We start from the raw sequence: 144179 nt of genomic DNA on the forward strand, positions 1-144179 counted from the left end.
ATGCAGTAGACCTGGAAATGCACTGTAGGGAAATGGTATCTAAGGCTGTCTGTCCACTGTCTTCCATGTTAGAATTGTGCATTTAAATTTGATGTTTAAAGTAATTTTTGTACTCAAAAAAAAAAAAAAGGAAAGAAAAGAATATTTAATCGTATTTTCTCCTCTCCATAGGCATAACTTCAACAAATATTCAACGCAGGACAACATAGAAAATAAAATGTCTTGCAAGAACTTCACATTAGCAAAAAATATAAGGAGTCACTGATGATGTCTGCAAAAACCAGAATATACATTAATGTGAAGGGTTAACCGATGTACGAGGGAGGTAGGTCAAGCCGCTTGCTTAACAGTGTTACTGCTTGCTCATGCTTATCCTACTTGCAGTGTACAAGGGGGTAGGTCAAGCCACTTGCTTAACAATGTTACTACTCATTCATGCTTCTCGTATTCGCCATGTATGCTAGAACAAGATATAAGGACATAGCTATTGTTAAGAGGTAGGGACCGTGACTTGATTCCCGTCCTATGGATGCCTAGGCTGGCTGAAATTGGCTCTGCTGTTTGGACAATGACCAAGCCTCCAGGAAGCATGCGTAATGACTAGAGATGAAAAGTTCAGGGTCGAGGAAGACTTTTACTTCATCTTGAGACTCTCGCCCACGACCACTAGAAGGCACTCTGCAGACGCAAAGGACTTCTTAGCTGATTATACTATGAAGAGAGGATAGGACATGAATATGCATAGGTATGTTGTGCAACCTCATGCATGTGTATAACTTTAGAGAATAAATGTAAAGAGAAACGATGCTGAGTTGCACATGCCTTTGGAGGAGCTATACCCCATGCACCTCAGCGCCGAATAAAGATAACTACTTTACAAGTTTAACGAGTTGTGGAGTCTATCCACATATCAACATCATATTTTTAAACAATAAATTCCTCTTGGACTGTCTGACACCAGAAATAAAAAGTCTTTACCTCACAGCTTGTCGTGGTTTAAACCACGGGGACCAAGGTGTCCCTTCCTGTGGCAGGGGTTGGAGCTGGGTGAGCTTTAAGGTCACTTCCAACACAAACCCAGCAGAGATTTGAAGATGAGTCTGAGAAGGTGGCAAAAGAAGAGGAGCTGCCCACAGGCATGACTGCTACTGCTGAACCCAGGACACAGCTCCAGCTACTACAGGAACAAAGCCTGGCTGACAAATTATAAGGGAAAGCTGGGCAGAAGGTCCACCTTGATCTTTGTCCTTCTTCCACTGATTGCTAAATTGCATGAAGTAGATAAACACTTCCATAAGTCACACTAAATCTTCCTACAAGATTGCACTTACATAGTTTTTGTGACTAATCAAAGGAAAAACATCTGCACACTTTGTGAAAGTGAACTTTTTTTTGTATTTACTAAAAAGCATGGCAATAGCTTATGAGTAGATTTCTTCTGAGAAAAAAAATTATATTCAATAATTAGCAAACACACAAACAAAACCTTGAATAAACCAAATCATCAGGAGAAAAAAACAGTTTGCCTCATGATAAACCTTATTTTAGAAAGCATGTGTCTTTTCAATTAAAGGAATTTTCATTAATTCAGAACGAAAGAAAGGCTTTTACATTGAAGACCCTTACTAAAGCTTTTGTGAGGAATCATTGTTGTGTCTAACTACAAAGCTAATGAGATGTTATATACTCATTTTCTTTACCTATCTAGGAAAAGGGAACATAAGGGAGTGATTAGTCACAGAAAATGTTGCTAGACAAAACTTTGAGAAGTCATCCAGCCCATTCCTGAGCCCAAAGGAGGATTAGCTACCAGTATGTCACTCCTCAGTCTGATCTTCAGTGCTTCCAAAAAGAGGATGCTTACTAGATCCTTGGGAAATCTATCTTAATGCTTCACTGTCCTTGCTGTTACAAATTATTCTGTACATCTGAACTACAGTACAGTTATTACAGTTGCCTTTCTACTTGTGCTACTTCTAACTTTCTAGCTGGCTGCAGCATTTCAACTAAGGCTTGAGCAGTGCTGAGTAAGCAGAAGGATTACTGGATGTGTTTTGCAGAGAGTGACTGCTTGTACATAGCAGTCTGATATTTGCTTTCTTTGTAACAACATGACACAGTTGACTCATGCTCAGTTAGCAATCCTCTATAATTCTCTCATCATCCCCATTTGGACAGTTGTTTCTCATCTTATATATGTGCAGCTGATCGCTCCTACATGAGTGGAGTGCTTTTCATTTGCCCTTTAATCTTGTTATGTTGGATCAAACTCAAATTGTCAGATGTTGTATTTGGCATTCCTTAGTGATAGCTACTTGAAGAAATATTGCTGGACATGGATTAATTTTCTGTGGGAAACTATTTTCTGACAACAGATCTTCACAGCATTGTCGCTGTATCACTTTATTCCTTTTCTTCCACTTATTCTAGCTTCTAAAGCAGCAAATTCCATAGATTGGCTATGAGTGTTATAAATCTTTTTAATTCACATTATTAGGCCATTAAAATAACTAAGATGGTGCTTTTCCTTTTTCTTTACTGTTATATATCTACAACATAATTTGCTGGTTAACAGAAAGACGTAAACAGACTTGGAGGATCTGACAAAACTACTGTTCATAAAACAAGATACTAGGATCCTTGTGAGGAGGTTCGTAGTGTTATTTTTAGTCATAGGTCATTTTCTTCTGCTTCAAAACTATTGGTACTCATGTACGATGGTGAGTGAAAGACTTCAAATGTCACTGTAACATACACATGGGGTCATTACAACAGCATTTTGTGCTGCACAATCCAAGGGGTTTATTCATATGCCATACTGAATACTTTACTGGGTTGCACAAAGGTATACATATGACATAAGGAAACAAATAAAATCTTAGAGTGTATATATGACTGATTAGTGTTTTTAGTATAGTCATGTTATCAATATAGCTTTGATATCAATATTTTTTTTGCATGATACTGTGAAGAATTCAATGACTGTGCTAACCAGGACTATCTTTACAAAAAAACAAAACAAAAAGATATCACCTAGTTTGTTTGAACTAGTTTGTTTTCCAGCATCTATGCAATTTTATGTTTTATATTTGTATTTTATAGAAATATATATAACTACTTCTAACATTACAATAAGCATGCTAAAATAAAATTTTTAGAAGACTATAGGTGATCCCCCCAAATCCCAGGGAGCTTTTAAATAATAATAATAATAATAATAAATAATAATAATATAGTAACAGTAATAGCAATAATAATAATAACATTACTAAAAAAAGATTTTTTCCTGTCAGAAATGTCAAGGTGCATCAGTAAACCTAGTACGAGATCAGACTTTTGTGATGTGAAGAAAATGTGACTGTGAAGCAGAAGGATTAAGTGTTTTGGCAAGGATGGTGCTGTAGAACTCAATTATTTACAAAACATGCAAAAAAAAAAAATCAAAATACAGAGTTTCACAGTCACAGTTTGTAAACTGCACATCTGAGAAATACACTTCCTGATGTTTCCCAACTTTGGGGCCAAAATTAAATACAAGTCATTTCTCCAGTCATGAGTACTTCTATTGATTTTGCACTCTGAGAAAAAGAAAACTCAGCTAAGGTCACAAAGTTTCTAGTGTGGCAGCCACAGTGCAAGTGATTAAAACCCTGTCTCTCACCTTAAGCGTTCCAATTCAGTCTTGTGAAGTTTAACACCTCACCTCAAGTCTCAGCCAGGTCCCAAGGGACTTTGAATTGACATCACAAACACACCTCCAAGTTTAGCAAAGAAGCCGAAAAAGACAAACAAGAAAAAGAAATACTTATATGCCAGGAGGGGCTATTCCACAGAGATTCAATCCAAAGGAAAGCTGGAAGAAAATACTGCAAAAGCACATTTTTTCCCCTTTCAAGGGCTGCAACTAGTCCCTGCTCCTACCATAGGAGGTTTCAAGAGTGTCCAGATAAAACACTTTCATCTTTTACCTTAATGAACTCTGAACTGACAAGTCTTTTATGACAAATTCTGTGCTCTAGCAGTAGCTTCAAAACTATATGAAATTTGGAGCCCCGTTTAAAGCCATATCTGGTCTGTCTCGCCTCTGTGACAAGTTCTCGCAGTTCTCATCTGGGTCACTAAATGCAGATCCCATGACAGGAAAAAATGACATCCCATTCATTTTGCTTTGCATGAGTGCCTTGCTTTTCAGAAGGCAAATAGCAATATTAGTTTTATATACTCTGAAGAAATGCAGCCCCAAATTGGCTGCCAAATACCAAGCAGGAACAGACATGAGCATACAGCAAGAGGATGAAAAAACCTGAAAATTTAGATGACTACAAATGAAAAACAAAAAGGGCGTTGTCATGCTTCTTTTTTTTAACCAGAAAAATGAATTGTCTTCTTTTTCTCTCATGCTAGTCAAAACCAGATGGATGAAAATGTCATAGAGTTTGAGGTCAGAAAGGATGATCTGATCATTTAATTCATTCCCCCTCCAGGGTCTTATATCTGTTCCAGTACTCTCGAATTTAGCTCAGTGATCTTGCTTAATCAAACATATTTTTCAGCACCTCAGAACAATTGATATAGGTCTCCATTTTAGATAAATGTGAAAAAAAAGTGAAACACACCAGGAACAGATCTGGCCACTTCTGTGCAGAGGAATGAAGAATACTTGAAGACCCCAACATATGTCTGGCTGAAGGTAGTGGGGTGTGGTTTGACTACAATTTTTCCTTATTCAAAACTATATGTGTTAGGGATGTGTTGAGGAGAGGGCATTTTTGTTCCCCAAAGCCCTTCAGAAAAAGGATGTCAACTACAATTTTCAGAAAGCCACAGATTTCAGACACAGAAGAAGCCACCAGGCACCTGCAAAGTTCAAGCTCAACAGAATAAGAACTAAGCTAAAATGCTTGTCAGGAGGAAATCATCGTTAAAAGTGGATGCCACAGGAGGCACTCAACAGATTTTGAAGCTCATGGTTTTTTTTTTGTTGTTTTTTTTTTGTTGTTGTTTTTTGTTTTATTTGAAATAAATATATAATTAATTCTAAAATGTGTGAATGACACAAATGAGTGGAGTGGTAAATCAAGTTGCGCAAATGCTATAGAGCTGTGTTTCAGGAATTTGTTAAGCTGGACGCAGTATATGTGTAGATAGATGTCTAAGAGCACTTTGCTATCAGTAGCTATCTTGACACGGTAAATGTGTTTACTTAGGAAATTGAAATGCATACCCACTTAACAGGAAAATTTGCTACTTCGAAAATGACTAAGGAATTTTAATTACAGAGGCAGCTTAGATGAAGTCTCAAATGCAGAAACACCAATATGCTTTTTAAGTCTATAATTTGTAGGAGTACTATTCCTGTGAGCAGGAATAAAACAACAGTGTGCTTCCTTCAGTGTTGTTTGACATGTGTAATCTTAGAGATAATGAGTAAATTTTTGCTGAGATTCTTCTTGAAAGAATTGCTCAAAGCCTTGAAAGGTTGTAAAAAAATTATTCCTGGAAAGAAAAAAAAATATTTGCTTTGAAAACAGTTTAATCTCTTTATAAAAAATAAAAAAAAAAAAAAAGGGGGATTTGATCACAGTGTTTATATTGTGTTTCTTAACAAAACAATTGTATGAAAATATGAAAAGAATGAAAGGACCAGGTTAGGATGAAGGGATCAGGTTAGGAAAGCTAAGGCCCAGTTGGAATTAAACTGGATGTTAAAGGTAACAGGAGGTGATTCTATAGCTGTGTAGCAAATAAAAGACAGACTAGGGACAATGAAGGCCCCCTCCAGAAGCTAGCAGAAGAACAGGCTACCCTGGATTTGGAGAAGGCTGAGGTTCTGAAGGACTTCTTTGCCTCAGTCTTCACTGGCAAATGCTCTGACCACAACACCCATGTCTTGGAAGGCAAATGCAGGGACTACAGGCCCACTGTAGGAGAGGATCTGGTTCAAGACCATTTTAAGAACCTGACATGGTTTAGTGTGAGGTGACCCTGCTGATGGGAGGGGGGTTGGAACTAGATGGTCTCAAGGTCCTTTCCAACCCTAACTATTCTATGATTCTATGAAAAAATATTTTCAGTCATCACACTGAAATTGCACGACTTGGAAAATAAGCTTTTAATGGAATTCAAATTATGGGAAGAAGCAAATTAAGAAAACATCAGTTTATGACATACAGCATGTCAAAGCAGAAATTGCTATGGACTCTTTACCCTTCAGTTATATGTGTATGCATACTGAGAAGAAAGTGGAAGACTCATTGTGCAACAAATAAACGTTTAATTAAAGCAATTTTAACTCTTGTGATGTCAGAGAAAGGAGAGAGGAGAGCAGGAAAGAAAACTTTTTTCTGCTATTAGTTAAGATCAAATACTTTTTCACTTGAAGGCTATAGGATTCTTTCTCTTATTGCATTATGATTATGAGAAGATTAAGAATTGGTTCGGTTGATACACTGGAGGGAAGGAATGCCATCCAGAGGGACCTTGACATGCTTGTGGGGTGGGATGATGCCAACCTCATGAAGTTTACCCATGAGAAGTGCAAGGTCCTACACCTGGGTTGGAGCAATCCCAGGCACAGCTACAGGTTGGGCAGAGAAGAGATTCAGAGCAGCCCTGAGGAGAAGGACTTGGGGGTGTTGGTCAATGAGAAAATGAACATGGGCCGGCAGTGTGCACTCACAGCCCAGAAAGCCAACCATATCCTGGGCTGCATCAAAAGGAGTGTGACCAGCAGGTTGAAGGAGGAGATCCTGCCTCTTTACTCTGCTCTCGGGAGACCTCATCTGGAGTATTGTATGCAGTTGTGGTGTCCTCAACATCAAAAGGACATGGAAGTGTTGGAACAAGTCCAGAGAAGGGCCACGAGGATGATCAGGGGACTGGAGCACCTCCTGTATGAAGACAGGCTGAGAAAGTTGGGGCTGTTCAGCCTGGAGAAGAGAAGGCTGCGTGGAGACCTCATAGCAGCCTTCCAGTATCTGAAGGGGGCCTATAAGGATGCTGGAGAGGGACTCTTCATTAGAGACTGTAGTGATAGGAGAAGGGGTAACAGGTTCAAACTTAAACAGGGGAAGTTGAGATTGGATATAAGGAGGAAGTTCTTTCCTGTTAGGGTGGTGAGGCACTGGAATAGGTGCCCAGGGAGGTTGTCAATGCTCCACACCTGGCAGTGTTCAAGACCAGGTTGGACGAGGCCTTGGGTGACATAGTTTAGTGTGAGGTGACCCTGCCCATGGCAGGGGGGTTGGAACTTGATAATCGTACGGTCCTTTCCAACCTTAACTATTCCATGATTCTACGATTCTATGAATTGTTTTTCATTTACATTTACTTGAATTATGTAATAGGTACTGAAATAAAACACTTTTTTGTTTGTTGTTTTTTTTTTTTGTTTTGTTATTTTGGCAAGATTTGACAGCATTTTAGCCTAAATAAATTGAATGGTTTACTTTGGAACACTTAGAAGACCTCATGCAACCCTTAATAAAAAATGCTTTGCTTTAACTAGCATCTAAATGATGCGCAAGTCAAATTAAAGGTTACATTTGTCATCTGTACAAGTGACTCATGCACAAAATTAAAAAAAAAAAACTTGTCATCACAAGGTCTTTTATTTGCTGATTCATCTTTAAAGAGCACATGAGGAAAACAGGGCAGAACCGCTTGAACCCTGATGAGGTCTGAAACTAAGAAACATATTGTAAACCAAATCTAGCAAACTGTAAAGATTTATTAAAAATGAGTTCAAAAGGAACAACAAAATTACTAGACTCAAAGTAACCAAAAAAAAAAAATGATTAATTAAAAGTGCAGATGAATGGCAGGTTTTACTTTACAGGCAAAATATTTACAGACAAAGATTTTAAATTTCAAAATCTTATCTTTGCAACATTTTTGGTTTATTTCCTACTGAGATTTACTCTGATTTTAATCTCTTTGCAATTCTTTCTAATCCTTTGACCGACATAATACCAACGTCTATATAGCAAATTGCGTAGAAGAGTTTCCTTCTTTTATATAAACAGGCATGTTATATTTTCACTCCAGTTGTTGAAAGCCCAGAGGAAAAAATTTATGGTTGTTCCACAGTACCTCATATACCGAAATGAAATACAGAAATAAAACCAGCCTTGCCCACCTCTCTTGAAAACAGTGCAAGGGAACTTCAAAACAGCGTCTCAGATCTACTTGGGTTAGATGAAATGCAGGTATATGTAAACTCTTTCAGTAATCTTACTACAAGCTTCATAAATAGTGTAGCTAGGAAGCAGACATCAATATATAAAATACTAGACTGTTCTAAGATTTTCATATCTACTCAAAGTATCTGGAATCCCCAAGAGACTATTGGTTTCAGGCCCATGTCTTTAGAACAGTGTGGTGTCTTCTAGCAAACTCAGTACAAACTCTGCTACAGAAATACTTGATTTCCTTTTCCAGTTGTTTCCACAGACTTATGTAAGTCAAAAGGACAGTATCACTATTGCAAATGGTGTCATGACATATTAACAGTTAGATACTTAATACTGTCTAAATATTCCAAGTGTTTTTTTCTGACCTGGTCTGCATTTAAGGATCTAAATTTTTTTTTTTTTTTGTGTGCTGTGAGGACTTCAGAACACAATCTTAAAATGGGTTTTCCTGTTTTTATTCATATCAGTATACTTCTAATCATGCCATTTTGTCTGTACATTTAATTCAGGTAATACTACAGTGTTGTTAAAGAAACACTGCTTCTTTTAACCCATTCACTGCAAAGAAAAGCTTGCAAGTCTTACAGTCTTGAAAAGAAAGAAAGAAAAAAAATCTCTCAAGCCCCACAGGTTTCCATGACGAGCCTGCTATAGCAGCACTCAGAAAAATTGGACGTGCAACCTGATAGTTTTGATGCAATAAACTCTAAGAATCTTCACCAGAAAAATGGGGGAAATATTAGGATTTTAGGACCTAATATCTTCATCACTGTAATCATCATCATCGCATAAATTGGAATAAACATTTTTAGGACAATGAACCTTTGGCCACTTTAAAGTTGTTAGAAATTTCTGTTACATATTGGATTGTATGTGCAGTGGGGAATACATTATACAATAGTAAATAACAGTGGGATGGTTAAAGTCATTAAACTTTTTAAAGGATGCGAGAAATTGTGTGTATACAATATTTTCCTGGATATGGCATCTTGTCTATGCTGACCCAAAACTCAATAACAATAATTCCGCTGAATGTTAAAGAATTTTTTTTCAAAGGTATATGCCTCTAGGAACTTTGCTTAAGGCCTGTGCCCCCTTTTTCTGTCAAAGGGGCCCTCAACTCTTAAGAGCTACAGCTGGTCCCTCTGTGCATGCCATGTATATGTATATATCATATCAAGCTATCATAGGAACAGAATAAAGCTGAACCAATGTAGTTCATAATGCTTACTGAATGCTTCCACAGTTTTTAGGTGCACACTTTGCCTTTTGTCTTTCCGACTGTTTTCCTTAGGGTTAGCTGTGATATTTCAACACCTCAGTAGTTTCCAAAAGCTGACATTGTTTATGACATTTTAAACACCTTCTCCAAAATACTTTACTAATTTCTTTAAATACAGAATACGCCTTCTTACTCACTCTAAACAATTTCAGTCTAAACTGAAGATGAATGTTGAATTTAAGGATTTATGTTTCCATTTCCAAGACTACATAAAGGAGCTTTTTTGGCACTGGGATATGGGCATTCCCACTTTTCAGGTAGTATTCAGTGGTTTGTGCTTTTGATAATAGTTTTGAAATTATGTCCCAGGAAATCTGTAAAATATTATGGCTTCCTTAAACTTCATGTACTTGTCTCAAGGTAAATGAATGTAGAGCCTTGCAGGAGAAAGTAAAAATTGCTACTTACAGCTAACCTCCTTAATTCCCTAAGATATTTTTCAGACTGATTTTCAGTGGGCATGTGGAGAGGACACGATGATGTTAGCAAAGATTACCCAGAAAAGTGTAATTCTTTTATGGCTTCACTGTCAGTTAATAATATGGCATGCAGATAAAATATTTTTGCCACAACATCCTAGGCTGTATTTAATCATATCAAAGTTTGAATCTTACAGGAAAATATGAATTTATGTGTTACACAATCTACCACTGTGACAATTCTGGAAAGAGTAGTCTTTTATATTTGCAGAACAGGTACAGAACAAGCAGTGCATCTGCAGACTTCTTGCCAGTGTTCCTTAGTCTTGACCTCAGGTGGCAACTTCTTGAAATGAGAATGAATCTCTGCTCTTTCAGCATTTTTTCCTTTGCCAAGTCTGCTGTTGAAGTGCCAGTTGCTTTCTAAAGTATGAAGTGCCTTCGGAAAACTATAATTTTAAAATATATCTGAAATTCATAGGCCAAAACTGTCCAATATACAAAGCCAGTGAAGGAAAAGAAGCAAAGGAATTACACCAGGTATGAACACAGTTCATTACCTTTTTAGTAGATTTTAGCTTTTTAACCTTAGTAAAAACACGCAGGCACACCATATGATTTTTCTGTTGCTGAATAATAAACACTTATGTTTTCCATGATAGCATCCTCAAAGTCAAGCTCACTTGAAAGGATAATAAATCAAATATTAGGAAACAATATAGGTATAAACAAACATGCATGAATGTTGTCATGCAAGTCCAGACAAGTCAAATGAGGTTTATCTCACACCCAGACAGTTGACTGAAGATTTGCTCTTCACACAAAGAAAAGCAACAAATACTTTGGCATCCTGCATCCTATTTATTTTCTCAAGTAAGGACTTACTTACATGTTGCATGTTACCTATTTATTTATTAACTTTGGCTTGTGCAGTCTGATGAGTTAAACTTGTTCTGTGGACAAAACTCAACAGCAGTTCAGGTTTTTCTGTTCAGTGGAAGTAGTATTTATTTAGGACCTGCTCAATAGAATAAGCAATTCTATGTTCTTACTTGATTCTAGCTGCTTTGTACATCTTTAAGACTGCTCTGGTTTATTTTTACCAAAAAAACTTAGTTGGTATTAAGAACATATGTCTTTTCTATCACAGGCATTACAGTCACTCACTGCTCTATTGCTTTTATATAGGATGGAATGAATTTTCTTCATAGTAGCTTGTATGGGTTTGGACGTACCCTGTTGAACATCTCTGTTGGTGACATGGACAGTGGGACTGAGTGAGCCCTCAGCAAGTTTGCCGACACCAAGCTGTGTGGTTCGGTTGATACGCTGAAGGGAAGGAATGCCATCCAGAGGGACCTTGACATGCTTGAGAAGTGGACTGATGCCAATCTCACGAAGTCCAACCAAGTACAATGTCCTACACCTGAGTCAGGGCAATCCCAGGAGCAGCTACAGGTTGAGCAGAGAAGAGATTCAGAGCAGACCTAGAGAAGGACTTGAAGGTGTTGGTTGATGAGAAACTGAACATGAGCAGGCGGTGTGCACTTGCAGCCCAGAAAGCCAACTGTATTCTGGGTTATTACGATTCTGTGTTTCAGATTTCTGATGAAACTAGTGTTGATAACACACTGTTAAGCTATTGCTGAGAAGTGACTGCACAGTGTCAAGGAATTTTTGGTTTCTCAGTCTGCACTACCAACAAGTAGGCTAGGGGGGGCAACCAGCACAGCCCAGCTCTTGCCTGCACCTTTTGTGAGACCTGACTGGTCTCAATACACACACAGCCCAAGGGTGCTGGGGACTGAGAAATACCCTCAGCCACCCACCGGGGACCTCAGAAGCCTCACACTCCTTTCAGCATTCAAATGCTGCTGCTACTGCTAATGTCAGCATCCCATGATTTGGCCTTCTCTTTTTACATCTTCTGAATGTAAAAGACCATAACAATAGAAGCGGCACTCCAGATAACAGGTTAAGCTGCTGTCTATTGCCTTTGCAGAGACATCTCTGCAGAAAATACTAGCAAACAAAATAATGGAATTGATGCTTCATGTCAGTGCCATAGTGAAGATCTATGAAAATTATCCACTGCTGTCCTGCAGTTATGTGGACGAAGGATATGCGATGCCATCTTTTCCAGAATACTTGCAGCCAATACACAGCTGATAAAACTGATGTGAGGAGAGATTTTTTAATTTTTATTTTATTTTTATTTTAGCTTTCATGTCTTAAAGTTTTACTGGTTTGATTAAAATATTTTATTATCCAGTTGGCAAGCATTATTGGTTGATAATTCATAGTCTCTTTTTTCCTCTTCATGTGTTTATGATTCAGTTTTAGAACCTTCTTTATGCATTTGTTTGTTAGCTTTGTTTTCATTTCATAATTTCTGGTACATTTCAGTAGCTGTGCCTCTAGGTACTGATCATTATGTGCATTCTTTGTCTATTAAGTAGAAATATGAAAACATCTATGTTCATATGATTTCATTATCTTGAAAATAACTCAGTTTAATAAGTTTCTAAGCAGGTTACACATACCTACCTACACAAAATAGTTTGTTCAACTTCAAACCAGACGTGCTTATTATTAATAAGATAATAGTTATACTTGGATGGGAAAAGTTTTCTCTCTCTTATGTATCTAAATTCCCAATATTTGCTTTGGAATATCTAATACTCTTACATACAAATTCAGGTGCCTATCATTAGATAACTAGAGCTACGCTAAATGTTAAGCTTTAAGTAATCAACTATGAAAATGAAAGCCTTTTGTTAATGGATTTCAGCTACATAGTAACTCTTTGTCATTTCCTTTGTCAGAATTCTGCCTGTGTATGTGAAGCCTGTTTTGGATGAAATCTTCTCTCATTTTGCTTGCTTTCCCATAACTTCTCATCTTTTGGCTTTGGGTCAAATCCTGGTCCTATTGACTCAGTGGAAGTAGAACTAATGATGATATCGATGGGGCCTAGATTTGGCATCTTCATTTGTACTGTGTGATCGGCTCTCTTCAAAAGATGCATGTTCTGAATCAAATGAGAGGGCTGGTCTATCTGAACAAAATTGTGGCTTGTAAAACTCTTGTCAGGAAGAGGGTGTTCTTTAGCGACTTATGAGTCTGTTTGAAATGCTCACTAGACCTTTCCATCTGGAGCACACACAAGCCACATTAAGGCCTGATCAGGCAATATCTTGCACACTGAACCACCAATTTCATTTAAATAAAAAGCACCATCAATGGGAGTATTTCTTAGTCTCACTGGGACAGAAAAGTCCCTCCTGCTACAGCTTATGCAGCCAAGGTAAGCTGTGATTTTTCCATGTAGATTTTTCTGTGTCATGTTTTGATTGGTGTCAAGTTTAATTCAAAACATCCTGCTTGGATCTGACAGCCTAATAGAACAAGATTCCAAATTCAACTTTTGTGGAAGCCAATTGCAATAATCAACACAACCATGATTTAACAGAGACAAGGTCTTGTGTCCATTATATCATCATATTGACACATAATTTTAATATCATTCACTGCATGTTATTGTGCAGTATATAGCACCTAATTGTGCAGAAGAACTGGCATCAGAACTAGGAAAGCTTACTTTTCTACTTTTCTATTTGGAAAAATTCTTGTCAAAAACATCTGAAAAATGAAAAGAATTTCAGGAGTTCACATCATCATTCTCTGCAGACTGGTCATACATTAATTTGTTGCACAGTATGTATAATTACAAAGTACTATTTAGCAGAGTTAAAAATAGTAAAATAAGGTGTTACTATACTGGTATTTCAGTATTGCCTTGGTCTAGGGGTAAGTAAGCTGTTGCAAAGGAAGAATGGGTGGTATAAATTTACTTTTAGGCATCATTAAGTTACATAAATATAAGCCGGTAATCAGAGGCCCTTTATATACAGTAAGCAGAGGGATACTGATATCTCCGAGGGTAATTTTTGGTACTTTAGAAGGGAATGTAGACACCTATTTCTCTTCTGAAAAAAGGGAATGAGATGAGTAGCGCTGACATAGATAATTACTTTTGAGATGTCTGGAGGTAAGTGAGATCAATTCCATTCTGTGAAGTTAATTAAAACACGTTACAAAATATGAGGCTGTCAAATTACTGTTTTCATACGCTTTTTTTCATCATCCTGTCTTCTAAGGGCTTGTCTTCACTCCTGAGAAGACGCGCAAGCAAACAAAAAGTTGTGTTTATTATAGAGCCAGGGAAACTAGAATGAGTAACATGAGAATACTCTTAACACAAGGCGTTCTACTTTTGCTCTGAAGTAAACTTGTCCAAATCAGTTTCAGGTAAAGGCTAAACTTGATGTGTTTACACATCTCTAAACTTCCAATCCTTTCTGTGTTAGAGGGCTGACAGCTTCTTTATGCTTGTGGGACTCTTTATTATTATCTCTTTCATTTTGACATTCACTACCACCTGTAGTAGGACAATTTCCTTTTGATTATACCTTTCAAAATGTGTGTACAAATATGGGATTCAAAGAGATTTCCTAGACAATTCACCCATATCTGTCCTGCGAATCTTTACCAGATTTCAGGAAAACGCCTTTTCTGGGAGTGATTGGTTTTGGCATTACAGAGAGCTACCTCATTGGCATGTTAGTAGCAAGGCCAGTCTCAGCCTCTGTCCTTTGGCCTTTAGCTAACCTTACTGGATTCATGGCAATGTATTACTGCTCTACTAATCAAATTTTTTTTTTTTAATATTTATTTTACAAATTGATAGATTCTGAGGCCTGAGGTGGCAGTTATGATGCTCTAATGTGACTGTATAAGCTAGGATGTGAATCCAAGCTGAAGCTCAGTGATTCTGCATGGGAAGTCCCTTTCCCTTACCAGAAGACATTTGACTTCACAGTCCCTGCAGGTTGTTATCTGTGATTCTATACACAGTAAGAAGTTCTGAAGTTCTGCCATGCGCATTTCAGAAAACTTATGATTTAATGATATATGTTCTGCTGAGGTATATAAACTATTTCTCCCCTAGTATTCTGATGGAAACATTTATTTCAATATAACACAAACATTAAATAGCAATATTTTTCTGATTCAGCACCTGAGTTTTGTAAGTTCTGATGTGCAATTTTATTTCTGACAAATTATGAAGCTCCATCTACTTAAACAAACATTCCTACAACTTAAAATACTAAAGAATAATCCTTGAAGGACTTATTACCAATTTTGTCTTTAGTAATTTATTATCTTATACTAAATCAAAATATGTTATAAAAAAACATTGTAGGTTTTTTTTTTTATTTTCTCCACAAAAAATAAGCTTAAAGTTAAATCAAGGACAGGAGAAACAAAGAATCACAAGTTCCTGCAAAAACAAAATACAAAGAGAAACTCCAAAATACCACAATGCAATTTGCCACTGGCACTAATTAGAGCTATTAAAGCAGTTGAGTATCACAGTTATAGGAAAAAAAAAGAAAAAAACCAAAACAAAACAAAAAAAAAAAACAAAACACAAAAAAGATTTATTGTTGCCAGTGTCATGAATCTGCCATGTTCTGGAACCATTATGAGAAAAGTACTTGAGTCACCAGACAGTTCTGTCATAGCAGGAAAAAAGACAGTTTTCATTGTGTCCCATAACTTGCTATAAGACTTGTCATTATGGACTTTGTAATCGAATGTGGATTAGAAGATCACTCAAGTCTACCTGTCATTTTAAATCAAAATTTCAACCTTGGGATGCTGCTGACAGTAGTATTGTTTTCACTCTTCCAATCAAATAGATGAAGTAATGAAAAAAAATATTTTTACAAAATGTCCCCAGGTGTTAGATTACATATGTTTCATCCCTTTTGTGTGGTAGGAAGTGAAATGATCTTTATTTTATAACAGTGCCCAGAATTAAAACTAAAACAAACCAAAAGATAATGAATTGTTCTGTATCTATTACTTAAAGCAGCATCCACATTAAATAATTTCTATTGTCTAAATAATTATATAAAATAAAATGTTTTCATTTTTAGTTGATGAATTTAAGCATAGATCCTTAGCATGGTATCATGATCACAGAATCATAGAATCATAAAATAGTTAGGGTTGGAAAGGACCTTAAGATCATCTAGTTCCAACCCCCCTGCCATGGGCATGGTAAAGTATATTAGGAGAATTATTTTTATGAAATATTAGTATATACATTTCTGATATCTCCCTGTGTCTAGTGTCTTGCTCTCCTTCAACTGCAGAACATCTATGAAGTAGTCAGAGAAAATACTGTGGTTTGTTTTATTTATGACTCATTCTTTTCCCATCATGTAAGAACCAGAAGGCAAACCACCTCAAGAGCGTAGTGGCCTCTTGCACCCTTCCTGGGAAAAATGCATGCTCAACTACCTCTCTGAAATGTCTGTATACCAATGCATGCAGCATAGGGAATATACAGGAAGAGATCTGTGTGCACTTTCAGGGCTGTGATCTCACTGCAATTACAGAAAAATTGTGGAATAGATTGCATGATTGGAATGTTGTCAGGTATGGAAAGGTAAATTTCAGGAAAGACAAGCCATCAAGGAGGCATGATGGAGTTTCTCTTTACATAAGAGAACAACAGGAATGTATCAAACTTGGCCTAGGGGTGGACGAAGACTGAGTCAAGAGCTTACGGGTAAGTACTAAGCAGGAGGCTAACATGGGTGACACTGTTGTGTGTGTTTTCTACTTGCCACCAGATGAGGAAGATGAAGTGAATGAGGCCTTCTACAGACAGATGGAAGTAGTCTCATGGTCAGAGGCCTTGGTTCTCATGGGCGACTTCAACTGCCTTGATATCTGGGACACCCTGATTGCTGGAGAGACAACACAGCTAGACAGACACTGTCCAGGAGGCTCTGGCAGAGCACTGATGACTACTTTAGATGCAGATAGAGGACGAGCCAATGAAAGGAAGGTGTGCTGCTGGACCTTGTACTATTAAACAAAGAAGGACTGATTAGGGATGTAAAGACTGGGAGCAGCCTCGTCTGCAGTGACCATGAGATGATGGAGTTCAGATCCTGCAGAGAGGAAGCAAGGCAATAACCAGTGCAGATTAGGTGTTGACCTGCTGGAAAGCAGCTCTGTGGAGAAAGACCTAGGAATCTTAATGAACAAGTTAACCATGAGCCAGCAATGTGCCCTTGTGGCCAAGAAGACCAATGGTATCCTGAGGTAAACAAGGAAGAGTGTGAAGAGCAGGTTGAGGGGAGTTGTACTAGACGATCTCCAGAGGTCCCTTGCAACCCCAACCATTCTGCCATTCAGCTGAGTTCAGACACAGGTAAATTAAGAGACTGCAAGAAAACAATAAAAGCAATGTTGAAAGAATAATTCTACAGAAATTATAAAACCATGAAAACTTCTCTTGTCAAAACAAAAATAAAATCAGAAAATTAAACAATAAGGAGATTAAACAGGGGAGCTTAATATTGTACAACAGATGGAAGCTTTTGCCTGCAATGTGAATGAAATAAGGTAGTAAATCAATAATACCTTTAATATGTATGTGCATTTACTTACCATGTTTACATGAAGCCAGCTTTATTGCTGATGGCCTGGGGATAAACATCTGTTTTCAGAGACAATATTACCTTTAGCATTTATATGAGGGTTGAATTATGTGTAAAACTATAGAGAGATTAGGGATTGCTGGACATCTGTTTTTTTTTTTGGCTTTGAGTGGTTTTTTTATGATAAACTTTTATTTGTTGATATTATTTTTAACTTTAATTAGCTTTTTGACAATATATCAGAGGTGGTTTAATTCTCCTTTTGTCTGCAGAAGAGATAAACATAGTAAGACAGAGAATGGAGCTAATAACAGTCGCTCTGCAGCTTGTTCTTTTTATTTGTGAAGCAAAACCTAAATGTTGATGAGATGACAGCTGAAGAAAAATATTTATGTGTGTATATGTGAGTGTGTCTTCTTGTGTAAAAGAGGAAATTATAAGATAAATCATTACATAGCGCAAAATTTGATGAGGTAGTCTGGTTTACTGAATGTGTTTATATAGCTGGATTGTTAGCATTGTTTTGAACATACAGAAAATTGCAGCAGAAAAAACTTTTTTGCTTTCTCCACAGTGCTGTGTTTCTATCGACCATTTTCAAATAGAAAATTGAAGTCAACACAGTTTACTTATACATAACTTTTAACACAATATTCCCTAGTACATTAAATCCTTTGTGGATGAAGACTTCAAATTGTACTTCATTAACTGTAGCTGTTAAACTGACAGGTCACACAGAGAAGCACATTAAAGGCAGAAAAAAAAACCCTATCAGGAACAAAGCCTTTCAGTTATCCCTGTGCAATCACTCAGTATTCAAAAATCAGTTTTTCAGACCATTCCAAAAAATCCCATGATGCTGTCTTAAAAATCTGAGATTTAAAAAATGCTGAATGCTGACAACTTTGTTTTACCTTTGTCTTCCTACTTGTAAGCAGGATTTTTTTTTTCTCCTGAAATCTCAGCAACTATCATGACAGAGGAGACCAAAATTATTTCTAGGGAGGGAGAAGCATCACAGCTGCTGAGAAAAAAAAAAAAAAAAGTGACATGAGTTCTAAGGAAAACAAGAGATCTAACTCAACACATGCAAAGGAAAATTGTGCTAAGAGGGGGAAAGGAGCTGCTGCAAAGATATTTTGGAAATGTTTGGAGGAATGACAACATAATGCTTAACCATGGGAGTTTTTCCAAAGCTTCTTTCTCTGTTCTTACCTCCCCATAATGCCAGTATTGCCAACACTCAGGAATCTCTTGTAAATATCTTGGTTGCAGGTGTAGGGGAAAATCTTAGAAGAGCAATTCTTAAGTATGACTCTTTTCACTCATCAGGTAAGCAAAAAGGGATGCTGAAGAAAGTAGCAGAGGTATTTGCCAGTTTCCTTACTGTTACAGTACAGTACAGGGAAAAAGCTTTAAAATTCTTTTGCTTCTGTTTTCTTTCTGTCCTGGAAAATGGGAAGAACCATATAAAGAGCAGAGATGAAGTTACAGGGAGACAAAGCTATTTAAAAAAATGTCATTATGTAAGCAGAAAGGTTTAATGACCGGAAGGGATATGAATTCCAGAAAATAAAATAAATCTGGAGATTGAAACAGAATAAACTGATTATGGGGTAAAGGAAAATGTAAACATTCTTTTTCTCCCAAAGAGCTAAAATTCACTTTCCTAATATCAGTAGGAAGTTGGACAAGTCTATTAGTCTCATGAACATGCACACACCCAGAAATTACTCATTTAAAATGAGATATTGAGAGACATAATATCTCTATAAGAATAACTTAAGCAACCAAGCTCATCATCTATCATCTGTTAAGATTTATACTACTGTTTTCTCCACTTTCCTCCCCACTCTTCAATACAATCACCAATAAAAACTGATCTTCATCCCTCAAACCTGTTGAGACTTCCTGGAAAAGCCCTATAAAGGGATTCTAGTCTCACTAATATACTTTCCACCAGGACTAATTCTCCCCAGTGTTTTCAATTTGACATTTAGAGCTACGTGTAAATTATTTGCGACTGAGCAAATTAGCTAATTAAATAATTGGCTTAGGGCTTCAGAAAATTTGGCTGCTATGGAAATGAGTCTGTCTGCTGACTTCCAAGCTTCATCTAAGCATTAAAAGTACTTCATGTCCCTACTCCAGCTGAAACTGTGGTAGTAGCAGATTTGTTTTTTAAATGGTTGTTTATAGAGTTGCTCTTGCATAGTTTCCAAATCAATATGCAGTGGGATACTTCTCCTGAGAAGCACAGTATCCAAATAAGACTTCAGTCTATACTTCTTGTACCACACATTTACACAACAATAACTTTACACAACAATTTCAATAGTAAATGACAATCACAGCTGTTTTTTTGTATTTGGTGTACTATATTAGGATTTGGGCCTCTAGATAATGCAGTATGAAAAAAAGTAAGGAGTGAACTTTATTTGGAATGCTGCAAGATCATTGTGGCTTAAACCCAACTGGTAGGAAGAAAATTAACTCTATCCCAGCTGACACAAGGATAAAAAAAAAACAAACAACCCATTCCATTCATCCCAAAGTACCCAATCAAAGCAATACTGGATAAAGTAAATCAAGATATGTTTAGAAAAAATTCAGAGTGATGCTTAGGTGCTCTTTAAACTGCCCATACAATCAGGTACATAGTAATGGAAATAAGCATCCTGACTTAGAATCTTGTGTGCAGTTGCAGGGCTATGATCTTGTTGGAATCACAGAGATGTGGTGGGATGGGTCCTATAACTGGAATGTTACAGTAGTGGGATATGGGCTCTTTACAAAGGACAGGAAGGGAAGATGTAGATGGGAGCTGCTGTTTTATGTGAGAGAGCAGCTGGAGAGCATGGTGTTCTGCCTGGGGATGGATGAGGAACCAAATGAGACTTTATGCATTGTAATTAAGGAGAGGACAGACAAAGGTTATAGATGCTGTCTTTAGGCCGCTCAACCAGGAAGAGCAAGTAGATGAGGCCCTCGATAGACGTATAGAAATGACTTGGACTTCAACTACTCTGATATCTGCTGGAGGGACAGAATAGCAAGAAAGAAGCAATCCAGGAGGCTCATGGAGCACATTGGTGATGCCTTCCTCCACCAATTAGTGGAGAAGATAACCAGGAGAGCTGTTCTTCTGGACCTTTTAAACACTAACAAGGAGGGGCTCATTGAGGATGTGAAGGTCAAAGGTACCCTTGGCTGGAGTGACCATGAGATGGTAGAGTTCAGCATCCTGAGAGAGGAGGTTCAAAAGTAAGTTTACAACCCTGGCATTCAAAAGAGCAGACTTTGGCCTCTTCAAAGTTCTGCTTGGACATGGGATAAGGTCCTGGAGGGAGAAGGGCCCCAGAAAGCTGGTTAATAGTTACCTCCGCCTAGCTCAAGAGAGCTAGATCCTAATGAATAAGAAGGCTGGGAATTAGTGACAAAAAAAAAACAACAAAAAAGGAGGAAAAGGACAACCAAAAGCAAGGGGCTTCCCCCTAAATCTGTTGTCCTCACGCAGAACCGCTTTGCTGTTCTGCAGGGGGCTAATGAGGAAATGCACTCAAGCCAGAAGCAGCCGGCTGATGCCCTGGTAAAGAAGATCTCTACTGGTGCTGCCAGGAAAAAGTAGCGGGTCGTAGTAGTAGGGGACTCTACACTGAAAGGGACAGAAGCACTCATCTGCTGCCCAGACCCCGTCTCAAGGGAGGTGTGTTGCCTACAAGGGGCACGGATCAGGGATGTGGCAGAGAGGCTGCCTGCTCTAGTAAGTCCCATGGACTATTACCCACTCCTGGTGATACATGTGGGTGCTAGGGATATAGATAGTAGTAGCCTGGGGAACATAAAGAAGAACTTTTTCATCTTAGCGCAGGGCAACTAAGATGATTAAGGGAGTGGAGTATCTCCCTTATGAGGAAAGACTGAGGGAGCTGGGTCTCTATAGTTTGGAGGAGACTGAGGGGTGACCTTATAAGTGTCTATAAATATATAAAGGGGAAGTGTCACGAGGATGGAGCCAGGCTCTACTCAGTGGCAAACAATGATAGGACAAGGGGTAATGGGTACAAACTGGAACACAAGAGGTTCCACTTAAACTTGAGAAGAAACTTCTTCTCAGTAAGGGTGACGGAACACTGGAACAGGCTGCCCAGGGAGGTTGTGGAGTCTCCTGCCCTGGAGACATTCAAAACCTGCCTGGACACATTCCTGTGTAACATTATCTAGGTGTTCCTGCTCCAGCAGGGGGATTGGACTAGATGATCTTTTGAGGTCCCTTCCAATCTCTAGCATACTGTGACTACAGAGCCCTGGGGGAGGTGGCTAGGGGCTCTGGAGCTCAAATAGTCTTTTCGTCAATTCTCCAGGATTCAGGGGAGGACCTAAAAATAGCTAGGAGGATTAGCCAGGTTAATAAATGGTTAAAAGGGTGGTGTCATAGTCAGGGGTTTGGGTGCCTTGAGCACAGGACCCGAGTTTGTAGGCCAGGTCTAGTGGGGGCTGGTGGAGCTGGTCTGATAAAGAAGGGAAAGAGCAGTTTTGGTAGGAGGCTTGCCAGACTGGTCAAGGAGGCTTTAAACTAGATGTGTTGGGGGAGGGGGGCATCATTCCATCCCAACACACCCAGTCAGTTGCCAGAACCTATAATAAATGCTTGGAGCGATGCAGAGATATCCCAGCCGCTCCAGCCAATGAGCCGGCTTCAGCTGGAGCTCAGCTCAGATGCCTCTATACAAATGCCCGTAGCACGGGGAACAAACAAGAGGAATTAGAGATGTGTGCACGGCTACGGAGGTATGATATAATAGGTATCATAGAAACATGGTGGGATGGCTCCTATGACTGGAGTGTTGGAATGGAAGGTTACAGGCTCTTTAGGAAGGACAGGCCTGGCAGGCAGGGAGGGGGAGTTGCCCTTTATGTTAGGGATAGGCTGGAGAGTATGGAACTCTGTCTGGGGACAGGTGAGCAGTCCACAGAGAGTTTGTGGGTCAGGGTTAAAGGGAATATAGCTATGGGAGACATTACTGTGGGGATCTGTTACAGACCGCCTGATCAAGGAGAACCTGCAGATGAAGCACTCCATAGGCAGATAGGAAAAGCCTCACGCTCACAGGCCCTTGTTCTCATGGGTGACTTTAACCACCCTGACATCTGTTGGAAGGACGGTACGGCCCGGCACAAGCAATCCAGGATGTTCCTCGGTTGTGTGGAAGACAACTTCCTTCTACAAGTAACAGAGGACCCGACAAGGAGAGGTGCCATGCTTGACCTCGTGCTCACCAACAGGGAAGGGCACTTTGGAAATGTGACTCTCCAGGGCAGTCTTGGATGCAGCGATCACAAGATGGTTGAATTTGAGATCCTCAGGACAGTGAGAAGAGTGTGCAGCAAGCTCACTGCCCTGGACTTCAAGAGAGCAGACTTTGGCCTCTTCAGGAACCTGCTTAGTAAGGTTCCATGGGATACAGAGCTAGAGGGCAGGGGTGCCCAAGACTCTTGGTTGGTATTCAAGGATCACCTGCTGCAAGCTCAGGATTGTTGCATCCCAACCAGAAGGAAGTGCAGTAAGAGAGTCAGGAGACCTCCTTGGATGGATAAGGAGCTGCTGAGGAAAATTCAAAAGAAAAAAGAGGCTTATAATAAGTGGAAGCAAGGACAGGTGGCATGGGAAGAATACAGGGATGTTGTCCGAGAAGCTAGGGACCACGTTAGGAAAGCTAAGGCTCAGTTAGAATTAAACTTAGCTAGAGGTATTAAGGATAACAGGAAGGGATTCTACAGGTACATAGCAAATAAAAAACAGACTAGGGAGAACGTAGGCCTCCTCAGGAAGCTCTCGGAAGAACTGGCTACCCTTCGTTTGGAGAAGGCTGAGGTTCATTAATGACTTCTTTGCCTCGGTCTTCACTGGCAAAGGCTCTGACCACACCACCCAAGTCTTGGAAGGCAGATGCAGGGACTGTGAGAATGAAGACCTTGCACCCGCTGTAGGAGAGGATCTGGTTCGAGACCATCTTAAAAGTCTGAACTTGCACAAGTCCATGGGTCCTGATGAGATCCATCCGCGGGTCCTGAAGGAGGTGGCAAATGAAGTTGCGAAACCGCTGGCCATCATATTTGAAAAATCATGGCAGTCAGGTGAAGTTCCCAACAACTGGAAAAAGGGAAATATGACCTCCATTTTTAAGAAGGGGAAAATGTATGATCCGGGGAATTGCAGACCAGCCAGTCTCACCTCTGTGCCTGGCAAAATCTTGGAGCCGATTCTCCTGGAAGGCATGCTAAGGCACATGAAAAACAACAAGGTACTTGGTGACAGCCAGCATGGCTTCATTAAGGGGAAATCCTGCCTGACCAATTTGGTGGCCTTCTATGATGGGGCTACAGAACTGATGGACAGGGGTAGAGCAGTTGGTGGCATCCACCTGGGCTTGTGTAAAGTGTTCGACACTGTCCCACACGACATCCTTGTCTCTAAATTGGAGCGATATCAATTTGATGGATGGACCACTCGGTGGATAAAGAACTGGCTGGATGGCTGCACGCAAAGAGTTGTGGTCAATGGCTCAATGTCCAGCTGGAGACCAGTAGCATGTGGTGTCCCTCAGGGATCGGCGTTGGGACTGGTCTTGTTCAACATCTTTGTCGCTAACATGGACAGTGGGATTGAGTGCGCCCTCAGCAAATTTGCCGATGACACCAAGCTGTGTGGTTCAGTTGATACGCTGGAGGGAAGGAATGCCATCCAGAGGGACCTTGACATGCTTGTGAGGTGGGCTGATGCCAACCTCATGAAGTTTAACCAAGCCAAGTGCAAGGTCCTACACCTGGGTGGGAGCAATCCCAGGCACAGCTACAGGTTGGGCAAAGAAGAGATTCAGAGCAGCCCTGAGGAGAAGGACTTGGGGGTGTTGGTTGATGAGAAAATGAACATGAGCAGGCAGTGTGCACTCGCAGCCCAGGAAGCCAACCGTATCCTGGGCTGCATCAAAAGGAGCGTGACCAGCAGGTCGAAGGAGGTGATCCTGTCCCTCTACTTTGCTCTTGTGAGACCTCACCTGGAGTATTGTGTACAGTTGTGGTGTCCTCAACATAAAAAGGACATGGAACTGTTGGAACAAGTCCAGAGGAGGGCCACAAGGATGATTAGGGGACTGAAGCACCTCCCATATGAAGATAGGCTGAGAAAGTTGGGGCTGTTCAGCCTGGAGAAGAGAAGGCTGTGTGGAGACCTCATAGCAGCCTTCCAGTATCTGAAGGGGGCCCAGAGGGATGCTGGGGAGGGACTCTTCATTAGAGACTGTAGTGATAGGAGAAGGGGTAACGGGTTAAATCTTTAACATGGGAAGTTTAGATTGGATATAAGGAGGAAATTCTTTCCTGTTAGGGTGGTGAGGCACAGGAATAGGTTGCCCAGGGAGGTTGTGAATGCTCCATCCCTGGCAGTGTTCAAGACCAGGTTGGACGAGGCCTCGGGTGAGATGGTTTAGTGTGAGTTGTCCCTGCCCACAGCAGGGGGGTTGGAACTAGATGATCTTAAGGTCCTTTCCAACCCTAACTATTCTATGATTCTATGACTCTAAATCAAAAATGCCAAGAGACCTGTATGGATGACCTGCTGTCAAAATTCAAACACCAAAAAGAAAGCATACAGAGGTTGAAAGCAAGGATGGGTAACCTCAGAGGAATAAAGAATCATTGTCCAAGCATCCATGGGTGAAGTTGGAAATGCCAGGGAGTTGTGCTGGCATCCAGAGGAACCTTTACAGGCTGGAGAAATGAGCTGACAGGAATATCATGCACATCAACAAGCTGGGTCCACAGAGCTTGAAAGCAGGTTGGCAGAAGAGGACCTGGAGTTCCTGCTGGAAACTAACTATAACATGAGCCAAAAATAGGCCTTTCACAAAATGAAGACTGATGGTAGCTGGGGCTGCATTAGGAGTGTTCCTAGCATGTCAAGGAAGGGGATGCTTCCCCTCACTACTTTTGAGGCCAAACCTGGAGTTTTGTGTCCAGTTTTGGGCTGCTCAGTACAAGGGACACATGAACATAGTGGAGAGAGTCCAGTGAAGAGTTATGAAGTTGATTAAGGGACTTAAGCACCTCTTATGTGAGGAAAGTCTGAGAGAGATGGGAGTGTTAAGCCTAGAGAGCAGAAGGATCCCTGGGGATTTTGTTGTCCTGTAGAGAGGGCACAAAGACAAGAGAGCCATGCTCTTTCTGTGGTTCTCAGTGACAGGACCAGAGGCAATGGTTTCTGTCTGGAAACACTTTTTTATTGTGAGGGTGACTGAACACAGGTTGATAGGGGAGTTGCTTAATCTCCATTTTTGGAGATATTCAGATACTATCTGGACATGATTCTGGGCAACCAGCTCTAGGTGGCCATGCTTGAGCATGGGGGAATTGAAATAGATGACCCCCAGAGATCTCTTATAATCATAACCATTCTGTGATTCAGTGATCTCTATGTGGAAATATTCCCTATAATTTTGATACTATTTTTTCTGTTCTGGGATTTCTTGTAGCTGGCATCCTGGAATAGGGATACTGCACAAATAAATTGTTATGTTTTGTTTACTTTAAACTGTTTGAGCAATATTTTGGTTTTGCTTACTGAGCATCTGCAGTATCTATGGCTCAACCAAATTTCACTTTATGTCTATATCAGCCAGGAATTTTTGGATAGAATATTGTAAAAATAGTCATTTTGGTCATTTTGTCATGTATTTTCACTGAACATACAAAAATTTCTCTGCCTTTTGCATTGCTGAACTTAAGAGTGTGAATGGAGGAGGATACATAGTTTGGCGTGAGATAGAGCCCTGTCCAGTGCTCCATGAATTACAGAGACAGCTGAGCCTTTAATCTTTGTGAACAGGTGGTGAGACAAAAGATTTGAGTATGGATAGAAAATACAGAAACGTTCACAAGTAAACAAGTTTTCTACATAAGAATTATTTCAATAAAAAAGATAGCATTCTCTTTTTGTGTATATGACTTACACAACTACTTGTAAAAGACCACAGGAGCTCTATTGACCTAACACTGCAGGGTCTCAGCAGTTTTCTAGGCTTGTCTTGGCCCAAGATGGTTTTAGCTGTTATAGCAATTGTCTGATAGTCAAGTGGCAACTTGACTACTGGCTAATGTATTTTTTATTAAGTCTTTAAATGCTACATACTGGAGAGATCTGAGTAACCAAAGTAGTCACTTTACAACAAGAAATGACCCTTTATTTTAGTCCTTTACCATTAGCTGATGCCATTAATTGACAGGGAAAAAAAGTAGAAAGAGAATCAAATTCTAACAGGTTATTTATTTATTCTGTCTTATTATGTATGAAAGTACCAATATCCTTCTTGAGTACAGCAGCAATGTTTTTTTATAACTTAGTGAGCAATTTTTAAACTTCTGTGAGCCAATGAAAAAAATACCAAAAATAGATAAGATATAAAATTAACGCTAAGCAGACCTCAAGACTGAGAAAAACATTCCCAACTACCACTGTTAAAGCATCCTGGTGGTGGTGTGGTGGTGAACTCTCACAGTGCCCCGTTACATTTTATTAGTAAAATCTATTGACTCAGAGAAACACTGGAAGGCAGGCAGAGAGCAGGAATTTCACGTATAACACTTTCATTGGACCATTCTTGAGGAAATTACTAGATAATTTGGTCTAAAAATGCTAGCATCCACTGCAATTGGAGTAATAATCTTCACTTGCATTTTGATTGCAAGGTGAAGATCTCAATCTCAACTATAAACTCTTGGCTGCAAATGTATGGTGTTTTTTCTTTTTGCCAGTAACAAGAATTTGAGGAAGAACTTCTTATTTCCCTAGTTAGTTTTAATTTGATGAAAAATAAAAACTATGTTCTTATTTTTATTAAATGCTAATGCTTTCATAGTGACCTTTCAAATAGTAGTTACACAGTTGTTCAAGTCTAAAACATTTTGGTCTAGCTACACTCTCAGTCTTTTTTTTTTTTAATTTAGAGAAAACTAGTTTATTCATTGCTTCAAACATTTAAGGCTATAAATTTAGCATGTGAAAAATAGTTATTTCCCATCCAAATTATTTACTTGAAAACTCTCACCTATCTCCTTTCATGATACAAGATAATAGAATTCCTTCCCTATGGGGAATAAGCAATCTAATAGAGTTATAAGTTTTAAAATGTGTCTAGAACAACCATTTCTCACTACACACATTTATATTAATTGATTTATCATGCATACATTTTAGTGCATCAAGTGAGTTAAGATTTGTCAGTTTGCATTGCAGTGCTGGTTAGAATATAATCTATTGATTTCAGAAATCACTTCAATAATACTTGAAGCTTATGACTCTGGATAAGGAGAGAATGCAGTCCTGTTGATCTAAGTGCCTGTATTCCCTGTATGCTCAATGTCCACAGAAACCTTTGAGGACCTGAAAAGGGACATCCAGTATACTCCAATTATTTACCTCCCTGTTTATATTGATCATCTAAGGATCTTATTTGCTTCTAACTGGGAAATCATTCTGCATATGCTAGTAAGAAAAACTTGATCAAATCTGAGGTAAATATTCCATTTCTCTCTCACTGGGACATCTAGGTTGTTCAGGTCACCTACATTGCAGTTTAGGGAGCAGGGACACTGTCTGCTCAGTGTGTTTAAATCTTCATTTTAGCCAATGGACACAAAGCTGAAGTTCCACCCAGCAGCTGTGACAATAGTTTCGTTGTTTTCTTATTTCGTGCTATTTATTTATTTGTTAATTTATTTAATGAGCCTGTGTTGTGCTTTGTTTGCTGGGCTTTTTTTTGTCCTTGCGTTAGCATCTATTCAGCACAGAGGAGGGCCTTTTCTGCTAACCACCCATCAGAGAAAGAAGTGTAAACAAACCACAATTTCAGTTTTAAAGGATTTTTAGGGATTCCTAGCTCAATGAACATCTGCCTTTTCTCTCTTCCATCTGGCTGAGAAAGTAATAGCATTTTTACTATTCATTAAAATTTATAAAGTGTTTTGATAGTCCAAAATCTTGAATAAAAGCAAAAAAACCTTTTTTCATCACCAAAAGATCAGTTCTAAAATCTGGACTTATGATTTGTCAAGTCTTCCTGCCCAGGGTAGAAATTTTGTTTTCTTACACTGTGTATGGTATGGTGTGTTCAAATTAAATCCTTTTTGATGAGATGAGAACATCAGTCTGAAAAAGGTATGTTCTGTTCTGAAATATGAGTGAAGCCCAGAAGATGCTTATTTATCATATTCTAAAGTGCCATTAAGCAGGAAACAGGAAATCTCTCTGGTCATAATCCTGCTTTTCTAATGCACCACCCACAGAAAGGAATCTAAAGGGAAATATTGTTTCAAGATGCCTCACTTGTTTCCAGGAGCACCTTGTAGGTTTGTAAATGTCTGATTCCCCCAGTCTTCTCATGAGTTTAGCACCTGTGTGTGCTATGTTCGAAATTTCAAACATAGGGACATATCTGAATAACTAGCCCTAGAAATAAGCTTTGACATTTCTAGGCTCTTCTTGGAAGCCAGCATAAATTGTGCTGAGAAAAATAAACATTATCACCTGTGTTATGAAACTGAATGAGGCACCTCAGGTAGCTGTGTTAAAAAAAAAAAAAAAAAAAAAGAAGTTTTCCTGAACTAATTAAGTCAATGCAAATAACTTACCCTTTGTAGCACCCAGACTATCTGCTGATTCTGGATAAAGCTCCATCCCATTCTTCAAGTCATTTTATCAATGGCTGTGAAAAATTTAAGTAAATCAGCTCTTCAAGTGCAGGCTTTCCCTTCTAAGTTGTCCATTATCCTATATATGTGGTGTGACCTAGTACAATTTTGTCTTGGGTGCAGGTGTCAACATGTTGATATGCTTCTCAGGGGGCTGCAGGGATGGTCTTTGTGAGGAGAGGCCATGCTGGACATGGCAGGCTCCCCCTGGCTCCAAAGGACCCACCACAGGATAAACCTGAACCCATCGTACAAGCATATTTAAAGAAATGACAGGAAAGAGAGAGGGAGGCAGAGAGGGGAGGGGCAAAGAGCGAGAAACAGCAGAGGGAACACCAAGGAGCAGGAAGAGGTGCTTCACAGTGGAAGAGATAATCCCTAAGCCCATGGAGCACCCAAAACACAGCAGATTTTCCTGAAGGACCCATGTTAAAAAAGAGGAAAAGTGTGTGCAGAAAGAAGTGGCAGAGAAAAACTATTAGGGACTGACTACGACTCCCATTCCCCACCCCTCTTGCACTGCTTTTGGAGGAAGAGGTGGAGGAATCAAGAGTGAAAGACTGAGACTGAGAAAGAAGGATGAATGCTGATGGAGGCTTTTTTTTGTCTTTTTGTTTTCCACTACCCCAAAATATTTCTTCTATTTGGCAGTCAATTAAATTCATTTTTCCTAAGTCAAGTCTTTTTTTGTCCACAACACTAATTGGTAAGCGATCTCCCTATCTAAAGACCCAAAAGCTTTCTCACACTTGTTCCTCTTATTTTCTCTCCTTGCCTTGTATAGGGAGTTTGAGAGTAAGTGAAAAGCTGGATGCAAGTTTGCCAGCCAGGGATAACCCAGCAGAAAAATAGTAAGATATTTGTTGTTAGGGTGACATATTAGGTTCTCCTTGCATATGGGATGACAACAAAGAAAAATGGAGACATTCATGTGAAAATTCATATGCCTTTGTGTATAACATACAGGAAAAGCATTCCAAAGACAACAGAGAGCAAGCTTTACTGTTCCTTTTATGTGAACAAGAATAATAGTTTTGATTTAAATATGTAGTTTAGGCACACTGAATTACCCAGTTTGGATTAAGGCTGCATGTGTAATGCACAAAATCTTCTTTGATTCTGATTTGCTCCATTTTTACCCTAACCTCCAATATTACTCCATATGCGAATACATTTTAGGACAGCAGGGAAAGATGGAAACATTAAGTGTCTTCACAGAAAATAGGACTGATGGTGTTTTTAATTTTATTGCTAACATCATTGGAGCCATTGCCTCATAATAAAAAATGCTGAATGGTCACCTTTTCCCAACCTTTCTTACCACTTATCATCAAAAAGCAAAGCATAATGGGCAACAGCTGTTTCTGCTATGCCATGGATTTAGCTACACTCTTTAAGCGAGCACTTTAGCTCACCAACATTCATTTCTCCATAAGACCATAATTACAAAACCAAAGTTAATCTGCAAAACATTGGTGTCTATTTTTAAGACAGATGAAGGGAGGCTTTTAGTTTTCATTATTATAATTCACTTTTCTTTTTTGGACTTTCTTTTTCCTTTTTTTCTCTTATTTCAAGATTCCACTCCCACATCTTTGCACTTTTTAGCTTTCTGCCTTATTATGATTCTTTCAGCCTTTTCTTTCTCATGTCTTTAAAGTTAGCTACAGTTTTGTGTTTGCTGACTTTGCATCTTTATATGTCTACTTTTATTTTGTTTGGTTTCATTTTTTTGCTTGTTTTGTTTCTTTTTCTTGATTTCTGAGACAGTGCCAGTGTCTGGGTGAAATGATAAACAAAGCCCAGAGAACATGTACAGAATTTAAGAAAACTTTTACCTTAGAAAACTTTACAGAAAGAAAGATTATTTTATGATAAGTAATTTAAAAATTGAAGCATTTTCAGTCTAAAGGGACAGAACATACTGCTGAGTTTTAGGTTTATTAGGGAAAATCTTTTATGCTCAAGATTTTTTCAGTTCTAGATTAATGTTTCAGGGAAGATTTTTCTTATACTATGGCTGAAATTAGATTCCCTAAGTTCACTATAAATATTCATTTTTCTATTAAGTGTAGGTACTTAAACAAGATGATCTCAATTTTTCCTCTTCATCTAAGCAGCCTATTTTTCAGCTCTCCCTGTGACTAACTTCTGCAGTTGAGTTGATGTTCTCTCCTTTTGCTCATTTTTGGGACGTCATAAGTCAAAATTATTAATCAGATGCACTAAAAATCTTTATTTTTAAAAGCTGACTTAAAATTTCTGTTACAACAGACAGACACTATAGAGATACCACATTGTGTGTCCTGCAGTCCTGGCTCAGAGAATTGTGCAGCTGCCTTCTCTCATTCAGACCACATGGTTTCCTTTTCCTGCAAACAGAAGCACAGAATGTGATCTGAGTGCATCTTTAGTTCATGTAAACAACCTGGCCATGTATCTGAAATAGATAGCTAGTTATCTGTTTTACACAAAAGTTGGTGCCTGTGAACTGAGTTCCTAAAATAGAGACAGAATCTCACATGGATACTGATATTGTTTTTTTTTAATCCAGGTATCTCACTAGATCTCCTCACTTGAAGGAAAGACAATGGGTACTTAGCATTATTTCTTGAATAAAAATAGTATTTTTTATTTAATTGCTCAACAAACTGCTAGTAGTAGTTCTTTCTAGTCCCCTAGATCATTACTGGAAAAATTTAGGTAATACATATTTTTGGAAGTTTTGGAAGCTTTTGTTTGCATAATCTGGTTTTCAAAGGTCAATGACAATCAGAGTTAGTTTTGCATAGGGTTTTTGATTGTAATCAGCACTGAGGTCTATGTAAACTAAATTACAGCTCTATGACTAAAGACTTTTGTCCTGGGTTCAGCAGTAGCAGTCATTTTTCTCCTTCTTAGTAGCTGGTGCAGAGCCGTGTTTTTACTTTCAGCCTGAGAATAACGCTAGTAACACCGATGTTTTCAGTTGTTGCTCAGTAATGTTTACTCTGAGCAAGGACTTTCTGAGTCTCATGCTCTACCAGGGAGGAGGGGAAGCTGTGAGGAAGCAGAAACAGGACACCTGACCCAAACTAATCAAAGTGGTATTCCGTGCCACAGCATGTCATGGCCAGTATATAAACTGGGGGCAGTTACCTGGAAGGGCTAGATCGCTCGGGTCAGGCTGGGTATTGGTCAGCAGGTGGTGAGAGGTTGTGTTCTCTTCTCTTCTTATTTCCCTTATCATTATTATTATTGGTGGTAGCAGTAGTGTTTTTTTATTATACCTTAGTTACTGGACTGCAGGGAACATTGCACAAGAAGTTGTGCCGGCAGAGCCAGTAGACCTGGGTGAGAGCCCAGACATCTGGACTCTTACCACCCACAAACCTTGGGAGAAGTAAACAGGACAAGTCTGGAGGAACCAGAGAAAGAACATTGGGAGTAACCGAAGAAAAAATATCAAAATAATTTCCGAGAACGGTAAATATGGAAACAGGAGGTCGCTTAAGACATGATAAAGAATGTGTGGTCAAGGGGAATGGGAAGTAACAATGTATCGAGTAGTGATAGCGAAGAACTATGTTTAGAAATAATCACTCAAGCAAAGGTGCATGGACAGTTATGTAACTGGCTGAAATAGCACGTGATCAGTAGGATTGTTTTGTGATGGAAAAATACCAAAGGAACTAACCACTATTAACCACTAGGCAGAATACTATCAAAGCCTGTGAGCTCACTCAATAAAGGATTTCATTTGTAACCAGAAACAGAGTCTATGCCTCCATTGCCACATTGGACTGTTCTTATCTCAACCCATGGGAGTCACATTCTTTCGATTCTCCTCCCCATCCCTTCGGGAGAGTGGGGAAGAAAGGGGGGAGTGAGAGAGCAGCTGCGTGGTTCTGGGTTGCCGGTTGGGCTTAAACCACGACAGTACTTTTTGCCTCCCAGTGTGGGGCACGAAGTGTTGAGATAATGACAGATCTGACCGGAGTGTGTCTGATCATATTTGTGATAAGCATTCATTGTTTCGGATTAATAGCCACTTGTCACAATGCTGATTTATTGGCTCTCAAAGTTGTTGCTCTTGATCTTGGAGTTTCAGCATGTAGTACCTTACTTACAGCTGGTATTTGCTGTTTTAGTGTTTATCGGCTGGGGGCTTGGGTTAAGGTTCTTGTTCCACTGTACTTTATGGTAATGACTTGAAACACAACAGACTCATTGATCATGAAACTGATCTGGCATTCCCAGTGTGGTCACCACCTCTATACTTTGGGAAGTATATAATAGAAGTGTTTAGCAATTACATATCTTTTTTCCCCTCCTCAGGTGGTCAGCCTATGAAGGAGACATTCCCTTACCTTCCCAGGCCCCCCACCAGACTATTTACAGCATTATTTGAGAGTTCTGAAGGTTTTGAATGGTCTTTGGGTACCCTTGAGACCTGCCTGCTGGCTGTGATGGGGATCACCATGTTGGCACACATACAGAGTGTGTTTTACCCACAACCATTTTGTCTGATCTCAAAAGTTAAGCAGAGTCGGGTTTGGGCCTTGTCTAGGGTTAGATGATGATTTAGGAGTATCAAGAGATTTTCCCCGAGGCTAGACAGCCATGAGTGGCAGGGTGTGTGGGATATTATGAGCAAGTATCTAGGCCAGTGGGCCTATCCAGTGCTTTGGAACTTCACCACTGAACAAGTGCAAAATCCAGAAAAATTAGTAAAACGCTTAAATGAGGTGTGTGGCTATCCCGATCATACCAGAGAGGGGCAAATCATGGCAATGTGCTGGGGCTTGGCCTATGCTTACAAAACCCTTTTCAACACTATCCAGCACCTTCAAAGCAAAAAAATGTCTCTGGATCTGATGGCAAAGCAGCAGACAGCACAGCTACTCCAGCTCCAAGCACAGTAGCTACACCAGCCCCAATGACAAGTGCAGCAGCTACTCAAACTCTGACTACAACAGAAAATGCAGCTACTCCAACTCCAAGTACAGCAACTACACCAACCCTAGTGACAAGTACAACAGCTACTCAAACTCCGATTGCAACAGACAGTGCAGCTAATCCAGCTTCAAGCACAGCAACTACACTGACCCCAGCGACAAGTACAGCAGCTACCCAAACCCTGACAACAGATAGTGCAGTCACTCCAACCACAGTGATAATCACTGGCAGTTAAACCAGAGGACCAATTCGTGCCAATATTGGTTGCCCCTGTACGCAAGGGGAAAAGCAAAAAAGAGGCAAGAAAGATGAAGAAACAAGATGAAGAAACAGTGCATTTACTACCTGGGACAGCATCTGATCAGGAGTTATTATTACATGAATCAGAGGAAGAAGAAGAAGAAGAAGAGGTGGCTTCTCTACCCTGGACCTCAGCCGAGCTACGCAATATGTGAAAAGATTTTACACATCAAACAGAGGAGCACATGATCACCTGGTTGCTCCAATGCTGAGACAATGGGGCTGACGGTCATGAACGAGAAGGTAGGGAAGCAAAGCAGCTGGGATCACTTGCTAGGGAAGGAGGAACTAAAAAAGCAATAGCAAAAGAGAAACGGTCCCTCAGACGTTAGAGGTGGCTCTTGGCATCTGTGAAAGAAAGGTTTCCATACAAGGATGATGTTATCAGTCATTTGGCCAAGTGGACTACTCTAAAGAAAGGCAGCCAGTTTCTGAGGGAATCAGCCGTTGTAGAGATGATCTATCGCAGGCCGGATGCCGGGAATGCACCCATAGATCCAGATGAAGTTGAATGTACATGACCCATGTGGCATAAATTTACATGGAATGCACCGTCATCATATGCCCATTCATTGGCAGCAGTAACCTGGAATGACATAGTATCACTAACAGTGGATGAAATGATTCATAAACTCCAAGAGTTCAAAGACAATCTCACCCCTTCCATTATCTCAGCTGTGGAAAAACTGTCCCAGGACCTCAAACAATTGAGAGATGATCTATCTGATCTATCCAGCTCCTCACAAGTACCAACACGTCTTAGTTATTAATAAAAGGCGTCCTGCTGCTTGAGAGAGAAGATATAGGAGGTATACGCCATGGGCCACCCTATGGTTTTACCTGCAAGATCATGGAGAAGACATGACAAAGTGGGATGGAAAACCTACCTCAGCTCTGGAAGACTGGGTGCGTGAATTGAAGAGGAGAGCAAAGGTCGAGGCTGATCATCCCATGCAAGCTTCAGCTTCAATCTCTAGTGAGCAGGTTCCCAGATGGAATGGAAGAGCTGATTTTACTCCAGCTCCTGTGATAAAGACTAATCCCTGTCAACAAGATATAAGTGACCAATGTTGTGATGACTATTTGAGGAGCCCTGCCTCCAGCCAGGTGGAGGTAGGGGACAATCGGATTTACTGGAATGTGTGGATCAGATGGCCTGGCACATCAGTCCCACAGAAGTATAAGGCTCTAGTAGATACCGGTGCACAGTGTACCCTGATGCCATCAAGCTGGCAGGGGGTGGAACCCATCTATATTTCTGGAGTGACAGGAGGATCCCAAGAGTTGACTGTGCTGGAGGCTGAAATCAGCCTGACTGGGAGGGAATGGCAAAAGCACCCCACTGTGACTGGTCCAGAGGCTCCATACATCTTTGGCATAAACTACCTCAGGTGAGGGTACTTTAAAGACCCAAAAGGGTACCGGTGGGCTTTTGGTATTGCTGCTTTGGAGACTGAGGAAATTGAGCAGCTGTCCACCTTGCCTGGTCTCTCAGAGGATCCTTCTGCTGTGGGGTTGCTGAAAGTCGAAGAACAACAAGTGCCAATTGTGCCCACAACAGTGCACCAGTGGCAATATTGCACCAACCGAGACTCCCTGATTCCCATCCATCAGCTGATCCATAGACTGGAGAGTCAGGGAGTGATCAGCAGGACCCACTCGCCCTTTAATAGCCCCATATGGCCAGTGTGAAAGTCTAATGGAGAATGGAGACTAACAGTAGACTATCATGAATGAAGTCACACCACCATTGAGTGCTGCCGTACCGGACATGCTAGAACTTCAGTATGAACTAGAGTCAAAGGCAGCCAAGTGGTATGCCACGATTGATATTGCCAATGCATTTTTCTCAATTCCTTTGGCAGCAGGGTGCAGGCCACAGTTTGCTTTTACTTGGAGGGGTGTCCAGTTCACTTGGAACCGACTGCCCCAGGGGTGGAAACACAGCCCTACCATTTGCCACGGACTGATCCAGACTGCACTGGAACAGGGACAAGCTCCAGAACAACTGCAATACATTGATGACATTATCGTGTGCGGTGATATAGCAGAAGAAATTTTGGAGAAAGGGAGGAAAATAATCCAAATCCTGCTGAAAGCCGGTTTTGCAATAAAATGGAGTAAGGTCAAGGGACCTGCACAGGAGATTCAATTTTTGGGAATAAGATAGCAAGATGAATGTCACCAGATCCCTACAGATATGATCAACAAGGTAACAGCAATGTCTCCACCAACTAATAAGAAAGAAACACAAGCTTTCTTGGGTGCTGTGGGGTTCTGGAGAATGCCCATCCCAAATTATATTTTGATTGTAAACCCTCTCTATCATGTGACCCGGAAGAAGAATGATTTTAAATGGGGCTTTGAGCAACAACAAGCCCTTGAACAAATTAAATGAGATAGCTCATGCAGTGTCCTGGGTTCAGCAATAGCAGTGATTTTTCTCCTTAGTAGCTGGTGCAATGCTGTGGTTTTGACTTTCAGCCTGGGAACAGTGCTGATGACACTGATGATTTTAGTTGCTGCTCAGTAATGTTTACTCTGACCAAGGACTTTCTGAGTCTCATGCTCTGCCATTTTATCAATTTTATCTCATAGGTTTAGAAAATAATGACTGCTGGTCCCTGTTTGAAAAAAGAGAAAAGAGTTACTTTTTACAGTGGTGACTTCCTTGACATTGAATTACTGATTCTTTGGTATTTTGGGTTTAAAGGATAGAAACATCTTCATGGGTAAATGCTTCTGTTGATTTTTTTTTTATTATTTTTATATATATATTGCATCACAATGTTTATTTTCCTCATGGAACATGCTTAGACCTCTAAGGAAAACCACCATCAAACAGATTCCCCCTTCTAGACTGAGGGGATAATCCATTCTTTGTATGGCTACTTGGGTTTTTCATCTGAAAATGTTCTAACTTTCATCATGGTTAATCCACCTCTAATCCTTAGAAACCTTTCACCATGAAGCTGCAAGAGGAGGCACAAAAATGTGTATTACTTATTGTATAGCTAATATCCACATGTTAATTTCATTTTTCTTACCTTTCATTTTGTGGAACAGCTAACCTCTCCAAAGATGGGTTAATAGTTTTGGTTCTTAATAATGGCAAAGAATCACAAGTAAAAAGAGATAATTATCCTATTTTCTTACTGCAGAACAGAAAAGATGAATCTGATTACACTGCAGGTGAAATCAAAAAGATATCCTAGTTTGTAGAATTCTTATATCACTTCAGAGCAGAAAACCAGACATTTATATTCAGTGTTTGCTGCATAAAATAAGAAAGAAGATATCGTAGTAATGAAAGCTTGTGATTTTCTACATTCATGGTTTGATTTTTGGTTTTAGTTTTGTTTTTTTTAATTGGGTTTGTTCTGTTTTTTTGTGGTTTTTATTTTTTTTTTTTAGTTTCATAGCTCTTAACATTCTTTACTGAAGGGAAAATATACTGTTTGTCTTTACAAACACACCTCTCATAACCTTGTCTTGTTCAAACCAAAAACCAACATGTCCTATTTCTTTTGTTTTATGTTTGGGTTGTTTTTTTTGTTGGCTTTTTTTTTTCCCCAGTGAGTTTGTGCTTTAAGAGGCAGATCTGAGCAGAGAGAATCCAAGTATATCCATACAATGCATATATGAGTTGTATGAACTAAACAGTTGCATTATTGTTTCAGCTAAAAGCGCACAGCCATTTTCCTGAACAATTTTTTCTGGAATTTCCCCATCTGTGGTGATGTGTGTTTTCTATTTATACTTCAGCTTATATGAACTAGAACACATTCTGATATAGGATCATACACAGTGGAGGTATGTATTCCAGTCCAATTAACGAAAAACTTCTCGTCTCAAGCTCAGAATGTGAAAAAAATGAGAGACGCTAGGAAAAAAAAAAAAAAAAAAATTCTTCCCTTACAAGAGAAAAAACAACAACAAAAAAAACAACCAAACACACACAAACAGAAAAAAAAGGCGCAACACAGTCAAACTGAGATGAAGAAAAGTTTAGAGGAAAAAAACATGGTAAGGAATTGCTTGTCTCTAGAAGCACTTACAAAATGATTTCTTAGCAAGCTGTCATGGTTTAAACCCAGTCAGGTAACTCGTTCACTCACTGTCCCCCCCTCTTCTTGCCCTCCCCCTACTCCCGAAGGGATGGAGAAGGGAATTGAAAAGAATGCAACTCCCACACGTTGAGATAAGAACAGTTTAATAACTAAGGTATAACACAAATCACTACTGCTACCACAAATAATAACAATGATAAAGGAAATAACAAGGGAAGAAAATACAGCACTTCACCACCAGCCAACCGATGACTTGCTCCCCCCAGCCCGACCAAGCACCGATCCATACCTCCTCCAACCCCACAGTCCCAACCCTTCCAGCTAACTCTCTGTTACATCCTGGGCATGACATGCTTTGGTATGGAATACTTCTTTGGTCAGTTTGGGTCAGGTGTCCTGTCTCTGCTTCCTCCTGGCTTTCCCTCCTCCCTGGCAGAGCATGAGGCTCACAAAGTCCTTGGCCAAACCAAAACATCATTGTTATCAGCTCTGTTCCCAGGCCGAAAGTCAAAACACTGCACTGCACCACTTCACCAAGAAGGAGAAAAATGACTGCTACTGCTGAACCCAGGACACAAGCACAGAGGATAATTTTTGGAAAGAGGTACAAAAATCAGAACTTGATCATAGACAGAGAAATGTCTGAATCAATTTATTAGGGTAATTATATTTTGTAATATCTCCTGGATGGAACTGTTTTTACATTGACACTTCTTAAATATCCAAGTCTCCAGCTTATGGAATTGGCTAGATTGTCATAACACAATAGAGTACACAACTTCCCTTAATAAGGAAACACTTTATTTTTACAAGCATGGATGCTTTTCATTTTGTAGCACAGCAGTTGGTAGATGAAACATGGTGACAGTGGTCAAACTGGTTATATCCTCTCTGACTCAGAAGATGGAATAAAAAACAGCGGACAAAACCAGACCAAGGGGCCCATACCAATAACAATGCTGACTTTGCAAGCAAGAAACCCTGCCTGTGTCTGGAAGCATTGAAGAACTGTCAATGGAAAAGACCAAAAGAAGAACTGAGTGAAACCAAAGCTCTGAAATGTTCATGCAGATGGTAATGGCATTTAAAGATTTTTTTCTCTTCCTAAGATTCAAGTGAGGGTTTTGTGTTTGTTGTGTTTTGCTTGCTTGTTTGTTTGTAATAATACAAATGAAGTAAAGCAGAATTAGATATTTAAGTTTCTGATTTGGAACTCTAGAGTTTAGCTATATTCTAAAGAAGGAATTAATGGTTGGACATCTGATGCTGTTAGGGTGAAGTTTTTACAATAAAATAATCATATAAAATAGTAAAATGATTATATTTGAGAAATTTATAAATCAATAGTGAGGCTTTGTATATTAGAAGACGTTGTAACTTTGCCGTTTTGTATCATAGTTACTCTGTAACTAAATGTTACAATGGTAGTCTTGGTAGCAAGAGCTAACATAACTGTATATGGTGAGGGGAGTATGGGTGTATGTATTGTAAAACTCTACCCAAGCAGAACCTAAGTTTAAGATAGCCAAAAAGGGCATACCAGAAGCATCCTGGTGAAGATACGAGAATGCTAACATTCACAAGACGATTGGGACCTGGCCAAATAGAGAAAAGGTGAAGATGACAACCTGAGGAAGACTTCTTACTTCATCTGAGGAAGACTCCTTACTTCATCAGGGGGACCACCAGAGGGGGCTGCGCAAGCGCAAAGGAGGCTGATGTCGTAATAGACTGATATAGCAATCCTTGATGCATATGTATTAGTCAATGATGTAATCTGTGTTGAATATGTATTACTTACGAAATTTTTAGTGTATAAATTGCGAACGCAATGTGACGGGAGTTGGAACCAGATTTGGGTGCGTACCCCTGGTTCCCAGCGCCTCAATAAAGCACCTCATATAACCATCCCGGTGGTTATGTGTTTGTCTCAACGCTAACAATGCCACTGGGTAAGGACAAGCCTGTTTCTCTTAACAATCTAATAGTAAATAAATCATACAGAGAGCAAGGGCATCTAAACCAAAGAGGTAAAAGAACAACACAAAAAATCTAAGACAAACAAACACACAGCCTGATAACATGAAAATCAGGACCAAAAAGGTAGAAAACACAAGAAAGCAAAATTCTTGATCTGGAGTTTACTGTGAATTAAGCATGCAGTAAAAAGAAAAAAAAAAAAGACTTGTGGATAGAAATACGGGTAACTTTTTTTTTTTTTTAATTAAAACAGTGAAAAGTAAAGCTGCTGTGTGTTCAAATACTACAAGTGCTCAAGGCCAACACAGTAACCAGTGGAATTAGTTCAGTGAGGCATTGAATTGATGAAATCTGGTTTTCAGTTCTACGTGCCCCACACATTCTCTGCGTCATAGACCAATTCCCACACAGGTTTTGCCTGCATATTCATCAGAATTTGTTTGTTTCTCTTTTCCTCTATAACTCTGTAATCAACAGTACAATAATTTCTTATATTCCCCATGTTTCAAAGTACTCTCCTTTCTGTAGTCTATGTTTTCTCAAAATGTTCCAGGATCAGTGTCTAAAGCAATTTCCCTAGCTTCCACCCATGTCTCTAATTGCTAATATGTGCTTTCTGGTTCAGAGATGCAAATGTGTGAATAGAATTATTCAAACACATTTGGTATAAAGTTAGTGTTGTAGCCTGTCCCTCAGTGAGTACCTTTACACTGTTTTGGAAGCCCTTCTTTAAGGTTTTCATAGGGAAAATCTTACCTTTAAGAATATGCTATCTTATGTTAGAGTTTCTTGAACTCATTAAGGGTAGACAAGCAGATAAGAAAAAAAAAGGTATTTTCACATAAATCTTTGAAGAAACTAATCTGAAAATCAGAAGTACATCTGGGGATTGAGGAACTTCCAATGAAGAGGACACTTGCAGCATGACTTCAGCAGATCCAAAGCCACTTAAATACAGAACACATCCAACTGTTCAACAACTGAGCTTGTAACTATGGTTTCAGAGAAATAATCAGTTTGAATGTAACTGAATTGTGGAGCCAATTTTGCTATAACCCTAGCTGCCCTGCTGAACAACAATATTAGGTTGTAAGAATGTGCATAAGCATTAATGATGTACAATAAAACCATTCTGAGGGCAATATAAGGAAATGTAGACAACAGGTAAGAAAGAAGAAATACAGCATCAAATTTATACTAGGTACATACAGAAATGATAAGCAGAAGTCATCAAGTTGAGTTATTGAAAGCCACATGTAGAGGTGATCAGAAACATGTCAAACAGGGAGTCCTTTGCCCTAAAGCACTGCCTCATAATGAACCTCTGTCAACCAGCCTCCTAAACAGCCCAAGGTGGCAGTTCTGCTGACTCACCTCCTTCTCTGAGCATTGAAAACTCTATCATTCCCTGATTGCTATGCCCTAGTACAGCCTCCAACCATCATGTCACCCACAAGTCCTTCTTTGTTCACAAACAACGGGTCCAGCAGTATGCCTTCCTTAGTTGGCTCACTCACCAGCTGTGTCAGGAATTTATCTTCCACAGACTCCAGGAACCTCCTAGACTTTCCTCTGTGCTGCACTGTGTTTCCAGCAGACATCTGGTAAGTTGAAGTCCCCCACAAGAACAGGGTCTGGCAATTGTAAGACTTCTTCCAGCTGCTTATAGGTCTCTTCCTCCTGGTTGGGTGGTCTGTAACAGAATCCTACTATGATATCTGCCTTGCTGGTCTTCCCCCTGATTCTTACCCATAAACACTCAACCCTATAGACACCCACCTAGACAGTCTAAACACTCCCTAACAGACAGGGCTACCCCACCATCTTTCTTTCCTTGCCTATCCCTTCTGAAGAGTTTATATCCATCCATTGCAACACTCCAGTTGTGCAAGTTATCCTACCATGTTTCTATGTTGACAACTATGTCACAGTTTTTCTGCTGTGCAATGGCTTCCAGCTCCTCCTCTTTGTTGCCCATGTTGCATGCATTGGTGTAGATGTACTTCTGCTTTGCTACTGATTCCACCACCTTTTTTAGGGGAGAAACCCTAATTCCTACATGACCATTCTCATGTGCTTCCATGGTTTCTTCACATCAATAACCATTGTACCTTTGCTGTCACATGGATGTCCACCGCCTACCTTCTCTGAAATGTTAGAGCAAAGGACCTCACTAGTATGCTATCCCTCAAATACTGGCATGCCATGCCCAGGCTTATCTCTCATCCCCAGACTTATCTCCAATGTAGCAATAATTGATGGTGTCATCAGTGTAAGGAACAATCAAAAAGTAAAATGTCAAATTAAAAATCTCTAGAAAAATAAAAAAGGAAACCTCAAGGACATTTTGTGCAAGACATTCTGTCCTGGGTTTAGCAGTAGCAGTCAATTTTTCTCCTTCTTGGTAGCTGGTGCAGCGTTGTGTTTTGACTTTCAGCCTAGGAACAGTGCTGATAACACCGATGTTTTTAGTTGTTGCTAAGTAACGTTTACCCTGACCAAGGACTTTGTGAGTCTTATGATCTGCCAGGGAGGAAGGGAAGCTGGGAGGAAGCAGAGACAGGACACCTGACCCAAGCTAGCCAAAGAGGTATTCCATACCACAGCACGTGATGCCCAGGGGGGTAACTGGGAGTTATCCGGAAGGATACAGGGTCTTCTGGGTCAGACTCATTTTCGGTGGGTGGTATCATATTCTCTTCCCTTGTTATTTTCTCTTATCATTATTTTCATTGGTGGTAGCAGTAATGTTTTGTGTCATACATTACTTACTGGACTGTTCTTATCTCAACCCGTGGGAGTTACAAGGTGTCTGCTGGGTTTAAACCACGACACATTCCCACCAAGTTATTTTAAGATTAACAAAAAAATCAACCATAAATATGATACAAGACTGATGATAAGCCATTAAATAAAGCCATTTAGACCTCATTGCAGCCTTCCAGTATCTGAAAGAGGCCTATAGGGATGCTGGGGAGGGACTCTTCATCAGAGACTGTAGTGATAGGACAAGGGGTAACGGGTTCAAACTTAAACAGGGGAAGTTTAGATTGGATGTAAGGAGGAAATTCTTTCCTCTAGGATGGTGAGGCACTGGAATGGGTTGCCCAGGGAGGCTGTGAATGCTCCATCCCTGGCAGTGTTCAAGACCAGGTTGGACGAGGCTTTGGATTATATGGTTTAGTGTGAGTTGTCCCTGCCCATGTGTCCTGGGTTCAGCAGTAGCAGTCATGTTTTTTCCTTTGTGGTAGCTGGTGCAGTACTGTGTTTTGACTTCCAGTCTGAGAATAGTGTTGGTGAAGCCGATGTTTTCAGTTGTTGCTAAGTGACGTTTACCCTGACCAAGGACTTTGTGAGGCTCATGCTCTGCCAGGGAGGAGGGGAAGCTTTGAGGAAGCAGAGATGGGGCGCCTGACCCAGGCTAGCCAGAGAGGTATTCCATACCACAGCACGTCATGCCCGGGGTGGGGGGTAACAGGGAGTCACCCGGAAGGACATGGGCTTCCGGGTGGAACTTGTTTTCTTGGCCGGTGGTATTGTATTCTCTTCCCTTGTTATTTTCCCTTATCATTGTTGTAGTTGATAGTAGCGGTGGTGATTTGTGTTGTACATTGGTTGCTGGACTGTTCTTGTCTCAACCCGTAGGAGTTGCACTCTTTCGATCCTCCTCCCTGTTCCTCCGGGAGCAGGGAAGGGGAGAGCCCTGGTGGGGGGGGCACACGGACCTCTATTGTTGTCAGCTCGACACCACTCACTGGGAGTGAGTGAACAAGTTACCTGACTGGGTTTAAGCCATGACAGTTCTTTTTGACGCCCAACGTGGGGCACGAGGGGTTGAGATAAGAACAGATCTGACTGGATTGATAGTCACTCGTCACAATGCTGATTTATTGGCTCTCAAGGTTGTTCCTCTTGATCTCACAGTTTCAGTATATCCTATCTTACGTCCATCCGGTATTTGCTGTACTAGTGTTTTTCAAGTGTGGGGCTTGGGCTAAGGTTTTTGTCCCATTGTACTTTATGGTAATGACTTGTAATACAATAGAATCATTGATCATGAAACTGATCTGGCTTATGTTCCCAGTGGGGTCACCACCTTTATACTTTGGGAGGTATATGATGGAGGTGCTTAGCAATTACACATCTTTTTTCTCCTTCTCAGGTGCTCAACCTGTGAAGGAGACATCCTTTTACCCTCCTAGTCGTCCCCCCAGACCATTTACATTTGAGAGTTTTGAATTTTTTGAATGGCTTTTTAATGCTGTTGAGACTTGTTTGCTGATGGTGATGGGAATCACCATGCTAACACGCATACAGAGTGTGTTTTGCCCACTACTGATTTCAAGAGTTAAGCAGAGTCAGGTTTGGGTCTTGTCTGGGGTCAAACGACGATGTAGGAGGACCGAGAGATTTTCCCAGAGGCTGGACAGCCATGAGTGGCAGGGTGTGTGGGATAGTATGGGCAAGTATCTAGGTCAGTGGGCCCCTCAAGTACTTTGGAATTTCACTACCGAACAACTGCAAAATCCAGAAGAATTAGTAAAACACTTAAATGAGGTGTGTGGTCATTCTGGCCATACCAGAGATGGACAAATCACAGCAACGTGCTGGGGCTTGGCCTATCCTTACAGGACCTTGTTCAACACTATCCAGCACCTTCAAAAGGAAAAGAATGTCAGCGGATTTGAGGGCAAAGCGACAGTCGCTACTCAAACTTTGGCTGAACAGTACAGCTACCCCAGCAGCAAGTACAGCAGCTGCTCAAACTTCAACTGCAACAGACAGCGCGGTTACCCCAGCTCCAAGCACAGCAGCCGCACCAACCCCAGCAACAAGTACAATCGCTACTCAAACTTTGGCCTCAATGAACAGAGCAGCTACCCCAGTGGCAAGTACGGCAGCTGCTCAAACTTCAACTGCAACAGACAGCGCGGTTACCCCAGCTCCAAGCACAGCAGCTACACCACCCCCAGCAACAAGTACAGTCGCTACTCAAACCACAGTGATAATCACTGCAGCCAAACCAGAGGATCAATTCGTACCAATATCGGTTGCCCCTGTACGCAAGAGAACAAGCAAAAAGAAGGCAAAAAGGGTGAAGCGAGATGAAGAACCAATAAATTCACCACCCGGTCCAGAATCTGATCAGGAGTCGTCATCACATGACGAAGAAGAAGAAGAGGTAACTTCTCGACCTCGGACCTCAACCGAGCTGCGGAATATGCAAAAAGATTTTACCCGTCAACCAGGGGAGCACATCATCACCTGGTTACTCCGATGCTGGGACAATGGGGCCGATGGTCACGAACTAGAAGGTACAGAAGCCAAGCAGCTGGGATCACTTGCTAGAGAAGGGGGAATTGACAAAGCAATTGCAAGAGAGAAAAAGTCCCTCAGCCTTTGGAGGCAGCTCTTGGCAGATGTGAAAGAAAGGTTTCCGTACAAGGACGATGTTACGAGTAGTTTGGCCAAGTGGACTACTATAGACAAAGGCATCCAGTCTCTGAGGGAATCGGCCATCGTAGAGATGCTCTATCACATCAAGCCGAATAACGGGGATACACCGTCGAATGTACATGACCCATGTGGCGAAAACTTACACGGAATGCGCCGTCATCATATGCCCATTCATTGGCAACAGTAACCTGGAATGACATAGTACCACTAACAGTGGATGAAATGGTTCATAAACTCCGAGAGTTCGAAGACAATCTCACTCCTTCCATCATCTCAGCTGTGAAAAAACTGTCCCAGGACCTCGAACAATTGAGGGACGATCTATCTGATTTATCCAGCTCCTCACGTGTACCAACACACGTCTCAGCTATTAACAAAAGGCGTCCTATTGCTCGAGAGAGGAGATACAGGAGGTATACGCCACGGGGTACCCTATGGTTTTACCTGCTGGATCACGGAGAAGACATGACAAAGTGGGATGGAAAACCTACTTCAGCTTTGGAGGAACGGGTGAGTGAACTGAAGAGGGGAGCAAGGGCCAAGACTGATCGTCCCATGAGAGCTACGGCTTCAGTCTCTGGTGAGCAGTATCCCAGATGGAATGGAAGAGCTGATTTTACTCCAGCTCCTGTGATAACGAAGAATAATCCCTTTCACCACGACTTAAGTGTCCAACGCTGTGACGACCATTAGAGGGGCCCTGCCTCCAGCCAGGTGGAGGTAGGGGACAATCGGATTTACTGGACTGTGTGGATCAGATGGCCTGGCACATCAGTCCCACAGAAGTATAAGGCTCTAGTAGATACCGGTGCACAGTGTACCCTGATGCCATCAAGCTGTCAAGGGGTGGAACCCATCTATATTTCTGGAGTAACAAGAGGATCCCAAGAGTTGACTGTGCTGGAGACTGAAATCAGCCTGACTGGGAGGGAATGGCAAAAGCACCCTATTGTGACTGGTCCAGAGGCTCCATGCATTCTCGGCATAGACTACCTCAAGAGAGGGTACTTCAAAGACCCAAAAGGGTACCGGTGGGCTTTTGGTATTGCTGCTTTGGAGACTGAGGAAATTGAGCAGCTGTCCACCTTGCCTGGTCTCTCAGAAGATTCCTCTGCTGTGGGGTTGCTGAAAGTTGAAGAACAACAAGTGCCAATTGCGACCACAACAATGCACCGGCGGCAATATCGCACCAAACGAGACTCCCTGATTCCCATCCATCAGCTGATCCGTAGACTGGAGAGTCAGGGGGTGATCAGCAGGACCCGCTTCACCCTTTAATAGCCCCATATGGCCAGTGTGAAAGTCTAATGGAGAATGGAGACTAACAGTAGACTATCGTGGCCTGAATGAAGTCACACCACCATTGAGTGCTGCCGTACCGGACATGCTAGAACTTCAGTATGAACTAGAGTCAAAGGCAGCCAAGTGGTATGCCACGATTGATATTGCCAATGCATTTTTCTCCATTCCTTTGGCAGCAGAGTGCAGGCCACAGTTTGCTTTTACTTGGAGGGGTGTCCAGTTCACTTGGAACCGACTGCCCCAGGGGTGGAAACACAGCCCTACCATTTGCCACGGACTGATCCAGACTGCACTGGAACAGGGGCAAGCTCCAGAACACCTGCAATACATTGATGACATTATTGTGTGGGGCGATACAGCAGAAGAAATTTTGGAGAAAGGGAGGAAAATAATCCAAATCCTGCTGAAAGCCGGTTTTGCCATAAAACGGAGTAAGGTCAAGGGACCTGCACAGGAGATTCAATTTTTGGGAATAAAATGGCAAGATGGACGTAGACAGATCCCCACAGATATGATCAACAAGATAACAGCAATGTCTCCACCAACTAATAAGAAAGAAACACAAGCTTTCTTGGGTGCAGTGGGGTTCTGGAGAATGCACATCCTGAATTACAGTTCGATTGTAAGCCCTCTCTATCATGTGGCCCGGAAGAAGAATGATTTTAAATGGGGCCCTGAGCAGCAACAAGCCTTTGAGCAAATTAAACGTGAGATAGTTCACGCAGTAGCCCTTGGACCAGTCCGGACCGGGCCAGATGTAAAAAATGTACTGTACACTGCAGCTGGGGAGAACGGTCCTACCTGGAGCCTCTGGCAGAAAGCTCCAGGGGAGACTCGAGGTCGACCCCTCGGCTTTTGGAGTCGGGGATATAAAGGATCTGAGGCCAGCTATACCCCAACTGAGAAAGAGATACTGGCAGCCTATGAAGGGGTTCGAGCTGCTTCGGAAGTGATTGGCACTGAAGCACAGCTCCTCCTGGCACCCCGGCTGCCCGTGCTGGGCTGGATGTTCAAAGGCAGGGTCTCCTCTACACATCATGCAACTGATGCTACATGGAGTAAATGGGCTGCACTAATTACACAACGAACTCGAATAGGAAATCTCAGTCGTCCAGGCATTCTAGAAGTCATCATGGACTGGCCAGAGGGCAAAGATTTTGGAATGTCACCAGAGGAGGAGGTGGTGCGCGCTGCAGAGGCCCCACCATATAATAAACTGTCAGAAAGTGAAAAGCAACATGCCTTGTTTACTGATGGGTCCTGCCATATTGTGGGAAAGCATCGGAGATGGAAGGCAGCTGTATGGAGTCCTGGACGACAAGTTGCAGAAACTGCTGACGGAGAGGGTGAATCGAGTCAGTTTGCCGAGGTGAAAGCCATCCAGCTGGCCCTGGACATTGCTGAACGAGAAAAGTGGCCAGTACTTTATCTCTATACTGATTCATGGATGGTGGCAAATGCCCTGTGGGGGTGGTTGAAGCAATGGAAGCAGAGCAACTGGCAATGCAGAGGTAAACCCATCTGGGCTGCTGCACTGTGGAAAGATATTGCTGCCCGGGTGCAGAACCTGGTGGTGAAGGTACGTCATGTAGATGCCCATGTACCCAAGAGTCGGGCCACTGAGGAACACCAGAACAACCAACAAGTGGATAAAGCGGCTAAGATTGAAGTGGCTCAGATGGACTTAGATTGGCAACATAAAGGTGAATTATTTTTGGCCCGGTGGGCCCATGACACTTCAGGCCATCAGGGCAGAGATGCAACATATAGATGGGCCCGTGATCGAGGGGTGGACTTAACAACGGACACTATTGCCCAGGTTATTCATGAGTGTGAAACATGTGCTGCAATTAAACAAGCCAAGCGGTTAAAACCTCTTTGGTATGGAGGACGATGGTTGAAGTATAAATATGGGGAGGCCTGGCAGATTGACTATATCACACTGCCACCAACCCGCCAAGGCAAGCACCATGTGCTTACCATGGTGGAAGCAACCACCGGGTGGCTGGAAACATACGCTGTGCCCCATGCCACTGCCCGGAACACCATCCTGGGCCTTGAGAAACAGATTTTGTGGTGACACGGCACCCCAGAGAGAATTGAGTCAGACAATGGGACTCATTTCCGGAATAACCTTATAGATATTTGGGCCAAAGAGCATGACATTGAGTGGGTATATCACATCCCCTACCATGCACCAGCCTCTGGGAAAATCGAACGGTACAATGGGCTGTTAAAAACTACACTGAGAGCAATGGGTGGGGGAACTTTCAAGCATTGGGATACACATTTACCAAAGGCCACCTGGTTGGTCAACACCAGAGGATCTGCCAACAGGGCTGGCCCAGCCCAGTCAGAACTTTTACATATTGTAGAGGGGGACAAAGTTCCCATGGTGCATATGAAGAATTTGCTGGGGAAGACAGTCTGGATTATTCCTGCTTCAGGTAAAGGCAAACCCACTCGTGGGATTGCTTTTGCTCAGGGACCTGGATATACTTGGTGGGTAATGCGGGAAGATGGGGAAGTCCAATGTATACCTCAAGGGGATTTGATTTTAGGGGAAAACAGCCAGTGAACTCAATTGTATGCTGTTGCCTGCTGTGTAATGCTTTTATAGCCCATCAACTAGATGTCTCCAGGTCACCAGCGACTGGCCCTGGCTTCCCTCCAGCCATCATCCCAACAGAGAATGAACTTTGAACATCATGGACCGAATGGACTCGGCAGCATTATAGGGATTGGTCCATGCACTAAGAAAATGATCTTTTCCTCTTGGTCTGTATGTATATGGATGTATATATGTGGGAGAGCGATGGTATATTGAAAATGTGGGATCTGAGCATGACGTGAATGGTATGGAATAAGGGGTGGATAATGTCCTGGGTTCAGCAGTAGCAGTCATGTTTTTTCCTTTGTGGTAGCTGGTGCAGTACTGTGTTTTGACTTCCAGTCTGAGAATAGTGTTGGTGAAGCCGATGTTTTCAGTGGTTGCTAAGTGATGTTTACCCTGACCAAGGACTTTGTGAGGCTCATGCTCTGCCAGGGAGGAGGGGAAGCTGTGAGGAAGCAGAGATGGGGCGCCTGACCCGGGCTAGCCAGAGAGGTATTCCATACCACAGCACGTCATAGCCGGGGTGGGGGGTAACAGGGAGTCACCCGGAAGGACACGGGCTTCCGGGTGGAACTCGTTTTCTTGGCTGGTGGTATTGTATTCTCTTCCTTTGTTATTTTCCCTTATCATTGTTGTAGTTGATAGTAGCGGTGGTGATTTGTGTTGTACATTGGTTGCTGGACTGTTCTTGTCTCAACCCGTAGGAGTTGCACTCTTTCGATCCTCCTCCCCGTTCCTGTGGGAGCGGGGAAGGGGAGAGCCCTGGTGGGGGGGGGACACGGACCTCTATTGTTGTCAGCTCGGCACCACTCACTGGGAGTGAGTGAACAAGTTACCTGACTGGGTTTAAACCACGACACCATGGCAGGGGTTTTGGAACTTGATGATCTTAAGGTCCTTTCTAACCCTAACTATTCTATGATTCTAAATATAGAAAATGTCTTGAGTAGTTCAGATTTTTCAACTATTTTTAATGCACTGAACAATATATAATAGAAGCAATGCTTTTTAAAACTTTGTAATTTTGTCAATATTTTCTAATGAAAAGGTCAATATTTCTATCACCTTTTCTCTCCCCTTTCAATATTTTACCATTTTCTTATTCTCTGTGACTGATGATTGCTGAATTGTGGCACTCCTTTTTCTTACAATGAATTCTTTAAACTGTGAGCTACAGGGAATAGCGCTCTGCATTTGGTTACTGAAAGAGTCAATAGCAACCTAAACTTTCACATAAAATATATCAGCGTTTCTTCTGTAGCCCATATTGAAGTATTTGGGTTTTGGTAGTGTATCTAAGAATCATAGAATCATAGAACAGTTAGGGTCGGAAGGGAATGTCAGATCATGTACTTCCAACCCCACTGAACTATGTCACCCAAGGCTCTATCCAACCTGGCCTTGAGCACTGCCAGGGATGGAGCATTCACAACTTCCATGGTCACCCCATTCCAGTGCCTCACCACCCTTACAGTAAAGAATTTCTTCCTTCCAATCTTAACCTCCCATGTTTAAGTTTTAACCCATTACCCCTTGTCTGTATAAGTTCCTACACATCGTATTCCATCTGTTACATTTCCTACCTCGACGAAGAGGAATCTTTGTGCGGGTTGTTGTTTTCTGGTGGGTTTTTTGTTTTTGGTTTGTTTTGGTTTGTTTTTTCTTGTCTTTGTTTGTTTGTTTGTTTTGTTTTGTTTTATTTAATTTCATACTACATTTAACAGCAAATCCAAAAATTAACTGTCTTACAAATGCTGTTTTGAGAGCTGGATCTCAGTGTCCAAACATTTTTTTTTTTATAATTTCTTAACAAATACACTAGACCATCATTTACCTGTACAGAGGAAAATTTATAAATACATTCTCACTTCTGTGTAAATGATTAAATACCTAAGATCACAGCTGTGATCATGATGACAATACTATCACTGGCCTTCTGTGGTCAGTAGTACATACAGGTGCATTGACTACATCTCGATGAAGCAGAGTACATTAAGGCATTCTTAATTTTCACTGCTTAGCATTCATCTGCAGGATGCATGCACAATATCATTTTTTACACAGATCCCTTACTTTGAAACCCAATTTACACCATTTGTTTTCTAAAACTGAAAAATGTTAACTCTAAAAGATAAGCATTTTCAAAGGAATATCTCATAATTTCTTCCTTTCCTAGAAGCTGGGGGGTTTAAGGAAGCCTCTTTTCCTCAAGCACAAACAACTTACCCAGACAGGTCATTTTTATTGCCTTGGATATTTTTATGAAAAGATAAATTGTCTATAAGACAGTTTCACACTGAGTCATCCCACTTGGGTCAGACGCCTGCTTTTCAGGCAAGGAAATGTCAAAGTGAAGTGTGAGAAAATTGCCCTTAGTGAATATTCATTTAACCATCCTGTAAGGAATTTGAAGGTTCCCAGCAATTCTATTGACAGATTATCTGTCAATATACTTGTGCTGACACAGCTTTTCCTTTGGAATAATCTCTCTCTTTTCCTGTGGAAAGCACCGTAAAAATTAATAGACGTGATCCCTGAACTGAGGAGCTTGTGCAGAGATTTAGAATGAAGAGGAATAAATAAGGCAAGTGGCAAAGGCTGCACCAGAATGTGTAGTTTATCACAGTGAGGTAATTTGGTTACTCATCTAGAGCTTGAACTCTCCTGTAACATCATTAAAAATGTATGCACATATTTATATATATAAATATATGTGTATATATATATATAAATATATATAATCACAGCAATTGAGCCCTTACTTAGCTAATACCTTACAGTGCTGCTGAAGCAAAGGGATTTAAGGATTTCCAGGTCTTGATTTGAATCTTTAACTCACACTCCACTGAAGAGGTCTACAGGATGCTGAAGTTGGCATGTAAGGTATTGAGGTTGCTATCAGCAGTGGCAGGTGTGACAAAGAATCAGATAAGGTCCAACAAAAAGAAAGATTAGTTAGAGGAAGGACTTGGAGATTTGGATCAGAAAGATTAATTCAGTGCACTGATATTTCAAAAGGCTCAATAATCCTACGTGGGATTATTAAAAAGCAAAGATATCCCTGAAACAGCCTCACTAAAAAGTCTTTCATGATTAGGTCACAAACTAAGTTGCACTCAATTTTGTCTTCTGTGTTTTATGAATACCGTTTTTTTCCTTTCTCCCTACTTTACCTTTTAAATGGTAATAGCTTGTAACCATCAATATGGAGAAGTACTGATAGCGTCAACTGACTTCAGCTCTGTAACTTGTCCTTTTTGAACGGCTCTTCCAAAAATTCAAATTCTAATTTTTAGAGCTTTAAATGTCTTTGGGATAGATAACCTCCTCAAAGCACAGAATGGTTCATCTCAATGTGCATGAAATTACGCATGTACAACAAAAGGTCAGTTTTGACGAAGAGGGAACTCAAGTCTGGGTTTGAACACAAAAAGGAAGCTTATGAAAGGTGAAAGTAGGGACAGGATATCTCAGCAGAATATGGAAGCACTGTCCATTCAGGTAGTGATGCAATCAGGAAAAGCCAAATTTCATCTAGGAAGGTCTGTGACAACATGGACTTCTATATCTGCACCATCAGGTAAAGGAAAACCTGGTATGCTCTGGACCTTCTGTTGAATCATGGGACAACTTAAAAATTAGGGTTTTTGGAAAAGCTGAGATATAAAGCTGAGATATTTTCTTTACCTGTTTTTGCTAGCAAGGGCTGCTCTCAGGCCTCCCAGTTTCCATTGTTAAGTTGGGCAGTTTAGGGAGTAGAAGTAGTAGCATCAATAGAAGAATTACAGGTGATGGATTCTTAATCAAACTGGACAAGCACAAGTCCATGGGGACAGATGGGATATATTCAAGGGTACTGAGGAAGTTGACTTCAGGTAGATGTGGTAAATCAGAATAGTCCTTGATGCTTGCAAAGCTGTATGTCATAAACATCTTCAAAAAGGGCATTAGGAGGATTTAGAAACTACAGGCTGGTTGGTATAACATATTTATGGACTAAATCCTTCTGGAAGCCATTCCAGGAACATGAAGTACAAGAAGATGGCTTAGAACAACCCCCATGTATTTATCAAAGGAAAAAGCATACCTGACCAGCCTGAATGTCTGGATCAAGTTCATCACCTGAATGGTGATGAAATGGCTGGACAAGGAGGGAATTGTTGTTTACCTTTATTTTAGAGAGACATTTGACATCTTGCAATTGGATTTTGATAGCCAAGATGAGGCAATGTGAAGTTGCACTCAAATTGAGTTAAAAACTAACTATGCTTCATGGTGTAGCAATCAGCTGCTCCAAGTTGGCCAGTTCTAACTGGCAGCCCTTTGTGGGTGGTTTTCCCTAGGGTCAGTTCTGGGCCTGGTACTGTCTAACATCTTCACTGGGGGCCTCTGCCAGAGAAAACCAGGCATCTCAGTGAATTCTCCAAAGACTTCAAACTAGAGTTAGCAGACAACAAGCTAAAGGTCAGGAAACAAAATTTCTCTTCTTGAAAGAGGTCTTGACAGGCTGTAGAAATGGGCTAACAAAAACCTCATAAAGTTCAGCAAAAGCAAATGAAAATTCCTGCATTCGTGACAGAATAACAACTTGCAACTGAACATGCACAGTTTAACTAGCTAGAAAGCAACTTTGCAGTAAAGGATGAGAATCTGTGTCTGATGGAAAACAACCTGAAAAATGTCCTGTGGACAGCTACCAATGTGTTCTTGTGGTGATGAAGGCTAGCTACGCTCTGGTTGGTGTGGCAGACAGGTTAAAATAATTGATTATTCTTTTCTTCTCAACCCTTCAGAGGCCATATCTGGAATACTGTATCCAGTTTTGGCTCACCAAAGTAAGAGAGAGAGTGACAAAACAGATTCCACATGAGGGTACTAAGGAGGACGGGGGGCTGGAGCACATGGTCTATGACTTAAAATTGAGGAAGTATGAATCAGACAACTCTGGAGGAAGAGACATAAGAGGATTTGACTTGCTGTCTTCACCAACCTAAAAGATGACTATAAAACAGTGAAAGACTTTTTGAAGGTTCACATTAAGAGAGGTAACAGTTAGAAGCTGTTGCAAGGAAGATTCTGACTGAATATGATGGAACATGCTGCCCACAGAGGCTGAGGTATGTTCCTCCTTTCAACACTCAACTAGATAAGACCCAGAGTAATATGACCTAACTTTGATGTTGAAGTTACTTTGAGCAGGAAAATGACTTGTTCAGGTGACCTCCAGGTGAAAATTTTGTGCCCTAGGCTACCTGAAGTTGAACAGCTTTACTGCATATGCAATGCTCACTAGATACAAGTCAGGAGCTAACCTGTAAGTTTCACTAAACTTTCCATTATGTGAAGAACAGTCACGAACAATCTCTAGCATGAGCACTGTGTGCTAACTCTCGGAAGTTTTAAGAGCAAGAAATGAGTGAACACAGGGGACCAGCTCATTAGACAGTGTCCTCATTCTGCTTTGCTCTTCACTCTTTCTTGTCATTTGCACCAGTACAAAACAAGGTGGAAAGTGCTTGTAAATCATAATTGAAACATTTTACAGTTCCTTAACAAAGTAAGTGGCTATTCATTTAAAGTCTAAAGGATTATGATTCTCTACCATGTCAGTTTTATGTTGGTGCAATGCTATTTATTTCAATAAATTTTCTTATTCTTACCATTTGATGTAAAGGGGTGAAGAATCAAATACATCTTTGTAGTGCAGCTGTTAGGCATACAGATATGTATATTCATCAACAGTCTCATGGAAAGAAGCTCATTTCAAAGCTTTCCATAATAAAGTCTTATCCCACTGGAAAACAACAGATATCCAAATAAATTAATTCTTTTGTTCTTTTTTTTTTAAAAAAAGGAACTGAGACAAAGTTAATGCTTTCCAAAGTCAATGTGAATTCTCCTGTTTAGTACAGTGAAAGAAAAATGGGCTCTGAAGTAGCTTGCACAGTTTCCTAATATGAAAAACCGCACAAATGCCCTTTTTTAAAGGGATTTATTTTATTTTACTGATTAGCTGCTTACACCCTCCTGGCTTTTCTCAGTCTTCATAGGAAGCTTCACATCTTTGAGTCAAAAAGATGAATTATTTAGAAGGGAAGTGTTCAAAAAAAAAAAAAAAAAGTGCTACTTGACCTGGTGGCAGTCTTCTGCCTTTCTGGTTTTCTTTTTCCCTTTAATGATGCTAGCCTGTCATTCTTGTAGTGCAATGTGATAAATATAATTCTGAAGGCAATGTTAGTCTGTTCTGCAGTGTTTCAAAACTTAGATGGTGTACCAGGCAAATAAGGATTTAACTAGACACTAAGCTTATAGTTTCAGTCTTAAACCTGGAAAACCTAGCTGGTTGTAATAGGACTAGCTGCATAAATGGTTCAGGACAAAAAACATATTCACATCCAACAAGCTCAAGTCTTTTCCAGAATCTTGTTAGTTCAGTTTTAGATTTGTGCATTAAATCCCCCTTGTTGCTGGTGCCATGCTGGTGCTTAGGAACACTTGAGTTACTAAGCCAAGTACTGCACGTCCTTTGCAACCTCAGCATCGCAGTATGAGGACCCTTTGTGGCACTGCAGCTGGAGCCACACCTGCTAGGGACATGGCATGTGCTATGTAAGATACCCTTAACACTTAATTTTGCTTTATTAATAGATACAGTATGCAAGTGTCAAAATAGAGCCTAAGGATGCATCAACATTAGGCATTGTGACTGATCGGGACTCAGATTCAGCAGAGAGCGTACCACGTAAATTGTAGGCATGCACTCAACAGTACCCTGGTCATAGTCATGCTGAACATGGTTGTATGTCAGGAGGTTTCAAGCTTCTGTGATTCCTGGGCAACATAGAGTGCTTTAGAAATGTATTTTATTTGTTGTAGAGCAGATGAGAAACTGGTCTTCCCAGCCAGTTCCCTTAGAAACATCTTCAGGACCACCTTAGATAGTGGTTCACAAGTAAAAAACTGCTACACACTGTTGAAAACATTACTTCCTCCTACACAGAATCTAGTATAGAGCATCAATGGGATGAATAAGGAAACAATCTTTTTCATCTTTCTGGTACAATTGCTTAGCCAATTGTGCATAATTAGAAGGCTGTCTGTGTATCTGCACTGGAGGTATCTGCGTACCTTCACAAATGTGGTGCATTTCTAGTTGGCATTGAAAGATGCGCATTTCCTCCCAGTTACACTTTTACAGGGAAAGAGTATTTCTGTTGAGGACAGAGATATAAATGAAGCAAGATTCAAATTTACTGGCTTAGGACATCATTGTTTTCTACTTTGTGTATTCTGTAGTTTTTCAAAGAAATTCAAAGACACTATGAAATGGTACATTTGTCCTTGGTAATATTTTACACTGACTTATACAAAAATAAATTATTAGCTCAAAAAACTTGGGTCTGAGCTACATAAAGAACACTGTTTGTTTTGTTTTTTTTTTTTACTGTGAGAAGTGGCCTTGAAGATTATATGAAACATAATTGCACTACCTGAAAAGTGTAAAGGTACTCCACGGGAACTGTAGGTGAGGTTTAACATACAAGGCCATGGAGAATCAAACTCTTCCATCTAAAGTTTTGACTCAATGCATCTGAGTAGAAAGCCCTCATTAATGTTTTAGTAAGGTTTAAAAGCTGCATTTTCTGCTGGGAAAACATATTATAGCATTAAAGAATACTCAAATAGGCTTTTCACAAGGAAAATGAAGATTTAATGCTTAAAAAATTGCCATGGGGACTTCCTGTTTTGAGAAGATCTTCAAGCACAGATACACAATGTTGCTCTAAACAAGTTTCTTCTAAAAATAAAAAAATTGGCTTTTCAGTTAAGTTGAGAGAGGCAATAATTATGGAAATTCAAGGTGATATGAATAGACTATAAATTCTGCATTTAAATTTTTTTTTTGGTAATATTAAAACTGTATTGTTCTCAGAGTGTGTAGGTACCAGTTTTGCTGATATCCAGTACTGCAGTGCAGAATAGAAGGAATTTTTAAGGTGTGATTCATCTGACTTTTTTCAGGCATCTTGTTCAAGATGAAAGGAATTGCATCTCAAAGGTTGGCCCAGATGATCTTTTAAGGTCCCTTCCAACCTGGGCTGTTCTGTGATTCTATTGACTGATTTAAAACTTTCCAGTTCTCTGCATTGATTTTAAAGGCTACATGAGGTGATCCTACTATATATGTATGCATTTTGTCAGATTAATCTCCCCATTTTAAAGACTGGCATAACAGTAATTCAAGTTTAAGGGGGAAAAAGATTCTAGCCCAGGAGCTTAATAAGTGTGTTCTTTGCTGGGTTGGAAACTGGCCGAATGGCCAAGCTCAAAGAGTGGTGGTAAAAGGTATCACATCTAATTGTCAACCAGTCACTAATGGTGTTCCTCAGGGCTCAGTGTTAGGGCCAGTATCGTTTAATATCTTCATTGATGATCTGGATGAGGAGATTGAGTGCACCTTTGTCCTGGGTTCAGCAGTAGCAGTCATTTTTCTCCTTCTTGGTAGCTGGTGCAGTGCTGTGTTTTGACTTTTGGCCTGGGAACTGAACTGATAGCGATGTTTTGGTTTGGCCAAGGACTTTGTGAGCCTCATGCTCTGCCAGGGAGGAGGGGAAGCCAGGAGGAAGCAGAGACAGGACACCTGACCCAAACTGACCGAAGAGGTATTCCATACCACAGCATGTCATGCCCAGGATGTAACGGGGAGTTAGCCGGAAAGGCTGGGAGACTGCAGGGTTGGAGGAGGTATCGGTCGGTGCTTGGTCGGGCTTGGGGGGCAACTTATTGGTCAGCTGGTGCTGAGGTGTTGTATTCTCTTCCCTTGTTATTTCCTTTATCATTATTATCACTGGTGGTAGCAGTAGTGATTTGTGTTATATCTTAGTTACTAAACTGTTCTTATCTCAACCCGTGGGAGTTGCATTCTTTTCGATTCTCCTCTCCGTCCCTCCGGGAGTAGGGGGAGGGAAAGAAGGGGGGGGGCGGGGTGAGTGAACGAGTTACCTGACTGGGTTTAAACCATGACAACCTTCAGTAAATTTGCAGATGAAACCAAATTGGCTGGGAGTGTTTTTCTGCAGGAGCTTAGGAAGTCTCTGCAGAAGGATCTGAACAGGCTGGATCAATGGGCTGCAGTCAAGAGTATGAGGCTCAACAAGGCAAAGTGCTGGGCCACAACAACCTTATGCAATGCTACAGGCTTGGAGAAGAGGGGCTGGAAAGCTGCTTAGTGGAAAAGGACCTGGAAATGCTGATTGATTGAATATGAGTCAGCTTGTGCCCAGGCAGCAAAGAAGGCCGGTGGCATCCTGGCCTGTGTCAGAAGTGTAGCCAGCAGGGCCAGAGCAGTGATCATCCCTCTGTACTTGGCACTGGTGAGACTGCACCCTGAATCCTGTGTTCAGTTCTGGGCCCCTCACTACAGGAGAGACATTGAGGTGCTGGAACAGGTGAAGAAAAGGGCAACAAAGCTGCTGAAGGGTCTGGAGAATAAGTCTTGGAATCATAGAATCAACTAGGTTGGAAAAGACCTTTAAGATCATCAACTACAACCATTACCCCAGGACTGCCAAGACAAAACAACAGAGCTGGAGAAGGGTCTGAAGAGTAAGTCTTATGAGGAATGGCTGAGGAAAGTGGGGTTGTTTAGACTGTAGAAAAGAAGGCTCAAGGTGGACCTTATCACTCCCTACAACTACCTGAAAGGAGGTTGTAGTGAACAGGGGAACAGTCTCTTCTCCCAAGTAACAAGTGGTAGGACAAGAGACAACTGCACCAGGGGAGGTTTAGATTGAATATTAGAAAATCTTTCTTCACAGGGAGGTTAATCAGGTATTGTATTTCTCAGGAAAGTGGTGGAATCACTATCCCTTAAAGTGTTCTAAAACTGTGTAAATGAGGCCCTTAGAGACATGTTTTAGTGGTGGTCTTGGCAGTCTTGGGGTACTTCTTGGACTTGATGGTCTTAAAGGTATTTTCCTTTGAAAAGGAAAACGTCAATGTCATTGAAAGACATGGAAAACAATATTTTTTTTGTCTGAAAAAAGTGTGTGTGTTTTTCCTCTACTCCAGACTATTGCAATATTTCTAGAGCCAAAACCAGATTGTGGTTTATTTCTTCTGTATCCAGCAACAAACAACTCTTCATCCCAGTTTGTTTTTTTTTTTTTCTATTAAGAGGTATGTTAATATATCTTCTTTTTTACAGCTCGAAATGGTTATAGAGAAATGTATACATCAAAGGATTTGTGGTGCATCAACATCTATAGGCAAATTTTATGCATTGCCAACTTTAAATATCTAGACATCTACCAACATAAGAAGAAGTTGTAAACTATCTGAGATTACAAAATCAGACAAAAAAAAAAAAAATTACATAACTAATGGTAGATCCCAAGTAAGTAATAAGGAATTAAACCTTGCTGATTAGATAAAATCTAAACCACACTCTGTTCCTGCATATTAAACTAATATTTTCCTCTGGTTTCCACATTTTATTTCTTCTTCCTTTATTTGTTTCTTGCTATAGTATTGTTTCTTTCTTTTTTGAGAAAGCAGCCTTGTCACAAATCATTGCATCTTTGGAGAGCTGCAATGCTAACTGTCATAGATGCACTCTGTCAGTAGTTTAGTTTTTACTTGGTAGTGTTTTATAGAATCCTAGAATCCTAGAATAGTTAGGGCTGGAAAGGACCTTAAGATCATCTAGTTCCAATCCCCCTGCCATGGGCAGGGACACCTCACACTAAACCATCTCACCCAAGGCTCTGTCCAACCTGGTCTTGAACACTGCCAGGGATGGAGCATTCACAACTTCCCTGGGCAACCCATTCCAGTGCCTCACCACCCTAACAGGAAAGAATTTCCTCCTTATATCCAATCTAAACTTCCCTTGTTTAAGTTTGAACCCGTTACCCCTTGTCCTATCACTACAGTCCCTAATGAAGAGTCCCTCTCCAGCATCCCTATAGGCCCCCTTCAGATACTGGAAAGCTGCTATGAGGCCTCCATGCAGCCTTCCCTTCTCCAAGCTGAACAGCCCCAACTTTCTCAGCCTATCTTCATATGGGAGGTGCTCCAGTCCCCTGATCATCCTTGTGGCCCTCCTCTGGACTTGTTCCAACAGTTCCATGTCCTTTTTATATTGAGGACACCAGAACTGCACACCATACTCCAAGTGAGGTCTCAGGAGAGCAGAGTAGAGGGGCAGGATCACCTCCTTCGACCTGCTGGTCATGTTCCTTTTGATACCCTCTTTGTGGCAATAGTACTTACCAAATGTGATGCAGAATGCGGAAGAATCAGCTAATTTAAGAAACAAATTAGAAGTTTTTTTATCTTGATAAGTAAATGGTAATATCAATGCTTAAGGATAGAAAATCCAACAAATGCAAGCTGGATACGAGAATAAAAATAAACCATAAAAAGCTACTCGTGGATGGAGCTTGTCTCAGTAAAGGAACTGATGCAAAGTGAAGGTAACTTTATGACACTTTTGTGTCTGGATTCTTGTCTGGTCTTTGATGCGTGTCAGAGGCAGATTGATTGGGAATGTACAGAGAGCTGCTGTGACCTTTTCCTCCCTCTCTTTTGCCCCCAGGAGCAAAAAAAAAAAGAGTGAGAAAGTAAAACAAGGGAGAAGACAAGCCTGGGAAGAGCTTTCTTTCACCTCTGATGATGAAAAATTCTAAGGTAAAATTTACAGACTGGTTTGCACTCTTTTTCACCACTTATATTTCACTACCTTTTCATAGTGACGGAGCTCACAATCTGAATGATCCTCAAATGCAAAAAAATTACAAAGAAAAACATTATAAATTATTCATCAATATAAATATGGACACAGTTGCCCCAGAGTTACAGGAAAAGTTCATTGAACACATCCTGGGTGAATTTTAAACATTAGAGCAAGCTGCAACTGTCTGCCAACCCAAGAACACAGGAGTCTTGCCTAAATCACTTCTGTAGTAATGGCAAAAAGAATTCATTTATAGGAGTATAAGAACATAGAAATATACACTGAGAAAATCCTATAGGACTTTTTTAAATTTACAAATAATCTGAATGGGCTCTAGTAACCTTAGTATTCAAATTCAAATTTGAACTCAAATTCATAATAAAGTATTTTTATTACTGAAAAGGGGAATTGGGATACTTGTTCTATGACTTCAAAAGGATGTCAATTTTTCTTTCAGTAATTTTGTTAGTTCCTATATCTTTGACATCCCCTTCTCTCTCTGGATATTAAATATACATCTAGATTAGTAGTGAACATGCTTAAATTCTGTATGTGTGTCTGTAGGTACATTTACAAACAGTATACCCAAAGATCCCAAAACCTCCTACAACAGTTGCAAATTGAAATTATAGCAAAACAATTGAAACAGAGGACAGAATAGAGACTGAAATGTTGCCACCATTATGAGCTGAAACTTGAAGATGAAAGGCTATCAGGCATCATGATTTCCTTGAGAAAAGAGAAAACTTGTGTTTTGCTTTTGTGTTTTTTTTTTTAGTTGGTTTGTTTTTTTTTTCTTTGTTTTCAGGTTACTGTTCAGACCTCTGGGTTAAGTGGGATCTCAGAGGACTTATCTTGATTTTATGATCAGATCAGGGAGAAGGTCATTTTGTCAGAAGTCTAGTTTGAGTATTCAAACAAACTTAGACTTGAGATAGGCACCAAGCCTGTCTGCTTTTTCATTTTAGCTGCAGTTTGGGGGATTCTCAAGATAAAGGCATTTAGGGAACTTCATTGCTGAAAAGATGTCCCCTGTGGACTATAAGCATTAAATTCATTAAACATCTATATTCCAACTAAGTCCTAGTTCAGCTATTTTCCTTGGATAAAAGTGAAGTCTTTTCTCTATGTTTTTTGAAACAAAACTACTGATCCAAATTTTTTGGCCACATTTTCTCTGCTAAAACTTTTCCCATAACTTTCCTAAACTTTCAAGGGTTCAAGCTGACATTTTCTAGTGAGCTTCAGAATAATTTTGAAAACCATTACCAAAACTAATTTAGATGTTTTCAAGAAATAAGTTTGAAAAATACTTTCTCTATGAAATTTTTAACCAAATTGTAAGACGATGGAAAAAAAAAAACAACCAAAATAAACCAAAAAAGAAACAACCCCAAAACCAAAACTAACCAACCGACCAACCAACCAAAAAACTCACCAAACACACACACACACACAACGAAAACCGAATAAACCAAACCAACCAAACAAACAAATCCAAAACCAAACTTACAAAAACCAGTTACTGCAGAAGCTGTAATGACTTCTTGTTTGGGAATGGGGGGTTGGTATTTCAAAACAGAAAATTAGTGTGTTCTTCTGCATTTTCCAGGGCAGGCATTTTTATCTTTGGCAAGTATGCATCTTTGTTTCTAACTTGCTCAACAAAGTATTGTTAGACATTTTTCCAAATATTTTTAATGTACTGTACATGTATTCCATCATAGAAACAGTGACTAAAATTTCTTAGCATCATCATGAAGAATATTTCTCTCACTGCAGGAGAAATATGACAGCCTGGTCATATTGACTGAGGTTAGCTGCCTTAAAATCTAACAGAGTTGCTTCTTACCATTGCTCTTCTCTGCTTGTTCTGGGGCAGGAGTGGAAGAAAAAAAAACCAAAGTAGAAATAAATATAGTTTTCTGTGAATATATCACCCCCAAGCCCTACATTTTTCTTCACTTTGTCAGATCTTGCGTCCAAAATTCTGACGTTCTTTTTACTACACTAAATTGATGCTTCTGTTTTCTAATGGGCACAGTACCATACTTTTTTTCATATTTCTTACTAAAGCCTTTGTAGGCCAACAGATTGTAGATGTCTTCTTTTAACACTTAATTATTTTCCAACACTACTCACAAGGGGATTTGTTGGATAGACTACGGTATTTTTTGTCAAATCTTGATAAATATCCAGTTGGAGGAGTAAAAATGACACTCACTCTATTTTACCAATAGTCAGAAGCACTTCTTGCAATTCTGACAGTTAAAACCAGCTTTGACTAGTTATACCAAGAAAATCTAGACAAAGACAAAATCACTGGTAGCTTGAACAGATGCTATATAGTTTACTTCAGAAATATTTTACCTCTCTGCAATAGTGTTAATTAAATGTTCCTTAAATCAGGACCAACAGTTCTTATCAAGCAGTTGATAACAGTGGAATTAAGGAAATATTCCCAGTTCTCTTTAATAATGGATTTTTGATTACTGATAGAAACTTCAGCATTCCATCTGACTGCCAAAAAGGGGTGCATCCATTACACATCTGGGTTCACAATGTTCTGGAATCAGTGAAGGAGAAAAGCTCAGCTGCAAAGCTAACTGAGTCTCATGCCTGAGTTTCACATGAGAAATCTCCCTATGTGAAAGTTCATTCAACTTTTGAGCAGAGCAACTAGAAATTCAGAAAGAGAACAAAGGTAAATGTTCGTATCTGACTAGGTCAGATGGGGTTCCTTAATAATCGACGTAGAGCATTGTAGGTCACAATTCATCTCAGGCTGAAGTTGGTGTCTACTATACGCCTTAAACACCAGTGATTTCCCTGACGAATACTCTGATATCTGATAGCAATTTCCATGGGTCATAGCTCAGGTGTCACAGAAAACTTCAGCCAAAGGGTAGGGCAATGAAGTAGTAGCAGATATGCTGACAGGCTCTCATATGGACGATGTGTGGTGTGGTCAAGGTATTACAGTAAGATTTAACTTAGTGTTCTTTTTCTTGTCAGATGTTATTTTATTACATTATCACATATTGGTAACAAATATCCTTTTAGTCTAAATCATCCCTAACTTTGAAAGTAAAGAAAACCTTCTTAATCTAGATAAAGAATCAAGCATCAGAGGATTTTTATAAATCCCTGTTTACATTATGTTCAAGACAGGCAGTTATCTTCATTCTATTTGATAAAACCTCACTGATAAGCGTAAACTCAATACTTGATAAATTGCTAGAACAATTAATAAAGCAGGTAATTTGTAAACACCTGGAGGGAAATAACTTGTAAATAGTAGGCAACATGGGATCATCAAAAAGAAACCGTGCTGAACTAAAGTAATTTCTTTCACTGATAGAATAAAAAGCTTAGTGGATAAAGGAAATGCTGTGGACATACTATGTCTTGATTTTAATAAAGAATTTGACACAGTTCCACATGACATTCTTGTAAGGAAACTAGATAAATGTTGATTAAATGCAATAACTGCTAAATAAACAAAATCCTGGAGAGAATAATTAAAAAAAAAAGTAACAATAAAAGAAACCCAAAGCACCACAAAACAAACACCAGACAAAATCGCAGATCAATTATTAATGGTTCAGCATCAGGTTAGGAAGAAGTATCTAGTGTGGCCTACAGAGGTCTGTTCTGGGTCATGAGTCGAATTCTTCTTAATATTTTCACTGTGTGCTTGGAAAACAAAGTAGAAAGCATGCTAATCAAAGAAGCAGAAGATAAAAAAATAAGAACAAGTTACATTTCCTTGGATACCTATAAATAATGCGACAAAGCTTTCAAAACAAAATAGAAAACAGCACAAATCCCTACAAAACTTTACCCACTCTTTGAAATGTCATCAATGCCATAAGAAGAAAAGTTGATTTTCCCTGGACTGTGTCAGTCAGGGTGGTTCACTTCCTCACACAAGAATCTTCCATACAAAGTTTGGGTTGGATCAGAAACTCAAAGGGCTTTCTGTGAAGCAATGAACTTCACATTGATATAGATCTTTGAATGCAACCAAACCAGGATAAATTCTCTTCCATAATCGGTCCTATCCTGAAAGTCTTCTGGAGCAGAATACACACTAGAGATGTACTTTTTCTTCCTGACCTAATGAGTTTATAGTATATAATTACTGATACTAGAAATGAGTGTGGGTTCAATAAAATCTGAAATGATCAATTTTAATCTTATGATCATTTCACTTTGGTTTATATAAGAAAAAAAACATATATTAAAAATGTCAAAATTATATATTTGGTCAACATTACGGGAATAAAGGAAGGCCTGGTCCATGATTAACTAAATGTAAATAAAATATCTGGTAACATTAAAAATCCATGAATACTAGAAAGTGGTACTCTATGTACAGTGAACAAATAATTAAAAAATTAACTGCCTGATACTGATCAAGCTTTAGACAGAGTAACACGTTCAATTTTTGGTTCCACTTAAAAAAATAAACAAAGTAGAAAAGGGCAGAGGAAAACCCAAATATAATCTAGAAATGCATAAAGAAATATTAGGATGACAGGGTCATTTATTCTTTCTATTTGATAAAGAAAACATAAAAACTAATAATCTGAATCAACGGGGAAAGATTAGAATAAATGTTAGACAAAACAGAATATGCAAAGCTTCAATTATATAAATTTATCATCTGCTTTAATTACATAATTTTTAGCAATTACAAACAAATCAGTTCTTCTCCAACTTATCAATTATATAAATTTACTTAAATTATGTTCAATCATATTATTTTTTTCATCTTCAATTATATAAATGCAACTTTACTAATGCCGCTATCTCCATGGTCTGGAAAGGTAACAGGAAAAGACCTATAGATAGAGTGCAGAGAGCACACAAAACAAGTGCGTCAAAAAAAGTGCAGTAAGCTTTCATCAGTTCCATGCACATTCAAAGGGCTACACAGATATGCAGGAATTTTAAACACCAGCCAGTAATTACACCCTGAGGAGCAGTGGTGATTCAGTAGGTTTCTTTCCTGAATAAATACTGATAGGAGGTCTCATTGATGTTTACAGTCCATCATTTCTGAACTAACAACTAATTATTGGGCATTTCTGCTACAGTACAAATGTTGGTATATGTAAGTCAGATAAAACTCACTCATCTTCAGCCACCTGAGACATCTAAGATAATTGTTGTCTTCTTATATACAGCGTAGAACTTTGCAAACCTTTTGTGAGGAGAACAAAGCAACAAGTCATATTTTTTTCCCTGTTTTCCAAAGCAGTTGAGATATTTTAACTTTCAGAGAGTCCTTTAACTTTAGTTTTTTTTGAGTCATAAGTCTCTAAAGGGATAAGGAGGAAAGAGCAAAAAAAAGTGAATGTATGTACTTGGGTGCCAGTGATTGAGTGACAATGTTATTCTGAGCTAGAAGAAAGATATCAAAGAGTAAGTGCTCTGCAAATGGCAGAGAAGCAGGCCTTGTAATGAAGAAAAGAAGAAAAAAATACTAAAAAATAAAACAAGGACTAGAAACCAGTAAGGAAAGAAAAAAGGGATTAAGAAAATAGTGCTCTAGAAATAAGGAAAAAAACTTGGAAAGAATGGACAAATAACATAGAATTATAGAATCATAGAATCATTAGGTTTGGAAAGGACCTTAAGATCATCTAGTTCCAACCCCCCTGCCATGGGCAGGGACACCTTACGCTAAATCATACCACCTAAGGCCTCGTCCAACCTGGTCTTGAACACTGCCGGGGATGGAGCATTCACAACCTCCCTGGGCAGCCTATTCCAGTGCCGCACCACCCTAACAGGAAAGAATTACCTTCTTATATCCAACCTAAACTTCCCCTGTTTAAGTTTGAACCTGTTGCCCCTTCTCTTGTCACTACAGTCTCTAATGAACAGTCCATCTGCAGCATCCCTGTAGGACCCCTTCAGATACTGGAAGGCTGCTATCAGGTCTCCACACAGCCTTCTCTTCTCCAGGCTGAACAGCCACAACTTTCTCAGCCTGTCTTCATACGGGAGGTGCTCCAGTCCCCTGATCATCCTCGTGGCCCTCCTCTGGACTTGTATCGACACTTCTATGTCCTTTTTATGTTGAGGACACCAGAACTGCCCACAATACTCCAGGTGAGGTCTCACAAGAGCAGAGTAGAGGGGCAGGATCACCTTTGACCTGCTGCTCACGCTCCTTTTGATGCAGCCCAGGATACGGTTGGCTTTCTGGGCTGCAAGCGCACACTGCCAGCTCATGTTCATACACTGCCAGCTCATGTTCAAAAATTAAAAATGTAACAAAAATTAAAATTTTGCAAAGAAGGAAAACTCTTCATGTGAATAACAACTACATGTAAATTTATACATCTGGTAAGTTATTCATAAATGTCAAACTAACAATGACTGTTTAATCACATCTGTTTCTGCTATTTCCTTTGCACTGATGTTGTCTAGCATGGCTTGGATATCTTTGCGTGAACCATAGATTACTTTTGTCAGGTGGATGAGAAAAAGACTTTGTATTTAACACAGGCTGCCCTGAAGGCTTGCAGAAGAAAAATATTACACCAACATGTTCCAAAATCTATTTTTTAAGTAAACCTACAAGCTGCATTTATTCCTTCTGATGCTGCTCTCCATCAAACTTTATTAAAGCATTGGCCATTTGAGCAGATGCATTATCACAACAGGCAGATATATTAACAGGAAAAGTCTCTGTCAGACGCAAATCCTAAAATTCTGAACAGGTATTAGTCAGATTGGCTAATACTGAAAAATAAGTCCAAAGTTAGTTAATGCAAAAAACCCAACCAAAATAAACAAAAAAAACCCAAACAAACAAAAAAAAACATCCCCCCCCCCCCCCCAAAAAAAACCCACAAAACTGTTAACTAAAAATTAAAAAAAAAAAAAATAAGCCAACAAAAAAAACATGTCCTGGGTTCAGCAGTAGCAGTACTTTTTCTTCTTAGTACCTGGTGCAGTGCTGTGGTTTGACTTTCAGCCTGGGCACAGTGCTGATAACACTGATGTTTTTAGTTGCTGCTCAGTAATGTTTAGTCTGACCAAGGACTTTATGAGTTTCATGCTCTGCCAGGGAGGAGGGGAAGCCGGGAGGAAGTAGAGACACGACACCTGACCCAAGCTAGCCAAAGAGGTATTCCATACCACAGCACGTCATGCTCAGTACATAAACTGGGGGCAGTTACCCGGAAGGGCTAGATCACTGCTTGGGTCAGGCTGGGTATCAGTCGGTGGGTGGTGAGCAGTCGTATTCTCTTCCCTTTTTATTTCCCTTATCATTATTATTATTGGTGGTAGCAGTAGTGATTTGTGTTATACCTTTGTTACTGGGCTTTCTTAACCCGTGGGAGTTACATTCTTTCGATTCTCCTCCCCATCCCTCCGGGAGCAGGGAAAGGAAGCGGGGAAGTGAGCAAGTGGCTGCATGGTTCTGGGTTGCTGGCTGGGCTTAAACCACGACACCCCAACCCCAAAAACACAACAAAAATCAGAAAGAGAAACTACAACACTTCTAAGTTTGGAGGAAACCAGGATTTGATTCAGAACAGTCTTATAATACACTCTTAGCTGTAAGGCTGATTGTAGAATTATAGAATCATAGAATCGTTAGGGTTGGAAAGGACCTTAAAATCATCTAGTTCCAACCCCCCTGCCGTGGGCAGGGACACCTTACGCTAAATCATATCACCCAAGGCCTCATCCAACCTTGTCTTGAACACTGCCAGGGATGGAGCATTCACAACCTCCCTGGGCAACCTATTCCAGTGCCTCACCACCCTAACAGGAAAGAATTTCCTTCTTATATCCAACTTAAACTTCCCCTGTTTAAGTTTGAATCTGTTGCCCCTTCTCCTGTCACTCCAGTCTCTAATGAACAGTCCATCCGCAGCATCCCTGTAGGACCCCTTCAGATACTGGAAGGCTGCTATCAGGTCTCCACACAGCCTTCTCTTCTCCAGGCTGAACAGCCCCAACTTTCTCAGCCTGTCTTCATACGGGAGGTGCTCTAGTCCTCTGATCATCCTCGTGGCCCTCCTCTGGACTTGTTACAACAGTTCTATGTCCTTTTTATGTTGAGGACACCAGAACCGCACACAATACTCCAAGTGAGGTCTCAGGAGAGCAGAGGGGCAGGATCACCTCCTTTGACCTGCTGCTCACGCTCCTTTTGATGCAGCCCAGGATACGGTTGGCTTCCTGGGCTGCAAGTGCACACTGCCTCCCCATGTTCAATTTCTCATCAACCAACACCCCCAAGTCCTTCTCCACAGGGCTGCTCTGAATCTCTTCTTTGTCCAACCTGTAGCTGTGCCTGCAGTTGCTCCAACTGAGGTGTAGGATCTTGCACTTGGCATGGTTAAACTTCATGAATTTGGCATCAGACCAGTTTACAAGCATGTCAAGGTCCCTCTGGATGGCATTCTTTCCCTCCAGCATATCAACCGAACCACACAGCTTGGTGTCATTGGCAAACTTACTGAGGGTCCACTCAATCCCACTGTCCATGTCACCGACAAAGATGTTAAACAAGACCGGACCCAACACTGATCCCTGAGGGACATCACTCAATAGCAGGGTATCTCATAATGTAATTTTGTGTGACTTGTTTCACTATTTAACATGTGCATAATCAGTAAGTCTACATTCACAGTTTACTTTCCCAGATTTATTCATTTTAATCATTAATTTTATTTTATGTTATTCAGCTCTACAGCAATATGTCTTTAGCATCATCTTTTACCAGCTCCATAAAGGTGTACAGGAAAATTCCTTTCTGATCTCAGTCACACAGTTTTAGTAAAAGGAAGATGACAGTGTAATCTTCTAATGATAACTCACTTAGAAAAACTTTTACAGTTTTAGAAGTGTCTTTGCTACAGAGTAGGTAAATGAGATGAGCAGAAGTCAGATGCAAATGAAAGACTTCTGCGTTTTTCTGCCACTTGTTCTGCAGGTTCCAATATTGTTTCTTAAGTGTATAACAATGCAGAACTAATTGTATTAGTTAATTAATTAAGGAAAAAATCTTATATTTTTCTTAATCCAGCTAACGTAAGGATAGCTGCTTTTTCTGTAGGTGGTTTTATTTCACTAAAGACTCATCTCTCATGAAGAAAAGTGTATGGAAATGCATGCTGATCACATAAACATCCTAGCAGTCATAGTCAAGGGAAATGTGTGCATGTATGTGATAGCTGCTGACACAGCCTTGCTATTATGTCCACTATTATTGGATGTTCTACAGCAACAGCATTTCTCCCAAAGAAAACTTGCTTTAACAGTGCCATCTCCCAACATGCAGATTTCTTTTTTAACTTAAAACCAAAAAAAGTTTGCATAATTTCCTTCTCTGTTACCCTAACTTCATCCAGTACCACATAACTAAATTCACCCAAATTTTCTGGCCCCTATGAGAAAACAGATTTACATTCATTATCAAACTTTATCTCACTATGTATCTTTATATATTTCCCACTCCTTAGATGCGATATCAAAATGAAAAAAAATCATGATCTTTACAAATAGTCTTCCTAGATCTCTCCCAGTGAATCCCATAAGCCTCAAGAAAGACTGGACCTCTAATTTATTTCCTGGGTATTCCATGAATATCCAGACTGGAAATCTAGGTATTAAGAGTATTACTGAGAAAGTATGTTTAATGTGTATGCCTGAAGACTGGGCATTAATGCCTTATCAGACCTCAGACAGAGTCCTACTAGAAAACCTGGCAACACTGGGTTCAAGCTGTGATCTTTTTGTGGCAAACTGTATAATGGCCTCTGATGTATCTATGTCAAAAAAGTGAAGAAGTTTGAAATTAGTTTTGGAACATTTACCTTGTATTGAATTAAATGAGCTTAATTTTTTACAGTAAGTTGAGGAGGAGGTTGTAAGTACAGTAAGTACTTACAGTAAGTACAAGGGAGGTTGATTTTTGGGGAAAACCTATATATAGAAAAGATATAGGCTAGAAACTGTGAAGAACCCCAATTAAATGAATTTGTATGTAATCAGGACAACATATAAATGACCAGGCACATCCTAGGTAAATGTATGTTTTCCTCTCAAGTTTAGAATTGATGCATTTAAAAAAACTGATGAACGTGATACTGCAATTTCAGGTTACAAATTAGATAGGACTGATAGTTCAGATACCTGCGTTGCGCAACATTCCATCTTCCAAGTCCATTGAGGAGTTTATGTTTTCTTCATGTACAGAGTCAAATACCAGGTGTTTTTTTCAAGTGAAACAAATTGTAGCATCTGCATTTAGATGAAATCCAAGTGTATGTCAGTACATGTGTTCCAGGAGTACCCTGATGTGTTTACCCACACTATGTTGTCTTCCATCTCCCATTCTAATGTATTGCAGCATAGCCATCACACTATCTATCTCAGGTACTTTGAACTGAAAAATTGTACATGAAAATAAAAATTATGTTTTAAGACCAGAATACAGGGATCAGAAGAGACCTTGGCCAAGTTGTAAGCCTTGTAATCTTCTGCATTTTTCTCTGAAGGGGGCTAGTTTTAAACAACATGATCACAGCCCTCTCAGCATATCCTGACTTGAGGCCCAAGGTTGTCCAGTGGTATAGAGGCAGATATAGTCAAAAAAGGTAAACAAATAAACTGCATCAACAAGAAACATTCCCTCTTATTTGAATATTTTGTTTCTCATATAGAAATAATATTGTAGGAAGGTTGTGTTATTAGTCACCTTAATAGAATAGGTATATTGACTGGGACAGGCTAAGGAAGATGAGAGACATTACAATGGCAGAAAACTCAGTAATAACTCAATTATTCGCATGAAGATTGGTAAAAAGTCATTTAGGGGCATATTCTAAAAACTAATTTTAGATGCTAAAATGATTACATTTTGGAGCAGCTATTTTTTATGTAATGCTGAGCAGAGCATAAGAACTTACTGAATTTTTTACTACTGAAGAGCTATTTTGAAATCCTGACTATAATATATTTAAATTCTTCCTCCCTATAGGAATAAAGAAAAAAAAAAATAACACAGAAACACATGTATATGAACAAGGGGAGCTGTACAAAAAGGAGTGATACTAGAAAAAAAACCAAGAAATTTAAAGGAGAATCTTAAGTGATAATAATATTAAATGTGCAATGGAAAATTTGTGGAATTCATGGTGAAAGACAAAGTGATGTTATTGTTGAACAGCAAAATAAAAAAGAATTGTTCAAATTAAAAGCTAGCTCTAAGAGAATGGAATTTATAACAATGTAAGGAAAACCTGGATATCGTGAGCTCTGAAAACTTTAATGCAGAATCAAGCTAAGACAAAAAAAAAAAGGTTTAGAGAAAAGGCTTGTGAAAGGCATGAAAACTAATAATAAGCCTTTTTTCCAATCCATCAGAAGCAGAATGTCTGCCAGATGGTCTGCAGAGCTGATAGATGATGGAGGTGTAATAAGAGAACTCAAAAGAGATAAGACTACGGTAGAAAAATTAAATGAGTTCTTCACATTGATACGCACCACTGAAGAGTTTAGGAAGGTTCACACAGAGGCTGTTTTTCTTTGTAAAAGATAAACTGGAAGAACTACCTTAAAGTGTTAATAGGAGTGATTTTATACCATATCAATAATTGAACAGTAACAAATTGCCAGGACAAGATGGCATATGCCCAGGGGTTCTCTAAATAACTCAAATATGACCTTGTCATTTGATCATAGATCTTACACTATTGCTTAAGTAAGCTTTTTTATGAGAAGAGTGGAGGTTAGCAAATTTGTGTCTTTTCTTAAAAAAGATCCTTAGAGATCCCTGGCAAGGGAGATGCAGGGAAGATGAAGAAAATTAAGAAGTTGAATGTCATATTCTTTACAGGTAGATTAGTAGAATAGCAGCCACAGATATATCGATAAACACAATAAAGTGGGGAGGAATAAAAATCAATTCTGTAGAGAAAATTCCCACTTTTTAAAGTTCTTAGAATGAATGAACATATGGGAAGGGGTGATCTGTATCTGGTAGATGCACTATGCCTAGATTTTAAAAACCTTTTGACAAGATCCTCTATGAAGCACCCTTAAATAAACTAAACCCCCAAGGATTATAAAAAGGAACCTCCATTTGTGAATTTATCAATACCTGAAAGACAGAAAATTAATAAGTATCAAAAGGACAGGAAACAATAACAGAAGAAAATGATCAGTTTAAACAGTGGAAGTCCTACTCTTTGTGAAAGCTTGCAAAAGGTCATTGCACAACTAACTGGGTAATACAAAGCTATATGCAACACATACAAAGCCATATGCATGGTAAAAGAACAAATGGAAATACTCACTGTCTATAAATGGTTAAAGGCTCAAAACCAGTCATTGTTAACCCAGAAAAGATATTTGCAGCTTCTCTGGATACACCTATGAAAATGTCAGTTCAATGTTCACTGACAGACAAAATCATACCAAGCAAACAAACACAAACCCCTAAGAACTACAGGGGAAGAAAATCAGAACAAGACACTCTTTTACATAACAAAATAATTATCAGAACCATTAGGTAAAACTGTAAAATAATAGTTTTAAAACAATAATAAAATCATAATAATTAAAACCAACCAACCAACCAAAATACCCTAAACCAAAAAAACAATAAAAGAAACCAATCCACAGAACTAAACTTTGGAACTCATTGTAAAGGATATCTTGAATGCCAGAAGTATACGTGAGATAAAAAGCTGATTAGACAAGTAAATGGAAACTTGCCAAAGGTTGCTAAACACTGAGATACAAACGCTTGTTTAAGAATTCCCCTAAGCCATACAATGCTGGACAAGTATCCTGAGGAGTATGCTACTCTGTGCTTGCTTTTTATTATATAAGTAACATCTTAATATTACCTTAAGTAGCCAACACTTGTCTTAGAGAAAGGGCAATAAGGCTGGGTTTTGACATCTGAGCCAATCCAGAAGATCCAATTCTTTCCTGCGACACCAGAATGTTAAAAAAAAAAAAGACTTTCTTCCAATATGTGGAGTTAGCTGTTCAGGCAGTGTAAATCACTATCATACTGAAGAAGTCAGTGTGTTATCTTTCTTGAAGCTGTGTATAAAACTAAAAATACATATATAAATATTAAATAATAATTTTAAAGTATGTCTAAATAATATAAGTATAAACACAAACATAAGCATAAATATAAATAAAAACATATATATAGCCAGTTCTTGCATGCTTCACAGCATGACTTCAATAAGCATATGAAAAGCGTAGGGAATTATTCAATAATCATTATCAAACCCCACAAAACTCGGATAAATCATTCTTCTGCCCTGTAGGTGTATAATAACTGTGCATAAGCAGGCTTACTGTTGATGCCTACAAATACTATATAGTAATAAGCCAATTACAACTACTTCTTAGGTCAATGAGCTAGGAAAAAAATCAGGTTTTAACAAGAATTAAGCAGAAAAGATTTTAGAAACAATTACTTGCTTTAGTTTTCTTGCCTGATGGAACCTATTTAAAACTTTGGTTGCTGTAAGAAACATAAGCAGAATTAGAAGGTAAATGAAAACTTAACATATAATGTCAACCAGGCAGGAATAAGTACTTCCAACTGGATGAAGTTTATCGTGCATTTGTATGAGATAATGAATCTATTATTTTTTAGGTTATGGTTAACTATATTGAGAAAAACGTGAACTCTTTGTGATTCAGCTCATTTCCAAGACTGACCAAAATAATAAAATAATAAAAATAATAAAAGGTTATTGTTTGCTTCTGAGATAATTTTATGAGTAGTGAAAGATTTCCAAAGAATAAGTTCTAAGGCTGCAGCTTTTCATGCTTGTCTCCATAGACTGGAAATCCAAAGCAGCTTTTATTCTCTGGAGATAAAACAACAGTGAAAAGGGAACTGGAATGTGCTGGTATGGGACTCAGCTGGCTCAAAGTCAGTTTTTAAGTCTGGGGAGAAGTATTCTTTTAGAAGCTATAGTGAAGGGGAATATTTCAACCCTTCAAGGGTCATATCAAAGGTATGAGCATTCCAGGGACCTAAATGGTACACAAACCTTGCTGTGAAATGTGTGTGCCCAATTCCCAAACACTGAAATGGTGAATAGTTTCTGACTTACACAGATTTCCTTGTTGCAACACCTGCAGCTTCTGTTAATGGGCATACCAGCTTTTCCTGAAAGGGAAAATCCATGTATTTTTTGCTTTTGTCACTTATGCATCAGTCATCTCCAATTGATTTATACTAGTTAGAGTGTCATATTTTATTTATACTAATGAAACTGACTATTTGGCATGAAGACAGTCCTCAGAGTGTTCAGTAGATAGAAAATTTACCAACACACTATCTTGGCACGGCTGACAAAAGGAACAGGTTCAGTCCCATTAACTTCCTAATCATTTCTGGGCATAGTTGGAGATGGTAGTACTGACTTTAAAGTTCTTTGTAACATGAGTCCTGGGTAGCTTAGATATCACCTCTGATCATGAACACAATTAGAAGAGTTGAAATCAGTTGTCTACCAGAAAAATACAGTTGCTACAGAATAAGAACTTCGGAAAAACATGTATTCTATTTGAGAAAAGAAGTGACAAACTGAGCTTCTTAGAACAGATCTTTTGTAAACAAAATAATTGAAAACTTCATCTATTTTAAAACACATCATAATTTTAAAAGCACTTAAATTAAAACTAAATTAAATTTTTCACTCCCTCAACTTTGAGACTACCTAGCTGCACATTTGTTTCATATGAACACCATTATTTCCATTTCTTAGGCTCATAAAAAAAAAAAATAGCATATCATTGTTTTGACAAAACAGCACATTAAACTAAGGATGTAGAATCGCTATTTTATTTACATAAATTAAGAATTATTTGCTTATGGCACCAGTTAGCGGGCAGTAGGTGTCAGCCATATAAATGTGCAAATGAAAAGTGAGCCTCTCAGAGCTACAGGAGTGGGTTTCACAAGGTTATAAAGATATGGTTATGCTTTAAATCCTAGATATCATCTAAGTGTCTCACAATTAAATTACATTTCTCAGAACTACCTACACTGAATGCCTAGCAATAGGCGGTTTCACATGATATAGCAGACCACTAATACACCCAATAGGTGCACAATACAATGCTTGGCCTGAAAATCTACTGAGATGAGGCATTTAGTATTGCACTAGGAACGTGCTGCATGAATCTAGCTGTAGCTGACAATCTGAATTGCATGTGTGAAGAATTAATTACTATAATTTCACTTTTAGATAAGATTTTGGGCAGAGTGGGGAAGAGGTAGAGGCAGACAATCAAAGGGCCCAGGAAAAAGTTGTGGAACAAAACAGCCTTCCCAGGCATAAATAGAGCACCAGTAAAGAGGCACTGGAGAGTGTTCCTTTTAGTCTGATTGCATGAAAATCAGGTTGGACTGAGAACAGAGTATTTTCATTTGCAGCGCATATGTGTCATATCTCTCCCATTGGGATGCACCCATACCTCGAGTCTCTTTTAGTTTGTCTCTCCTGTTTATTTCTGTGCTCACATCAGTGGTGATGCTTCACTACTCATCTGAGTGCCTCCATCTGCCTATGAACAAGAAATATTTTTTAAAACATTTAAAGTTCATTTCTTATTCTTTCCAGGAGATATATCCAGTTTTCTGTAGAAATAAATATATGGTAGAGCTTAGAAATCTGAAGCACCAATGGCACTCTGCAATCTACAGGATTTTCTTTTTTGCTTACCTTGAATGATAATAGGACTTTGACTTGATTTCACATGCAGTTTTAGCCAGCTTGGTAATTCAGTTTTTCTTATATATTTTTTTTTTTTCTTTTCGAGCTACAAACATTAAGCAGTAATACCTTAAATTCATTGTAAAAACCAAAACTAGTTCAGGTCTGGCTGAATAAAAATGAGATATGGGATAAATTAGTTGTATCTCCCATTCTGTGATGTTGACAGCTTGAGTTTTCTCAGATTATTGTCCAGCCAATGCCAAATGCATTAAGGAAAACTTCACTGTATAGGTCTATTTTATTTATTTATTATTTCATTTGCAGGAGAAAGAATAAGGGCAGACAAGGATAAATCTGATCCGCCTTAAGGCAGGTAATTATGTGCCTGAAGGACATCAAGGAAAACCTGAATAAACTAATGTGTACTGTACGCCCCACTTCATTTATTCAACTTGTATTTTCTGCATGCATTATGCATGTGTGCATTTGTTCACTTAGTACTCAAATATGATAAAGTAAAAGAAGTCTAAAATCTAGATATTCTTTCCTGTCTAAAGGTGTTATTTCTTGAGAAATGTAGCAGTGGCTGATTAATTATTTGCATAATTTGCTCTTTCTTTACTGATAGGCTGCATGTGGTATGAAATTTATTTTTATTTTTTTGAACTGCTTGATGAAAAACATAGGTAACCAAGACTACTCGATCTACCCTTACATGTTATAGACCTGGGTTATTATTTTGTCTTCTGAGGTAGAACGTAGGTAGAAAAGAGAAGTAACCAGTCATCTAACCTGTTCTTTTATTGTATACTGACTTAACTACTAAAGAAAAAAAGATTCTTGATTTGAATCCTTAAATGTATTTCTGTACTGTAAACTTATGCACACATGCACACCTATAATTACTACCTTCTCTTTTGCTACAATGATTTCTTCCTGGTTAGAGAATTAATAGATGCTGCTGACCTACTGATTATTACTTTTCGTTAGCTGATTGCACACCCATTATTGCACACGCATACACAGAATGCAGATTTCAGTATTTCATATGGCTTTAAAAAAAGTGAGGCCTAAAATTATCAAGATGACAATAAACCATTTAGTTTTTATTAATTTTATGACATATCTCTTTTCTGCCTTTGCCACAACTATAAAACATATGTTAACTTCGTAATAAAACCTGGGTAATGCTTTATATGTCACCCTTTTTTCATCTTTTTCTTTTTTTCTTTTTTCAGTGGGAAACAGCACACAAGTTATTACCTAGGGAACAGTTGTTGCTGCCTCGTGTACAGATCTATATCACCCTCAAATTTTCGTTCTGATGCAGAAGCAACAAATGTTACTTAAATCCCATGAAGTGTGTTAATTACACTGAGCTCCGTGAAATTATGGGAGAGACGAAAAGAATTCCACAATTGCATCTTCAGTCTCTTGAGCATATCTTGTCAGATTAATGCCTTTGTCACTCACATGATAACCTTAAAATTGCTTTTCTCCCTAAGTGATATTCCCTAAATCTCACACGAAGCTAAATAGCAGATGCAGTTTGGATTGTTTAAATAAATAATGCTGGTATTTTTATGAAAATAAATAAAAATTGAATTTCATTAATAAGTGAAACTTGTTACTTTAGCTTAATTATTTTTCAGTCCTGCTTCTGTGTTTCTGCACACAAGTCCCTGAGACAGTATTTCTTCCTAGTATATCCTCGAAACAGCCTAAGATGTAATAATTCTTTTTTTTTTCTTTTCCCTCCTACTTTGCAAGCCTTAAATAACCACAGTTACCTCATTATTTGAGTCCAGAAGCCACTGCACTGTGTAGCAGTAACTAAAATTGTCCCAGAAGATTTGATCACACGGGTATATCCCCACAGCTCAACTGCAGGTTTCTTAAAAACAGGTAATGCACTAGATTTGCTGCTCCAGGGCTTGAGGTGCATGCCTCAGTTCCCCAGCAGGGGACATACTCCACCCTCAGAAACCTGCAAGTCTTTTCACAGAATCACAACTATGACTGGCGAAACTCAACCCATTGGAAATCTATATGAGATGTCAGACCCATCTAAGAGACAAATCTAATCCTTTTGGCTGAAAAACAGCTCACAGCTCACTGCTGCTCCCAATTTACTGACAGTTGGAAGAATGGTTCAGTTTGGCAATCAATGTCCAAAGACCTTGATATTATTATTTTTTTAATTTAAGCCCATAAAGAGGATTAATGGAAAAAAAAACAAAAAAAAAGATAAATTCTGTGATATTATATGAGTGTCACCAGAATTATTTCTCTGTGTGTTTTTGCTTTCATAGGAAATAGGCTATGTTATTAAAGCTCACTAGTAATATTTTAATTATTTGCAATATGTTGTAAAGAGTTCTAAGCTTTACTCTGCTAAATGAAAGAGGCAGCACACAATCAGGAGTTTCCTATACACTAAGAAGTATATTTCAAATCAAGCAAGTTCTTTTACCAAGGTTGAGAACTTAAAAAATAAGAATCTGGAAAAATGCACTAAAAATCAAAAGAACCATAGCAGTTTGTACTGGTTAAAAATACAGCTAAAAATTGCTGAAAAGAAGGACCTCATTTTCCAGAACTTCATACTATAAGCTTGTTTTTATGTTGGTGATTGTCAAATTGTAAAACATGACCATTTAGGTTTTGTAATGCTGTGCTCTTTCTTTGTGCATACTACACACAGAATAAACACAAGATTCATGGCATTGATAATAAGGCCCATGAATACAATATAGGATTAGTTTCAATTTCCCATACTCAGAATCTGACACTTTATATTTAAGTCTCTTTTTTGAAACCAAAAATTTTATAATGCAGCTTGAAAGGGGGATGGTGGGAATGAAAGGGTTATGCTTATGGAAGTCCATCCATCCAGTCTCTGCAAGGCTACCAGATCTATAAATAATGGAGAAAGGCCCTCAAGCTAAGGATGCCAAATTTAGTAGCATCTAATGAAAAGATAGGAGTAAAGTCCTGAAATCTCTTTTCAATTAACTTCAGCAAAAATGGGGACCTAGATTGAAAAGTTCTCAAGAAACCGTTAGTAGAGGTTTTTCTGACAGTCCTCATATTCTTTGTGCAAATAACTTCTTCAAGATTACAATTGCAATGCCTGTTCTTGCTACGCATTTTAAAACCTGATCTGTTTACTCAAACCAAGGCTTTTGCAGCTTTGTTTAAAGTCACTGTAAGAAGTGGGGGGCGAGGGGGAGAGAGACAAATCCTCATCATTACTTTTTAAAATTACTTTAAAAGCAACTGACATCTGAATAAACGAATGTCTGGAAGAACCTATGTGGAAGTCTGTCTACAAAGTAGATTGAAAAAGTGTTTTGTTCTAAATCCTAATCTCTTCTGCTGTCTCAAGAAGGCTAACACAAGAAGATTGCCACAGAGATGAGTGATATCTGTCACGAGACATCTGCTAAAACACAGCCACAGTGTATTTTCTGTGCTGGATGGCATATAATGGAGGTTACCCAATCTAGTGTTTACAATAAAAATTCAAATCCAGTGTTAAGAGACTTTTCTTACTGTAACTCCTAATGAAAAGTGCCTTCTGGATCAGTTGTATCAGCAGACTGACAGGAAATGAGTGGGATATCAAGACTTGAAAGCAATAGTTTTTAATCTGTGTGATTCCCAGTTTTGCTGTACAGTAAATAAAGTGCAGTGATGCTAACAGCCAGTGACAGAAAGAGCAACAGGGAAGTAAGAATATTTATGCAGTTATCCTGAAATCACACAAACACAAGTTCCTTCACTAAGCTCATTCTGACTTACTATGTGCTTTAGGAGCTGCATCACTATGAAAGGAAATGCAGAAGTGATTCGCTCCTTACTTTTAGCATCTTTTGGAGAGATCAAGTACTGAAAAGCAGAAAAGGACTTGAGAATGGATGGGGGAATGCTAAAGCACTGGTCAGGGGGATGGGTGAATGACCTTGATGCAAGCATCTAACCAAACCTATTGAGTTTTGCCTAACACTAGTTAGTGGAAGTGAAAGGATTTACCACTGTTGTGGTTTAAGCCCAGCCAGCAACCCAGAACCACGCAGCCACTCGCTCATTCCCCCACACTTCCTCACCCCACTTCCAGAGGGATGGGGAGGAGAATCGAAAGAATGTAACCCCCATGGGTTGAGATAAGAACAGTCTAGTAACTAAGGTATAACACAAAACCACTGCTGCTACCACCAATGATAATGCTGATAAGGGAATTAACAAGGGGAGAGAATACAACCACTCACCACCTGCTGCCTGATACCCAGCCTGACCTGACTGATACCCACCCCAACCCAACCAATACCCAGCCCGACCAGAGCAGTGATCTAGACCTTCTGGGTAACTGCCCCCAGTTTATATACTGAGCATGACATGCTGTGGTATGGAATACCTCTTTGGCTAGTTTGGTCAGGTGTCCTGTCTCTGCTTCCTCCTGGCTTCCCCTCCTCCCTAGCAGAGCATGAGACTCAGAAAGTCCTTGGTCAGAGTAAACATTACTGAGGAGCAACTGATAACATAGGTGTTATCAACACTGTTCCCAGGCTGAAACTCAAAACCACAGCACTGCACCAGCTACTAAGAAGGAGAAAAATGACTGCTACTGCTGAACCCAGGACAAACACAAACTTTACATATGCAACTAATTTATTATTCCTATCTTCTCTGCTTAACTGCAGAAAATATACCATCCATTATTCAGTCAGCTGATCGGAGCTAGCCTAGCTAGAGCCACAGCCGGCACGCTTCAGCGACGCGAGGGTCAACGGAGATTAGGAAAATCAGAGGGGATAGCGCAGAGACATCACGATTCCCGACATCTCCCGATCCCCGAAGGCCCAGCAGCCCTTGCGAGAGAGAGGCTGACGTGGCGGGGGGCGTTCCCACGGTGACGGCGACCACTCCCCTGCTGCTTGCCTTGAAAAAGCCTCTAGAGGGGGCAGCGACCGGTCGCTGCCCACCGGGCACAGGGAGGAACACGCAGGTCGTGTTGCTGGTGTCACAGGCTGCGCACCAATATGGTTGCCTCCAGAAAGAGAGCTTGCAGTAAGGTGACTACAGCAACTCAGACAGAGACCCCGTCCCAGACTGTGGCTGTTCAGGTCTCTGGGTGCAGGGAGTGCCAGAGCCTGCTGCTGCCGGGGGAGGGAGGACAGCATTCCACCTGCGTGAGCTGTGAGCAGGTAGAAGATCTTCTTAGCCTGGTGGCAAGACTTAAGGAGGAGGTTGAGACACTGAGGACCATCAGGGAGGGTGAAAGGGAGATCGACTGGTGGAGTAACTCCCTGGCGGGCCAGTCGAAACGGTTCCAGGGAGATACCCCCCAAAAGGGGAAGGACCCCCTGCCCCCTCACACAGAGGGGGATGGCCCAAGGCAGCCCCTGCCCTGTAGCTGTTGCGCAGAGGCAGGGGACCAAAAAGACGACGAGGGTTGGAAGCGAGTTCCAGTTCGGCGTCGTGGGAAACCCTCCCCCCTTCCTGCCCTGCTTCCCCAGGTGTCCCTCCGTAATAGGTTCGAGGCCCTGGATGTTGAAGGAGAGGTAGGTGAGAATGTGGGGCAAGGCCAGCCCACAAGGCCACATAGGAAAAGGGAGTCGACTTTGTACCTCAAGACTGCCTCTGTTAAGAAAGAAAGAAGGGTCATTGTAGTAGGGGATTCCCTTCTGAAAGGAACAGAGGGCCCGATATGCAGAGTTGACCCTCATCATAGGGAAGTGTGTAGTCTGCCTGGAGCCCGGATCAGGGATATCACCAGGGCGCTCCCCAACCTGGTGCACCCGACAGACTACTACCCGCTGCTGGTCTTCCAGACAGGTGGGAGGAAGCTGCTTCCCACAGTCTGAGGGGGATGAAGAAAGACTACAGGGCCTTGGGGCGGATGTTGAAAGAGTCTGGGGCTCAAGTGATCTTCTCCTCACTCCTTCCATCTTCCACTGAGGATGTGGGAAGGAATGGGAAGATTCAGTTCGTGAACAATTGGCTTCGAGACTGGTGCTACAGGCAGGGCTTTGGATTCTTTGATAACGGCTGGTTTTATAGGGCACCAGTCTGGACAATGACAAGTGAGAAAGGTTTGTCTCACAGAGGGAAAAGGATGCTGGGGCACGAATTAGCAGGGCTCATTTGGAGAGCTTTAAACTAGATTCGAAGGGGGATGGGGTTGTAGCTGGGCTTGCCCCAGTGGGGCAGTGCTCCAGAATTGATGAAGACTGGGAGGCCTCCTATAATCCTAGGGTGAAATCGGTGTGCTCAGCTCGCTCCCTGAAATGCCTGTACACCAATGCGCGCAGCATGGGAAATAAGCAGGAGGAGTTGGAAACCTGTGTTAAGTCAGGAGACTATGATCTGGTGGCAATTACAGAGACGTGGTGGGACAGCTCACATGACTGGAATATAGTCATGGAGGGCTATGTCCTTTTCAGGAAAGACAGGCCAGCCAGGCGAGGTGGTGGGGTTGCTCTTTATATGCCGGAGGAACTACAATGCACCGAGTTCTGTCCAGGGACAGATGATGAGCGAGTTGAGAGTCTGTGGGTGAAAATTAAGGGGCAGGCTGGCAGGGGGGATACTGTTGTAGGTGTCTGTTACAGACCACCGGATCAGGGTGAGGAAGTTGACGAGGCCTTCTACAGGCAGCTGAGAGCGGCCTCACAGTCACAGGCCGTGGTCGTCGTGGGGGATTTTAACTTCCCTGATGTTTGCTGGAAGGACCACTCAGCAACCCAGCCGCAGTCCAGGAGGTTCCTCCAGTGTATGGATGATAACTTCCTCCTGCAAATGGTGGATGAGCCGACCAGGAGAGGAGCGCTGCTGGATCTCATCCTCACTAACAAGGAGGGTCTGGTCGAAGCAGTAAGGGTTGAGGGCTGCCTTGGTTGCAGCGACCACGAGATGGTGGAGTTCAGGATCTTGTGTGGCAGGACTAGTAGAATAGCAAGTAGAATTGCAACCCTGGACTTTAGCAGGGCAAACTTTGGCCTTTTCAAGCAATTGCTAGAGGAAATCCCATGGGCAAGGCTGCTTGAAGGTAAAGGGGCCCAAGATAGTTGGTTGACATTCAAGGACTGCTTTTTCCGTGCTCAAGATCAGAGCATCCTGACACGTAGGAAGTCAAGGAAGAGGGCCAAGAGACCTGCGTGGCTAAATAGGGAATTGCTGGGTATGCTCAGGTGGAAGAGGAGAGTTTACAGGTCATGGAAGGAGGGGCTGGCCACTTGGGAGGAATATAAGGCTGCTGCTAGAGGATGTAGGAAGGCAGCTAGGAGGACTAAGGCATCCTTAGAATTAAACCTGGCAAGAAGGGTCAAGGACAGCAGAAAGAGCTTTTTCAAATACATGGCAGACAAAACTAACACCAGAGGCAATGTAGGCCCACTGATGAACGGGATGGGTGCCCTGGTGACAGAAGATAAAGAGATGGCAGAGTTACTGAATGCCTTCTTTGTCTCTGTCTACTCTGCTGCAGGCAGTCCTGAAGAGCCCTGTACCCCTGAGACCTTAGATGAAGTCAGGTCGACGGAGCGGTTTGCCTTAGTCGATGAGGAATGGGTTAGAGACCAGTTGAGCAATCTGGACATCCATAAATCCATGGGTCCAGATGGGATGCACCCGCGGGTGCTGAGGGAACTGGCGGAAGTCATTGCTAGACCACTCTCCATCATCTTTACCAAGTCTTGGGAAACGGGAGAGGTGCCTGAGGACTGGAGGAAAACAAATGTCACTCCAGTCTTCAAAAAGGGCAAGAAGGAGGACCCGGGTAACTATAGACCGGTCAGCCTCACCTCCATCCCTGGGAAAGTGATGGAACACCTTATCCTTGGTACCATCTTAAGGCATATCAAGGATAAGAAGGTTATGAGGGGCAGTCAACATGGCTTCACCAGGGGGAAATCATGTTTGACCAATCTCTTAGCCTTTTATGAGGAAATAACACAGTGGATGGATGATGGCAGAGCGGTGGATGTGGTCTACCTTGACCTCAGCAAAGCATTTGACACAGTCTCCCACAGCATCCTCACGGCTAAAATGAGGAAGTGTGGACTGGATGATCAGGTAGTGAGGTGGACTGTGAACTGGCTGAAGGAGAGAAGCCAGAGAGTTGTAGTCTATGGGGCTGAGTCTAGTTGGAGGCCTGTAACTAGTGGAGTGCCTCAAGGGTCAGTACTGGGACCAGTATTATTTAATATATTCATCAATGATTTAGATGAGGGAATTGAGTGTACTATCAGCAAGTTTGCTGATGACACTAAGCTGGGAGGAGTGGCTGACACGCCAGAAGGCTGTGCTGCCATCCAGCGAGACCTGGACAGGCTGGAGAGTTGGGCAGGGAGTAACTTGATGAAATATAACAAGGGAAAGTGTAGAGTCCTGCATCTGGGCAGGAACAACCCCAGGTTCCAGTATAGGTTGGGGAACGACCTGTTAGAGAGCAGTGTAGGGGAGAGGGACCTGGGGGTCCTAGTGGACGACAGGATGACCATGAGCCAACACTGTGCCCTTGTGGCTAAGAAGGCCAATGGCATCCTGGGGTGTATTAGAAGGGCGGTGGTTAGTAGGTCGAGAGAGGTCCTCCTTCCCCTCTACTCTGCCCTGGTGAGACCCCATCTGGAATATTGCGTCCAGTTCTGGGCCCCTCAGTTCAAGAAGGACAGGGAGCTGTTGGAGAGAGTCCAGCGAAGGGCAACGAAGATGATTAGGGGAGTGGAACATCTCCCTTATGAGTAAAGACTGAGGGAGCTGGGTCTCTATAGTTTGGAGAAGAGGAGACTGAGGGGTGACCTTATAAGTGTCTATAAATATATAAAGGGGGAGTGTCACGAGGACGGAGCCAGGCTCTACTCAGTGGCAAACAATGATAGGACAAGGGGTAATAGGTACAAACTGGAACACAAGAGGTTCCACTTAAACTTGAGAAGAAATTTCTTCTCAGTGAGGGTGACGGAACACTGGAACAGGCTGCCCAGGGAGGTTGTGGAGTCTCCTTCCCTGGAGACATTCAAAACCCGCCTGGACACATTCCTGTGTAACATTATCTAGGTGTTCCTGCTCCGGCAGGGGGATTGGACTAGATGATCTTTCGAGGTCCCTTCCAATCTCTAACATACTGTGATACTGTGATACTGTGATTACTGTATCCTCTTGCATGGCTGTGACACCCAGACTTGGGACCAGTGAGGAGGGCAAGAAAGCTGTTTATCCAGGAAACTTTCCTATGGAGGAAACCCTACATTGAGACTCTGAAACACACTTCTATTTTTCTATGTCTTATTCTCCAGTTTGCTCCTAGCAAGCTCTGATTCCCCAGGAGCCGCTGGTGTTAGGATCACTTCTGCCTGTACCCAAAGTGAGAGCTCATGGACAGGTTAGGACAGCTTCAACCACTCTGGTCACAAGACCCTGGTACTGCTGTGTCACCACTTTTGTGCTGTTAGTACAGGAGGTAAAAAAAAGCAGTCCCCTCCTTACAGTTATCAAAACTGTATTTATTATTCACTTCTGTACTTTTCTGACTTGTTTGAAAAGCAAAATACTATCAATCAATGTTAAAGCTACTTATATCAATCTGCTACAGGCTTTTTTACTTACTGCCTGTAAGGGCCCAGGTGGCAAATAACTATTCTGTTGTAGAAATGATCTGAGTTACACAGCGCTTCATTAGTGCATTCCAACAAATTATCCCCTGTGGCCACTCAGATTTCACAAATTGATTAATACAGTTCAAACTGACAAATGTCCCAGAACCTAGTTTTTCAAGCAAGGGAAAAGAAATGTGTAAATCTCGGTGAAAACAAGCCACAGTACTTCACAGAATGTTGGTGCTTTCCCTTTATTCCTTTTTCTTATTACCATTATGCAAATAATTCAACTCCCTAATGTTACAATAAGTGCTCGTAACCAAGAGAATACAGAAACAATGTTATTTCAAAGGGATTTGCAGATGAATGTTTTACTTTTAAACATATTAAATATACATTTAATAGTAAATGCACTACGATGTTCTCTGTTTCACCTTTGTCTCTTTAAAGTTTCACAGTACCAGAAAAAAGGGTGGTGTGGTAGAGTGATTTGGGAGGGGTTTACAGTTTAGATACCTTCTGCTCTAAAGTCACGGCTGTTCCAAATGAGCTAATGAAGTACTCTAACTCCACTAGCTCAGGCTGGCAGCCATTACTCCCAGCTCTGCAAACACTGCATTAAATCTCTGTGTATCCTTGGTGACTGTTATTAGTAGGCCTGGGTGTATTTCACTAGACATTTGGAGTCAGTTACAAAAACTCTCAATCACAAACAAGCCATAATAGAGCTAAAGATATTACAGTCACTGTCTTTCTCAGAAGAAAATGGGGGGGGGGGAGGGGGGAGAGGGAACGACTCTTTCTGCCTAGAATTCCTTGATTTTTATAACCCAAAATTGCTAAAAGAGTCAATTCCCACAACACCCCACTGCACCCTCTCCAGCCGTATGCAGTTTTCTTGCACGTTTGGGCATCTGCTGATGCATGACAATTCACATACAGTTTTAAATAACACCCAGTGCTCAGACAGTTTAAAGCATTTGTCTGCCTGTTCCAATACCTTACGTCATACATGAAGGCACTGCTTATACCTGTAAGGCCAACATTTGTCTCTTATTTACTCTGACCAACATAAATTCTTATTTGTAAGAAGTCAGGAAGTCTTTTATATTTTAATGCTAATTATATTCCCAGGAGGAAATATTTTCCAGGACTATCTATCCTTTGCTTTAGAGGAAATCCAGAGAGACTGGACTCTGATCTCAGCTGAACACCTGAAATTAAATGGAATGAGGAAGTGTTAACATGCCTTGAAGTTTTGTATTGAGTCTTAGCTCAAACTTATTATCTTTTAGGAAGTACAATCCTGGATAAAAGTAGGTAAATAGAATTTACTTGTTTTGTTTTGCAAGATGTATTAATGTGTACTTATCAGCATTTGATATAAAACACAATATTTTGTACCAACACTCTTACCATTCTGCCAATAGCACTTTTTTTTTTTTTTTCAGTAGTAAACAAGAGATGTTTTATGTTTAGGTACTTGGTGATCTCCTCTTAACTGACCATCCAGTAATAATTAGTGCTTCTTGTATTTATCTTTATGGTGTTATTGACACCACTTACTGTAACCAGTTGTATATGTGAGGTCATTCATAAACTTATGCTTATTAATACCTCTCTGGCAGCTGACAGCATTGTTCACATTGAATGTCCAAAGTCAAATTCTCAAGGATACACATTCGTTTCTTCAACTGCTTGTGGATTCTGGTTAAAAAGCCCACATCTCTTAAAGCAGTGTGATTCCCTAAGCTCTGCAGCAGGCAGGATTGCCGCTGGCGATGTACGTCTAGACACTGGGTCAGGAGCGGTGGGCTGGTTTCACTGCACAACACACACTGCTGAGACACAGCTGTTGTGTCAGTCCCTTGAAACCAAGGGGTGACAACCCCTTACATTTTTTCTTGAGAGCCAGTCTTGCTACAAAGTGAAAGGAAGAGCAAGATATTTTTAATCTTTCCACCTTTGTTTTATCTCTAACCTCTTCAGCTTGGGCTGAGTTCAGTCCGTTTTCCCTTATCTTCCTATACAATAGTGTTAACAAAACAGAAATCTGTTACGAAGTTTTTCTCTAAACAAACTCTACCAATGGCTTCTTATACAGCCAAGGCAACATCCCTGCTAGTCCTGTCTTGGTCTGTTGCTAACTTCAGATGAAACCTTTCTGAAGAGAAGTGCAGTTTCTAGGAGACTTAAAGTGAATTTGAAATGCGACCACATTTTTTTCAGTTTCTTGAGCCTTCAGTTGAAATCAGAGATGAATAACAGCTCCAAACCTCTGTACAGTCTATTTTTGTTTCCACTTTTAAATATGCCCATGAAATTAATCCTGGTTCAAATAAGGAGTTTCTGCCTTTCTTGTTGCTAGATATAAATAGAGGATTTTTGACTAATTTCTCCATAAAAAGACTCTATTTTTTTTCCTTCCATGAACATCTTTTATTTGCCACCATTTAAAACAAAATATTGGGCTAGACAGAGTGACAGTGTAACCCATATGTCCTACTTATTTTCTTCTGTTCCCTTATGGTTTATTCAGAAGCTGATCCTGCCTCCAGTGAAACTATCATCAAAACTCAATTTGATTTCTGGGAAACGGGAATACGCTTTTAAGTGGCTATTAATTCCAATGCTGCACATGCATGATCATTTCCGGGACATCAGGACTGCCTTGTAGCAACTAGTTCACCTTGTATAATAAACAAGTAAATCCTTGTTCAGTAACATGGGTGTGATTATGAAGCATTTCCTGCATCAATAATGATAAATGGATGGGTTTTGAATTTGTACTTTGTTCTTCAGTATTTTTCCAAAGAGCACCAAAGAAAGAATATGTATTTCTTCATGGGTGAAGAGTACCAGACCTTCCCCTTTTGGCTTTTACATGTAAACTGACATTTTTCTTTGTCCCACAGTAGTTTAGATATCTAGCTGATTTTACATTGTTCTTTTTTTTTCTTCCCTTTTTTTTTTTTCTCTTAGTGATGGATAGAATTAGATGACTAGCATACTGCAACTGGCACATCTTTAGATTAAATTCTCTAGAGAAAAATCAAAGGCAGATGTGAAGAAATGTTACATTTGACTCTGACCAGAGCTCTGTGTAAAGAGCAGTGGCTGATCAATACCAGCCCTATTAATTCTTATCCTGGACAGATGATCATTGTTTCTGTTCCCTCCACAGAGCTAAATTACTTTGAAACAGCGCAAAAACTGCTCACAGGAGTTATTCCTAAGACATAAAATAATATTTTCTTCTACACTGTCAAGTATAGCTCATAGTTTCACAAATTAAATAGAAGAGAATTTGGTTTTATACTGCACCCTTCATCAGCTCCAGGTATCCCAAAGCAGTTAGGGATTTTGGATTATCGGAAGCACTGACTGGGCAGTGAGTATGTAAACAATAGCTTGGAAATGGATATACAGAAACCTACATGTTAATACCTGTTTTGCTGAGGGATGGAAAAGCTTTGCAGCCTTCCTTGTGGGATTCTGCTTTCCATCTGCATTGCTAACTAGCAATGGGCTGCAGGAGGTTCTTCTAAACATTTCATTGAAAGGCACAACACATCCTTTACGCAGCAGTGCCCACATTAGGCATGAGTACGTGTGCCAGTGAGCATGGAACCATATTAAAACAAATCTTTAGGTAAAGAACTAGATTTTCAACTGGTGAAAACTGGCATTGAACCCAACAAAGTGCTATTGATTTGCACCAGCTGAAGATCTGGCTGTAAGTATTTTGACACTGAGCCAGGTCTCTTTTGCAATTGTGTTAAGTCATTAAGCTTTATACTTAAGTGTGCAGTTCTATCAATTGTATTTAGACAGCTAATTTATCAGTTCTTTGGGAGTTCAGTTCTGTGAAGAAGCAACCACATTTAGGTACAACTTTCTTCTTAGCTCAGCTTTCAAACAATCAGAGAAGAAAAGTAAGGAAGGGAAGCCACATTCAGTCACAATTTCCATGTTTTGTTTTTTTTTTTGTTTGTTTTTTTGTTTGTTTTTAATTCAGAAATCAAAGTAAAGGGGTAAAACCAGAACTAAACACACATTTATAAGAAAAACGTTATAATAGATTCTAGTGTCTACCTTACTATTATTTTTATTATTGTTCCTTATAAATATTCATCAGTGCTGTCAATGCACATTTGGAGGATTGCTTATAACCACAGAATCCAATCATGCCTATGAGGTATTGTCATGGTATTGCAGTTAGTGAAGGGCTATTAATGCTCCTCTAAAAAAAACTGAGACACAGCTCTGCCCTAAATACTTTGATGATTTGGGCCTGTATCCTTCTGGATAAGCCTACACTGCTATTAAACAGTAACTCATGGTCAACTTGCCTGCCCTTTAAATATCTGGCTATCTAATCCTTAACAGTAAATACAACTCAGTCCCAATGGTAAATAGATACCAAGTGGTGCTCAACAGACATTGCTGATATATACATGAATCTCTGCATATTCCATCTTTCAAACAAAAAAATTTCATCATTTTCTCTGGGAGAATACAAGAAAGAAATTCCCTCTCCTTGCAACTTTTGAGAGTGTGTGAGTCAACCAGCCAGCCACCCAGCTGCTCTCTCACTCCTGCTCTTCAACAGGAAAAGGACAAAATAACATGAAAAATGGTCCTGTGTTGGGATAGGGAGATCACTCACCAATTACCATCACAGGCAAACCAGACTTAACCTGAGGAAAATTAATTTAACTTACTGCCAATTAAAAATAAGAGTAGGGTCTTGAGGAGCAAAGATGAAATCTAAACCAACTTTTCCCTACCCACTTCTTCCCACACTCAACCTCACTCCTTCACTCTCACCTCCTCTCTCCCAAAGCAGTGAAGGGGGATGAAGAATGGGACATTGAAGTACATGACACCTCACCCCTGCCTCTTCTTCTCACACCCTTCTCCTAATTCAGCATGGGGTCTATCCTATGGGACAAAGTCTTTCATGAACTTCTCCAGCATGACAGGCTGAGAAAGTTGGGGTTGTTCAGCCTGGAAAAGAGAAGGCTGCATGGAGACCTCATAGTAGCCTTCCAGTATCTGAAGGGAACCTACTGGATACTGGAGAGGGACTCTTCATCAGGGACTATAGTGACAGGACAAGGGACAATGGGTTCAAGGTTAAACAGGAGAGATTTAGGTTATATATAAGGAAAAAGTTTTTACTGTGAGTGTGGTGAGGCACTGGAACAGATTGCCCAAGGAAGTTGTAAATTCTCCATCCCTGGCAGTGTTCAAGGCCAGGTTGGATAGAGCCTTTGAGCAACCTGATCTACCGAGAGGTGCCCCTACCGATGGCAGGGGGGTTGGAGCTAATTGATCTCAAGGTCCTTTCCAACCCTAACTATTCTGTGATTCTATAAGTCCTTCTCATGACAAGCTAAGTACTGCTCCATAATGTGTTCTTTCCATGAGGTATGGTCTCTCAGGAACAGACTGATCCAGTGTGAGTCCTCCATTAGTGCAGTTCCTACCAGAAAACCTTCTCCAGCCTGGACTCCTCTCCACTGGCTGCAACTCCCTTTAGGGCATGCCCACCTGCTCTGGCATAAGGTCCTCGATAGGCTGCTGTGTGAATATCTGCTGCTCCATGATCCTCACTGGGCTGAAGTGGGACAACCTGCTCTACCATGGTCTTCTCCACATGCTGCAGCAGAATTTCTGCTCTGGTGTCTGGAGCACCTCCTCCTTTTTCTTTCACCTTGGTACCTGCAAGGCTGTTTCTCACATGTTTTTCTTCACTCCTCACTGTGCTGTGCAGCATTTTCCCTTTCTTAAATACACTTTCCCTGAGGTGTCACCATCTTGGTTGAATGGCCCAGCATGCCCTGCAGTGGATGTAGTGAAGCCATCTGGAACCAGTGATTTTCGACATAAAGCTGCTCCTGGCCTCTCTTTACATACACCAACCCTCCCACCATCACCTCACACACATGCAGTGCTAAAACTGGAGTACGTAAACCTAATACAGAGGGAAAAGTTACATTTCAGGCACTAATACTGTGTATATCAGTGATAAAAGGAAGACTAGGGAAAATGTGGGCCCTCACCACAAGGAAACAGACCTGGTTAGAGAGGATATGGAGAAGGCTGAGGTACTCTGAGGTACTCAATAATTCTTTTTGCTTGGTCTTCACTGGCAAGTAGTCCAACCAGACTGCACAATTCACAGAAGGCAAAGGCAGGGACTGGGAGAAGAGCGGCCCATTGTAGGAGAAGATCAGGTTTGAGACCATCTAAGAAATCTGAAAGTGCGCAAGTCCACTGGACTTGATGAGGTGCATCTTTGGGTCCTGAGGAAACTCATAGAAGTGGCTAAGCCACTATCCATCATATTTGAGAAGTCATGGCAATCTGCTGAAGTTCCCACTGACTGGAAAAGGGAAAAGGCAAGACCTTTAAAGTCCCTTCCAACGCAAACCATTCTATGATTCTAATACTTTAATCTTGATAAGGAAAACAGTTACAGCTGTCCTTTCAAAGAAGAGAAAATTAATGAAGAAACTTGTATCCAATTCACAAAGGAAAATCTGCTCCCGGAATAATTGTTTGACCAATATTTATAGCTGTCCAAATAATTCAGGGGAAAAAAAATCCATACAGACATTAATATTAGATCCTGAAAAAAAAATATGTAGAATTAAAATTGTGGATTTTACCTCATGGAACTTCAGCCATCTGCAAACCAGCCAGCTACAGCTAAGCTGATCATTCTAGATACTCTTTACACTTCAAGGAGGAAGAGAGGCTCTTTTAGGTTGAAATTCTTCTGACCAAATATAGATAGCGACTTAAAAGTAGGATTCTTCCACTAAAAGTGTTTATTTCTCTCTGACAATAAGGGCAGCTTAGCTGTCTGTGCTTGGTCACATAAATTCCACATCAGCTGTTTTATGATCTGTTTTCTAGATATTTGGAAGCTTAATAAAGACTATAAGCTTGATGTGTTAAGACATGCTGAGCAAGTGGAACTGCCTCTTCAGTGTGAAATGCTGAATTTAGTCATAGGCTGGTGGTAATTAATAAGCTAGAGTGAGACAGAATGAAATTCCAAGCCTTATTCCATAAATATTGCAAAAATTTTATGTAAGTAGAACATTTTTAAACAGATGAACTTGAGAAGACCTAGTCTGAATACCAAATAGCCTATTGGCTAACAGATGGTTCTGGTGGTATAGGTTCAACTCCCTACAGCAGCATGAAAACTGAGACAGGGCCTTCCAGGGGCACAGGTGCGTGTTCTAACATGTAAATTCCTATGTAAAAAATTGAGAGGGCAAAAGGGAGTACAGCATCTTCCACAAGTAGTTTTTAGGAAGTTCAACCCAACAGTCATGGTTTCAGAAGTTAGGTGAATCAATCTCAAATGAACAATTCAAAGAGGAAACTACCTTGGTTTTACATACTGACAGAGCTAAGATATAAGTCAGAGCCTTATCTGTTAAGTGCTCCCTAGATCTAGGCACTTTTGAATAGACATTTAAAGTTCTTAAGCAGCTTTAAACTATAAAGGTAGGGACTTCTAGTGTTAGGCAACAGGTTTTGAATGTGTAGTGTTTAGTTCTTTAGCTGGGATTTAAGATTTTTAGCATATATCTTCTCATCTTTGATGTGAAGATGTGTTAGAATTGTTCTGCCTTTATATACATTTTTCTTACTAGAAAAGATACAATTAAATAAGGTGAGGAAAATTTGGGAAATCAGGGTTTCTAGCTAACAAAATTTGAGGGTTATTACCAGAGGAAAGTATGCTTACCTGTCTGGCATTTGACAGTATCTTCATAAAGGAGAAACAAATACGTAATGTTAACTGTACCCTTTCCTGAAATTACTTTAATTTCACAAGGAGTGATATACTGGTCTGTGCCATTTCAGTGTGACATGTAGTGACAAGGTACTGGGGTACTGTTCTGTGCACGCTGCACGCTCAGATTCCCCAGTTTACTGCTTCCTTACTACTTCATGTGGCCAGCAGCTAAGCAGAATTGTAGTCAGGGTCTCAGGGTGTTTAGCACGCCATGATAATACGCCATCCTCAGCATGTCAAATGTGGTGCGTAGCTCAGAGTTCCCTTTATATATATCATTTCTGCTGTGGTTATCATTTATAATTTTTAGAGTACCCAAAAGAGTATTCTCAGGCAAGAGTAATTCAGCAGCCAGCAGTTTCATTAGTGCAGAGTCAGGCTCTTGTGTTCAACGCATTTTTGCCTTGCACTTGCAATACTCTTATTTTCTCTGGGCAGGATGAATGCTTATGTCTACAAAGGGAAATTTTTTCCCTTTTTAAAACATTTCCTGCCCCTTATTTCCATAATTCCTCACTGTGAACGGACTTAACTCTTATCAAAAACTAACAAAAACTCCTAAGCTATAAGGCAAGACAACTTTAACCTCCCAGATCAGTAACATCTATAAACTATTTGCCAAGTTCCTGCTAACCGCTCAATTATAGGAACAGAAATCTGTTACAGATTATGACAATCACTATTCCTTTGCCAGATGCATAAAAATGCATGTCAAGTTTAAAGCATTTCAGATGCAGAAATCTCATTGCAAACACGTCTTCCGTTGGAAGATGCACTCATAGCTGTTTAGCAGAGTCCAACGCCTATATAGCAGTACAGACTTCCACTTTCAATTCTGGGTTTGCATTTTTTATTTGAAGGTTTTGTTTAGTGCTTGTTTTAAAACCTTTCTCTACTTATTTTTTCAAATTTTATTGGTAGCATCTTTAAAAACTATCCTCTCCCAACCTGCCCTTTTCAGTATTCTAAATATAAATGTAGAAACAAAGAAATGCATATTAGTAAGTAAAGAAGCACAGGTGTGCCTTGAAGACAGTAAGTTTTTTAAAGTCCTTCCAGAGTTCTTGAATCATTATTCCTGCATAATTTATACTGTGCTACTGTGTACAAACACTGAACCTGGCCCACAGAAAAGAGATGTGAGCTTGTTCAAAAGACAGACCTTGGATTTTCACAGTGGAGAGCATAAGCTATTTATTTATGTATCAAATAATTATGCAAATTTCTGGCTATATTTTCTAATCAAAGTATTGTGAAAAAAAGACAGAAGATATGTAGCTCATTATTGCCTTTCTTTCTCCCTTACTCAGAGCCAGGAATGCTGATACTGTACTGGTTGAGTACCAAGTCCTCTTCATTGTTGTTATCCTGCCATGCTTTTAAGACTTTACCTATGGAGCAAAAAGGAAGAAAGGATATGTGTTAAAGTGGCTGCCAAATTAACGTACTGAAGGAAAAAAAGGGAACATTAGTTCTTTGTGCTAGTTGCATTGAATGAAATTACAGCAGCACGCAGCTTGGTCCTGAATACAGGTACATAGTGTGAACACATATGTTACAGGACAGCTCCAGAGAAGTGACAAAAAGCCCAGACTCCTTTGGATGCAAAGTAGCTCCACTCTGTTACTGCATCATACCTGAAATTTATTCTCCAAATTGGTTAAATACACCAATATGTACAAAAATTTTAGTACATTTTTCTTTCTCTAACAGTTCAATTTTTATTTTTCTTTTTTCTTTCTTGAAGAATAATGAAGCCTTTTAACCCAACACACCTGAGTGCTATGATATATCTTTAGCTACCAGCTGAATGCCCACCCAGCACTCATTTACTCCCTATACTCAACAGGACATCGGGGAAAAATAGGAATAGAAATGTTCTGGGTCAAAACGAAGACAGAGATCACATATGTTACTGTCATGGGCAAAACAGACTTGTCCAGGGAAACGAAAAATAAAAATATTGCCAAGTAAAATAGATTTGAGGTGTGACAAACAAAAACAAACACTAAACCCCATGTTTCCTCCTTGATTTTTTCAGACTCATCTTCCTTCCTTTCTTACAGACTCCTCCATCTCACCCCAAGCCACCCTGAGCAGTATATTGGGTTGGGATTGGGGGGGCTTAAGTTAGTCCATAACAGTCCATAACTCTCTGCCGCTCCTTCCTCCTCATGCTTTTCTCCTGCTTCTACATGGGTCTCTCAGTGGCTGCAGGGGAATATCTGCTCCTTGCCGGGAACACCTCCTACTCCTCCTTCTCTGATCTCAGTGTTCCCTTTGTTTCTCACCCTTTCTTCCCCCCTTCTCCTCTGCTTGTACAGTGTTTTGCTCTTTATTAAATACACATTCCCAGATGTGCCATGATCTTGGCAGAAGGGCTCAGCTGTGCCCTGCAGTGAGTCTGCTGAAGCTAACTGGAAATGGCTGTGTTTGTTTTGAGGTAGCCCCATAGTTCCAGCTCTTTATTACAAAAACCACTCCTACAGCATCACTTCTACTCCCCTCAAATCTTGTCAGGTATACTCAATATACTGAGCAAGTATTGAATTTTTGCGTCTATTTTTTAATTATGAAATCTGGGAGAAAAAAATAATAAAGATACCTGACTTGGGTTGAAAATGAGTATTTTTTCAAGTTTTTACAGATACACTAGAAGTCACTAAAGTCCTATTAGTTTCATGGAAACATTTTTTTGGTCTGCAACAAAATTGGGATTTTTTTGCATATTTTTAGACCTTTACCTATTTTCCTCTTTTTCTGGTGCAATATTTAAAGAAAGCAATGACATTTTAAAACAAAAAGTTGAAAATATGAGATTGAAAAGTTGAAAATGTTGATGTTTTCAATATTGCTGATTTGAAGCATTCCATTTTCGAAATGTGAAAATTAAAGCTTTATGATTTTTTTTCTCTTCTGCTATTTTTATCCCAGATTATGATGGAGTATAAGGAGATTTTTATAAAGATTTTTTTCTCCTCTGCTACATGGAAATGACTCATTCTGTGTTTTTCAGAATAGCAAAAGATTTAAGCATCTGTCTAAAGTCCACATTGTGAAATTGCCTTGCAGCTATAGAGAATCATTTTCACCTGAAAGCTGAGAAGAATATCTGTGAGAAAAGCAGAGAGACTTCTACTGAATATAACCTGCTTGCTTAAGATTTCAGTTTTGATGAATGAACATTTTCAACTGAAGACTTTTTTTTTTGTCTCTAAAAATGTTCAACTGATTTTGTTGTTGAGTCATATCATGCCATTGCTAAAGCTGTGTTGACCCTCCTTAACAAATCTAGGTTTACCTTTCACACGATGGAAACAATTATAGTTTGACAGTCATATGCATAAAGTATCCAGCAGTGAAATGAAGTCAAGTCTGGGCTTATTTGCTTTTTCAAGAGGCTGTTTTCAACAGTGATTTGTGAGTTGGCAGAATGTGTTTGATGCCAGCATGGTAAAACCTTTTTCAAAGTTTTCACAGTATGAAATCCTTTGTTGACCATTCCAGCTCAGATGCTGATCAATAGAAGGGAATGAAGACCAGAAGCTGACTTGAGGATGTGGTAGCGGGGGGGCGAGGGGGGGGTGGGGGTGGGGGGGTGGTCAGATATACATCGTATATTGTATATTTCTGGTTCTAAATTAGAGGAAGAAAATTTAAAAAAAAAAAAGAAAAGGAAAAGGAAGAAAAAGAAAACTAAAAACAGGAAAGAAAGGAGAAGAAAAGAAAAGAAAAAAAGAAAAGAAAAGGAAAAGAAAAAGGAAAAGGAAAAGAAGAAAAGAAAAAAAAGAGGAAAAGAAAAGAAAAAAGAAAAAAGAAAAGAAAAGAGAAAAGAGAAAAGAAAAGAAAAAAGAAAAGAAAAGAAAAAAGAAAAGAAAAGAAAAGAAAAGAAAAAAGAAAAGAAAAAAGATTTTATAGTACAGGTATATTCATTTAGTATACTTGTATTTCTGAAATATCTATGAAAATCATGATTAGATTGCTAGTTAAGCCCATTTTCTTGGCACAAAAATCTGGTCTTAACCTGTGATTTTGAATACTCATCTTTCTTCAGCATCTCAGTTTTATCTTTTTCCTGTGAAATCTGTCTGGATATATCTTGTATCTCATCCAGCTTTTCATTATTCACTCCACTTCTACAGTGTTTATGTCTCCATAATGTGAGAATTAAGGGGAAGATCTGTATGACATGTATGAGTATAAGAGTATTCAACTATTTGCTTATGCTTTTGAATGCATAGCTGCATATTTGTTTGTTTTCTGACAGTTTTCATGAATGCATCCTGAAGTGCACCACTTTAATAATTATTAACTATTTTTCAGCCTTTACCTGTTCTGGGGTGGAATAGCAGTAAGCATAATAGCTTTTCCTAGTGGGCTCAAGGAAGCCTGCTCTTAGTGTGAATAAGTCACCAACAGTCCACTGCAGGTACAGCCAAAATACTTTGTCAGATGAATAGTTTCCTAGATGCAAACTAAATTGTTTTATGCTTGGTTAATTATACAGTATATTTCTACATTTACTTGTGTTGTTATGCTGCATTTAGCTGACTAATGACACAAGAACTTTATTTGCTAACTTCATCCAAAGCACCTGCTCAAGGATTGCAATAATGCAAATAATTTCTATGGAATTAACAAAGGAAAAAAAAACCACAATTTCATCTAGAGAAAGTTCAATACTGCTTACAAAACACACCATAACTGCTTAATAATATCACTATAATGATCTTGTCAGAAGACTAGTCATTAGGGAGAGCAGGACATATTGATGTACAACTCTCAGTGACACTTCAGGACAGATTTGCTGAGGTGAAGGTAAGATTCTGGGGAGGTAGCCAATGCATCAACATTTTCTTGGACAGCATGCAGAGACGTGACATGACAGTAACCTTACAGCTGAGAAGTTGTACTGACCATATTGAAGCTGGATGTGATCCTGATGTTATCAATGGATACATACTGTGGGAGAGAATGATGAAATTTAAGCATATATTTAAGTCTTTTGATTTAGTTAAGTCTATGCCACTCTGACAGTGCAGAACAACAGCTAACTCTGATAGCACATGTTAAAAGATATATTGGTATAAATTACTATTTATAAATCTCTATCTTCTTAAAAAATTATGCCAATTGAAAAGCCTTAATTTTCCCATTTTCAGTTTTAATCACTTTTGTTTTGTGTGATAATTTATTCTTAACATGTAAACAAATAATTTTCCATAGTGAGAATTAATAGTGGAAAGGAAGACATTATCAGAGCATTATCTTTCACAAGATAATGTGCATATTGGTAGAGGCTAGGAAAGAATGAGAAAAAAAAATCTGTATACATTTCTTGAGAAATTAAAAAGTACTACTTCTGGTGTTCAAGGCCAGGTTGTACAGAGCCTTTGGTGACATGGTTTAGCATGAGGTGTCCGTGCCCATGGCAGGGGGGGGTGGAACTAGATGATCTTAAGGTCCTTTCCAACCCTAACTATTCTATGATTCTATGATTCTATGCTAGCTTAAAGAAAACGTGCAAACTATCATTATGACAACACAGCTTACTGGACAAACAAATGTGTATCTGTATTCATGCACAGTCGAGACCATAAAAATATCCTTTCTTCAGAAGATGGTATTTTGTCATAAATGCTTCATGAATCTTACCTGAAAACTATCTATATTAAAAATGGTAAAACAAGCAAACAGGATGTAAATCCTCTGTATGATTCTCTACCCGATAAGTTTAATACATCATATCTCATCTGTGCAGAGTGACAGCCATCTTAGATTGGCACAACTGGAAAAGGAAATTAACTTTATGTGACCCAGATAGTTTCATCTTTCTGATCTTTCATCAGTTCTTAGCTGATCTGATTTTAGTTCTTTCATATTAAGGGAAAGAATTTTCTTCAAGAAAACTTCAGACCACTGCAAATTCTCACAGACCCAAACAAGCTGTCTTGAACAGTGAGCAATCAACATATGTCAATACAAAAAAATTTGTCAAATTTAATGACTGCCTTTAAAATTGGCATTCATTCCCCATGATTGTACATTGTGGACTTAAACACAAAATAGCAGAGGGTATCACATAAAATAAAAGGTGATTCATGGTGTGCCTTCTTTATTGATAACTTCTGCAAGCAGAGAAGACCCAGAGCCAAGTCAAGTGACAGAGAAAATGAGTTTTCTAATTTAAATTTGAAAAACATTTGCTTGACAGGTTTCAAGGGCTGTTTCCAGAACAGCCACAGATTTAAAAGTTAGCTGAGGTTTATCTGAGACTTGACCAAAACATTCTGGCTCTAAAGGAAGAAAGAAAAAAATAAATAAAAAAAATCACTGCGTTTTCTCAAGGGACCTTATAATTTTTGTTCTTTTCCTTAAGTGATGGTCCTTATTCATCACTGCTGTAGTCCTGCAAAAAAAGTAAAAACAGACTAGAAAACGTCCTGCTATTCAACTTGTGTTTGAGGCAATGATGGAACAGAAGAATTTTTAATCAGGGATATAAAGTCAGGCCTTCCTTTGTGATCCCAAGTCAGTGTTTATTATTTTGTGTTTCCATAAGAGAAAGTGACTCCTGAGCCCAAAGCTTACTTGCTATTTGCTGTTCTAACAAAATCTGCTTTCTCCTTTGATAGAAGGTATTGCTTTATATGCACTGCAGGGAACTCATAACTGAAGGGTTATGTGTTATTATCAATCTAAGCCAAAGAGATACCAGTTGGGGTGATTTTCATGGAGACAATCATAAGACATGGATTAAATAATTTAAAATCATTCTAACCTATCTGCTCCTCAGGGTTCCACTCCACTTCTTTACATTTTTATTCCTGACAATTAATTCCTGTTTTGCTTTCCTATTCCTTTGAATAGATAATAGATTGAATAAAATCACAAAATGGGTAGCTTTTACAAAACTCATCCCTAAAGGAGTAAACTAACCTTCTCTGGAAAGGACAGCAGAATTTTGATAAATGAATACTGAACAGAAGGTTTAAAGAAATATATTTGCTCAGTGCTGGACTACTACTACTGGGAGTGGAGTTAGACCACTTCTATATACTTTTGAACATACGCTCTTCTATTAATTATTGATATTATAGGCCTTATGTATGTATAAAAACTAAAATAATATTAAATTCTGCAAAATGCTCTTACAGCTACAATGTTGTTTTGCACGTAGGCCTAGTTTCTAACAGTCTTTGAAAACACTTTTTTTTTTTATTTAGGAAGTGTCATCAGCTAGACAAAGGGTTTTCTTATTTTTTTGTTTCTTTTTAACATTTCCAGTTTGTCCTTATTTTTTGCCTGTTCTAATGTGTATATTTTAATCCATTTGGTAGTATGTCTTTTCACTAGAAATAGTGCAGCCTTCAAAGTAGTATAACTGATAGGGCGGGATGCAGCTGCTCAAAACATAATCAGTACAAAATGAATTGACCATTTTACATTAAATCTTGGTTCATCAGCTTCCATCAGCCCTAAGGTTTTCTCACTGATATATGAGAAATTATGAAATCTCTTGGATTCTTTGATTTTTTGCTTCCCAGAATTTTAGCAGAAATCATCAAAGAATGTTTTCATGACACTTGCTTTAGGAAGCTGCTTTTCAGCATGTTGTAGTCTAAATAAAATTCCTTGCTGTGGGGTATTAGAAATGCACTTAACTTTTTACTTGTCATTCATATGGCTTTCTAATGCTTGAAATTGTATATGCAACATATTTTATGGTTATGTTTTAGAATTTAATTTCCTACTAACTAAAGAACTAAACCAATTTTCTTCCCATACTGAAATGTTAAAAGTTCAAATGTTTCAGATGGTTAAAGGCTAAATAAGGTTAGATAAATTAAGGCTGAGTTTAGGTGGAGTGTATGTAGCTCTTAGAAACAAAGCAAACAGATGCAATTATTAAATGGAAACATAAAATATTTTCAGAACATGTGCTCACCAAACAGAAAATTTCCCTGGCAACCAAAGCAATCGGCCTGTGACATACATCAAAACTGGCTTTTTAAAAATACTATATTGTATTTCTTGAATTAATAAAGTAGGAAAAGTAGGTCACAAAGTGAAACATTCACACTGAAAGAAAATGTCATGTAAGTACAGGTGATTATTTGGTGTGGTCCAAGGTCAGCATGCATCTTGCTGAAACAGCTCAGTCTGTTTATAACATCTGGTACCCAGCGTATTTCTATTTTACAATATATCAATGTACTGCATTGGTATAATAATGATTCTTGAACAGCTTTTGTACTTCTAAGCATCATATACCTGTCCAAGGTTTCTAATTACAGGGAATCTTAATTATTCTATGGAATTAACAAAGATCTAAGGTATCGTATCCAGTGAAAGTTTGACACCTGTTGCAAAGCAGATCCTGGCAGCAGAATTCAAATAGTGCAAAATCAGCTTCCATCTGTTAGGACAGATAGATAAAGCAACAGTTAACACATTGAAAAGATAAGTGAGTATATTGGCCAACATTCAGTAATTGCAGGTACTTGAAAAAAGAAAAAAAAAAGGAAAGAAAAAAAACCACAAAATTAACATGGCATCCTTAGGTAACGAGTATTTTTCTGAGGCAGGGAATATTGAAAGGGATTATATAAACTAAGGACTCACTATCTATAAGCTTGCTAGTGACTGTTTTGCCAGAAGACAGTTTTAACCACATAGATATAAAAGCATTCATGTTAGTTTTAAATAAACACCAAGTAGAATATAAACTGAGCTGCTGAATGACTGCACTGATTAGAAACTAGCATTCTGACTTACACCTGTGTGTGCAGAGAATATCAAGGGGAAGCTTCCACATCATTTCTAATACAGAATTCTTGGAAGCTGAATTGCATCCATGTGGAAACCTTCCACCACTGTAATGAGGTAAAATAAGTCAGACCTGCATGGGGCAAAACTGAGAGAAACCAATTCTCTAATAGTTTCTTTAGCTAGAAGATTGTCTAAAAGAGCCTGTGGCACTAGAAAAATTAAATAAGATGTAATAGATATACTGAATGGGAGAGTAAAATATGGGCAGACATCTCATAAACAAGAGTGTCTTCTGGTTTGTACAGGCTACTATAGCTGTATGGCAACAAGGATTTTTGCAACCTACTTAATGATATTTAGCAGGCATGCATAAGTAAAGGAATTCTCTATTTGAACATCTATGGTGCTCAAGGGTATTGCCTTCCTCTGCCACTGAAAGCAGCTGTAAACACCCAGCGCTAGTGTTATTGTTATGATGTACCACAAGTATATGTATTTACACGGAAGCATTAAAATTTTTTATACCCTGTTCCTTCAAGAAGAATTTAAATAAATGTTTTTCAGAATAAGAAAGAAACACATCAAGGAAGTTCAGAATAAGATAACTGGTCAGTTATTTGAACTACAGTGCTAGAATATTTAAACATGATGAAAACTTCATCCTTGCATAGAGTGGACCGTAAACAAGAATTTATCAGCATTTTAGGTCAAAGATGTTATACAGATGTTTTTTTTTAACCCAACACTATGTAAGTCATATGTTTTATGATATGCTAATTAAAAAACATTATTAAAAACAGGTACCTTGGAGAATATCTTACTTGCTTTCATTCATCTGACTTGTAGCTGGTTTTTCACTAGCATTTATAGTTGACAAATTGGGACATATTGCGAGGAATTTTTGCTTCTAGGCAGTGTTCAATCAGAATAGATGAATTGATTCCCTGAAAGCTTAAAACCAAAGACTCAGGCACTAAGCCACAACAGATATAAAGGAATGCAGGAAAACCCTGATAAATGTTAATCATAAGACTCATGCACTGTTCAGAGTTGTTAGGTCACTCCCAAGTTTGCCAAAGGTACCAAGAAGAACTAGAAAGAAGAACCCCAAGAATTAAGATTTTTAGAGATGTTAAGAAGAAAATCCAAATAGAGGAGAAAAATTCTAGGGTATCTATTTGAAGGCTAGAATGAAAATAACATGTACAAATCCTTGAAAATGAACTTTAGATTTTAAAAATTTTTATATACAATGTGACAGAGAAGGGAAAGGCTATTCAGGAACCTGCTTAGTAAGGTTCTATGGGATATAGCCCTAAAGGGCAGGGGGCCCCAAGACTCTTGGTTGATATTCAAGGATCACCTGCTACAAGCTCAGGAGTGTTGCATCCCAACTAGACAGAAGTGCAGCAGGAGGGCCAGGAGACCTCCTTGGATGTACAAGGAGCTGCTGAGGAAAATTCAAATGAAAAAATAGGCTTATAAAAGATGGAAGCAAGGACATGCGGCCTAGGAAGAGTACAGGGATGCTGTTCACAAAGCTAGGGACCTGGTTAGGAAAGCTAAGGCCCAGTTAGAATTAAACTTGGCTAGGAATGTTAAGGATAACAGGAAGGGATTCTACAGGTACGTAGCAAATAAAAAAATAGATTAGGGACAACATACGCCCCCTCAGGAAGCTCTCAGGAGAACTGGCTACCCTTCGTTTGGGGAAGGTTGAGGTTCTGAATGACCTCTTTGCCTTGGTCTTCACTGGCAAATGCTCTGACCACACCACCCAAGTATTGGAAGGCAGATGCAGGAACTGTGAGAATGAAGACCTTAGGCCCTTTGCAGGAGAGGATCTGGTTCGAGACCATCCTAAAAATCTGAACTTGCGCAAGTCCATGGGTCCTAATGAAATCCATCCACGGGTCCTGAAGGAACTGATGAATGAAGTTGCGAAGCTGCTGGCCATCATATTTGAAAAATCATGGCAGTCAAATGAAGTTCCCAACAACTGGAAAAAGGGAACTATAAGCCCCATTTTCAATAAGGGGAAATGGATGGACCCAGGGAACTACAGTCAGTGTCAGCTCTGTGCCTGGCAAAATCTTGGAGCCGATTCTCCTGGAAGGCATGCTAAGGCACATGAAAATCAACAAGGTGCTTGTTGAAGCCAGCATGGCTTCACTAAGGGCAAATCCTGCCTGACCAATCTGGTGGCCTTCTATGATGGGGCTACAGAACTGATGGACAGGGGTAGAGCAGTTGATGTCATCTACCTGGGCTTGTGCAAAGCATTTGACACTGTCCCACACAACATCCTTGTCTCTAAATTGGAGAGACATCAATTTGATGGATGGACCACTTGGTGGCTAAAGAACTGGCTGGATGGCCGCACGCAAAGAGTTGTGGTCAATGGCTAAATATCTGGCTGGAGACCAGTAATGAGTGGTGTCCCTCAGGGATCGGTGTTGGGACCGGTCTTGTTCAACATCTTTGTCTCTGACATGGACAGTGGGATTGAGTGCACCCTCAGCAAGTTTGCTGATGACACCAAGCTGTGTGGTTCGGTCGATACGCTGGAGGGAAGGAATGCCATCCAGAGGAACCTTGACATGCTTGTGAGGCAGGCTGATGCCAACCTCATGAAGTTTAACCATGCCAAGTGCAAGGTTCTACACCTGGGTGGGAGCAATCCCAGGCACAGCTACAGGTTGGGCAGGGAAGAGATTCAGAGCAGCCCTGCAGAGAAGGACTTGGGGGTGCTGGTTAGTGAGAAAATGAACATGAGCAGGCAGTGTGCACTCTTAGGCCAGAAAGCCAACTGTATCATGGGCTGCATCAAAAGGAGTGTGACCAGCAAGTCGAAGGAGGTGATCCTGCCCCTCTACTCTGCTCTTGTGAGACCTCACTTGGAGTATTGTGTGCAGTTCTGGTGTCCTCAACAAAGGACATGGAACTGTTGGAACTAGATGACCTGAAGGTCCTTTCCGACCCTAACTATTCTATGACTCTATGATTCTATGATTCTGTTCTATGAAGGAGATTAGTTTCATGGGCAAAAGAACAAGACATGATAATAATCTCTGAAATACCATTCTGGGTATAAGCAGTAAAGACTAAGAATCTGAACAACTCACTCCATCACATACTTACAAATAATTTTCTTGCAATGGCCGACCTATGTTAATGGAACATCCCTCTTTTCTACCTGTCATCTCTTTACCCATATAAGTTAAAGACCCTCTTCAATCATATAACCTTCCAGCTGGAAAGGTTCTATTTTATTTAATTTCTGAGACCCTACCATAACGCTAGAAGTACTGATGTTCACAGCACAGCACACAGACTATTTCTGTCACCTTCAGTCTGACGGCTGAGATTTCCAAAAATATTGAAGGAACTGTACTGGCAAGTCATGCTTTTACTAGCCACAGAAAAAGAATGGCAAACAGACTGCTAGAAAAGTTAATAAACCCTTTTTAACTCCCTTCCTCCATCGTAGGAGTGTTCAGGTGTCTGTCTTTTGTGAAGAAAAAGAAAAAAAAGAGAAGTAAACTTTTGTATTTAAACCACATGTATCACCTCTTGATATTTAAAAAAATGCTAAAAAGTCATAAATTGAGCACTATTGTTAGCTTAAAAGGAAAGAATTTAGGAAAAAATCTAGAATTTTAATTTATTTTGAGTTTGTAAGTCTCAAGTGAAATCAAAGGAAATTTTTAAAGAAGAATGCTTTAAAAGATAAAAATGTTTCATCCAGGAAGATCTGAACCATAACATTTATTATACAGTGATTTTTTTTTTTTCTTCATGAGAGTTCTTTAAAATATGCAATAATAATTTGGTGTTACTCTAACTGTTCTTCTGTGGATGGAAATGTTATTGTAGGGAAGCAAGGAAGATTAATATGGTGAAGTGATGGTAGGGTAAGGAGGGGTTACCGCTACCACAGCTTGTTGCTGGACCCGAGGACAGCACCTAAGGAACTTCTCTTCTGATGGAGAAGAAACAGGACAATTACAGAGAGAAAAGGGTGAGCCACAGGGAAGGAGGAAGTCAAGAGAGTTGCAAAAAAACTGTATGCAGGGAGAAAATTAGAGCCAAGAAACAAAGATCTGAAGTAGCAGAACAACCAGCACTGCAGACATGAGATTCAATTAAGCTCAAGAGTAAAACTGTGTCAGTAGGAAAATGAGAGGACAGATTTGTATTGGAAGGTGTCAGTCAGGTCACAGGATTTACTTCACACAGAAAATGTATTCTTGCCAACACAGGTAAAATATCTGTTGCTCTGGGTCAAAGTATTTTGCTGTTAATAGATCTTTTTTTAGGAATACAGTAACATTTTGAACAACAGGTTTTGAAATGCCATCTCCTTTGGACATTTTTTGTTTGACCATACAGCCCCCCTGTGAGCTGTACTTCAGATAGAGAGGCCTATGGGACACTTGATCAATGTACCCTAAAGATTATGGCAGCAAAATTTTAAATACTTAGGCTAAAAAACAACAAACAAGGGATTTAATACTGATACGCATTTCTAGTGTTCTTAATGGATAATCTAAGCCTCCATAATTAATCAGTTCTAAATTACGATACTCAAATAGTTGAAAACTTTAACAAAAATCTGCATAAAAATTGATTACACAAGATGTCAAACAAAATATTTTTAGAAATGTTTCCACTAGCGCTAACAGAAATACCTTGAATAGGGAAATTCTCCCTGAAGAATGTGTCTTCCAATAAATGGTTTCTTTTCAACTCAGTTTTGTTGTACACAGCACACTTCAATGGAAACATTTGAAAAAGAAAATTTGGTTTTCATGTAAATTGAATTTTTAATTTATTTTTCAAATTTAAAAAATATTTTTACTTTACTTTTCTCATAATTTCTTATTGTATATATAAGAATAATGATAAAAAAGAATGTAATTTATTTGGGGGCTGGGAGTTCATCCTTTCCTCTTTACCTTGATTTCTTAACACACGAGGCATATGAGGTCACAGTGTGTGGCTATTCCAGGCGCAGTCACACCAGCACTGCAGCCTGTTGGTGAGTTTCAACTTGCATTTCACAAACATTTTGAATGGGCCTACCATTTTCCAAAAAGATGCCATAAAAAAGAAAGACTGTAACTGAAGCTTTTACAGATTTGTCTCTCCAGATTTTCTTAGCTTCTCATGCAGTTTCTGCAGTCTCTGCCAAAAATCTCTGTAGGATGAGGGTTAGGGTTAGGGTTAGGGTTAGGGTTAGGGTTTAGTGTGAGGTGTCCCTGCCCATGGCAGGGAGGTTGGACCTAGATGATCTGAAGGTCCTTTCCAATCCTAACTATTCTATGATTCTATGATATGAACCCATCATGGGAACTTAAGTTCTATATAATGTCAAATTAATATTTTGCACTCAAACTGGAAGGCTTTGTACTTACATTGTGTCCATACATTACCAAGCCTTTTTTTTTCATGTTTATTTCTATTTTTTCACTTTGTTATATTTTTTCTTTGTTTGATAAGTTGCCTTCTTTCATTTTCCAACGAAGATGTTCCTCTAAATTACCTCCTTGTCAGGACAGCATGTTTGCTCCTGTAACAACCACTTACATGCCAGAAAAATCTCCTACTTCTCAATTGAAATGTCTACTTGTTCTTTATATCAAAAGGCCAAAATCGTTTAGAAGTGTAGAAAATATTTTAATGGCCATGTATTAAACAAAAAATGATTCAGCATTTTGCTGCATGTTTATTTATTGATATGTGGATGAAATTAGGTACTGATTTAAAAAAGCTAGTGAAAGCTGTACCATTTTCCCCCAGTTTCTTTCTCCCTCTTTCAGATTCTGTCCCTCCCAGAAGGTGGTACAGTACTATAGTATTTATATTCATTCCAAGACACCACCTTTCCTCCTTTAAAATAGGAGGTAAACGGGTAAAGGACAATCCTGAGCGTCAGAAGATGTACCTTTAGGCCTTCTATTTTCACCTATATTCTCTCCATTATCATTTCTTATGTGTTACCACTGTAACAGCACTTTTAATTTTTTTTTTTTTTCTTGTTTCACTCTGTTGGAAGCTTTTCCAAAATCTTTTGGCTTTCAGGCACCAGCTGAAAACACTGAATGCTAAACTCCCAATCAGAACTACTCAATTCTCTGAGGTGACAGGGTTAGAGGAGATACAGAACCTCACCAGAAGAAGCCTGTCTTTTAATTTGCATCAAGGGATACTTTGAAACAAGTTCAGGTATTTTACTACCAGCATATCTCTGCTCTAATGTAGCATTTCACAGAGTTTCCGCAATAACTATCTTGGGTCTTCTCATAAGAGCCCTATAATAGTCATAAATATTCCTCAGGAGAGCCAGGTAGACTCTGAAAGGCATATAATAACCATCCTAAATGAATAATAAAATGTAGAAAGGACAAGGCACCATGAAAATTAATATGATGTGTGTGTTGTACATGACTTAATTGTCTGAGTTTTATATTTACAGAAAATCCCAGCTGTTTTCTGCTCTTTCAGCAATATTTATGGAAGAGGAATCATCCTCTGGAAGGTTAAGATTTTTTTTGCAGAAATACTGAAGTAATTACAGAGTAGAAAGCTTGCACCACTGTTCTATATGTACTCCTTATGCAAACTCTTAGCTTGTTTGCTGCAATGACAAATTCTGGAACTTGCCGTCCAAGCATCATCTTCACCCTACCAAATGGTGCAGATAAATTTTATTTCAGCACAAACACTGAATCATGGACTTACTTAAAAAATAAGTTAACACATGTGGGTATCTTAATACTGCACTTCAAAGCCTCCCTTTGAGCTGTTTTGACCCTCCCTTGCCAGGGAGATTTAAGTAAGAACACCGCCCTTGTCAGTTGTCCTAATAAGTCAAAATGCGATTTAGTCCTTTACTTCCTACATGACTTCATCAATTTTAGTCCAACAATATATGCTGTAACATGCCAGTCAATTTAGGAAGTGGCACTATTCTACAAATAGTCCCATTAAAAGGAAGTCTATTTGGCTTGCAATGAACTCTTTAGTTTTAATTATTCTGCCATAATTAGGCTTTAAGATTCTGCTTAAAGGAATATTATGGATTCAGAATCTTGAAAAGACAGGAAAACTGTGAAGGAACATGTATATATAGAAAACATATACAGAAAAGTAGAAAGAGAAGAAAATTCTTATAACTTCAGTGCATAGGTATGAATAGAAATCTTGAAATCTAAGACCTGAAAAAAAGATAATCTCTTTATAAAATGACCAATGCAAGAACTACTGTTTAAAAATAGGTAGTTAAAAATTTCCAAAATAGTTTTTTACAAAAGGGAAGGACTTGAAACCAGAAAACATGCTCTTTTGATAGCAGGGTGGAGGGTTTTTTTTTCCTATTTTTCCTATTTCTGAACATTATTTTGAATAGTGTATGTCTTAAAAAATGAGGGTAGTTGAAGTCAAATCTGTGTTTAGTTATGTGTGTAATTTACTAATACTTAGATATGTTCAATCTCATGCTGCATCTCTGGCTTGCTTTAGGAAATTGAACGCACAGTTGTACAGAGGTGAATTGTGTTGGATGTGAATTATTTTTTTAATGGTACAGTAAGCCATAGCACTACACTGATTGCAAGTTACATGAACCTCTTTTATACATGGAAGATAAGAGTGGATAGCCGTTTTATTTTCTGATCCATGGATTTATTTTTTTCTTTTCAAAATTCAGTTTTGTGTTGTTTGAGTGACGCAGAAGCTAGCAGAGAAAAAAAAAAAGTCAGACAGATGCCTTACAGGAACCTGTGAGCTGATGAATGCCCTCAGTTCTTATTGAAGGGAAGAACAACTTTTTATAGAACTGGACTTTAACATGGCCAGGAATGAGTCTCCATTGCAATGTATAACACAGAACTACCACAAAAGTGAGTCTGAATTTACAATTACTTGCCTTTTCATATAGTAAAGTAACTGCCCAGCCCCTGACATCACCATCTCTAACATTAACAAGCAACATTACGTAGGCTGCACATCTCTTGTTCTATTTCTAATTAAGCACATGGGAGGAAAACCCTCTTAGATTTTATAATTTGAACTGTAAAAAGAAGTCTTCAGTTAGATTCCTGCAAGGATACCTGATTTTCAAGAATAACAAGAGCTTATCTATGTCAGGATTCTAAGGGAAAAAGTGAAGTTTCTGTATAAGGCATTTACTATCAGCTCTTCCGACCATCTTATACATAACCATGTGAAACCTCTAGTTGTAGAATTGAGATTAACAGGGAGAATATGATGGTTTCTTCTTGCTCTTCATTTTTTTATAAACTGGTGAAATCAGGTGTTGCATAATTAGACCAATTTAACGCAAGTATCAAATCTGTAATTTCCACACTGATTCTCTAAATTATGTGCACCGAATCAATGGGAGAAGAAGCCACAGAGGGAAAAGACAATTATTAGCATGTTTGACAAACATTAGCAATAAGATCTGAAACTTCCAGTCAATGACAACATATGACAACATATGACAACATATGAGAGAGTTCTGCTCAAGATCAACATTTTTAAAAGTTAAAAGCCAAAGGTTAGACATCTAAATTCATATTTAGCTTTAAGACTTACTGCGCATGAAGAGCCCTTCTTGAGGTAATTTAGAATCTAGGCAAGATTATCATAAAAGCAAAACACTTATTACTCTAGCAGACAGTCTTTCTCTGGAATTATAACTATTGTTATCCATCTGCAGGCATGCTCTTCTATTTTGGGCATTATGTTTAAATAATATAAAGCTACATTATTACTTCTGCTCAGAAAGATCAGTAAATGAAATCTGTTCTTTCTATGAACTTTTCAGAAATGCCTGTGTAATCTGCAGAGGATGATTTCTGAAAAAACAGACATCTGGAGATCACAGGCATAATTCATATGTCTGGACCAAGTTATGATGTAGAGCACAAACATACTTCTCCTACTCAATAAATTCCTCTGTGTGTCACTTCCATTTAAGAAGGACAAAATGTAACACATTTTACTAAATATTTAAAATATGCTTAGAAATTTTATATTAAAATAATTTGCATATTTTTTTATAATGAGCAATAAAATCATAAGAAGGAATTTGTTCGTGTCTGCATGTATGTTGTACTTTCCTTTTTGTTCTGGGAAGTCTCTGCCATTGTGAAACAGATACATTAATGATGTCTGTATTGAAAAAATTCCAGACAGATATTATTTCAAGAGATATACTCTGAAAGAATGAGCTTGAAGGAAAATTATTTAATTTGCAAGCAATATGTTGTGGTATTCTATGTACTGAATGACCACGATAATTTTGAGATTTTTTGTTTATTTCAGTTTTGGACCTAAGTCTTTCTTTTAGGAAAGCTGGAAGTTGCCCAAATATATCAGTGAGTAAAAATGACTTCTCATATTTTGACATTTACATCACCCTGTGTAGAGTTTAGTCACTACTTGCTCACTTCCTTATTGTCAGGGGTTTTAAAATCCATGATAAAACATTTTTCCATGCTCCAAATGTGAAAAATCACTATTTGGTGGGGAAATATGCTGGAATCTGCATTACCTTATTTAAAAAAAAGTTTCAATTTCATGACCTTACACCTATTAGGAAAAAGTAAATTCTGAAATGAATGTCAGATGCTCTATGTAAAAGAAAAAAAAAAAATTTTTTTTATACAATTAATTAATTAATTTACAATTAACTGGTATTTCTTGCAATTCGTCATAATCTGGGAACAGAGCATCTATCAGGAACAGATGCAAAAGGTGATGGTTCCTGTTTTTTCTATTCATTATGTTAAAGAGACAGGGTCTCTGACAAAGGGGTTTTATGGAGAAAATGTTTATGCTGGTTGTGATTATGTAGCATTAGGTGACATGTTTTACTTACTTGATAGGCAGGAAAAAACCAAAGCAACACTAACTACGTGTGCAAATCAAGGACCTCACAAACACACTTCTTCAAAGTACAAGTAATAAAGGACCATCAATGACCAACATTTTCCTGTGACACAGTTTTCCTTGGCCCTTATTCATGCTGCCAATTTCCCTTTATAGAGGGTTTCACAGTTATGCCTTAGACTGAAGAGTAGCTGTGTTTCTCACTTATTTGAAAAGAGGCATATTTTGCTTAAGAGCAGTCTACAGAGCTCTTTTTTCTTTGCTTTTTTTTTTTTTTAAGAGTTATTTTGCAAGAATCACTACAGGCATATGCATTATTCACATCCTACATATGTAGATATTTGTCAGAGCAGGGAAGGGGAATGTATTTCCAAATGCTAATTTTTGTCTGTAAAGGCTAATTTCCCTAGAGCCCCTTGTAGTCTGTAGGGGAAGGCAGCATGATAGTATACTCCACAGAATAGTTCAGAGTAGGAGACTAATTAATCTCAGAGGGGAAGACGGTGCTGATTTTGGATGGCATAGAGTTAATTTTCTTCATAGTAGCTGGTATGGGACTATGTTTTGGATTTGTGCTGGAAACAGTGTTGATAATGCAGAGATGTTTTCGTTATTGCTGAGAAGTGCTTAGACAGAGTCAAGGCCTTTTCTCACCCCACCAGTGAGAAGGGGGTGCACAAGCAACTGTGAAGAGACTCAGCTGGGAAGCTGACCCCAACTGACCAAAGGAATATTCCATACTGTAAGTTGTCCTGCTCAGCAATAAAAGCTGGGGGAAGAAGTAGGAAGGAGAAGGGAAGTTTGGAGTGCTGACATTTGTCTTCCCAAGTAACCATTACGCATAATGGGCCCAGCTTTCCTGGAGATGACTGAATAGCTGCCTGCCAATAGGAAGTAGTGAATGAATTCCTTGTTTTGCTGCTTTGCTTGTGTGAACAGCTTTTGCTTTACCTATTAATCATAGAATAGTTTAGGTTGGAAGGGACCTTAAAGATCATGTAGCTCCAACTCCCCTGCCATGGGCACGGATACCTTTTACTCTACCAGGTTGCTCAAAACCTCATCCAGCCTAGCCTTCAACACTTCCAGGGATGGGGCAGCCACAACTTCTCTGCTCCAGTGCCTCATGGCAAGGAACTTCTTCCTAATATCTAATCTAAATCTCGCCTCTGTCAGTTTAAAGCTTATAGTCAGGCTTGGTGAATGGGTCCCACTCTGGTCATTCACCCAAGTTATGCTAATTGCACAGAAATAACCTCTAATTTCCCTCATTTATTATCTTACCACAGCTTGTCACCTGCAAAACTTGGTAATATTTTTTATGAGCTGTGATTTGGTCCTAGGGGGACTTTCCTGTCTACTCCACTGATACCGATGCACTACATATATTGGCTGCTTAATATGTTTATTCCTTGCAGTTACCTTTGTTCTCCAGATCAAGTTTTGTAGGGTGGTTCACATCCATATTCTTCAAGGTTAGCAAGGGTAAACTAGCTGCATTCACAGTAGGCAGAGCTTGACAGTGACTTTGCTTTTAGTCCCATATGGTGATCCGTTGAACAAAAGACATAATTATTGGTTTTATGTGTTTGGTTTTTTTTTTTCTGTTGAAAACATAAGTAATGATGTGAAGACTTTATTGTAGCCTGTCAGAACCGTATTCTTATAGCTTGAAATGTGTTGCATGTCCTGGCATCATAGTATGTTCAAGAACTTGTGGATCAAGAACACGTTCAGAAAGTATTGGAGAATTGTGTAGAGCACACAATAACAAACTTAGCATTGTCTTGACACTTCAGTCTTTTGGAAGCCATCTGTCAAAGCAGCTACTCCCAGAACCACTCTCAGGTTGTGTTTCAGAAGGAGCTTTTTTTTTGTCTTCAGAGGGACTTTTAAATAATATCTATTCAGGACAGTCATGGTACTGTATATGACAGTGATATGGAGAACTGAATTATTTGACAGTGCAAATGTATCAATGAAGAATTATATGTAAATTTATTTGGAAATACAGTTTTCAAATTACATGCTCTGGACCTCTTAATTCCAAGAAATGGTAAATCTTTAATCAAAATATTGTGTGGCAATATGAAAAACCAATTAAAAAATATGTTTTGTAAAATGATAACTGATCTGCTTGGTGGGGATTCTTCCAGAGCTGGCTAGTGCATGATTCTGATTATTGTCTGATCTCAACTGGCTTATATTAGCAAAAGATAGTAAAAATAAAGACTGCCTCATGTAAACTGTATGTATCATAAAAGCATTTATCAGGGATCTGTTTTAGCAAAGTAAACAGGAAAAAAAGTGGGTCTTACAATACTGAATGGAAAGAAATTGGCCATTTAACAGTTTCCCCTTTTAATAATGACCGTTATTAAGAAAGTTTCAGCCTCATTGCTTTAAAGGAAGGTGAGTGTATGCACCTTTAATTTACACACATACCACCTCCTTTCTCATTTGCTCTACATCCCTCTGGAAAACACAGCCATCACTTACATGGAAAAATATCTTGAAACAGAAGCTTAGCAAACATTCAGACAAGACACATACACTCTGCAGGAGACAATTCTTCTGTGATGGACATACAGATAATGGATCTCTTTGTTATATTCAGAGTTGAATGAAAACTATAATGTGGTTATTTAAATCAGCTCTACATTTTTCATTTTGTAGTGCAATGGACTACCATATATATAAAAAAGCAGAGTTTTTTAGCCTCATTCTGGGCACAGAGCTACGAAGAAAATCTAAATGCATGTAATAGCAATGAAAAATCTGATATATATTGTTTGAAGTGCATCAGGATCCTGCTGAGAGTAAAAATGTAATTTAGAGGAAATTTTTTATTTGTACCCTGAAATTTAAGACAGCTAGGCCACAGGAAACTTCACTTCTGTAAGGATCTAATGTGACAAAGTTATTGCTCCAGCTTCTTCTGGTTCAAGTACAGATAAAGGCAGAAAGCAAAGCTTTACATCAAATCATATAATCTCAGCTGCATTACATGCATGGAGGTGTGTAACTACAGTAATTCTCTCTTCTTTAACAAGAAAGAATGCTACTGAAATGTGTGCACTTGCAGTTTTTGTCACTTACATATTCCAATGATATCAGGAGCATGGATCTCACAAAGGCACCAAGGATTTCATTACCAAGGTATAAAGACATGTACAAGAGCCCAGTGTCTATTATTAATACAAAGTATAATATGAATTGTGTATCAGTGAACAAGCACAGGCAATTAAGTGTAAGAGAAATAAGAAACTTCCATAGAACATAATTTCTGTAAATTTCAGGGGGTCAAGAGTTTTGCTTTTTATTAGTGAAGAAGCTTAAAGAAACTGACAGATTGAAAAATGCGAAGTCTTGCTGCAGTAATTGTTTGCAAGTTTGTGATATGTTTCAACCTGCAAGAGTTGATAGTCTATGAGTCTTTTTGTGCTATATTCCAGTACTACTTTCTTAGAATGGGTAGAAGAACATGGATAATGATTTTAGAAATCAACAAAACATGAAAGAACTTTAAAACTCTGCGCTCCCAGGTAACTTTGGAGTGTAAACAGTATGTAACAAAATATTTTTTCCCTGACAGAATCTTTCAGCTAGGAGAGCAAAGCATCATTTGAGTGGAACTTGGAAAGCACATAATATCAAACTTTGTATCTCTCTGGGAAATCACAGGTCACTTTTAACTGGTGTTTCCCTCTTTTTAAAGAAAAACACACCCTCAATGGTATAATTTTTTTCTTTCATATAAAACCCTCTATAAAATAACATCTCTGACCATCTTGTTGTGACTGCTGGAATTAACACAGTTTTAGGACTGTGATTCATACTAGCAGGAAAGGGAGAAAATGTTTCAAATTTGATTTCCATGCATTCTTTCATAAATAATCTTTAATTTTGCTTGAAACATCAAGCTGGCGTTCTTAATTTACAAGTGATTAGGAAAACTATTTTCCTGAAGTGGTGACAAAATCCTCTACTCTTTCCCAGAAAATATCTTGTCCCTTTAATTATAGCTCATCTCACTGTTGTCTTCTACCTTTTTAAATGTATGTGGAGTGATCCACTTTGGTCTTGGAAGTCCAAAGACTTGTGTTTTTTCCACCTCTTAAGAGTGACTTGATCAGTGACCTTAATCAAAACCCTTAGGGGTCAAAGCAGCAAATCACAAAAACACATTATTTGAATAGGACTTAACATTTAGCAACTACTTGAGTATTTTGCATTCTGTTGGTCTGTGCCTCCCATCTGTGTAAAGGAAAAGGGAATGTTTATACCTTCCTTTCTTCCCTCACAGACGTAAGGGTTAATCAGTTTGAAGAAAGATGGAGTTTTAATTGCATGGGAGAGAATTGAATGGCCACGATACATGAGAAAAGATGCAGTCTGACTGTTAGCAAGAGTTACAGAGAAAAGGTGGGGTTGAGGAACTTGAAGTAAAACTCTCAAAGATTAGTGATCATAATAGAAAAAGCCATGCTGCTTTCCAGGTGGAAAGTTTCCTAATTTTGTTAGGTATTTGTTTTGAAACTTGTTTAAGAAAAAGGGAGTAGCTAAAGATCAGAATTTCCTAAAGAAATCCCCCTGCTCTTTTTTCCTTGAATAAGCTCCAGAGTTAAGGAATGTCATTTTTATTAGTATTCACAAACAAGGAGGCTTTAAAGATTAAATATGCATGAAATAGATATAATTTCTTTCATCAGAGAATGTTCTTAGAGCTACTGCTATTCAGAGAAATCATCTTTCTGTCTGAAGAATTCTAAAAAAAAAATAAATTAATAATTAAATGAAAATACTGCCACCATCACAATCCGACTCCAAACCGTATAATCCAACAAACCAGCAACACACAAAGGAAAGAAGCCATAAGAGTCATTGGGAACTGATTTGGAAATGCTTCCTGATATTTTTAAATACTAAACCATCTATGTATATGGGTACGTAACACTGATGCCTCAGGGAAATCAGCTGTTGGGATAAGTTTGTAGTAATCTATTTTGGATACTCAGGGAAGCATTCTTCACTCTTCCTGCTTCCATCTTTCAAGACCTTGTACGCCAATAGGGGTCACAGGTGTCCTTGCAGATGTGACATTCAAGATTTGACCTTTCAGAAGAACAATAGAATTAAATGTTTGGACCAGATGACAGGAAATATTTTCTTTTTTACAATGCAATTAAAATCCCATATTTCTTCAGAATGAATAACACCATTGTTATGATCTATATGTTTGTATTGTTCACCATTCATAAAATAAAGCTGAACTCCTGAGGCATATGGGAGCTTTTAATGAAAGCCTTAATAAAACATAAGTTTAAAAAAAAAGTAAAGATGTGAAAAAATGGGTTACATCAGGTAAAGGTTTTATAGATGAGCTAGTCCACAGATAAGAACAATTAAAAATATCAGAAACAGTAACATATATAACTACACAGTGATTTTAACAGTTTGTTCTTAAGGAAATTATGAAAGCCTTTTAATGTTACCAAAATTCAGTTCTTAAAAATTACATTATCTTTCCAGTAGCAAGGCTTTGTGTTAAGAAGAACTGGTGAAATCTCCTGCATGTGGTCTTCCTGTGTGAGAACAGCTCTGTTAAATTCTATCTTGCTTCCCAAGCTAAGTAGAGAATAGATCAAAAATGAAGAAATATTCTTGCATAATGAATGTTTCGGTCAGCATATTAGAGGATTTCACAAAGATAAATCTTGTTTCATGGTTGCTTGGATTATCATGACACTATGGCTTTGTAGGTAGTTCACATAAAATTTTGGAATCTATTCCTAAAAGTAAATAAACAATTCTTTTTGTATAGCTGCAATGTATATTCAAGATACCACTGTCTTTTTCAACAATAATAATAAATTGAATGAATGGGCAAATTTTATTTAATTTTTTTCTCCAAGGTGGCACACACAATAAAGAAAGAACTGCTTTTTTTCAAATGTGTTTCTGAAATACAAAATAGTGGTAAAAATAACCTGAAGTCACACTCTGAAACTCCTTTCTTCATGAATTTTGACTTTGTTAGCATTTGTTCAAAAAACACAGACATATGGGTTCTTATTCCTTTTATGTCACAGTTGGAAATTAAGGCATACAGGAGACTTGTGTCTAATGGTTTGCTGTATCTTCAGAGACTGACCCATCTTATAAGTGTGTAGTCCTGTCAGTGGACTGTGCAAGATGTGCAAAAAATGACTGCACGTTGGATATGCAATAGATGTTGAGTTCTGGGTGTGGGTACCTTTTAGAAATCTAGAGTGCACATTTCAGGGATCCACACCTTAAAAATAGTTCCAGAACTGTTTTTTTTTAATGTCTTCCAGATGCTAATTTTAACTATAGTCATAGAATATCTGTTGTATGGGAAGGGGTAGAAATGAAAAAACTGGAAAGTCCACACTGAAGAAACACCATGGAATAAGTAAATTTTCATTGATCCAGGTAATTACATTGCGTGTTTGAAAGTGCAAGTAATAACAAATCACAGCATTATTGATTGTGGTGTACTCCAGTGTAGCAACTGCTGAATATCAATGGCATGTGACCATAGGAAGCCCCAGTGGGCAGACTGTCCTTTGGCAAAAAGATTCTAAGATGTCCTTAGTCCTAAGCCAACTCATTCCCCAGCCTCTTGATCCCCTCAAGAATGTGATTTTTCCTTAGCAGCTGCAGGACCCAGTGCATGTATTTTACTTGATAGGAACAGAGCGCAATAGGGAAAATGCCTTTTTTTTTTTGTCGTAAGAATTTCTATTCATGGGAAATTTAACAAATTTGGTTTCTGCATGATTTGTTTCAAACCCAAATATAGAAATATCATTATGTAGGTTTCATTACACCAAACAAAGTATCTGAATTTTGGTCAGTTGTTGTGCCGACTATTCCCATCTGCCCTGAAACAGAAACATAGCAAAAGGAGGCTCTAAGGACAAAAATAAGAGAGTGGCTGGTGTTTAGGGTCAATCAACTACTACAAAAAGTTTAAAGACAAAATCCCCAAACCCAAAAACTTCAAAACTAAACTTTGACAGAGATTCGTTCTTGTATTCTTTCTATTAAGAATAAAGACCCTTGACTGAAAAGCTGTCTCCAGAACAATAGCAAGAAAGCATTGTAATTGTTTCACACAGCCATCTGGTCATCCCAGGGCTCCAGCAGTTAGATCCTGTTAACCCTGATCTAGGTTTTGTTTTTTTTTTTTTATTTAACTTTCTGATGTTGGTAAAAAGTGCTTACGCATGCAGTATCAAGCCATTTTGTATAAATCTGTACTAATACTCTTAAAACCACACAGCACTCAGAATCCAGGATTAAGGCTTTAAACCAGATGAAATATATATTGGGATTCCCAACAAGTTTTCTTTCTTTTTATAATGCAAATGTGTTAATGCTCTGACCTCAAAACTGAAAGACCAAAGCCCAGATAGCTATCAAGAATCTGGCAAAGGATTGTTCATCTAGCACAGGCACTCAGAAAAACAGAACTCCCCCATCCTAAATAACAACAAAGACTCATATTGAAGACTTATATCTCAATAAGATTGTTTTCTTTCCATTCTAATCACAATTTGAGATAAGACTATTGCAGTACTTTCAGCTTTCTGCCTCTTAAAAAGAAAACTGTAATTCCACAAAGCACAGTATTTTTGAAATCTGAGGCTTCTTGAAAGAAAAAAATAATAATTTAATACAAAATACTGAAAAATGCTGAGGCACTTTTTTTGTCCTTCAAGCAGTTTATAAATAATAAATAATAAATAGTAACAACAATTGTTAAACAGTATCTTCTATTTTTGTGATTTTAAGGCATGTATCTTATGTCTTTCACAAATATATAACTTTTAGTGTTTCTTTCATTAAGGTAATAGTCCAAATTTTAAAAAAATCATCTGATGCTCTAAAAACCAGCACTAAAGTGCTACTCACAGTTACATGCTCAGCTAAATAAAACACAACTTGTTATATATCAGACAGCGAAGATGCTTAGAAGCATCTGGTCTTCAAATAAAGAATAATATTGATTTTGTTAATCTTCTTTCATGTTTTCTGTTGTTTTCAACACCACAAAAATAATTAAAAAAAATGCTACTTATGCTCCTAAGTTAAATAAATATCATACATTTGTGTATGTACAGGAAAGAATAAAGATAATACTGAAGTTATGAAAGGTGCCCTAATTTGGTGACTGATACTTAAACAAGAGATTAATCAGCAGTTCAGTAAAGTGCCATATTACAAACATCCAGTTTCACCCCATTTTCTCTTTTGAAGGTTTCCCAAATATTTGGTCATCAAAAGACATGGCAAGCCTGTAGAATTGGCTTTTTTGGCTCTTCTTATTGTGGTTAATTTGTAATGCCCTACCTGGAGGCTGGTAACAAGCAGCATGGGTCTATTCTCCAATTTGCTCTGTTTAGCATCTTTATCAGTGGCCTGCACGAGATGAAAAAGTGTGCTCATAACAGATGTCAACAAATTGTGGAGGACCAATCAATATGCTCCAGGGCAGGGCTGCTCTATAGAGGAACTAGGCACAGGCTGGAGGAATGGGCTAACAACTTGAAAATCAACAAGGACAAATGCAAAGTCTGGCACCTAGGAAGGAAAAACTCGTTGCAGGTTGGGGACTGACTGGCTGGGGAGCAACAGTCAACATCAAGAAGGTGGAGCCAGGTTCTTCACAGTGGTGCAGAGCGGTAAGCCAAGAAATAATGGACATAAATTAAGTGAAAAAAAAATAAGCTGAATATGACATACTGGTTATAAGGAGAATGTTTTTATTATGAGGATAATCAAGCAGTGGAACAATTTCATAGACTGTGTAGTCTCCATCCTTAGAGGTTTTCAAGACTCCACTGAATGAAGCCTTGAGCAATCTGGTCTGATATCATAGCTGATACTGATTTGATGTTGAGCTAGAGATTGCCTGAAATAGCTTTCAGCCTGCAATTTTCTATAATTCTCTTATTCTATTACTTTTTGATACATTTACCAGTCCAACTAACTGTCCACTTTGTCCAGTACCCTGTTTCTGACAAGAGCCAATGGCAGCTGCCTACATGGAAGTGCAAGAACATGGCTAGAGTAATATGCCAGTTCCAAACAAGTATTCATGACCAGACTTTGTGCTGGAACATTCTCTTGGTTAATATCACACCCATCTGATTCAATCTACCACCTTAAAACTTTTCCCCATCATCTTCAGTATCAAACAGGTAAGGAAGGCCTCAAGTCAAATACGGGAAATAATATGAGGGCAGAACAATACTAAGTTTGCCTAGCTTCTTATTCTTTCTGTATGTATTCACCATACATCATTTACAGTGAAGAGGAATTGGTCTAAACAAACACTCAGTCTGACCTTCTAGAGTCATTCATACAGAGAGTATCTGTCTTTGCAGGTAGCTATCCGCTGTCCTATTTGTACACATTTCACATTCTCAATGCTACCAAAGCTGTCAAAAGTTAATTGAGAACATGCCTAAAAATCTGGAGGACATGCTTAAGTGGAAAAAATGTGATTTTCCTAAATCAACAACGGGATTCAAAGTTTAATGTCAGCTAAGTGCAAAACCCACAAAATAATAAATTAATAGCAATGAAATTGATAGCCAGGCTTTGACATTCAGTCAGATGCACATATATAAAGATACAGCCAATTTTTTCTTGTAATCTTGCCAGATAAAGGAAAAAAATACATTGCCAGAATTCAACATGCTGTATGATTTTGAGAATAACCCTTCAAGCTGTCAGTCTTGCACAGTGTTGCACAAAACTACTGTGCAACAGTATCAAGCAACAGGAGCATGGATTCATTTCAAGCCCAGGTGCTGAGTGAATTGAAATGCATGAGCTCCTTGTTGTGAAACAATCATTCCCTCTGAGGCTCTTTTCTGTCCTCATCACTCCATGAACTGTGCTTATGGTGAATGTGCATTTACTTTCCTTGTAGATAGCTTTCACATGCAAATTTACAAGAAGAGAAGATCTCTTCCTTTCTTTACAGGATGCTGTTCTTACAAGACAGAGAGAGAATCCTAAACCAGCTGAACTGGAAGGTTCAGCAAGAGTAGTAAAGGAAAGTTAGAAAGTGCATAACCTCTGATTCATGCACAGCTCATGTACTAGTAGTATCAGGTAACAGAAAAAAAAAACAACCCTTCACATTCAAAAGGTAAGAACATTGACAATCACATAGGGCTTAGGAATTTATACTAATTTATGACTCATGCAAATATGGTTGTCCAATATCCAAAACTGTTAGCTATTAAGGAATTTTTAGTAGATCTTGCAAATCCATTTCAAAAATAATTAAGGACAAGTAAGCAGTATGCCAACTGTTTCTGTAGCAAAGCTCAGATTCATTTTCAGTACTTAAAGCTATGCTCATGCAGCCCATGGGATTCATTTCACCCAACCTCAGTTGTTGAAAAGTTACTTGTCTGAGTCAAAGCTGGATCCCTTTATACCACTGAGAAAAAACAGACACCTCAAGATGAGATAAATCACCTTCCGAGGATGCCTATTTCTTTCTTTTGACTAAAAAAGTGGAACTAAAACAAGTGAGCTGGTATTCAGACACTTTATCTGCGATTTCTGAAGTAAGTACTTGGCAATTTATTGACTTAGGCAGTTTCTCAATCCAGTTGCTTTTATGTTTCTGTAAACCAGAGGGGCAAAAAACCCAATACAGATCAGGGCAGAAAAAATATGGGTCTGCAGGATGAGGAATACTTTAAAGCAACATTGCCAGCAAATAAGGAATCGTATTCTAACTTTAGTTATGTATATTAAATGATATAAATCCATTCATAGTACCTCACTTCAATGAAGCAGAAGAATGCTTCACTCACTTTAGAATTGTAATTTTATTATCTATTCAAAACATCTGCTTTTTATTGTTAGGGGAAAATTACCATATTGTGGATAGTGAGAATATTTTAACATGCTCAGGTAGCAGATCTGTGCCAGTCAAATACTGATCAGTGAGTTATGCTTTCAGGGCAGTGGTAGAGATAGTCCATCTACAAGGCACCATTAAGTGCTGTGATGAGAGAGTAGTCCAGAAAGGAGATTTCTGCATCCTGTACAGAAATAGGGCAAAGAAAAAAAGCAGAATGAATTAACATGTCATGTATACAATGACAGTGGTCTAAATGTTTTTGGACTAGGTGTGTTTATAAGAGAAAGATAATATTTTTGTCAGACCAATAGATACAACTCGTAAAAAAAAAAAGGCAAGCTTTAGAGCATGTAAGCACTCTGCACAAGTTCACTGTTTTTCCAGCTATATCATTTTTTATATCTATGCAATATATATTAGATATTCTTAAATTTGCTAACATACCTTCAAAAGAATAAAATAATTTTTGTATTGTAAAACTTTTTTTACCATTTATCACAACAAATAGTATATTATGACTTAAAAGCATACAACTTCTATAAATAACAACAGAGCCCTAGCTCAAGGGAAGAAAGTTGTGAAGTTAAAATAATGTCCCACCACAAACTAGACTACAGGAAAAGGCAAACCACAGATAAAACAACTTATTACTTGTTGCTAATTCATGAAAGGAACAAAAAAAGCCCAACAACTTTCAGTTCTTTATATTACTGATAGCAAACTATCTGAGCAGTCGTAAGTGCAAACACTTTGGCAGGTGAGCCAGGTTGTGCCCCTGCAGCCCATGGAGCTCCATCAGTGGAGCAGATACCCCCCTGCAGCAGATCTTGTAGATATTACCTAAATGAAACTGCAGCCCATGGAAAACCCAGTCCGGAGCAGGTGAAAGGTGTGAGAAGAAAGGAGCAACATAGATGAACTGTTACAGACTGACTCCAACCACCATTCCCCATGCTGCAGTACGATTTTGAGAATAACCCTTCAAGACTGTCAGTCCTGCTGCATTGCTTGTGGAGCCTTGAGTGGAAATGATTGTGGGGAAAGAGGACTTGGGAGTAAAGGAATGAAGTCGAGCCTTGAAAAGGGAGAGTGGGAAGTATTGTTTTAATTTTAGTCTTTGTTTCTCACTATGCAACTTTATTTTTAATTAACAATAAATCAAGTTAATTTTCCCTGTTGATTCTGTTCTGCCCATGACAGTAACGGGTAAGTGATCTTCATTTCTGTCTTGACCCATAAGCTTTGTCATTCCTATTACCTCCCCTGTCCTGTTGAGGAGGCAGAATGAGTCAGTGGCTTGCTAACCCACCACAATAACTTAAAACAGATGAAGACAGCATTAAAATGCTTCATCCAGTTTTCCAAATACTGACACATATTATTAGTCTTAGCACAGATCAAAAGACAAGACTAATTTGCCACTACTAAGACACTCTACAACACAACTTGTCCTGAAATTAACTGTACAGAAATTTCATAAATTTGATTGTAACAGAATGAATTATTCATCTATATTCATCTATAAGCAGACACAACAGAGCAGATGTAGGTAGGATAGGTGACATACATTATGCCCCTAAGAGGATATTTTGCTCAGAATTTACTTGTTCTCCATTTTCTTTATCCAACCTTGTTTATCAATTGTAATGATAAACCTTCAGAGCTCCTGAACCTAGGAGGAGTAAGACTTATTTTATTTCTCTTTATTTATTACATTTTCATACCGAAAAATCTCTGTATGTGTTCCTCAGCAATTTGAGGAAAAGACCATATTAGATAGTTTAACTTGCACCTAGGCTAGCATTGTGTTAAATCCATTTCCTGATTCTCAGTAAATCCTCAGTCAGGCTCTTTCTGTATTGCTTTTCAGAAATCTTTTCAAAGGACTTCTCTCTCTCCTTTGAGTAGTCAAAGGAATTTAAGGTGAGTTTAGTCTCTAAATGCTTTGAAAAGCCTGGTCATAGGTATATTCTTAGAAATAGAGATATCGGTGTACAGTGTAAAAGGGATTTTGTACTACACTGAGACTTCTATTTGGAAGTCCGGAGGGGAAGTCACTCATCCCATTAAGGATGTTCTCAAGGTGTATTATGTTTCAGAAGCACCATAAAACTACAGTCACTGATACTGTTCTGTATGACATTTGGTACAACTACTGACTTTTCTAAGTTACTCTTTATATTTTTAACAGTGCATGTAAATACTTTACCAAAGATGCTTTACAAATATATTTCTTTTAGGTTTTGTTTATTTTTTTTTAAGCTTATTCATTAATAGCACAATTTTATATGTTTTAACCATTAACATTTCAATGTCAGTGAGCTACACCAGAAAACTCTGGAAAAGGAGCCATGTGAGTTGTGCTGATATAACATACAGTTACAGAGGAGGATTTAATATTTATTGCAGTACCTCAGTTCCTGAGAGCCCTTGTTTCACATAAGAAGTCTTCTCTCTGAAAGATTAAGTATTGCTAAAAAAATTATGTGGGTTTGATGTCAAAGGGTGTACTGGTGATTGGTGGGCCAATTAGATTAGATCAGTCATTATACCCATGTGATAGATCTAGTGCTAAAAAAAGCCTATGGAAAGGAGAAACCTTACTCCCCCCCCCCTTTTTTTTTTTTCTTTCCCTGAGTGATTTCCCAGGTCTGAAAGTATTTCCAGTCCTTGGGTGCAGCACACTGTACTATGTAGGCAGAAGCTTCCATGCCCCTGAAAGAAGCAAAATATTTGCTATACAGTACACTGGGAAACTAGAGCTACGTACTATCTTCATTGCATGCCCATAAGAAAAAATGAAAAATGATCAAACACAAATATTCGTGTAGTGCCAGAAGACATAGAAGGAAATTGTGAAAGGGATTGTCATAACTGTAGCTTGAAGAATTCCAAATGCAAAAGTAAACTATTAATCATAATAGAAAGGAAGACACTAAAAGCAAGTTGTTAGTGAGAGACTGACAAAAGACTAAATAAAAACTTTCAGGCTGAATGTTCCTTCCAGGCAGTATAGTGGAAACTATAAAGTACCAAACACAATATGACAAAAAACATCTTCCACAACAAAAACCAAGATCTAATCTTGGAAAAGTGAAAGTGGATAAAGTACAGCTCAAATATTTTAAAATAAAAATTGCCTTTTCAATCTTGATTAAAAAAAAAAAGGGTTCTTAGTTCTTACAGATACTACACTGTGTTTTATGATTACCTTGACTTAGTGCTGTAGGCATTCATCAACTCTAAAATCAAAGCATAAGTGTTTCAGGTTTGGCACATCAAGATGGAGGTGTATAAAATTACTATTCATCATTTTCTCTATCTCTAAAATAAAGGCTACAAGCTTTTTTCACCTCAGAAGAGGTTTTGTGGCAGTTAAATCATTATTTGGTTTAATATCTATAATAACTGGAAATTTCTACTACTATTCTGAAGCTACTGAGTAAACATTGTTTTGTAGTTGAGTCATCCTTTCACTGAAAGCACCATTTTACATTTTCATTTATCTGTGGTTTTCTTATTGATGTTTTCATTGTCATGAAGATGTTCTTTTATAATAGGAACTGTTTTCTGTATTACCTGTTTGACTAGCTATTTTTAGAGGAAATAAAAATAATAAAATATTAAGAATTAATAACTATAACAACACATGAAAATCAATAACAATGAGAGCTATATGCAGGTGCTGAATGAAGCATTTGTTCTAGAATTAGAGACTGCAGTACACTGGGTTTAGGAAATGTCAGTGGTTACATAGTATGTCTTTGGTGCAAATAAACATGGCCCCTGTGATTTTGATCCTCTTATTACTTAAAAACTTATATACACAGCTTTGTGTCATCACTTTTTATACTCTTTATCCTGATAAATCCAAAGCCACAGGCAATTCTAATCTTATCAATCAATCCTCCTAGTAGAGTTTAGCCTCTTAAGTCTTACAAATTTAACAGTGCAGGAGTCAGACTAATTTACACAGGGATGTCATATATTTCATTTACATCAGTGTGTCTGTAAACTACAAATGGATCACATATATTCTTTAAAGTGTCCGTTGATGATTTTGTAGAAACAATGTTGCATTGGTTTGGTGTTATCAAACCTGATAGAATAGACTATTGGTGACCTCTTTGTAAAACCTCAGATTTGAAAGACTAAAATCTTTGCTTTCAGAAAAAGCCATTAGAAATATTAAAGCAAATCAGATGCCATGTAAAACTAAGAGCAAAAGTAAAACAGAGGAAGCAAGAATGGGCATTTAAATTTCTGTATGACTGCGGTGTCCTTATCACTGCTTAATTTATTTTTTAAACATCTAAAAAAATTTCATATCACTGTGCAAGCCCTTATGCAGTAGAAAAAACTGTGTTTCTGTATGTTTCCACATGTTCATGCGTGCGTGTAACTGCATAGGATACTTTCTTGGTGCTTTAGAACCCATTGCTTTGAAATTATATTTAGATTTATGTAAGGAAATAATTTCATGTAAATGTAAGTACAATGAACATGACTAGCAGGCAGTTCTTTCTCAGAAGTTAAAATTCCCATTTTTACAGATTTGTAGATTTTATGAAACATGTCTGTGATCAGACCTTCCTCTGAATACTGCTCATCAGTCTTTTCCCATAAGAAGGAAAAAAGACTAAAATCAGAATCCTTAGTTATTAATAGGAGCACATACTGTAGTTTACTGACACATTTCTCCTTAGAGGCTGGTAAGGTGTTCAAACTGGTTCATTTCTTTCTTTGTTAGTTGTTGTTTCAGAGTTCACTTTGAGCACAAAAAAAAAAAATATCAAATTTACCACCAGAAAAGATTCTGTTCCTTCATACCATATTCCCCTGTGTTATAAGCTCTAGCAAAGAAATGGGAACTATGATCAGAGATAGTTTTATTTCCCAGATCTCTACTACTTACCTCCACAGGGATCTCAGAGAAGTGTGTTTCATAAACAAGGATTCTACTAATGACAGCTCACACATAGGGTGCAGTATGTTTCAATCTCATAATGATTCATGTTTAAAGATATAAAAAAAAACCAAAACAACAAAAAAAAACAGCTCAACGCTACCCAATCCAACCTAAACCAACCCAAATCAACCCAAACCAAACCAACAACCTTCTGGAAAATTTTGTGGGTTTCAAGTTTAATTTTAATTCAGTGTTGGAACAAAATTTTACTTTTAAACAATGTACCAAAGAGACCTATCTTCTGAGGAAGACCAATGTATCCAAGACAGACTTGTTATTACCTTGGTGTTCAGATGCTGGAGTGAGAAGCAGAAGGACTACTCTAAACCACATGAGGATATGTGTCTTCAGCGTGTCTTTCATATCACAGGTAAATGGTCAAATTGCAGAAGTGTAAAATCCAGCTTTTTTGATATATTTTCTCTGGCATTATTCTCCAGTTCAAAAGCTAAAATATGCACTCATGACCTAAGAGATTCATGATCATTGTGTATTTTACTTGAGTTTTAAAGAAAGACAAGAACCTACCCTTCCAGTTCCTTTTTAGCTCTAAATAATGACTGCTCAGGGCTGAGCTTCTCTTGAGTTTCACCATTTTTTTTTTCATGTAAAAAACACTCCTAATGAAATCTTATCTATACTGATTAATATTGCTAGGAAAAAGAACAGAGACTGCTGTCAAGTAAATCACAACTGCCTCTCTTGATGAGTATCATCTTTGTGCAGCTTTGAGACAAATCGTAGAAGATTGAACATTACATATAACATCAGTCTTCTTGTGGTCTTTCAGGGTCTTTGATAAACTTTTCTTTATATTTAGATTCCAGAGTTTCAGTACATTCAAAATATATGAATCAGAGTATTATCTGAGTGAAAGCAAACTAAATATGGTACACTGACAAAATACTTGCTGAGGTAAGAAACACTTTGCTTGAAGCTGTGCTGGTATATATGTACCTTTAAGAAGTACGTGTAGCTCATTGCTACAAAGGTCTTACTGCTACTCTTGACAGCCTTGGATTTTCATGTAGGATATAAGGCTCACAATGCTTCTTATCATTTTAAGACACCAAGATGTTGCAGCTGCTCCTCCTCTGGTTACATATGAAGTTTGAAAATTTCAACATGAACAGCTACAGTTTTTGCCAGTGCAAAGAATAGACATGTTCAAATAGACTAGTGTGTAAACTTCTGCGCTGTCTCCATGTCACCTACTATATGTAGAGCAACTTACTCCTGAATATCTTTAAAGCTTCAAGCAAGATAGAAACATAAGAAATCTATGCAACAACATTGGAAAGTGACCGAAAACATTTTTGGGCAGAACAAAACAAAATATAGGAAGTTCTGTAGGTTATTCATTCTACCATTAGTATTTTAGACTGTCAACATACCTAAACTAGCTTTTAAGTGATTTGGGAGCTGTAAAATGTAAACATACCAGTATAGAGCTCAGCCTCAGGGATTGAAGCCTGCTTCTCCGTTATAGGAATTTCCAGATGATGCCTTCCCATTTCACTCTTCAGAGACTGGATGATAAACTCTGATCAACTTCTATTTCCCTTCAGTAAGCTGTATACAGCATTTATGTGGTTAGGTTTTTGGGTCAACATTTTTTTTTTAATGTTCTGGGTGCATTTACTGAAGATATTTTTTTTTAGTTTATGAGGAAAGATTAGTGCATTGGATAAATAGGGGGCTTAGCACTGGGGCAATTATTATTGAAATTCAGTGTGTTCATTCCATGACTTAGAAATAGTGGTTACTGTTTTATACACCTCCATAACAAAACCAATTCTTATTCTGTCAGCTAACTGACATTTCCAAAGAAATTTTGTCTCATACATGTTGTGAAGTAAAATAAACAAAACAGATATGATAGTAAAATATAATATTATTACATGCAATATACTATTAACTATTAATAACTATGTAATAACCTATTATCATAAATAATGATTTATCACATATAACAATATGATTTATTTTATATATTACATATTTTCAAATTACTATTGTTTTTAATTTAGGCTCATTTGACAGCAAAAAACAATTCCAAATTATATTTCTATTTTAAAATTTAGTTTGGATACTTACAATTTTTTTCCCAGACTGAGCTCTTTTAGGTCTTTTGTATGCTGTGCATTTAAATGCTGACAGCTGTATATTTTACTGGATCTAAAATAATACATTGTGTGAGAGTAAAATCCATATATCTAACCTTGCAAAGAAGCTAGAATATTGACTTAACTACACAAATATCACTACTCCTTGCTAGTATATTTATTGAGCCAAAGAGCTTGTTTAGAGAGTGCTATCTTTATAAGGCAAATGGTCAAGAAAAGAATATTGTCAAAAGGCTTGTCTGCGTAATGGATTTTTTCTATGCCATGGTTGCACCAATGTAAAGTATATGTACTTGGTTTAAAACACAATCTACACTCATACAGCTTTGGCTTGGTTTCTAACTGTACTGAGCACTGCAGCAGTGGAAATTCCTGTTTCACTAAAGAAGACTTCACTAAGAAGCTTCATTGCTAAGAGAAAGTCACTGGTAGAAAACACCTTCTGTTGGGAAATACAGACTTAAGTACTCCTCTCACACATAAAATGTTCCGTATCAAAAGCAAATATCTGGTGTAAATACTGCTGCATTCTGAGGAATCTGAGAAATACCTCAGTCCGAATTCTTTATGTGACATCCTTCTTAGCTATATCTATGGTAAGCTGTCAGTCTGCACTGCTGTGTACTCATAGTTCCTAGTCCACATACATCAACTCCCTCTCACAGAAAACAAGGAGCAAGAAGTGAAAATGGCCTGATGAGAGTCCATGTCTCATCTCAAAATGCAGTTCACAGTACACCTCCACTCAGCAAATACTTAAGGGGGTTAGCCTGGGAGTGTTGGTCAATGAGAAACTTAACATGAGCTGGCATTCTGCTCTCACAGCCCAGAAAGCCAACCATATCCTGGGCTGCATCAAAAGAATTGTGACCCGCAGGTCAAAGGAGGTGACCCTGCCCCTCTACTCTGCTCTGCTGAGACCTCACCTGGAGTATTGTGTGCAGTTCTGGTGTCCTCAACATTAAAAGGACAGGGAACTGTTGGAACAAGTCCAGAGGAGAGCCATGAGGATGATCAGGGGACTGGAGCACCTCCCGTATAAAGATAGGTTGAGGAAGTTGGGGTTGTTCAGCCTGGAGAAGAGAAAGCTGCATGGAGACCTCATAGCAGCTTTCCAGTATCTGAAGGGAACCTACTGGATGATGGAGAGGGACTTTTCATAAGGGACTGTAGTGATAGGATAAGGGGCAATAGGTTCAAACTTAAACAGGGGGGGTTTAGATTAGATATAAGGAAGTTCTTTACTGTGAGGTTGGTGAGGCACTGGAATGGGTTGCCCAAGGAAGTTATGAATGCTCCATCCCTGGCAGTGCTCAAGGCCAGGTTGAACAGGGCCTTGAGCAACCTGGTCTAATGGGAGGTGTTGCTGCCCATGGCAGCGGAGTTGGAACTAAACAGTCTTAAGGTCCTTTTCAAATCTAACTATTCCATGATTCTATATGAACGGTTCAATAGTAGTCATCCATATTCAATGTAACAATGTAATAGACTTCCTTTGCAATAATAGAAACAAATTCACACTTTGAGTATGATTTAAAAATATATTTTAAAAGAAGTCAGCTGAATCTTTCCTTAAAAGTATCACTGGATACCTTGGAAAAGCAATCGGCATCTCCCTCTCCACTGTTTCTCCTCAGGAAGCTGTAGAAAGCAATGAGATTGACCCTCAGCTTCCTTTTCTGCAAATTAGACAAGCCCAAATCCTTGGCCATTCCTCATACAACATCCCCTCCAGCCCTTTCATCAACTTGCCCCTCTTTGAATGTGTTCAAGCATCTGCACTTTCTTCTCAAATTGTGAGACCAAGAACTACACACAATGCAACACCAGCTGATGAAGTAACACCGGTGTTGAATATAGCAGGATAATTATCACTTTTGACCAGTTGATCATGCTGTGTTTGATGCATCCCAGGATGCAGTTTTCCCTGTTGGTTAGCTTGCATTGAGCCTCCTGTTGACTAGATCCCTTTCTGCAGGTCTGCTCTCAAGCCACTCCTCTCCCAATTTATATTTGCCTCCATTCTAGGTCAAGATTTCAGCATTTTGACTTGCTAAATTTAATCCCATTAATCATCTTCCAATGCTTCAGTCTCTCCAATCCTCCTGCAAGTCCTCTTGTCCTTCAAGAGGACAAAATGCACCTCCCAGTTTGGTATCATCAGCAAATTTACTAATGGCAAATTCAACTCCTGCATCCCAGTCATTGATAAATAGTGAAAGGACTGGACATAGAATTGAGCCCTTAGGAACTTTGTTGGTGATCAGTTAGCAGCCAGATGTAACCCCATTCACCACAACACTTAAGAGGTATTCTATTTACACTGTTCTTTATCCAGCTCACTCATCCCACAGCTGGACTCATCTAGGAGGATGCTGTGAGCGACATTATCAAAATTCTTTCTAAAATCCAGAAGAACTACATCCACCACCTTCCCTTCATCCACTAGGCAGGTGACTTTATCATAGAATAAGAAGTTCATGAAGGACTGCATCCTGTGGGAAGGACTGCAACCTGGAGCAGAATAAGAATGTGAGGAAGTGTCCTGGGTGCAGCAGCAGCAGTCATTTTTTTCCTTCATAGTAGCTGGTGCAGTTCTGTGTTTTTGACTTTTAGCCTGGGAACAACACTGATAACACCGATGTTTTTAATTGCTGCTCAGTAATGTTTACTCTGATTAAGGACTTTCTGAGAGTCTCATGCTCTGCCATGGAGGAGGGGAATCTGGGAGGAAGCAGAGACACACACCTGACCCAAACCAGCCAAAGAGGTATTCCATACCACAGCATGTCATGCCCAGTATATAAACTGGGGGCAGTTACCCAGAAGGGCTAGATCACTGCTCGGGTCGGGCTGGGTATCGGTCAGCAGTTGGTGAGTGTCCTGGGTTCAGCAGTAGCAGTCATGTTTTTTCCTTTGTGTTAACTGGTGCAGTGCTGTGTTTTGACTTCTAGTTTGAGAACAGTGTTGGTGAAGCCAATGTTTTCAGTTGTTGCTAAGTGATGTTTACCCTGACCAAGGACTCTGTGAGGCTCATGCTCTGCCAGGGAGGAGGGGAAGCTGTGAGGAAGCAGAGACGGGGTGCCTGACCCGGGCTAGCCGGGGAGGTATTCCATACCACAGCACGTCATGCCCGGGGTGGGGGGTAACTGGGAGTTACCCGGAAGGACAGGGGCTTCCAGGTGGGACTCGTTTCTTGGCCGGTGGTATCGTATTCTCTTCTCTTGTTATTTTCCCTTATCATTGTTTTAGCTGATAGTAGCGGTGGTGATTTGTTGCTGGACTGTTCTTGTCTCAACCCGTAGGAGTTGCACTCTCTTGATCCTCCTCCCCCGTTCCTCCGGGAGCGGGGAAGGGGCAAAGGCAGCCAAGTGGTATGCCACGATTGATATTGCCAATGCATTTTTCTCAATTCCTTTGGCAGCAGAGTGCAGGCCACAGTTTGCTTTTACTTGGAGGGGTGTCCAGTTCACTTGGAACCGACTGCCCCAGGGGTAGAAACACAGCCCTACCATTTGCCATGGACTGATCCAGACTGCACTGGAACAGGGGCAAGCTCCAGAACACCTGCAATACATTGATGACATTATTGTGTGGGGCGATACAGCGGAAGAGGTCTTTGAGAAAGGGAGGAAAATAATCCAAATCCTGCTGAAAGCCGGTTTTGCCATAAAATGGAGTAAGGTCAAGGGACCTGCACAGGAGATTCAATTTTTGGGAATAAAATGGCAAGATGGACGTAGACAGATCCCCACAGATGTGATCAACAAGATAACAGCAATGTCTCCACCAACTAATAAGAAAGAAACGCAAGCTTTCTTGGGTGCAGTGGGGTTCTGGAGAATGCACATCCCAAATTACAGTTCGATTGTAAGCCCTCTCTATCATGTGACCCGGAAGAAGAATGATTTTAAATGGGGCCCTGAGCAGCAACAAGCCTTTGAGCAAATTAAACGCGAGATAGTTCATGCAGTAGCCCTTGGACCAGTCCGGACCGGGCCAGATGTAAAAAATGTGCTGTACACTGCAGCTGGGGAGAACGGTCCTACCTGGAGCCTCTGGCAGAAAGCTCCAGGGGAGACTCGAGGTCGACCCCTCGGCTTTTGGAGTCGGGGATACAAAGGATCTGAGGCCAGCTATACCCCAACTGAGAAAGAGATACTGGCAGCCTATGAAGGGGTTCGAGCTGCTTCGGAAGTGATTGGCACTGAAGCACAGCTCCTCCTGGCACCCCGGTTGCCCGTGCTGGGCTGGATGTTCAAAGGCAGGGTCTCCTCTACACATCATGCAACTGATGCTACATGGAGTAAATGGGCTGCACTAATTACACAACGAACTCGAATAGGAAATCCCAGTCGTCCAGGCATTCTAGAAGTCATCATGGACTGGCCAGAGGGCAAAGATTTCGGAATGTCACCAGAGAAGGAGGTGGTGCGTGCTGAAGAGGCCCCACCATATAATAAACTGTCAGAAAGTGAAAAGCAGTATGCCTTGTTTACTGATGGCTCTTGCCATATTGTGGGAAAGCATCGGAGATGGAAGGCAGCTGTATGGAGTCCTGGACGACAAGTTGCAGAAACTGCTGACGGAGAGGGTGAATCGAGTCAATTTGCCGAGGTGAAAGCCATCCAGCTGGCCCTGGACATTGCTGAACGAGAAAAGTGGCCAGTACTTTATCTCTATACTGACTCATGGATGGTGGCAAATGCCCTGTGGGGGTGGTTGAAGCAATGGAAGCAGGGCAACTGGCAACGCAGAGGTAAACCCATCTGGGCTGCTGCACTGTGGAAAGATATTGCTGCCAGGGTGCAGAACGCTGCCAGGGTGCAGTGCTGCCAGGGTGAAGGTACGTCATGTAGATGCCCATGTACCCAAGAGTCGGGCCACTGAGGAACACCAGAACAACCAACAAGTGGATAAAGCGGCTAAGATTGAAGTGGCTCAGATGGACTTAGATTGGCAACATAAAGGTGAATTATTTTTGGCCCGGTGGGCCCATGACACTTCAGGCCATCAGGGCAGAGATGCAACATATAGATGGGCCCGTGACCGAGGGGTGGACTTAACAATGGACACTATTGCCCAGGTTATTCATGAGTGTGAAACATGTGCTGCAATTAAACAAGCCAAGCGGTTAAAGCCTCTTTGGTATGGAGGACGATGGTTGAAGTATAAATATGGGGAGGCCTGGCAGATTGACTATATCACACTGTCACCAACCCGCCAAGGCAAGCGCCATGTGCTTACCATGGTGGAAGCAACCACCGGGTGGCTGGAAACATACGCTGTGCCCCATGCCACTGCCCGGAACACCATCCTGGGCCTTGAGAAACAGATTTTGTGGCGACACGGCACCCCAGAGAGAATTGAGTCAGACAATGGGACTCATTTCCGGAATAACCTTATAGATATTTGGGCCAAAGAGCATGGCATTGAGTGGGTATATCACATCCCCTACCATGCACCAGCCTCTGGGAAAATCGAACGGTACAATGGGCTGTTAAAAACTACACTGAGAGCGATGGGGTATTGAAAATGTGGGATCTGAGCACGACGTGAATGGTATGGAATAAGGGGTGGATAATGTCCTGGGTTCAGCAGTAGCAGTCATGTTTTTTCCTTTGTGTTAACTGGTGCAGTGCTGTGTTTTGACTTCTAGTTTGAGAACAGTGTTGGTGAAGCCGATGTTTTCGGTTGTTGCTAAATGATGTTTACCCTGACCAAGGACTCTGTGAGGCTCATGCTCTGCCAGGGAGGAGGGGAAGCTGTGAGGAAGCAGAGACGGGGCGCCTGACCCGGGCTGGCCGGGGAGGAATTCCATACCACAGCACATCATGCCCGGGGTGGGGGGTAACTGGGAGTTACCCGGAAGGACAGGGGCTTCCGGGTGGGACTCGTTTCTTGGCCGGTGGTATCGTATTCTCTTCTCTTGTTATTTTCCCTTATCATTGTTTTAGCTGATAGTAGCGGTGGTGATTTGTTGCTGGACTGTTCTTGTCTCAACCCGTAGGAGTTGCACTCTCTCGATCCTCCTCCCCGTTCCTCCGGGAGCGGGGAAGGGGAGAGCCCCGGTGCGGGGGGGGGGGGGGGGGGGGGGGGAGACGGACACGGACCTCGATTGTTGTCAGCTCGGCACCACTCACTGGGAGTGAGTGAACAAGTTACCTGACTGGGTTTAAACCACAACAGTGAGCGGTTGTATTCTCTTCCCTTGTTATTTCCCTTATCATTATTATTATTGGTGGTAGCAGCAGTGGTTTGTGTTATACCTTAGTTACTGGGCTGCTCTTATCTCAACCCGTGGGAGTTACATTCTTTTGATTCTCCTCCCCATTGCTCCGGGAGCAGTGGGAGGAAGGGGGAGAGTGAGCAAACGGCTGCGTGGTTCTGGATTGCTGGCTGGGCTTAAACCATGACAGGAAGAGAAGTAGAGACAAAGAATTATGGACTGACCACAAGCACATTTCCCATCTGCCTGTGCTGCTCAGAGAAAGGAAGTAGAAAAGCCGGGACAGAAGTTGAGCCTGGGAAGAAGGGAGAGGTCCTACTGATCATTCCAGAAGGGTTGGATTAATCACTTTTGAAGGTCCCTTGCAACCCAAACTCTCCTATGATTCTATGATTCTGTTTAATTGCCAATAAATTAAACTAATTTCCCAAGTTGAGTCATGAAAGTAAATGTTGAGTGATCTCCCTGTCCTTATCACAATCCATGAGCTTTTCATCACATTTTCTTCCTCTGTCCCGTTGATGGAGGTAGAGTGATAGGATGGTTTGGGGGAAAGCTGGAGACCAGCCAAGGTCAACCCACCATACTATTCTTTCAAAACGAAGGAAAAAGAGTTTTATTATGATCTAGAGCAGCCTAGTACATCTTGGGGGTGTGTCTTCAACTTTCCTCATACCCCTCTAGCAAAGTTAATGCACTGCTGACAGTTGCATAATTTCTTCAACTTATTGAGTCTTCTGGTACTCATGTCAGAAACTGGTAGTTATTCAATGCTGCTTCCTATTTAGTAAGAAAGGTCGTTGTTCTAAAGGAATTCCTTTCATCTAGATTAGTTGAAATTCTAAAAATAGTGCCTATATTTTCTACAGAAGGACTGAGATATGTTTCCTGTGGCAGGTGTTTGTTAAGAAGTTAGGCTAAATTCTTCAATGAGTCATTCATCCCACTTATTTTAGGTACCTAGTTTATGAATGTTCCTTCAAATTGTCCTCTGGAGGTGCTTCCCCATTTCATAGAGAAAAAATTTAGACAAGAGTTTTAAATTAGAGGTATAGCTTTCAGATAGGAATATGAGGCAACTATAACCTTTTCTTACAAAATGACAGAGAAGCATCTATCAGTAAGTGAGAGTTACTTTTATCCTTCGTGTTTTTGCACTTTGACATTCAGAAAAAAATGAAAGACAACACAAAAAATACTTTCTTGAAGGTTCTTGAAGCCTGCGAAGGTGAAGTTAGTTCAATATTTAAGAAAAATATGAATACCACATCTGTCCCTTTTGTATGTTAATGATTCTGGCACTTGTAAGTAAAATGTACAGTGCAGAATAATTGCTTATTTCCAAAAAATTCATAAAGTGTTTTATTACATATAGTTACCTTTTGTATTTGGATGAGTGCTTTAAAATCTCCCTCAGTAGGCATTCATAGAGTGGACCATAGCAGCACTAAAAAAAAACATTAAAGTCTGTTATGTCAATGAGCTGTGCATGAAGAATTTCTTTAGTAGTATTTATTGCACAATGCACCATGACAACCATAGAATGTATGATTATGCTTTTGATGGAAGAATCATAACAGTTACATTCAAATCTCATGGAAATTAAGTAGCAGTCTCCCATGCACTTCAACCAAATTCATAACAGCTCTAAAGGGTCTCCTATGATCATCATAGATGAAATGCAGAATAATTGTCATTGTAATCAGATCAGGTCTTTTAGACTGTAATCAGACCAGGTCTTTTAGTATGAAGTTTTCTTTACTTTCTTCTAAAATTCTTTTTCTGTTCATGTTAAAAATTATGGAAAGATCCTTGTTAAAATGTACAAAAAATATTTAATTTAAAACTGCAAAAGTCATGAGACTCAGACTAGCTTTCCTCTCCATATTTAACTCATTTCATTGCACATTGAGGTATTTTAGGGGTCTAAAAAGACTGTGTGATCTTATTGACCATGTGTGCCATAATCCTTCCTAAAGACAAAAGCTGTGTAAAAATAATCCAACAAAAGAAAGGAGCTACATAGTTAAGGCTTCTTATTCTATTCCTAATACAATCCACGTGTCTGGGGATTGCATTTGATGTTCTTCAGTTCTGGGAAGATTGGCTAGTGAAATGCTGAGCTGGATCAGGATGAGACACTGTTACGTCTCTCCCTTTTTCAGTCTTTGTGGAGAGGTGGAGCATTGTGCAGACAGTTTTCACCAAGGGATCACTAATTAGCAAACTTTAAACTCACCATAGGTTACCAACACAAACTCCTTCAATACAATCTGTTTGTAGAAGAATCATTGAAGTCTCAGTGCTCAGTCTCTCCATAAATGCCTTTCTTGGAGTTCTTAAATGAACTTAGGGTTCCCAAATCTTTAGTCACCTCTGAAGCTTTCTGAAACCTGTACTGTTGTAGACAAAAGTCAGCAAGCATTAAATGGGTATATGGTTCTTCTTCAGAGCAGGAGCCATTACAGATATTATTAGTTATAACAAGTCTTAAAGAAGACTGCTGTAAAGGACACTTTCTACAGCTTTCTGTCAATACGGGATTATATTCACTGAGATTGAAGTCTCAGCCTGTCACTTACCTGACTGCCTGAAGTTCCTCAAGTATACTTTGTCAAAGTGAATGTTTCCTTTCAGAGAATGGAAAAAAAAAACCAACCCAAAACAAAAAAAAAAACTGCTGACAAGTGCTAATTGGCATTTTCATTCTATTCATAGGCTTCATGTGAAGCAGTCGAATAGAATTACTCACCTATGTGTTTGTTTGGTTTTTGAGATGGGGTTGTTCTTTTGTTTTGGATTGGAGTGGTTTCCTTTGTGGTTTTTTTTTTTCTTTTTTGTTTTTTTTTTTTTTTTGCATGTACATCTTATCTTTTTTTTTCTGTTTTTTTTTTTAGGTAGTGGGGTTTCTTGTTTGTTGGGTTTTTTATTTTTTTTGGATTTAGTTACTTTTAACCTTCTCAAAGGAAAAGATGTTTCACAGTGAGATCTAGCTTTTGCAGACTAAGGTCATTTACATATCTGCAAAGTGGGTTAAAAGTAATTTCATAGTTTGGTTGCTTATAATTTGTGAGCAATTTGTGCATGAGTACCAAAAATCTAAGACACTGGTTAATCAGGGTAAAAATACATTAAAAAAATAACAATTCACTAGCTTTTTAAAATAATTAATTATATACCAGAAAATGGTAAAACTCTATGAAGCAGAGAAGTGTGTAGAAAATACTTTGCAAAATCGACTTCTTCATTCATGTTACTAATCTGGGAATAAATTTAGTCCCCAGATTGATACAAGTGACATTTGCCTTTGATAAAACAAAAGATATCTGTATAGAAAACATTGCTGAAAACCTGTTTGATAACTAGAAGGCAATGCCTTGTTAATACAGTGATAATGTTTTCCAAACAGAAGTTGAGAGCTCAGAATAACCAGGCTTGTAGAAGTAGTTCAGCCTCGGATTAACAGCAGAGTGTAAAAAAAGAAGCAGTGAAGGAACAAAACCTCTCTGTAATATGGTCCTTTTATAAAACACACTTCTGCAGGAGTCCAAAATTAATTGAAGCTACATCTGTCATTTGATGAAAAAAAAAAATTTGTTTCATGATTAACACTTGTTTTGATACAAGAGTTCTAAATCAAAATTATTCCAGATTTTCTAATTTATTCCTTCCAAGAGAAGTCAAGCTGCATATACGTTATAGTGCTAGTCAAAATAGCATCCAGCATTTGTAAAGGGTCAAATACATTCCAGAAACTAAAACAAAAAAAGTAATTCTTTCAGTGGTGGCCTCCCCTCTTTTTTCTTAATTTTATGCCTTAAATGGACTTTCAAAGGCTGGATATTATCCTACATAACCCTTTCTGTAGAACAGTAAATAGATTCAAAAGATTATGTTAAAGAATGAAAAAGATAAAAGTAGCAATTAGAGTTTCATATCCCCAATTACAGCACTAAGTAAATATAAATAGAAGGAAGAAGGGAAGTTTGCATCTACATTTTTAAGTATTTTTTTATCAATAGGTAAACAAAAACCAAAATCAAAATAAAATGTAACTTTTGCACCCCACAACAACAGTGGCTAGTTCACAATCTGTAATGAAACGAAAAAATCTGGAATTTTCCTGAATGTTTTTTCCTAATGATTAAATTATAATTTGTATTTCATATTTTAAGAAATAATTTTTGTTGAGTGTTCAATGTCATCTTTCCTTTTGTCAGAAAGTAAATTAAAAAGCTCAAAGGAGCTTTGTAAAGAAGTGTTTGCTCCTTTATTCTGTCCCAGAATGTTGGGAATACAGATAGCCTCCTTTCTTTGCAACAGCAAGTGTAATAGCTTTGACAAGAACATAAGAAGGATAGTTGTGAGAAAATACAAAATACAAATAATATGGCTAGGGGCCCAGTTAGGGAATAACTAGCACAAGTGGGAGCCATTATGACCATGTAAAGCTTTGTTGAACTAATTTCAAAGTCCAGAATACTTATTTTGGTATTGATTTGGAAAAGCCTGAAAAATAAGATGGAGCTATTTGCTACTATTTTGCTGATAATATTATACACAAGACAGCTCTTTCCTGCATTTGTCGGAGATGGGATCAAGCTGTTTGTCGGTAGAAATTTCAAAAGGATTGCTTTGACTAATTGGGCAAGACACTAACATCTCATAACATACAATTAGCAAAAACCTCATGAAGCTATTGTTGCTTCTATTTCTTCTCCTTTGAAATGACATGACAAGAGTTAAACCCATAAATCTATGGAATTCAGGCAAATAAGCTGCTAGATGCACAAACTGAAGGAATTTAGGGACCTTCAGACTATTCATAATTTACTAACCTCTTATCAGCTACCACATGATTTTGGGTGTGCTTAAACTGTTGAGATTTTACCTGGGTAAGAACTTCTTTTGCCAGGCTTCTAATGTCCTGAAAAGAATTGAGTGCTTACAGCAGTGGGACTAACACGGCACCGAGAAACTTGCTAGGCCAATTGAATGGATATGGTCTGAAAATTCATGTTTCACTAAGAAGAGCACTAATTCCACATCCAGTGACCCAGCATTTGAAGATGCTTAGAACATTCCTTAACTACAGTATTTAAGGTTATGATTTCAACACAGATTCCCTGAAACCCTCAGTCAATGAGAATATGTTGTATTTTAACATCAGCTGGCAACTAAGTTCAACGCAGCCACTTGCTCACTCCACAAACCCGCCATAGAAATGGGACGGAGAATCAGAAAAAACAGTAAAACTTGTGGGTTGAGGTAAGAACGGTTTAATAATTGAAATACAGCAAACAATTAGAATCATAGAATAGTTAGGGCTGGAAAGGACCTTAAGATCATCTAGTTCCAACCCCCCTGCCATGGGCAGGGACACCTCACACTAAACCATCTCACCCAAGGCTCTGTCCAACATGGACTTGAAGACTGCAAGGGATGGAGCATTCACAACTTCCCTGGGCAACCCATTCCAGTGCCTCACCACCCTAACAGGAAAGAATTTCTTCCTTATATCCAATCTAAACTTCCCCTGTTTAAGATTGAACCCGTTACCCCTTGTCCTGTCACTACAGTCCCTAATGAATAGTCCCTCCCCAGCATCCCTATAGGCCCCCTTCAGATACTGGAAGGCTGCTATGAGGTCTCCAGGCTGAACAGCCCAAACTTTCTCAGCCTATCTTCATATGGGAGGTGCTCCAGTCCCCTGATCATTCTCATGGTCTTCCTCTGGATGGTCCATGTCCTTTTTCTGTTCAGGACACCAGAACTGTGCACAATAGTCCAAGTGAGGTCTCAGGAGAGCAGAGTAGAGGGGCAGGTTCACCTCCTTCCACCTGCTGGTCACACTCCTTTTGATGCAGCCCAGGATACGGTTGGCTTTCTGGGCTGCAAGCGCACACTGCCGGCTCATGTTCATTTTCTCACTAACCAACACCCCCAAGTACTTCTCTGCAGGGCTGCTCTGAATCTCTTCTCTGCCCAACCTGTAGCTGTGCCTGGGATTGCTCCCACCCAGGTGTACGACCTTGCACTTGGCATGGTTAAACCTCACAAGATTGGCATCAGCCCACCTCACAGGCGTGTCGAGGTCCCTCTGGATGGCATTCCTTCCCTCCAGTGTATCGACCGAACCACACAGCTTGGCGTCATCGGCAAACTTGCTGAGGGCGCACTCAATCCCACTGTCCATGTCAGAGACAAAGATGTTGAACAAGACCGGTCCCAACACCGATCCTGGAGGGACACCACTCATTAGTGGTCTCCAGCTGGACATTGAGCCACTGACCACAACTCTTTGCATGCAGCTATCCAGCCAGTTCTTTATCCACCAAGTGGTCCATCCATCAAATTGATGTCTCTCCAATTTAGAGACAAGGATGTCGTGTGGGGCAGTGTCAAATGCTTTACACAAGCCCAGGTAGATGACATCAACTGCTCTACCCCTGTCCATCAGTTCTCTAGTCCCATCATAGAAGGCCACCAAACTGGTCAAGCAGGATTTGCCCTTAGTGAAGCCATGCTGGCTGTCACCAAGC

Source organism: Pezoporus flaviventris, unplaced genomic scaffold, assembly GCF_033815535.1.
Source record: "Pezoporus flaviventris isolate CSIRO_AGI_PZ_B2104156 unplaced genomic scaffold, CSIRO_AGI_Pfla_v1 ptg000025l, whole genome shotgun sequence".
In the NCBI taxonomy this organism is placed as follows: domain Eukaryota; kingdom Metazoa; phylum Chordata; class Aves; order Psittaciformes; family Psittacidae; genus Pezoporus; species Pezoporus flaviventris.